Here is a 144179-nt window from a genome sequence, read left to right as displayed (position 1 = left end):
TTAATCACAGTATTCTGTCGGTATATGTATTCCATCAACCTGTGTGGTATCTGAGCAAAAAGACCCTGATTTTAGAGCACTGAGCAACTGAAGTCAATTGCAAGTACTCAACACTGCAGCATATCGAGCCACAAATGCTGTGCCAGATCCAGAGGGACCAGAAAAGCAGCCCAGAGAGAGCAGACCCTGTCTTGGGAGCAGATCTGCAGCCCCAAAGCCAGACGCCCAGCCCAGAGAAAGCAGACTTGCTCTGGGAGCAGAGCTGCAGCAACCAGAGCCAGAGGGGCCAGAAAAGCAGCCGTGGGAGCAGAGTCACAGAAGCAGCCGGCAGAGCAGACTTGCTCTGGGAGCAGAGCTGCAGCAACCAGAGCCAGAGGGGCCAAAGAAGCAGCCCAGGGAGCTGGAGGCAGAGCAGCAGCAGTAGTGCTGAGACCGAGTGGTGCAGCTGGGGCTGGAGCAGTCTGGAGCTGGGTGCGGTGAGCAGCTGGGGAGAGCAAGGGGGAACCTGGGCAGCAGGCCCAGCACAGGGAGACACCTCAGCCAAGAGGCTCTGCAAGCCAGGCTTGGACCGTAACCCCGACAGGGCAGGGGCGACACTGGGAATAAGGGTCCTACCACTTAGAGCCTGAGAGCGTGTGGCCACCACCAGAGCAAGTGTCCAACCCACAGCATCCCTACAGCACAGTCAGGGCCTGAGAAGAAGGCCTGGGACTTACAAGGAACAGACTGTGAACTGCCCTGACATTCCAGAGACGCCGTTTGTGACGTTTCCTGCCACAGAGTGGGTTGATGTGTTTCCTTTCACCTTTCCCATTTTCCCTTATTCTTTTTAAAATTAATTGTTGATTAAATAACTTGCATTTGCTTTAACTTGTATGTAATGGTCAGTGGGTCAGAGAAGTGCCTAGTGCAGAGAGAGTACCCCGGAGTGGGGACACCCTAGCCCCTGTCCTAGGTGACCACAGCAGGGTTGGGGGTCGAGCCCCCCAGGAATCCTGGGCCCAGCCTTGTTGGGGTTACGAGAACTCTGCCAGACAGGAGAGTGGAAGGAGAGCCCTCAAGGGCAGGGAGGCCACTGGGTAAAGGAAGTGGGAGCGAGGACTCAGATCCTTTCGTTAGCCCACTTCACCAGGGTAGTGCAGAAGCCAGGAAAGTTCCCCACAATAGCGGGACTATTCCCCCGCTTACATATAGTCTATAGAGCAGTATAAACAAGTCATTGTATGTATGACATTTTAGTTTGTACTGACGTCGCTGGTGCTTTTTATGTAGCCTGTTGTAAAACTAGGCAAATATCTAGATTAGTGGTTTTCAAAGTTCAGGTCACAACCCAGTACTGGGTCGGGGAATGCAAGGCACTGGGTTGTCTTGTTCAGCACCCAGGGACCCTGGTGGCTGGCCAGTAAAATCTAGTAGTCCCTACCTATTCTGACACCGCGCTGCACTCCAGCAGCAGTCAGCAGCAGGTCCGGTTCGTAGGCAGGGGGGCCACAGGGCTCCACGTGCATTCCGATTGGCTGGAAACCGGCCAATGGGAGCTGGGGGGCGGCGGTGCCTGCAGGAAAGAGCCACGCGGAGCCTCTTGCACACCTCCTCAGTCCTGCTGGCCGCGTCTGGGGCACAGCACAGTCTGTGGTGCCAGGACAGGTGGGAGGCCTGCCTTAGCACCCCCGCTGCGCGGCTGACCAGGAGCCGCTGGAGGTAAGCCTGCGCCCCGATCCCCAGCCCCACCCCAGAGCCCGCACCCCCGGCCCAGAGCCCTGACCCCCTTCTGCACCCCGACCCCCTTCTGCACCCCAACCCCCAGCCCTGAGCCGCCTTCCACACTCTGAACCCCTCATTCCCAGCCCCACCCCACAGCCCTCACCCCCGCACCCCAACACTCTGCCTCAGCCCTGAGCCCCCTCCCACATCCCAAACCCCTCATCCCCAGCTCCACTGGGTCGTGGGCATCAACAACTTTCTTCAGTTAGGTCTCCAGAAAAAAAGTTTGAAAACCACTGATCTAGATGAATTGATGTACCCCCTGGAAGTCCTCTGAGTACCCCCCAGAAGTACGTATATCCCTGGTTGAGAACCACTGGCTTAGATTTGCCTGCCTTGGTACCAATGCTTGCAATGATATTATGATACCTAGGTGATGTACAGAAGGCACACATGCACCCCCAATGTGTGTGCACACTACCCAGGATACTAAAATCAGTGCTGGTGACACAAGGATCTTCATCCCTCTGGATTTGAATATAACCAAACCAAAGTAATCTAAAAAATGTAAAGCTTTAAATAATCCTGAGCTAGCTTTGTTCTAGATAGATCAATGCTAGGTCCAGTAATAATAGCAGTACAGCTGAGGCAACATGGGTATCAACTGCTCAAGTATGTATCCAGAGTCGTGTCTGGGCAGGGCTAGTTCTACATATGAGCTGAGGTGTGCTGAGGCAGAATTCACTTTCTGGGTACTTCTGAACAAGGTGGATGCATTTAAATCAAAGCGAGTTAAATCACCAATTTGAATAATAATTTAAATCAGCAACCAGGAAATATTGATTTAAATAATTGATTTTAATTGTGTTTACATTTGTACTTTTTAATTATCTTCCTAAAGAAAAGTTGCATCTCTTTGGTTGGTAACCATTAAAATATGTTGATTTGCAACTAAATACAGCCTTTACACCAATTTGGTGCTTCTTTTTGCTAACCAGAAGGATAGACAGTTTCCATACGCATTTATTTAAGTACTTGCTAGCTTAATTAGTACTTAATTAGCTTACTTATTCAGATTCATAGTTGTTGTTTTTTTATTTTAGAAAATGGTGATGGATGCATTTCTTATTTACTAGATTATTCATTTTTTTACATGTGATTTGTGTCAAGCTCTATTTGGATGGAAATTCAAATCCAATTAGACGCACAAAAATAGTACTTTAATTTTTTTACTTTACTGTGCTGAAAATATAAAGAAAAATGTATCCAAGTTTACCAAAGCATGTTTTGCATTTAAAACTCTCTGATTTATTAAAGAAATATTATCTGTAGTTAGTGAATTGAACTGGTGATTTCTGGTCACCGTGTCCTTCACGATTTTAAACCTAGCAGATCTCATTCTCTCACACCTAGTTTTAGTCATAGATTGGAAGAGGAAAACAAGCTTTTCTACTTTTTCAACTCCTAATTGGTTTCTAAACTTTGAATGAACTAGTCATGGAACTAAACTAGTCAGAAAATGTAATGTCCCTATATAAATCCATGGTGCACCTCCACCTTGAATACTGCGTGAAGTTCTGGTCACCCCCATCTCAAAAAAAATATTAGAATTGGAAAAGGTACAGAAAAGGGCAACAAAAAAGAAAAAAAAAATTCTGCTCCTGCAAAAGCAGCTACTGGTCTCAAAAGCTGGTTTAGCACTGCTGCAACCTCTGCTTAGCCAGGTGCTTAGCCAGTGAATTCCACCAGTTCAGGGGTTTGACTTACTTTAAACCTTGGCAGCAAATAAGTACTGCTTAATATTAATTTTTGTTTTTAATTTAAATGATTTTATTATATTATAGTAAGCTTAGGTTGCCAATTTCAAAATTAATTTTAAATAGGTTTATTAAAAACTGTATTTAACTTAAAGTCTTTGTATCAATTTTATCCATCCTGCCTCCTGAAGCATTTTCTTATCACATGCTTTTCAGATGGTGTCTAGCTGGCTTGTAGAAAACGAGATCATTTGGGAATACAAGCTTATGTTCTTTAAAGGTAGTGAGGCAATAGAGACAACTGTAGAAATAAACAGAGAGGCAATGCAATATTAAAGCCTGGTTGACTTTAACTACAACTACAAAAAGTTGGCGAGGCTAACTACCCACAAATAGCCATTTTCCTTAAGAGGAAAATATTATTCAATAAGTGCAAAAGCCATTTCACCAACATAAAGCTCAAATAATCTGCTTCTATGGAGGTACTTATCCCAGTCTGCCCTCCCATTAGTATTCTGCACCAGCCTATGCAAGACCAGCATGGACAGGAATAAACTATACTGGTATGAAAACCTTAATACTGGTATAACTGTGTCCATACAAATGTGTTGTATCACTTTAACTGTGTTTCTAAACCAGTATTGTTATGTAGACAAGTCCAAAGATTTCCAGGCAGCTCTTTGACACCTCATTTCCCAGCTTCCAATTCATTTTAAAGTGTTCCATTTTACCATACTGTAATGTGCAATTGAATAGGTAAAGGTTCACAAAAGACCTAAGTCTGTTCTCTCACTAAGTCCATGGAGCTGAATCATCTTAAAATTTGAAAGCCTCTGAATTACACTGGTGTGAGATCAGAAATTCAACACCATGGAGCTGCAAGGTCCTCTGTAGCATGTACGCTTCGGTGCATTTCCTCACCAACAGTGAAAGGGTGATGCTTTGGACTGTTTGGTTACTCTTTCCTTGGTTTTTGCTGAGACTGTCAACCGGCATTCCAATTAGTGATGGTGGTTTGTGATGCAGATACCTGTTCACATAGGCTAAGGAACAGCTAGGAGGTAGCAAGTGAAAGGTGTTACTTTCAAATTAGATGTGATTTTAAATGGTGAAAGATTCCACGTTTCTCTATCAACCCCCCTCCCCAAATTGCCCAGTTCCCTCCAGACTGCAATAATAATTTCCAAAATGGTGTCTTATACACAAAAAGATATTGTCACCAACTGGCATTTGAACTGGATGTTATCTAAACTGAATTAAAGATGAGGGAATGAGTAAATGCAACTGAAACCACTTTTAACAATAATGGACCAGATTTAGGAGCCTCTCTTCTTTCCTTAACATAATAGCTCATCTTAATTAATTAGCCTCTTACGGTTTGTATGGCAACTTCCACATTCTCTGTATGTATAAATATATATCTTCTTACTGTATGTTCCATTCTATGCATTCGATGAAGTGGGCTATAGCCCACGAAAGCTTATGCTTTAATAAATTTGTTAGTGTCTAAGGTGCCACAAGTCCTCCTGTTCTTTTTGCAGATACAGACTAACAGGGCTGCTACTCTGAAACTTAACACAGGAGTTCACTTACTGGTGCTTTTTCTGTGTTATGTTACTGTATATGCTACATGCTTCCGGGGAACTTGGCCTATGCTATAAATAGACACAGACTTGGCATTTGTGGAATCTAATTCAGCAGGGTAAAATGAGGTATACTTTACAGGCAATTATCAAAAGTGTTACCAAAATATGACTCTTGCCATAAATAGAATATAGCAATGAGACTGTACCAATACAGTAAAAATTGCAGACTTAACATAGACTCAGAAGTGCTGATCCTGCTGGATGCTGAGGGTGCTCAACTTCCATTAGCCAATGGCAGTGAAAGTTGCTCTGTACCTCTCAGGAAGTACTTAGCACCCTGCAGGATTGGATTCTCAACTTGTAAATCAGGAGTTTGGAAAATATGAAGTCACTGTGGGTCTCTGAAATATCTCCTAATGTAAACTATTTTTAATCTCCTCATTGGATGAACTAAAATTGTGACTGTTTTACTTTATGTTCACATGGTACTGGCTCTCCTCCTTGTTTCCAAATACATTAAAAGCTGCTAAAAATACACTATTTTCTTATGTTACTTTTCTCTGTAAACTATCACTTTAGTTGCCACAGGGATGTTATGTGATTGTGACTTGGAGGGGAGGTAGGTTGTGCAATTGTGAATGAGAGAGAGAGAGCGTAGGGGGGTCCACATCCCTCTAGTGTCCCTCTAGAGTCCACGCGAAGAAAGAGTGAGAGTTCCTGTACTAGGCCCCTGTCTCCTTCACTTTTAAGTCCCTCCTTAAAACCCATTTTCTCCATGCTTTGTACAGTGAACCTTGTTGAATTGTATAGAAAGTCCCCTTTGTTGTACTACTTGGCTGACCTTGCTCTATGACTGTGGTCACCAAAGAGTCAGGAGCGGTGGTCTGTTCTTGTATAACCAGAAAGCTCCAGCACTAGCTAGAGTCTGGTTCTAGGACCCTGTGCGGTGTGAGGGTCCCAGAGCTCAGGCTCCAGGCTGGAAGTCTACACAGCAATGAAATGGCCCCACAGCCCGAAGAACAATGCAACAGAACGTGTCACTCAAAAGTTTCTGTGAACCAGTTCAGAATTGGTCAAACTTACAACCATTGGATAAATGATCTCCCAGCCATATTTTTATCATTGTTATTTATACAAGAATTATCAAGTTCAACACACTCCAGCCAAAGTGGGGGAGGAAATTTAGGTAAAATTCACACAAGTGCAGAGGTCATCTTGTACCATTTTACTTGGGTCTTTCAGTGTGTGTGACCTTGTGTGAGCCTTGTGCTCTGGAGTGAATTTCACCTTCTGTATACTCTAGAGGGGAATCATTTTAGACATCTTTGAAATATGATCTGATTACAGAGGTTATAGAAGTCCATTCTGAAAGGTACTCTACTGATCTTGGAAAGCTATAACCAATGTATCACTTTCTAGCTTAAAATAAATATTTTTGCAAACTAGATGGGGAAACAATGGACCAGATTTTGAGCAGGTGTACACTGGCATAGCACCATTGGGGGAGAATCTGGTTCACGGTATCAGTGTTCCTTTGGGTACATAGTTTGATTACCTTATCCCTGCCCCTTATTTTTCCTACATCCTACCTTTATGTGCCAACATTTTTCAACAAAGAGTTGCATTTAAAAAAATAATAATAAAAGCTTTGTGTGTACTTTCTGACAGAAGAGCTAGGCTGGCAGAAAAATAGTAGTCTTTTGTTGATGACAAAGCATGGGAAAGACTTCTTGGGTCATCTTGTCTAAACAGCAACATAAAGCAGGATTTTCCTCCTAGGCTGGTTCCTCATTTGTTTTATCAAGCTGCCTGCTAAACAGCTCTAGACATCCCGCCCCAATTCCCTCTTTAGGTAGATCATGCCTTTGCCAAGTTGCTCATACTGCTGATAATTTTAAAATGTAACTTTTAATTTGAAACTTGTTGCTGCTTGTTATCTCCATTTTCTAGCATTGTAAATAATCCCTCCCTTACCTCATATCTACAAATATTTGAAGCAATAATGTGAGTTAGCACAGTCCTTTTTAATCACCTTTCCATCAAGCTGCGCATGGTACATTTCCTTAGCCTTTCAACTTGGTTCATATACCCTAATCTTTTTATCATTCCTTTATCCTCCCTCTCTGGATTGTCTCAAATTTATCTAGAGTGTGTTCTTTTCTGCAAAAAGAAAAGGAGTACTTGTGGCACTCAGGCATCCGATGAAGTGAGCTGTAGCTCACGAAAGCTTACGCTCAAATAAATTTGCTAGTCTCTAAGGTGCCACAAGTCCTCCTTTTCTGTTTGCGGATACAGACTAACACGGCTGCTACTCTGAAAGCATTCTTTTCTGCAAGGTTCCCAAGAGAAGAGATTGGATGGCTTATTGGATTATTAATGGCTACAGAGCCTTTCATCTTGGGGTCACTGGTTTAAATCCAAAGCAAGTGAACACTGACTAAAAGCCAGTACTATCTGAAGACTGTTCAGTGGCCTCCATGAAAAGTTTTGATGATCGTTAAATGCTCAAATACTATGGCAGTGAGAGCTCTATAAAATAGTGATTAGGCTGAAATTTCTAGTAGACTGGTTGCTACAAATAAAATAAAATGCCACAATTGCCATTCACAGCAGAGCATCCAAGGCCCAAACAGTAGCCAAAAGACCAGAGACTTGAACCACCCTTTTACCCCAGGAAGTATCCCGTCCAGAACAGAGCTAAAACATTTTGCCAGGGTTGTGTGGGGAAACTTGTACTGCTGTGGATGGTCTTGGGCCCGTTCTGTTAAGTAATCATGAAGGTTGTCATCTTGGCACCTTTCACAAGCTTTAATTTTTGAGTCTCCTACATTTTCAAATGTACAGTCCTGAACAGCTGCTGAGGGTAGACCTTTACTGCAGAGTTAACTGGAATTGTCTACACTGTGAAATAATACTTGAGTTGCTGTGTCCTCACTGGAGCTGCAGTCACTCATGTGTGGCACTAAAATGTATAAGGGCAAATCCCATAATTCTTTGCACTGTAGTAACCTGAGATGCGTTATGAATGTATACTATGAATTGTGGGAGAACTTGTTTGGCCCCATGGTAGGAATAATGTGAAGCCATTTGAGGAGTAGCAGCACTCAAGTGCACTAGCCTGCATCCACGCTGCAGAGTTGTTTTGTTAACAGCTCGGTTGTGCTCACTTGAGTTTTAACCTGTTCCCCCAGATGGGTCAGCTAACTTGATTACCAGCACCATCACACTGAAGTTAAGGAGTTCTGTCTGTGAACAGGATGCAAGTTCGGTGCAACACTCAAGTTTTAACTTGAGTTAACTTTGCAGTGAAGACTAATCTTGTAAAGCAGCACTAAGAGTCTTCATTTCCCACTGCGGTCAATGGGAACGGAATGAAAGTCATCCCTGGAGGTGCTTAGCACCTTTTACAATCAGGCTCAGAACTATAGTGCGGTAGTTCCAAATGCTGTCATATGCATGCTGTTCGAAGAGGGTAATTACTTTGCTTTTAATTTCTGGCGGGCTAGAGATATTGGTGAGTAAAGTTATTCTGAATGGAGGATCTTTCCCTCTGTCTCTGGCTCAATAAGAAAAAGAAACCTCTGCTTTTTATTTTATCAGGATCCCCAAACTTGTCTTTATTTCAAAGGCTGACGCCGCATGCCAGCAGTTTACACCTACTTGTTAAGATGACTCCATAAACCTCAGGACATATGTAACATCTACATATTCCAGCAAACCTCTGTGGTGGGGTTTGATACAGTTGTAGCTCCAGTGTGGATTAAACTTGACATGAAAAATAATAGGCTGAGATATGGATATTTAGATAACAATGTTTTTTCAATTTTTTAAGTGATATGCACCCCGTTTGTGGAAACGTTCCTTTGTTTCTAATATTAATTTTTATTGAATGACATCGCAATAGCAAAAATCAGTTAAGACAAGAATAGAAGAAAAATCTGTATACACTTTTGATAAATTAACATCCCAATGAGTTATTTTTAATTGCACTCATTTAATACTTGATGTAACATAAAGTAAATAAACTTGAAATTACATGTCATGGCTTCTAGAAGGTTGGGGAGCTGCGGAAATCCACACAAATACAAGATACTGTTAGTCTAATGCGGCATGTTAGGAAACTGGCGTTCAAACTGCTTGCACCTACACCTTTTTTGGGGGGGTGGGTTGACGAATGAACACGTCTATCTCCATGGTTGTCAATACAGCCCTTTTTCAAAACATTAAGGTTCCTTCACTTTCTTTTCATTTTTAAACCCACCATTGTGCAGTTTGTATATAAAAAATGAAATTAAGAGACAAATACATCTGAATGAGCTCGGATATATTGGAGATTTCTGTCTCTTAGCAAAAAAAAGGTAACTTGTCGACCCAAGCAGATTTCTAGTAGTTGAGTTCATTGGTCAGGACAACACATGCCTTCAACCTGCGGGGCTTTAACAAGAGATACTTTAGCCCTTATGTTAAAAGGGAGGATCACTGATATGCAAATGCTTGTGGGCTTCTTTGCATGGTGTAATTGCCAAATACACATAATGAAGAGGGTGAGTTGAGGACTAAGGGCTGGATTCCACAAGGTTCAGAATATATCATGAAAGGTGCCGAGCACCCTCAATTTCCACTGAGTACCCCCAAAGTTCTGCTCTAGGTGCAGTAATAACCCCAATTCAGTATTCTGTGGTCAGCAATCAATGACACTGCACCAGTGCTGACTGCTAAATATATATGACGACACACATGGATCAACTGAACTAGCAGAGACTTTCCTCTGCTCACGCTCAGTTGGTCCAAGCCACAGCTTGTCCTTGTCTACACTTAGCACTTGATGAGCTACATCAATTGCTGGCCACCAGTGCTGAACTGGTGCTACTCCCAAAGGCAGACATGGCCGGAGGGTGCCTCACAGGAGGTTCTCAGCACTTTGAGCAGTTTTTGAGAGAGAAGCAGAACTCTAGAAAAGGAGCTCCATCTTCAAACCCTCAGCCTAGTAAACCAGACCCTGTGGCCTGGCTGAGGGTTTGAAGATGGAGGGTCTTTTCTAGAGTTTCGGGGTCCTACATCTCTGAATTATAATGCTTAAGCTGCAATTTGCTCTTGGCTCTTGTGTACCAGTCAGACTCGAGTGATACCCTGACCTGCCATACTGGAGAGTCAAATTTTATTATGGTCTCTTAATCCCTGTGTTGGAAATTTAGGAGGTAGCATGCTTCTCTTGTGAAGAAGGAACTTTTAACATTAGCCATGACTCCTTCATCTCATTCAGGGTGGCTTTAAAGACTCTTAAAACAGTCCTATATAATTCTTTGGCTAGAAGGGGTAGGGGTGGTATTGCATGGTTTTGAGGCTGGAGACAAAGAGTTAAAATTTGGAAAAATTATGGTGTCTCATAGCTTGTACAAAGTCTCTAGAGAACTGCTCTGCTACCAGAAAAAATCTCTATTCTGAAAAGCTTTTGCAATTTGGCCACATTTCAGAAAGAAGGGGGAAAGAAACAACAACCAGAAAAATATGGTGTTTGCTAGCTAAAAGGAGAATACTTTGCAGCCTACTAGCAGGTGTGATGGATCACTTTCAGAACTGAAAAGGAAAATAAACTCAGGAAACTGCAATATAAATAGATCTGATCTGATATAGACCATGTGCCCCGATTTAGCTTTCAGTTACAGCTACGCCTCACAAATTGCAGGTGTCTGTAGTAGTGTCAGGCAGGAGGTGAATACCTTTAGTTAGAAGCTTGGAAACACCTTACTTGGTCAGTAGCCTCAGATGTAGTCTCTTATAATTGTGGTTCAGGTGCTCAGCTACCCTGGTGATGAGCATAGTATAAAAACCTGAAGAGCTGCTTCGCAGAATAAGGATGTATATATTTTTTCCATTGTAGGTATTATTTCTCCTGTATTGTTCCTCATTCCCCTTTATCGTCTGCCTTACAGGCCTGGCACATACATTTATGTGAATAGTAGGAAAGATGGTGTCTGGAGATTAAACCAATCCACTCAATTACCGCATTAAAATACAGACATTACACAGGTCAACATTTCTGTTCTGCATGTCACCGTCGCTGCGAAACCACCCAGGTCACCTGTGGGCTACAGGAAGCAGCTGGACCAAATAAGCCAAAATAGTCTTCCTCCAGTCAGACCACAAGAAGTTGGGCTGTTTGTCTCACATGGAACTCACTTTCATACCTTCCTCTACCTTTATTTAGAGATCCTTGCTCTGGGCATCTGCATTACCATACCCGAATCTGGAGGGCTCTTTTTTTCCAGAATTAGAGGTTAATCCTATGTTTACTAAACCCTAGGCCTATTTCAAGGAAGGCATTTAGACTAAGCCAAAGTCAACTAAAATAATTCTTTGCATCTAAATATCACAGTGTTTAGGGTGGAGCACAACAATTTTAACTGTGGCTTGACCCTTAGCTTTAAGCCTCCTTCAGCCTTTCCATCTTCCACTGTTTAGCTTACTCCTTTCCACTAATCTCCTCTCTCAGTATTAAAGTTTTGAGGGCCACATTATTCAACAGTCCCCATAACTTCACTGAGTGTGTTGTATTTTAAAGCAGGCAGGATTTGATCCTGGAAGAAAACACTACATTTCACACAGTATGATTTTCTGATGAGGAAAAGTGGAAAATATGCTGGAGGATCCGTTCTTGGGGAAGCTGAATGTTTGCTGCAGAATACTGTTTGCAGCCAACTGGGATAAAATTCATCTCAGTTGCACAACCATGTGATCACATCTTTCCATCGTTCAATATTGCTAAGACACAAACATTCTCTTCCTTCTGGACTGCATCCGGCTTAGTTTAATTTGCATGAGCCTGCAGGTTCACTTAAAGTTTTGGGTATGATCCACATGAACAAACTGGAGATACTTTGAAAATGCATCCCTCCCATAATTTTATGTCCAGAAGTTGCTCGTCTGTTACAATCTTAAAAGGTGAATCCTTATTCCAAATTCTTAGATTTGTATTTTAATCCACTACTTCGTCTCCCAAAAGTACAAGAATCAGAAACACAATGGTAGCCACTAAGGACCTGATCCAGCTTTCTCTGCAAACCCCAAACTCCTACTGATGTTAGTGAGAACTTTATGTATGCAAGGAATGCAGCATTGGCCCTAGGTAGCTAGATGCCACACAAATCTTATCTAAGTGGCTTTGAAGCAATGACAAACTAACAAACTCACTCCTAGAGCTGCTGAAGATGTTTTTTTGTGTAGATTTTTATGTAGATTACTGTTGTGTTTTAACTAACAACAGCCATGGTATTTTTAGCTCTGTTCAAAATATGGGAATAAAAATCAAGCTTGCCAAGTGGCAAGGGACAAAGGGGGGGGGGGAGTTGGGAGGAGGGAGAATTAGTTCCAGCTTTTCACAAATGCATTCTCAGAAGGAAAAATGTATTTGCTTAATAAAAACTATAGCAATTACTTCACTTTCGGTGCCATTTGACATTAACTATCTGATTCTGGTTGTGCAAGGAATGCACAGCTGGATCAGCTCTTAATATATTTAGAGAGACAAGGTGAGTGAGATAAGATCTTTTGTTGGACCAACTGCTGTTGGTGAAAGAAAGTGCAAACAACAATTAATATATTTAGAGCAGTTTATGAATGAAAAAATCTTGCCTTATACCAATTTATCTTAGATGAGCCCTAAGGTGTGAATTTTAACCCAGAGAGTTATAGCAGGATGACTCCTCATGTGGACACTTTTATTCCAGTATAAGAGTGCTTTTTTCAATTTAGTTTATGTCACTTGGAAAGGGGTTTAAACTAAAGCAAAAAAAAGCAACTCTTATTCTGGAATTCAATCAGAGGTAGCGCATATCTATTTTAATTATACTGGTATAAATGGTAAAACTTTCCCATGTAGACAAGCCCTTAAAATAGAGGTTGTATTGTTATTGTTATGGAAAAAGTAGCTATTGGCTTGCCCATTATACATATAAGCACCTAGGATGAAACTCCCCATAAAGAGAACTAAAGATGTCATGCAGTAACTGCACCTAAAGTAACACTGAGTTAGCTCAAAGTAACAATGAGCATCCTTATTTGTCTGGCAGTTGAAACTCTGAAACTTAAGTCATGTCTACACTACAACATTATGTCGGTCTAAGTTACGTCAGCATGCAGCCGCCGGAGTTATTACATCGCTTGTGCGTGTGAACACTATTCTTCTTCTGTCAGAGGTGTGTGTCCTCACCAGGAGTGCTTGTATCAGAGTGCAGAGGGTAATGCACTGTGGGTATGTATCCCATTGTGCAACTCGTCATCATCCAGCACAGTGTGTTTTGGGAAGTTTTTGCAATGCCTCATGGGACCAAAATGAGTCGCACAGGGGGAATTGGGAACATGGAGGTCAACCTGCCCTAATTCAGTGTTCTCCATCCCATAACTTCATCTGCATCCCATAATATTTCACACCTCTTTTCAAAATCCCTGTAAACTCGCATGTCCCTCCTCGCTGCCCACCATCTCTGACAGAAGCCCGGAGCCTGCACAGCCCCGCACTATTGCTATGAGCATTGCAAGCACGGAGCACCTGATCCTGCAGTATTTGCAGAGCCGCAAGAGGAGCCGAAGGGAACATGACAATTCCTTGGAGACTAGATTTCTGTGGGACATAGAAAGAAACAATTCAAGGCTGTTGGTGGTGTTCATACTGGGGCAGACCAAATGGTCCATCTAGCCAGCCACTAGTCTTCTAGACAGTGGCCACTGTCAGGTGCTTCAGAAGGAGTGAACAGAACAGGGCAATTTCAAGCAATCCATCCCTTGTCATTCAGTCCCAGCTTCTGGCAGTTGAAGGGTTAGGGACACCCACGGAGTGTGATGTTGTGTCCCTGACCATCTTGGCTAAGTCGTCTTATCAGAATAGGGGCACATTGTAAATGTAGAGAGAGAAGCTAGATTTCAATGATCACATATTTGGGGATGTCATGCTTTGGTTCGATCCCGAATGGATCCTCTGTGTCTAACTGACTAAAATTCAGGGATTAGACATCCTCACTATCGCGTGGGTGTTCAGACACTAGATTTTGATTTGGTTAATCTCTATTTACATATTTTCCCTACAACTTATAAATTAATTAGGAAGGAAATAAGAACCAAAAACTTTTGAAATAAAACAGAGCTCCCTAATGGACAAAGAAAATTCCCCCGAAGTGCACACCCACTTCTCCCCCCACTTCATGTCAGCTTTTATAGCTCTGCTGCTGGCCCAGCCTTCCTCTGAGATTTTTTATGACCATTAAGAAACTTCATTTTTCTTATGGCAGCAAACAATCCTTAGACTCTGAACAAGGCTATAATAAAAAGCATCTTGCTCAAAAGTACTGGTAATCAAAGGGGGAAAGTGCAGGGCTGCTTTGTAAATTTTGACTTTCTAAGGTCACCAAAATGTAAATATGTATTCCAGGGCTGTACAGAACAGTGCATTGAAAAAAGTGCCTGTGTAAAGCAGCCAATTATCTAGTTGGAGAGAAACTGTTGAAAATTGCCATGTGTGCATTAAGTTGCCCTTTTGGAATTATATTTACGGATGTCACACTGTCATTAAATCCTATCTCAGAGTGACTCAAACTGTAGGCCAGCACTTAGTAAATATTGGAGAGTAGATGTTTTAGAAAGTTGCTGTGGGTTTAGATAATTCTTTAAGTCCCTCCCTAGAATACTGTAAAGAATGGAGGGTATGTGATTCCAGTGAAGTGCTTCATTAGGGATTACACTCAAGTGAAAAGAAAAGGAGTACTTGTGGCACCTTAAAGACTAACAAATTTATTTGAGCATAAACTTTCGTGAGCTACAGCTCACTTCATCAAGGCTCTCGAAGTTTTTACTGGCAAAAAGCTCTGGGACTCACCTGCTTTTTCTTCCCCCTCATGGGTATGCAATGAACAGTGGGCCTGAAATACTGCTGTAAAATGTGCCACTAAGCTGCCGGAAGAATTCCAGTCTAGTAGAAAATTTCATTATGGGTTCAATAGCATAATAATAGCTCTCCTGGCTCTCATGTCTGAGCGAGAACACAATCCTGTGATCTCATTCTGAACTACTCTTGGGGATGTAGGTGTGTATATGAAGGCTTCCGCACCAGCAGTGGGGAGCAGATCTGAAGATGAAGAATATCAAGTTTAGGTGTAGGGGGTATACTCTATTCAGGAGACACATCTGGAACTTCCATTATTGCAAATGATTTAAGAGGGCATAGCAAGCAGAAAGGGCACCCATAAAATGAAAGGACAAAATTTTCAAACTCGGAGGCCTAAAGTTAGCCCCTCCCCATTCATACTTTGGCACTTAATTAAGTGACTGGATTTTCAAAGGTGTTGAGCAGTCAAAACTCCCATTGACTTCAGCAGGATGATCAGCATTTCTGACTGTTTCATGTAGACGCCTAAACATGAAATTAGGCACCAAATTTTACACGTGCAAGCTTGAAAATTCTAGCCGCAAGTTCTGGAGGGGAGAAAGTTACATTTTTTAAACAAACCTTTGAAGAACTGAAGACTCTCTTCAGGATGTGTTGATAACAGGCAGGCGAGCAGAGTCTGACACATACTGAAATCCTTAGAGCTCAGAGCAGTGAAACAGTTATGTAATCAATGCTCTCAAGTACCATTTACTTGCCTGCAGGGCACCTACAGCCCTATCAGAGCATGCAGGTGGGCCAGTGCTGTCATCCAGTGCACTTCACTTGGGACATGGTGCTCTCCTTCCATGAAACAACATAAAGGAAGAAAAGAACTTGCAGTCAAAATTCCTGGTTTCTGGCCCCCAGTACAGTGAAACTTGCCAGCTCTGATTTTCAAGTTTTGAACCAAATGGAAACGTAAAGCAATGCTCAGGAGATGTGAAACTACATGAACCAACACTGAAGGAAATGAATCCCTGTGAATTGAAACTACCAAGTGCCACACAGCTCCGGCCAGCAGTGAAAGATTGGCAAGTGTGTGTGTGTTCAATTATTTTTTACAGTTCAGAACACCAGAATGTGAGTTTTACTGTTGTGTGGGACAGGAGGGATCATACACCATGGGCTACATTTAAATGGCATCCAGTGTTGCTGATGTATTGCATTTAGATGTCTAACTACTGACCCTGTCTGTACCTGCAAATCACAATGTGTCTCAGAAAGCCATTAATCATGCTCACAATTTCTTGTCTGCAATATTGGTAGATGGGACAAGCCTGCCTAAAAATCAGGGTCAATTTATTTTTCAAAAGAAACACTGTAATTGCAATTGAATGCTATAAATGAACACTGTTCTGTGCTTTGTTATCTTTCAGATTCCGACCTGAGCATGCGGACGCTCAGCACACCCAGCCCAGCACTAATATGTCCGCAGAATTCTCATGGCTTCCAGAATGGCCGAGGATCTTCCACTTCTTCATCCTCAGTCACCGGGGAGACAGTTGCTATGGTCCATTCACCTCCTCCAACCCGCCTTACTCATCCCCTCATCCGGCTGGCGTCCAGACAGCAGAAAGAACAGGCCAACATAGACCGTCTCCCAGACCACTCCATGATCCAAATTTTCTCTTTCCTGCCTACCAACCAGTTGTGCCGTTGTGCACGAGTGTGTCGCCGCTGGTATAACCTTGCCTGGGACCCACGGCTTTGGAGGACTATTCGCCTGACAGGCGAGACAATCAACGTAGACAGAGCTCTTAAAGTGCTGACCCGGAGGCTTTGTCAGGACACGCCAAATGTATGTCTCATGTTGGAGACGGTAATTGTTAGTGGCTGCAGGCGGCTCACAGACAGAGGACTCTACACCATTGCCCAGTGCTGTCCAGAGCTGAGGAGGCTAGAGGTGTCGGGCTGTTACAACATCTCCAATGAAGCAGTCTTTGATGTAGTGTCACTGTGTCCAAACCTGGAGCACCTGGATGTGTCAGGTAAGTGAAAGTATTTAAATAATATAGTCTGGGTTGAGAGACACAGGACAATCCTGTGAAGAAGTGAAAAGGGGGAGATAAGGCACAGAGGGGAAGGGCATAATCTGGCCCCTATAGTTGCACCGAGAAGACAAGCCCCTCCTCCTTCCCCTTCTGTCTTACCTGTCTAGGTGTTAATACTCCTCATCACATTGTGTCAATGCACAGGGTGTAGTGGCAGTTTTTGTGCTGCAGGAGTTGTTTCTGCAACCCTCCCTCTGAACCAGCCAGCACAGCTGGCCCTCTAGAGTGGGGAATGCACACTACACCCTCTTTAAGGGTGAGTAACACAGCAACTGGGCTTTCTGGGAGCACAAAAGCTATATAGCCCTGAGTTAAGGACAGTGAAGTTTGGAAGGGCCAAGACCCTCAGCTAGGGATACGTTTTGACATCTAGGCACTGCCTAATTTTGTTTGGGACTTGACTAATGTACATTAGGGAGCTTCTTAGCTTCTATGTGGTGTTGCAACGGTTTAGAGCAGCAGAGGTGCCTTTGCTGATGGTCCCCAGATGTGCTGTCTGAAGGCAGGAGGCTCTCATTAGAGGTCAACCATAGGGAATTTTGCTCCCCTTATTTAATGATTATATAGATGGATCAGAGCTTGAGTTGGAGGATGGGCCTCAGTGGAGGCACTGGGATGAAATTCGGCACTGAGTTAGACCCCACAACTGCACTGGGTGTAGTTCAGTGCTGAATTAAGTTAACTGGTTCTGCTTACCCATTGCACAGACATAAATGACTGCAGAGGGAGCTGAGCAAATGGTGTAAAGTGCTACCTCCTCAGAATGGCAGTTCACTCACTTTCCATAGGTATAAATGACTCCACCAGGTGTGTGGCCATGGAAAATCAGGCCCGTTAACCTCTCTGATTTTGTTTCACTCTGGGGTTCTGAGTTATAACTGGTGATTTGAATGTTACTGCCCTTCTCCCAGATGCAATCTGTCTCCAGGGTAGCAGGGTGTCTTGGATGGCATTCTTTTGACCTGTGGACGAGCACAGGACTTGACTCCCTGCTGCCCTGTGCATTGTGCAGTTATTTACATTGCTGCTAGTGAATCAGAATAGTAGTGCGTTGGGCTCAGTTTGCAAGAAGTTCAGGTCAACAAAGAATCAGACCCACACAGCCTATTGGCAATGGCCTTGCTGGAAGCCACGCATCCTTTGCAGATACTGAACTGCAGTCTCATAAACTGCTGGAGCAGAGAAAACGTTTAATTATAAAGAGGAAAATATTAAAACTAACTAAGAAATAGTAACAAAGAATCTGTTCCCCACCCCATCCTCAGCCACTACTCCAGTGACACACAGGAGCAGCAACAATCCAGGGGAAAATTTCCCCAGCACAGGAGTTGTCTAGGGCTGGTGAATGCTCCCCCAGGCAATCTGCAGACTCAAGATCTGAGCTGCAAAATCCAAACCCAGATAAAAGCTGTTCCAACGTTTGGGATGTCTGGATCCCAAAGTTTGGGTTCGGTCCATTATATAGATGAAAGCCTGCTGTGTAATTTGGATTTGGAGCTAGATTTCACAAAGGTTCATGTATATTTTTAATCCACATAACACTAGCGACTAGCCAGAGGAACTTTGCGTACGGTGGTTAGAAGTGTCTGAGGGCAGGTCTACACTTGAAACATTGCACCGGTGCAGCTGTGCTGCTGCAGCGCTTCACTGAAGATGCCACTATGCCCGTGGGAGAGCTTCTTCCGTCAGTGTAGTTAATCCACCCCCACGAGAGGTAGTAGCTGTGTCCATGGGAGCTTAAATTCATAACTTGGCTAGATGCTAAAAATCATGGACTGAATAGAGAAACTGGATTTATGGCTTGTTACAGCAATCTATAACCCACTAACAACCCCCCAGCTGCTCTCCCTCCCCCCCCCCTTTCCTCTTTATGACTGGAAGGGTGTTAATGGGCCACTTCACCTTGATTGGTCCCTTGAAATATGTCCTAACTACTTATGCTAAACAATCTGTTCAAACCTTGTCTTTAGCTGTGATAACTCTGAGTAACTTTCACAGACCTGAAGAGCTCTGTGCAAGCTGGAATGCTTGTCTCTCTCACCAACAGAAGTTGGTCCTATAAAAGATATTACCTCACACACACTGTCTCCACAAAGTCCACCAGGATGAAAAATGTGGCTAAAATCCCCTACAAAAATAGAACTAGAAATATAAAATGTGTCAGTCAGGGTTGCTTTGTATTTCATTTAAACATTCATCTGCAAAGCTAAAGTCCTTAACACTCAGCACTGGACTAGTGTGTGTAACGCAGGAAATGGAAGTATCTAGAAACAAAAATGTCTTTTTTCTCCCCAGTGTCCAAACTGAGTGATCCACAAAAGTAAACACAGGCCATGCCCTGGGCCTGGACCCATGAGGTCCTAAGTACTTCACCTGCACCTAACTTCAGTGGAAGCTGAAAGCCATCAACCTTTATTCAGAGCAGAATTAGGACCATTGATTTCAGTGGGATTTTAACTCCCATAAACTAATTAAAGCCAATGAAGTCACATCAGTCTGAGTTCAGAATCAGACCTGATGGATCTTTTACTAGAGGAATGACTTGAGGATTTGGCCTGAATGCCATAGGTACTGAAAAATAAACTGGATTTTAAAATTCTTTCTGAACAATACAGTGCAACTGTATTTTTATAGCATCTTCTTACATACTGTGTACCATACCTTGCATATTTAAATAGAATTACAGTTAAAAATAAAAGCAGAAGGAAAGGAAAACTAGAGTCTATGTAAATATGAGAGGACACTTTCATACTAAATTTAAAAACAGGTGGACTGTTCCAAGTGCCCAGAGTTAGAGATGAAGATTTTCTTGTATCCAAAGAAGTGAAATTGCCAAAGGAGTAGGAAGAGGCTGATACTAAATCAGCCCAAGATATGGGGAAAAGATTGACTGACGGCAGAATTTGGTCTCTTCTCTCTCTTTAGTTACATCAGTATAAAACTGGAGTAGCATCACTGATGTACATGAATTTACACTAGTGCAACTAAGAGTAGAATTTAGACCAAGTTCTAGGAGTTCAGCTGAAATAAGTACATGAAGAATTGTAATAATGTAATAGCAACACAGGTCAGAGTTTTTTTAATTCTCTGATGCCTAGACATAGTTACAGGCAAGTACACAGATAAATATGTGTAATAACTTTTTTTTAAAAATTGATTTTATCTTGACATTCTCTCTGAAGATTATATCAGGTGGCCATTCTATTATTAAATATTTTAATCATAAAACTCACACACTATCATGGGAACATCCATAAAATGAAAATGTCAGAAAATCTTATTTTTGAGGTTTACATTAACTTTGCAAATATCCTACAAACCTCACCACTCAGGCATTTTTAAAAATGCCTCCATATGGTTTTGCTGGTGACTAGATCAAATTACAAACAGGTGACAGTTTATCAACTTGCTTGAAAGCTCCTAGTAAGATTACATCAATAATCAGTTATACTTGATTTCCATCCAGTACAAATGTTATCTGTATTGGTGAAGAAGCAATTGCCTGTGTGAGCCTACGCTCAACCGGACATTGCTCCAGAAAGAAAAGTTTGTGGAACTCACTATAAAATAACAAGAGTTGGCAACACTGAAGCCAGACGAGCTCTCTCAGGCCCACATGCTCCCATTTTTCTCCCTTTCAACACACCCTTCATTGGCTCTTATGGGACATCTGCTATTGTGCATGTGTGTGCAAGCACAGTAAACGAGCAACTATGGGAATTTTGAACTTGATGCTTAGGCCACTAAGCCATCAACTCTGGCTACCAAAGTCCTGTATGCAACTGAAGTCACTGGAGCCGCACAAAAGGCTCTTTTATACCACTGATTCAAATCTCTTCATTGTGAACTCAGCCCTTCATATTCTTTAGGTAGATAAACCAAATGCCATGCAGTTTAGCCAGGGGGAATCTTATGGGTTGACCTTAAAAGAGGAGGCCCTGTCTACTCTGTATGGACATTAGAGATCAACTTAAATCTCTACAACTTATGGGAAGTGACGTAGGGAGCCTTAGTTTCTAGAGGTGTGCACCATAAGTGTCTGCACTTCAGTGATCAAATGTGTGTGTAATTGAAATGCTTTGGGAGAAAAAGCATGATACAAATATAAATGTAGTTAACCACTAGTTTCTCTGTATTTATTTTTGTAAGGATTGTTACTGCAGGGCATGCTCCCACTCTGACATAAAAATAGTACTCAGCACGTGACAATTAAAATATTACATCAATTGGATTAACAATAGACCATCCAAACACTGGGTATAACCAAATAAGACTGGAGTCCAAATATAGCTATTCATAGTAATTGTTGGGTTAAAAAGAAATGTAGGTGATCAGAAATAAAAAATCCCCTTTTCATCCAGACCACCTTAGCAGCTTTGGACAAATTTTCTACATTTCTGTCACAGTGGCCTTCTGCCTTATTTACTTGCATTAATAATCAGGAATTTATCCCTAGGAAATTTCAGAGTTACTCTTTGTTGCAGGTAAGAGCTGAGAATGCTCAGTTCGGACAGCTGTTCCTGAGTGCTGGTTTGAAATCAGACCAAGAGATATATAATAATATAAATAACATAAATATCCTGTATTTTCAATATTTACAAGTCAAACATTTTATTGTGAAATCTGGATATGAGGCAGCTTTATATAGATCTTAACCACATTTAAGGAGTTAACTCAGGAGCAAGCTGGAACAAAATGTTTAATTTTTAAGATGCATACTATTTTGATTGAAAAATCCATTGATAGGAATAAACCCAGATGAAAAGATGGGAGACAGATCTGGACAAAAATTAATTGATCTGGATTAATGGGGCCCTATATCAGAAAGGGGATATACTTTCTTCAAGTTGTGTAGCTCCTAAAGACAATTTTTATAAATTATTGTATAGATGGCATTTGACTCCAGTTAAGAGCAATCATATTTGTGCTTCTAAGAGGCGCTCTGTGAGGGGATGTGGGGAAAGGGAAACATACTTGCACGTGTGGTGGTTGTGACCCTATGACCACTTGCGAGGAAATGAAAGAGATTCTTATGACAAAATGCCAGCTTCCTAGAGATCCCTGGCCCTGCTTACTTAATGCTCCAGTAAAGGAGCCAGTAAAATTAATTTCTTTTTTATTGTTAGCAGCTAGACATTGTATTACACATTATTGGAAAAATGTGACCCTCCCCTGCCTCCTCCGATGGAATGGTGGGAGAGTAAAATATGGATTGTTCTTGTAATGGAAAAGCTTTCATACCAAGTATGTGCACAAGAGGAGAAGCACCAAAAAGAGGATAGGTATTTAGAAATTTGGTCCCCCCTGTTTAGTGTAGTCAGGAGAGAGGGGCTCCTCAGCCAGCAAGCCAGAAACTTGAGCCAGGTTCTTTGAGTATTAACCTGATCCTGAATAAGTAATGTACGAGGTAGTAGGTTAATGTTTTATTGCAACTTTGCTTTAATAATTTTTTTTAAATGCCATTCATCAGACTCCATGGTGAAGCCTTCATAACACATTGGCCTGATCCTATCACCACTGAATCAAGAGGAAAATTCCAGTTAAATTCAGTGGTGCAAGATTAGTCCAAAGACCAAAGGAAAAGCATGCAATGAATTGGATGTGCAGTCCTGTGCTCAGACCATACGTCTCCTGGCCCAGTGAACTGAGAGCAGAGATTAGAATGCTAGAGTTCCTGGCTCCAGTAGTGACTCCCACTGTAATCTTGGAGAATCCCAGATGCAAATCCCAGTTGACTGGAAAGTCCCTTAAAAGGACACAAAGGAGCCTTAAGGAGCTAGGTGCCCAACCTCTTTAGAGACAGGAGCAGAACAGGGAGCTACTTTGAACTCATTTTTGAAAACTGACAAACGCTGCGGTTTCCAAAGGAGCCCGAGTTCCCCTACCAATTTTTGTGGCCTTCCAGTCACAGCTTCCTATTTTTAAGATGTTCTTCTTTGCTGTGTTGCTGCATGAAACATCCAGACGAACAGGAGAAATTGTGCATTTGGCAACACTGTGTACAGTCAGTTCCATGGTTTTTCCAGTATAGTGTAAGTAAACAAGGCTGTTTGTGGTAACTGAAAGAAGTTTAATAAAGCGAAGTGAGAGGGAGCTGTCTGACTAATTGTCAGCATAATAGCTAAGATGTAATTGTGTTGTTTAACACGAAACCTTTAGCCTCTTTGGTTTAAATTACCCAGGTTTGAAATGGAGGGTTATAATATTAAACTGACTAGTTTATAACTAGTTTATATTAAACTGACTAGTTATAACATTCATATGTTTGAATGTCAAACATTTCAGAATAGCCCTAACCTCTATAGAGGGCTAAACCAATGCTCTTGAACTTTGGGGGTGCTTAAAATCCAGAGCTGGGTTTTGCATCTTCAGCTAGCCTTTGTTTTTGGAGCTGAGAAGCCCACTTCTAAATTAATTTTCAAAGCATTTGTTATATAGGATACTTGTGAAAGTGCTTCGAAAACAGGATCCCATTATTTCTCCTTCCTCTCGATGGCTGAGTATTATTTTTACCTCCTCTTTGCTGTCAGCCTATGGTGTGTGAAGGGCTGCTTGGCAGTATGCCAGGCTGTGTAATGATCTCGCTGAGTAACTTCACTGTTCAAATGCTTTGCACACTATGCTGTACTTGCTGGCACATGCAAAGGGAGGTGAAATGCATCTACCTAAACAAACCAAATGCAACACGATAGGGTCAGCAATTATCTCAGGTGTTTTTAACTATGTGTGATCTAGTGAATGCACAGCAAGGCCCTCTACGGGAGAGAAAGTCAGATCTGCTCTAATGTGTGTCTCCAGGGCTGCCAGGGCCTTGCAGGTTGGATCCAAATCTGGATCATACAGAGGTTCAGGTTCATGTACTATGCAAGCACCCTTAAAAATCTCTTATCACCCATAGGAACCAGCCTAGTTCTTCCAGTTGCTGTTTCCCATTTCTCTTTACATCCATTTCAAGTGGGACTAGGTCTGCCCCCTATCATCTGGGGGACAGGTAGCCTGCTACCCGAATATCTGGGCCATCAGGAAACTGCTTCTCCCTTGTGAGTTTCTGGGGGGTCACCAGGAAGAGGCACCCTGATCCAAAAAGGTCATGTGGGAGATGAGGGGAAGAGAAGGGGATTAGCCATGTTTAGGGTTTGTAGGTGACACCCCAGAGATTGGAGGGGGAGATTGGGCTGTACAAACAATAGCTCTGTGGACAGCTCCTATTCAAGCCACAGTTCCTACCTTCTTCTTCTCATCAATAATCCACACATCACCTTTCTCCCTTTTCTCATGTTTTTATCTTTGCAAGCAGAGTAAGAGCGGATCTCTGCTCCAAGAAGCTTGCAGCCTAAATAGGAGAAGTGCTCTGCAAACGTGCAGCTCTGCATGAGCAGTGTTTAAGAGCCGGGGTCAAATTCTGATCAGCCTCTGTGCAAATGCACAAGCGGGAGAGGGCACAAAGAGGTTCCCGTCCCTCTGTAGCCTGCACACAGGGATTGGTGGGATCCTAATGGAGAGCTTCGATGCTTTTCTCTCCTAGAGTCCCTGTGGGACCTAAGTACCTGTAAGGGGACAAGAGTGAGGGAGGCACTAGTAGAGCATCGAGATGCGAGAATGCGCCTTCTTCAAGGCTGATGCAGGACACACACCAGAGTGTGCTGCCTGGGAGCCCCCCGGAGGAATTCTGGTTGTAATGCTCTCCTGGCAGCTCCGACGGCTGCAGTCTCTCTCTGAACCTAATGTGTCTAGCTGGACTCTGATGGACTGTTGGCCAAAATCTAGCCCAAAATATTGAGATTCCTCTGTGATTAAATGCTAGGGGTAGTTGAAAAAAAGGCTTGGGCCTACACATGACATGTGGTGTAGTAACAAGCATGAAAGCTTGGGTGGGTGTGCTGTGTGACATAATGGAGACCGTGGCAGTTTTGGTCACAGTAAATGATCTATCAATAAAGCTATGAAAGCCTGGATCTCTTTGACCCAAAAGAAAACCTAATTAATTCAAAGAATTTCACTTCCATATGTTTAGTTCAGCTGTCTCTTTGTTCTTAAGGGCTATTCTTTGGCACTGATAAGATATCAATATTTTAATGTCAAAAACAGGCATCCCTATTAACTATCAGAGTTTTCCACAACATAAATTCTGTAACTCTCAACATCCACTCCTTTAGCAGGCCTCAGATAACTCCAGGAGCTGTTTGAGCTTGACTGCAAACTATTATCCAACATATGCTGGCCAAGGTTCTTTCATTCCACTTGGAAGTTTCTCCTGCATTTTAAATTAGTTACATTTCCTCTATGGAAAAATCTTGCTGCATGAGGGTTTGTTTTTATATCTTTATTATTTGGGACAGAAAAATTGTTACAGACCCAGAAAAATGTCACTTCACTTAAAAAAAAAAAAAAAAAGTCCTATAATCAATGTGCACTCTTTTCTTCTGGTGAAATCATTCTGAACACCCTTCCCAACAAATATCATATGCTGTAGCCAAAGTAACTAGACAACAAGGAGATGCTGAGCCTGTCAAAACAGTGATCACATGGCCATGTACAGTAAATCCAGCCCTGCGGGGAGACTCAACTTTTCATTTTCATCTCAGAAATGCATTAGTCATTCATATTTCCCTCTTTCTCGAATATTCAACAAGCAGAATTTTCTTCTCCTTCTCTCTGTCTGCAGACCTTCATTCTCACTATCTTAATTTTAAAAATAAATCCTAATCTGTTTGTAAAGAGTCCACATTTATACCACTGTCCTGCAGTCAGATCCGTGCAGACAGACCCTCGTGCTCACGCCAAACTGCACTGACATAAGTGGGGTTCTGCCAGGTTGCTAGCATCCACTTGGGCACACCCAACTGGAGGAGTAGGCCCTTGTGCCATCTTCTGTTGTCTAGTCTAAGGAATGTTTACATGGCTGAACTCCAGTTGCATTGCCTCACTTTGGAACTCGTGTGTGTGCGCGCACACATTTGTTTGTTCTGAGTCTTCCAGATTCGATTGATTGTTCTCATTATAAACCACACCATCATCTGCAGAGACCTGAACCAGAATATCCAAAAGGGAAAAAGGGGTATTGATTTTCTGAGGACACTGTTGACTAATCAAAATGGTTCTCCCTGTCTCAAGATCCTAGGGCTTCCCCAGGTGCTGTGCAGTACTTGCCACTTGCACGTAGTGTGCGATTTCAGTTAAACTTTGCATCTGTTTGACCAAAGCAAAAGTCTAAATCAAAGCTCCTACTGTAAACCTAGTATGATGAGTGCATAAATCAAACAGGCAATTTTTGAGGTTCCTACAGCTCTAATGCCACCTCTAATTTCCCTGTTTTACTTGTTTCATCCTGGCATCTACACTGATTTTCTTGCTTTACTTTTTGTCACACCCCAAAGGGCCTGTGCTACATTGTCCTATCTTCCTTGGCTAAAGACTGGAGAATGGAACAGGCCAGATGTGTCGCTACAGAGTTAATGGGCTTCAGGGTGACACTTGGTGCTTTCTTCCTCTACCCCATCCCTCTCTCAGGGAAGGACCCTGCTGTCTCTGCTGCACTCCTTAGTTCCCCATGACCCCGAGAAGGAGGAAATGGGAGAAATACACCTGTTCATGTCAGGGCTGAAGCTGGTCCCTGGATTGAATTCCTGGTAACTCTGTGTTTGGTCCTGTGGCTGGCTGGCCTGGTGGTTAGTGCTCTGCATTATTATTATTATGGAAAATAAGAAAGAAAAGGTCCTCTGCTTAATATAACATACTTTGAAAGGGAATCACAATGGAGAGGAGAGAGATTAGCATTTGAGTGCTGCATGTGATTTTCCAGATTTTCTGCACATTCAAGGGTCAGGCTGGTTGTGTTGCTTGAATGTAAGATGCCATGACATACACTATAATTGTCATCCAGTTGCTAGATGGGTGTCACTTGCTTACTAGCCCGATTGGCATCAATAGGGCAGACCATACATTTCTGTTCCCCAAACATTAGCCCATCTGGGCCTGGGGGTTTCCCTTTTGTTTCTTGCGGTGCTTGACAGTAAAATGGCCTCTGATGCTGGATCACCAATTGGGGGCATGTCTACACTGCCCCACAGTTTGGACTCTGGGGGTGTGAATAGCCGTCTGCACCAAAGTGCTGTGCTCTCGCTCCCCCATGTTGCACTGTGGCGCAAACGAAGAGGTTCCTAGCTTATGTTAACATCTCCCTGTCAGAAAAGGGCTACATTAATGTAACCTAGAGACCTTTTAATTTGCACGTGCAGCATCCACAGGGGAGCGATACAGTGCAGCACTTCAGTGCACACTGGTATTCACGTTTGTAGTTTGAACTGCGGGGCAGCATAGACATGCCCTAAGTAAATCAGTGGTGACATCGCCACAGCCCAGAGAACAGTGTGCGCTGATGTACTTGTGGTCCCCATGTTGTCCAAAACCATTACTGGATTTGTGCCAGGGTAACAGAGTTCAGAATCTGTCCCTTCATAAAGAAATTGAGGGCCATGATCTGACCTAATTTGGGACATGGAAAAACCACACTTCTGTGGTTCTGATGTTGTTTAGATTACTGGAGTAACTTTACTGACTTCAGTGGAGTTATTTAAGATGAATGGCTACTGTGGCAGAACCTGGACTAGTGTCTGTTTCATCAGAGTACTTTCTGGGGTCTGGCAGCACTGAGGTGCCTGCATAACTACCCGTGTGTTGAGGTTTGCAGTTACACGCCAACCCTCCCCATCCTGCCAGAGGAGTTGCTTTGCAACTTATTAACATTGTGTTTTTCCATGTAGGCTGTTCCAAAGTGACATGCATTAGTTTGACCCGCGAAGCCTCCATCAAGCTGTCCCCGTTACATGGCAAACAGATCTCTATCCGCTACCTGGACATGACAGACTGTTTTGTACTTGAGGACGAAGGCCTGCACACCATCGCCGCACACTGCACTCAGCTGACTCACCTGTACCTGCGCCGCTGCGTCCGCATCACCGATGAAGGCCTCCGTTACCTAATGATTTACTGCACATCCATCAAGGAGCTGAGCGTGAGCGACTGCCGTTTCGTCAGCGACTTCGGCATGCGGGAGATCGCCAAGTTGGAGTCGCGTCTGCGGTACCTCAGCATCGCACACTGCGGTCGCATCACAGACGTGGGCATCCGTTACATTGCCAAGTACTGCAGCAAACTGCGCTACCTCAATGCGCGGGGCTGCGAGGGCATCACGGACCACGGCGTGGAGTACCTCGCCAAAAATTGCACAAAACTCAAATCGCTGGATATTGGCAAGTGCCCACTGGTCTCAGACACCGGCCTGGAGTTTCTGGCCCTGAACTGCTTCAACTTGAAGCGCCTGAGCCTGAAGTCATGTGAGAGTATCACAGGCCAGGGCCTACAGATCGTAGCTGCGAACTGCTTTGACCTGCAGATGCTGAACGTGCAGGACTGTGAGGTTTCCGTGGACGCTCTGCGTTTTGTTAAACGCCATTGCAAGCGCTGTATTATTGAGCACACCAACCCCGCTTTTTTCTGAAAGGACACTCTGCACCTGTTGATTAAAAACATTGATGTATAAACACATCCTCCCACAAACAGTACCTAGCTCTTCTCTCTATGGTCGTGGGAGTCAGCTTTCTTGTATGGTGCTGGTGAGGTTTGTTTTTTAAAAAGAATATTTTTTTGTTTTAAACTATCACTTTGTTATTTGATTGTGTCTCTGCGGAGATGCTTCCTTAACCTAAAAGCAGTGAGTACTCCACAGCACCATGGCAGTGCTATGCCCCTGGTAATCCTGACCCTTTCCTAGCCTGAACTAGCTCTCCAAGGGGAATAGCACATAATCACTCCCTTTGCGGTGCAACTTGAGCAGCATTCAGTCTGAGCTCCAGCTGTGTTCATGATGCTGCAGGGGCACTATTTTTCTCGAAACCCACCCCCCAAATTCCTCCAACATGGCTGATGCAACACCACCTTGTCTAAGTAGCATCTTCTTGGAAGTCCCTTAACCATGTTCCAGCAATCCCCAGGGCAGTATTGGGTGGGATTTTCAAATACGTTCGATGTTGGCCTAGCTTTGCTCCCATTGACTTAAAGTCGATAAAGTCAATGGGAGCAGAGTTAGCGAGCACCGAGGGCATTTGAAAATCCTACGCATCCTGGGCTACCTCTTCAACAGCTTATATGTGGATCACTAATGTGTTAACCTACTACTCCCGCTAATCCAGCACAGACCTTTTCTGAAGCATCCTTTGCTAGTACTGGGGACCTTTGGGTCCACTTAGCAGTGTCACTAGCACTTGAGTGGAAGGAACATTTTTAAGAAATGTAGGAAGCAGCAGATACTCCTTTCCAGGCCACTAAGGGGAAAATTCAACGTTTTACTAGCTGCAAATTGGTCTGAGAAATCCCATTTTGTTACTACTGTGAATTAAGATACTGCAGCAGCACTCCGGAGATTAGGGAAGTGTCTCAGAGTGGGTCATACAAGGGCAAACCTATGAAAGTCCCAGTAGTTGGGCTGTCTCACAGTAACCCTCGTTGTTGCCGCAGAGCCTGTTTTAATTCCTTTATCAGTAAAAGGAGCCTTTGCAACTGAGACTCCTTTTAAGTAAAAGGAATGTTTAGGCATTTATACACAGAAGCATGTACATTTTCTAGGGCCTTCTTATTTAAAGGATGGATAGTAGATTTCAAGGCTTGGAATTCATTACCCTGATATCAGATCACATCTTTGGGAAAGAGGGATTTGGAATGGTATCCATATTAGAATTGGATTCTGTGCAGCCATGACAGCACATTCCTTTCAACTGAAGAAATGGCCGTTGTTGAGCAAAAAATTGCATATCAGTACTGCCCCATATGGTTGAAGATTGTTACTCTAACAGGTGTTACTGTTATAGCTGCTCTCTCTTGCCAGTGCAATCAATGTTGAGGCTTCTCCCTGCTCGTTGTCCCCTTCTTTCCCTGAGCATGTGATCATTTCATGGTAACTTCCATCACAGTCTTCTGGCAACTACTTTCCCACTTATTTCTGGCAAGTACCTTCCAGTCCTTAGATCTGAAAGCCGGACTCATTAGAAGTGATGATATTTTCAGGCAGGCCCCCTACACATGATTGACAACTGGTTCATATGTTAGGCTCAATCACTGTAAATGTCTCTGCTAGAGAGATGTGGGAAGGAAAACGCTCTGTCTGGTTTTCAAAGAACAGTAGCTGCATCGTCTCCAGACAACATTAACAATGTCACTGAGATGAAGTGAAAATCCATGTGTTTAAGAACATACATAATCACTGAGGAAATAATCTGTAGCCACACTCACACAATGTATAAAAGGCAAAGCTGGCAGGATGTGTCCTACTTCTGAGAAAAGATCTTTAGCCTGTACATATTGCTTCTCCGTTTGTCAGTTTGTGTATTTTTTCACTTGTGGAATATTGTGGTCTCATGGGCAAACTCATTAAGCAGCCTTCAGTTCCCTCTGAATTAAATAACACTGTCCAAAAGAGACAAGGGGTAGGAGCCAAAATAATTGTGGGGAAAAGCTCTTACAGCTCCTCATTACCACTGTGTCACTAATCGGTGTATGTTAGGGAGTGGTGCCATTTTATGTCAACTAACATCAGTTTAGCTTCCTTTTTTCACAAAGCTGATTTCTCAGGAGGTTGCAGAGTGGATTTTATCCCAGCTAGCGATTCTCTTCACTGTCCCCAAGGAGAGTTAAGCTGTTGAATCCATTCTCAAGGTTGGTGTGAATTTGGCTGAGCCATTGGCACTCGAGGTCTCACTAGTGACATTTAAGTGTTTATAACAAGTTGCTACCTTTCTGCCTTGGCTAAATGGAATGAACACTGCTACATGGTTGTTAAAGATTCTGATGTCTTCAATTGGCCTGTACTGTGTGAATCTCACTATAAAGCCTTAATTTACTACCAAGAAATAAAGCAATATATTGGTAACTGACGAATACGGGTGGTCATTTGAGCTAATCAGTTAACTTCTGGCTGAGCATGGGGAGAGAGACTTAAGATATTCCCAAAGTTTAGTTTTCTTCGGTTCATTAGTATGTGAGTGGACGTTTCATTAATAGCTCACTGTCAATTATAATTCAGGATTTCCTCCAGAAAATATTACAAGAGACTGTAGTAATGGCCTAGCATATCTGTTTATAATGTGTCTTCGCTCACTTGATCTGACTTGATCTCAGAATGTAGCTGGTGATTGGTAAAGTATGTGAAACAAATGCCAATATATCATCACATTAACAAGAAATTCTTGAAGTACCTTCATTAGTTTAAAACCCAGCTTAATGTTCACTTGGTCTTAAAAAATAAAGAGAATAAGAATATAGAGCAGTTGTATGATATGAGTAACTGTTTACAGTTCTACCAAGGGTCAGGCTCAATACCGATACATAATAACTATTATTCTTTACACTTCACAAAGCCACGGATGTTCTGAGAAGTCCATTGTTCTGGATGTGTATGGAAGATGAAGGAAGACTTGCATCCTTAGTCTCACATTTTAAAATAATCAATCTCAAGTGGCCCTGATCTGAAGTGCTATTTCGTTGTGAAGCTACAGTTGATTTCAAGAAAATTTCAGTGTAATTTGTTGATACTGTTTGTTGCCTTATCGTCTAATCCCCCTCACAGGTGTAATGGTCCTGCTGCAAACAGGTGCACCAAAAGCGAGGGAGTGAGTTTAGTATATGCGAGGGAGTGAGTTTGGGTGTGGAGGAGGGGTGTATGTTTGTGTGTGCATGCTGTCTTTGCTCCAGATTCAGATTTGATGGAGATTATACATTTTGAAATGAATTCAGATAAAAGATTCTTTAGTCATAAAGTTCAGATCCAGATGTTGAACACAAGATACCTAACTAGCTGGACCACTGATCTGATTCAGTATGGCAGCTCCAATTTCTGACAATGGCCACCAGATGGTTCAGAAGAAAGGGCAAGAAACTCCATAATGGTCAGTTGTGGAACAACCTACCTGGAGAAAAGTTTCTTCCATCTTCTTATGCTTACTGGGGATGTGTGTAACCTTTTTTCAGCTAACCCCATTTTAGACAGCGGCTTCCTACAAACCACATATTCTGGCTCAAACCAATGATCTGCATTTAGATGCACTTTTCCTATCTCTAGAATTAAGTAAAACCAAAATTATTTCCCTCAGTCGGAATGGGGAATTGGTATGAAGTTCAACATTTTTGTCTTTGCAGGTTATACTCACTTGGCCTACTACAAAATGTAAAACAGCTTCCCATGGGAATCTTGAAGCAGGATCAGGATCCAAGATTTCAACCTTTCAACAGTGGCTTTTGAAAAATTCTGAATTTTGTCTTTACACTGGAGAATCAAAAAGTTAATAAAAAGGAGTTAATTTTGCCAACATTGTGCTTGCAGTCTATCAAAACTCATATGAAAAGGAACATGTCAGTCACTTATGAGAAGTACAGGTTGGTCAACGCTGTAGACCAAAGTGTAATTAAAAAACATTGGTAGAGCTAGTAGCGCCGCCTATGAAGTTTGCCTGATATTTCCCATTATAAGACCCTGTTTCCAGTGGTTATAGCTTTGCCAAACTAACTATTTGGGCTGAAATTTTCCATGCTAGATGTCTGCCTCAGGCTGATTTTTGGCGGGAAAATTTCAATCTAAACAATTCAGCCATATCCCAGAACAAGGCTAGGAAAGAACATATTTTGCCTTCCCTGGGCATGCTCAGCCCTCTCACAGCTCTTAGTGTTGACCAGACTGTACATGTGCCATTCCCACAGAGTGAGTGGGCATATTCCTATGCAGGGCTATGGGGCAAAGTTGGACTTTCCCTGTAATTGCTGCTCCTAGCTGCTGTGTGTGCTGGAGTGGGGCTGGGCACTCAATGACCACACCCCCTTGTCCCCCAGAACTCAAGCAGCATGGAGGAAGAAACCATCTGATTTGAATGCAGAGGGGACAAAAGTCAGAGCACAGGGAGGGAAAGGAGTAGATTGGGACAAGGAGTCTGGAGAGACTGGGACTGAGAGAGTAGGTGTCATAAATATAAAAGGAAGGGTAACAACCTTCCTGTATACAGTACTATAAAATCCCTCCTGGCCAGAGGCACAAAATCCTTTTACCTGTAAAGGGTTAAGAAGCTCAGGTAACCTGGCTGGCACCTGACCAAAAGGACCAATAAGGGGACAAGATACTTTCAAATCTGGGGGGGGGGGGGATGGGAAGGTTTTGTCTGTCTGTTGTGTGTGCTTGCCAGACACAGATCAAGGAAGCAAGCAATCCAACTCCATTAGAATTAGTAAGTACTAGCAAGGGAATGTGTTAGCTTATTTTTGTTTTGACTTGTGATTTTCTCTGTGCTGAGAGGAAGGTGTATTCCGGGGGCGGGAGGGGGGGGGTTGTAACTTTAAAGTTTGGCCCAGAGGGAAATCCTCTGTGTTTTTGAATCTTTTGTTACCCTGTAAAGTTATTTTCCATCCTCATTTCACAGAGGTGATTTTTACCTTTTTTTTTAAAATAAAATCCTTCTTTTAAGAACCTGACTGATTTCTCTATTGTCCTAAGACCAAGGGGTTTGGGTCTGTGATCACTTTGTAACCAATTGGTTAGGATATTATTCTCAAGCCTCCCCAGGAAAGGGGGTGTAAGGGCTTGGGGGGATATTTTGGGGGAATAGAAACTCCAAGTGGTCTTTTCCCTGATTCTTTGTTAAATCACTTGATGTTACTCTCCAAAGGCAAAGAATTTGTGCCTTGAGGAAATTTTAACCTAAGCTGGTAGAAATAAGCTTAGGGGGTCTTTCATGCGGGTCCCCACATCTGTACCCTAGAGTTCAGAGTGGGGAGGGAACCCTGACAGTAGGGTAGACAAATTGTGACTGGAAGTTGGAGGGAAAAACTGGGGCTTGCTGGGAAAGGAGAATGGGATTAGGAGCCAGGGGAGGGTAGGACTGGTTGGGCAAGGAGACTGGGACTGGGAGCTAATTGGCTTAGAGGAGAATGGTGGGGATTCCTGTGGGGAAAAATAGTATGTGATCATGGAATTAAGGGCTGTATCCAAATGAATATGTAAATTACATGCCTTAAATTACACTGAAACTTTATTGAAATAAATTGCAACCCCCAAGGGGGATGAATTCAGGTTGTACAGCCAGCCTTACTTCGGGCACTTCCTGGCTTTGGAGTGCTGGACTATGGAACCTGAATATTCTTTTAACACGGCTTTTTTGTGTTCTATATTAGTAACTCCAGAACAACTACAGCAATGGCCAGCAGCAACACAACTGTCCGCAAATGCCTTGCCTATGTTAGTCCTAGTGGAGGTTCTGCCAAGTTATGATGGAGAGAGAGACACTTTGAGTCTGTTCAGCTCCTGCCTTCTCTGATCAGATTAACTCAGTTGACAATCATAAATGGCAGTGCATTCTTGTTGCCAGAGGTCTCAGTCCAGCTCACAGATATCCACATCCCCAAACCCACAAAAGCTGCTGTCCAGCCATCATAGGATACTGACCAAAAGTCATTAGCCTCCACAGAAGTAAGCCATGTTTTAAATTGGGGATGACCGAGGTGTAAAAATCTCCTTAAACAGTTGCTAGGGTAACATACGAAGTTCTGGAATTATGGTGGGCAAATGTATTCCTCCTGGGCACTCAGCAATATAACTTTATATTCCAAAGAAGAAAATGGCCATCTTGCATTTAATAGGTACATTTACTGCCAGTAAAAAGATTTTTTTTTCTGAATTATTTGTCTTCAACAGTCAATATACCTTCTGAGCCTGATTCTCTTTGTTGACTTCAGTGAAGTTACTACTGATTTGCCCTTGTGTAAATGAGATGCTACAAGGAAAACGTGACAGTAAAATCAGGCCCATAAAGGAGCATATTTGTTTTTGCAGCTCATTTCAGCCATATCAACTTCAACATTTTGCAATGGGGCCAGAATCAACACCGCTTCAATTTTGACTCTGACTGGCTGAAGAAAATCAGAGGCCATTTTTGAAGGGATAATCAAAGGCAGGTTCAAATTACTGCCAGATAATACGCATCTGAATTCCAACTTGAACTAAAGAAAAATATTTATTTGACTGAATAATAGCACTATAGCCATGAAATAAAATGTTCCCTATAAAATAGCTCAGATATTTGTTTTCATGCTCCCCTGCGGTATAGTAGCTGTATTCTCTGGAGCAATTTTCTCCGGCCTGTTTTTTTGTCTTCAGTAATGGTGGGTCATTTCCCCTGTCCTCTGGATGCTTGTCGTTTTTGATTTATACTGTTAATGGAATTTTTTTTCCAAATGGACTCTGCTAATACAGATTTTAAAAATATTATGATTGTAACAATCCAGTTGGCCACAGTTTCTCCACATTAAGCCGTTAAAACTACAAGTTACCAAACAGCCACAGCAGAGGTTTGGAGACCAGAAAGTTGTTTTTTCTAAAAAATAAATAAAAACAAAGCTATTAAAAATAACCCCCTTCCTCATAATGAAGAACAGAAATGATAGCCGTTATTTCTAATATGGTATTTATATGCACTGTGTCGGCAATGATTCGTTTTCCTTCAGTTTTTGAAAGAAACTACATACTGAAGACTCACACTGATACAAACGGATGTGATGGGAAACATAAACAATAGAAAGACAAGCAAAAGCACTCGTGCCAAAGGGAAATGTGTATATTTAACAAGCTCTTCTTGCATAGTCTGATGTTCCACTCCTCTCATCCCACCCCAAAAAAGTCAAATGTTTAGTGGAAAGCAAATATTGCTGTGCTTGACTGTTTTTCTTTGTTCTAGGTTCATTATTTCCTGTATGTACCTGTTAATACAATTGCTTCTGCAGTTAAATGATAAAGATCAAATCTTTGGCTAGATAAATTACCAGTTGAGAAGCAGAGCTGGCTAATTAGTGACTTTTAATTTCTTCCTTTTACTGTGTTTTCAGATGTGATGCCCCCCTTTCATCTATAGCATAATTGAGACCCTTCACTGGAGGACTGCTGTTACAATAACAGTACATTTAGTTGTTTTCTGATTATTAACATTTATATTATGTTAGCACCTAGGAGCTTCAGACAGAATCACACAACACTCAGCAGCGTGGAAACCTAGAGAAATACAGATCTGTCTGGACTTGAACAAATTGGAAGCTGTTCATGTCTTGTTAGTTTATTATAACTTAATATTTTGTTTTGTAAACTTGTTACTTAAAAAAAAAAAAAGAGTTGTCACAAACCACCTCTCCCCTCCCCATCATCCAGGTGCCCCAGGCAGTTTGATACCCTGTGAGCATATCAATGTGGACGCCTTCCATCCTCTCCACTCCATAAAAATAGACGGATGATGGGGCCATAGTCAGTTAGACAGAGGTTCTGCTGCTGAAAGCATCTATAGGCACTCTAATGTGAAAGGTAAGTGGTAAAGTTTACAAAGAAAAAATGAATTGTTTACAGAATTTTAAATGGTACTTTCCTTTCCTGTGGATTGAGTTGTTTCACTGAATGTGTGTATTCCCATAGTGCAGTGAAACAAGCATCATTTTGAGATATGCTGCTCAACTTAATTTTCTCACTTTTAAGCATTAGTCTGATAACATTTCAGTTCCTTTTGATTATCTTGCTGAGATTACTCATCCTGGGTACATCTACAGTACACCGATAACTTCTGTGCTGCAGCAAACACATCATTATACCTTTACAAAGGGCTATTTGTAAAGTAACTTTTTACTTAAACCCAGTTGAACCTGAAAAGGGAGATGAGCAATGAGGTGGCCAAATTTTTTCAGTTGTCATTAACCTAAACAACACGCACCTGTCTTTTCTGGTGATTAATATTTTAATCAGCTGGGAGGAGCCATGTCTTTAAACACTCCTCGCACAGAATTCCTCTGGTGAGCGTGCACGCACACATACCCCCTCCCACACACACCTCTGTGTTAGCTGCTGTAGATTTTCAACGTAGCAAAAGGTTGAGGATCTGGACCATTAGATCAATCAGCATAGCTCCATTGTCTTCACCGGAGATAGCCAATGTACACCAGCTGAGAATCTTAGGCCCTTTATGTGGATAATGAGACTATCCAGCTGCATTAAACAGCATGCAATTCAGAGTGTTGGTTTTTACTTTTGAAGCCCTACATGGGTTGGTACATACCTATCCCTGAGGCTGCCTCTTTCCCTGTATCACCGTTGCAGTAGGTGATGGGGCACAAGCTACAGTTCCTTTACTCTAGACAGGAGGAGGAAGCTGCCAGCAGAGTGTTCTCTGTGGGGGTCCTCAACTCTGCACCATGCCTTCTCTTGGCCTCGCAGAGCCCAGATCGGTTAGATCTCTGGAGAGACTGAAGGGCCGGTCTTTTTTCCCAGGTATTTGCGGAGCTGGAGTGCTGAGGGCAGGCAGGGTGATGCTACTTTGAAATTATAGTTGTTTATTATGTGGTGGATAAGTTGGGGGGCAGTTGATTTGTGAGGGGGCTGAGCTGTCCCACTGTGTGTTGTTGTATTTATTGTGTAAGAGCACATGGGGGGAGGAGGGGTTGTTTAATTTAGTCTCCTGATTTGCACATTTGCCAAGCAGATAAAAGAGCTGCTTTTCAGTTACGTGTAGCGTGCTCTACTGAGAACTGGACTGAAGGCACCTCCCATAGAACTAGCCCTCAGATTTGCCATATAAATTAATGGTTGAACAGGCATGGGGCTAAATTACCCTGCTGGACAGACACATGAGGCCCGTGTGTTGAAGCTGGTATAATCAGTCCCCGGTATTGTACCAGTTCGGATAGTGATGGCTCTAGCAGTGAAGTTTTCTCTCCAGTTCCTTTTTGAATACTAACCTCACTGAAAATGAGTAAAAGGATGAGATTGGTTATTTTTACCATGATTTTAGTGTTTCCTGTTTCTCCTTATTTATTTTTATTTTTAGATCATCTTGTACTAAACAATTCTGCAATGATGAAAATCAGTAGAAAGGCTGTGCTTGAGTAGTGTAGTTCGAACTGATCTCTCAACACAGAAGAGAGGCCCACATGCAGGCAACATGTGATCTCAAATCTCGTTTTATTTATGAAACACCAGAAGGGAAATTAACAAGTACTGTCAATGGTTTCCTTTCAACTTTCAGTTTTTAAACGAGTTTTTTTGCATTACCCTATTAAGAGTGACATTCCATGTTTGTATTGCCTTAACAATACGCCTCTTACCATAACCCCTCCACATCACCCTCCTGAAGACGCACTGGTTTTGTGATTATCGCAGAATTGAAAACAAAACATAGAATGTGGTCGAGCTACTCTAATCTAAGTTTTCATACTTCATCCATCACTAGATATGATAGGAAATATTGAGATTTTACTGAAAAACTATGAAAACTTTCTACTGCTTGTTGTTGCATCTAGGGTGGGACTGGGAAGTCTATCTGACCTCTTGGAGAGGACTATTGGCATAAACATTAGCATTCCCTTTTACTATATACTGAACCTTGTTATACTAGCAACATATTTGTGATGCAGAAAACCCCAGTAGTAAGAAATGGTGTACCCCATGTACCTGGTGGGTGTATGATGGCTAGCTGCACTTCCAGCATTTACCTGGAATCATTCTACCTGTCCCTGCTGAAGTCAGAAACCTGCCTCAGTCACCTATTAGTAGATATCAAGCCACTGAGGACAATACAGAACTCAAAGCTTTTCTGAGTTGAAATTACCTTTTTGTGGTTTAGCCTCTTCAAAATGTTTACAGCCATAGAGCCCTAATATAGACAAAGCATCTTATAGAATCATAGAACTGGAAGGGACCTTGAGAGGTCATCTAGTCCAGTCCCCTGCACTCGTGGCAGGACTAATTATCTAGACCATTCCTGAGCCTGATAGGTGTTTATCTAACCTGCTCTTTAAAAAATCTCCAATGATGAAGATTCAACAACCTCCTTAGGTAATTTATTCCAAGTGCTTAACCATCCTGACAGTCAGGAAGCTTTTCCTAATGTGTAACCTAAACCTCCCTTGCTGCAATTTAAGCCCATTGCTTCTTGTCCTATCTTGTCCTTATGTTTCGTTAACCACAGATTGTAGGCTCAAACTTATATTTCAACACCTCCTTTGGTTCTTGTCCCAGTAGATTAATGATTTTTTCTCCATATTGTCCTTTCCTTTTTCCCTTCCAGCCTTTGGAGAGTTATTTTCATGCTGCTGACACATTCTGTGGTATTCTGCCTGCTTGGGCACGGATGTTGCACATGATTAATGACTCTTTACTACAACTTCAATAAGACCATTTAGGTGGCAGGCAGTCAAATTACCTGACTACAGTGATTGACTGTAAGTGGATTTCCTGTACCTGTCCAGAGGGCCAAATTCTGCTCACATGTATGCCAATGTCAATCAGAAGTACCTGCATTGACCTGAGTGAATGTATTCCTGCTTTTTCCCTATTTAACTTAGGTACAACGTTTAAAAGTCCTTTATAAAATTACAAGCCAAATTCAGCTATTTGTTATTAGCTATTCAGTTATTCCTCATTTGAAAATTAGATAATTCCTACTGGTAGCAAGAAAATCATGTCCTACCCACATCTCAGCCTCTCCAGTTCCCATTGGCTTCAATGTAAGCTATAGCCACAAATACATTTTTTGTAAAACGGGCCTGATTTTCAAAGAAACTCCAAAGGTTCAACTTTGCTCTACTTCTGGCTCCCTCTGATTTTATATTCCAGTAGCTGCACTCTTGAAGAATAGAGATGTACTGTGGGCAGTCTCATCTCATCAATCCAATGGATGAAACACAAGGTCTCAGTGTTTGACTCGGAGAACCCCTAAACTCTGCCTGCCTCTCTCACCTTCACTAGCCTGCTTCTTGTTAGATAACGACACCACATACCCACCAACTCCATAGGTTACACTCAGAACACTTCGCACCTACTGTCCTTCCCCATTCTGGCTGAAAACCTCTCTTGCTGTTCAAAATCTGATTGGACTAACTTATTTTTAAATTGCCGAGGTATTTTAGAATGAATTATCTGGTAAAGTGGGGCACAGTCTGACCTTGAGAAAGTCACTTTAGTTATCATACTAATTTTACAACGTGAACCAGGGCAGGGGATTAGGAACCCGGACTCCTGGGTTCTGAACCTGGCTGTGCCATTCATCCCCTGACATAGAAATAAATTGAAAAAAATACAGCCCCAGGTTGTAACTCTGTGGCACAGAAGATCCCCAGGAGTAAGGATTTTCTTCTTTAGAAGCCATCTCTGCTGAATTCTGACTGCTTCACAGTCTAAGGGTCTAATCTGGCCCAGGCCAAGTGCCCTCATATGCCATTCTCTTCAATGACAGAAGGTATTCAGCTCTTCCCTGGAGAGGTCTGTACCTCACGCAGTAGGGCCCTAATACAATGGGATCCCTATTACAAGTCTGCAACAAGTGTTACAGGAAAGAAGTCAAGAAGGCAACAGGTGCTATATTTCACCGGTAATTATGGGTCTTGCTTAATGCTTCACTTCTATACTGCTTTCCCAAGGCCTCCTGCACATAATCTCCATTACATGTATTACCTGCCAGTCACTAAATCAAGAGGAAGTTTAATTAAGGTCCTGGATTGTCTTTAAAGGGAGCTCTCTGCATGTATAGCATATGGCTTTTCAGAATGATGCGCTGGATTGTGGGGTACACTGATGACATATGGGGAATCAGTGACATAAGCTCCCTTTAACAATACTGCTGTCATCTGAGTCCATGGAACTATGTTCCTTCATTGTTCAGGGGGGAGGGCAAGTGCGCACTTTACAAAAGAGAAACTTTGAACAATGCCAAAGTCCCAGCTTGCTCACACTGTTAGCATACTTCCTTGAGCAAGGAGACCTCAAGAGTTTGAAAACATGATGATCATTATTAGTTATAGCACACCTTGAAGAGTTTACAAACCATAAGAATGACAGGTGCAGACCTTGTCATAGCTAAGATACCCCCAAGTACTAACTACAGTAAGTAGTTAAAGTTTGATCCAACAAGATATTGAGCACTCTGGCCCTGATCCAGCAAAGCACTTAGGCACATGCTTAACTTTAAGCATGTAATTAGTCTCATCAAGGCTTCAGTTAGTATCAATGGAAAGGAGACAGCTGCAACCATTTTACATATATACATATATATAAAACCACATTTCTAACTTTAAGCATGTAATTACTAACTAAAGACTTGATGAGATTATCAATGGATGGGGACAGCTGCAGCCCTGTGATATAGATAACTACATTTCGAATAGCTGCCTTATGACAAATCAAAGTTGTACTGTTAAATCTGCAATAGCAGGGTGCAGAGTTAAGGTTGTGTGTGCAATCATAAAATCATGTCCTGACTTTTGAGTATTTAATAGTTTCTTCAGAGCATAAACTGATCACTGTACCTCACCAAAAAAAAAAAAAATCCAAGAAATGATACAGAATTGTGCCATTAGGTATGCACTATACAAGAGGAATTCTCAAGCTTTCGTAGAGTATGGACTGCAGCTTAAAGGTTTCTCTTTGTCAACTCCCCTCACATTCCCAAAGGATCAACATCCCTGTTGCATTTACAACAATTGCTTACATGGAAAAAGTACTATTAGGAAGCTGACCAGACATTTTAGCTGTCTTTAATATGACTGTAATAAATAGCAAGGAGGAGGAGCCAGCATCATATGACCCTTTGGCCAAGGACCACCAGCAAGTGCTCCATGGGCTACAGTTGAACACCACTTACACCAGACACTCCAAAGGTAGGTAGAGAGCTGCTACCACAGTAATGGAACAGAATCCTGTATTTTTAGAGATTGTAGCTAGATCCAAACTCCAAAGATCCAAACTCATTTTAGAGGCAATTTTCCAATGCTGAAAAAAGTGGTATGCCATTAGGAATAAGAATTATTATTTTATGTTACTGTAGTGCATGAAAACCCCAACTGTGATCAGAATCCCAGTGGAATCAGGTGCTGTACAAACACAAGAGACACTCCTTGGCCCGTAGATCTTACAATCTTACAAGATTCAGAGTAACAGCCGTGTTAGTCTGTATTCGTAAAAAGAAAAAAGAAAAGGAGTACTTGTGGCACCTTAGAGACTAACCAGTTTATTTGAGCATGAGCTTTCGTGAGCTACAGCTCACTTCATCGGATGCATAGCATATTGTGGAAACTGCAGAAGACATTATATACACACAGAGACCATGAAACAAAACTTCCTCCCACCCCACTGTCCTGCTCGTAACAGCTTATCTAAAGTGATCATCAAGGAGGGCCATTTCCAGCACAAATCCAGGTTTTCTCACCCTTCCCCCCCCCCCCCCGAGACACATACAAACTCACTCTCCTGCTGGTAATAGCCCATCCCTCTTTGAAACCTCTCTTTATAATGCGCATGATAATCAAGGTGGGTCATTTCCAGCACTAATCCAGGTTTTCTCACCACCGCCACCCCCACACACACACACACACACCCCCCTCCAAAAACCACACACACAAACTCACTCTCCTGCTGGCAATAGCTCATCTTACAATGTGCACAGCAATAATCCAAGTTTAACCAGAACGTCTTGGGGGGGGGGGGTTAGGCTACCTTGCATAATGACTTAGCCACTCCCAGTCTCTATTCAAGCCCAAATTAATAGTATCCAATTTGCAAATGAATTCCAATTCAGCAGTTTCTCGCTGGAGTCTGGATTTGAAGTTTTTTTGCTTTAAGATAGCGACCCTCATGTCTGTGATTGCGTGACCAGAGAGATTGAAGTGTTCTCTGACTGGTTTATGAATGTTATAATTCTTAACATCTGATTTGTGTCCATTTATTCTTTTACGTAGAGACTGTCCAGTTTGACCAATGTACATGGCAGAGGGGCACAAATCAGATGTTAAGAATTATAACATTCATAAACCAGTCGGAGAACACTTCAATCTCTCTGGTCACGCAATCACAGACATGAGGGTCGCTATCTTAAAGCAAAAAAACTTCAAATCCAGACTCCAGCGAGAAACTGCTGAATTGGAATTCATTTGCAAATTGGATACTATTAATTTGGGCTTGAATAGAGACTGGGAGTGGCTAAGTCATTATGCAAGGTAGCCTATCTCCCCTTGTTTTTTTCCTACAAACCCCCCCCCCAAGACGTTCTGGTTAAACTTGGATTATTGCTGTGCACATTGTAAGATGAGCTATTGCCAGCAGGAGAGTGAGTTTGTGTGTGTGGTTTTTGGAGGGGGGTGTGTGTGTGGGGGGGGTGGTGGTGGTGAGAAAACCTGGATTAGTGCTGGAAATGACCCACCTTGATTATCATGCGCATTATAAAGAGAGGTTTCAAAGAGGGATGGGCTATTACCAGCAGGAGAGTGAGTTTGTATGTGTCTCGGGGGGGGGGGGGGGGAAGGGTGAGAAAACCTGGATTTGTGCTGGAAATGGCCCTCCTTGATGATCACTTTAGATAAGCTGTTACGAGCAGGACAGTGGGGTGGGAGGAAGTTTTGTTTCATGGTCTCTGTGTGTATATAATGTCTTCTGCAGTTTCCACAATATGCTATGCATCCGATGAAGTGAGCTGTAGCTCACGAAAGCTCATGCTCAAATAAACTGGTTAGTCTCTAAGGTGCCACAAGTACTCCTTTTCTTTAATCTTACAAGACAAGACAGAGTGGGAGGGGAAACAGGCAGAGAGAGGTGGTTTGACAAAGTACTTCACTTAGGAAAGAAAAAATCAAATGCATAACTATGCAATTGGGAACAACTGGCTAGGTGGTAGTACTGCTGACAAGGAACTGAGAGTTCTAGCGGATCACGAAATGTATACGAGTTAACAATTTGATTCAAATGCAAAAAAAGGCTAATATTCTGGGATTTATTGACATGGGAGGTAATTTTCCTGTTCTACTTGGCAATGGTAACATCACAGCTAGAGAACTGCATCCACTTCTGGGCACCACACTTTAAGAAAGACATGGACAAATTGGAGAGAGTCCAGAGGAGAGCAACAAAAATGATAAAAAGGATAGAAAACCTGTCCAATGAGGCAAGGTTAAAAAAACCTGGCCTTGTTTAGTCTTGAGAACAGAAGACTGAGGGTGGACCTGATAAGAGTCTTCAAATATGTTAAGGGCTGTTATAAAGAGGACGGTGATCAGTTGTTCTCCATGTCCATTGCAGGTAGGAAAAGAAATAATGGCCTTAATCTGCAGCAAAGGAGATTTAGGTTAGATATTAGGAAAAGCTTTCTGACTATAACTTAATGACCCTCTGGCCAAGGACCACCAGCAAGTGCTCCATGGATTACAGTTGAACACTACCTATACCAGACACTCCAAGGGTAGGTAAAGAGCATAGCTAACTTCTGGAATATGCTTCTAAGGGAGGTTGTGAAATCTCCATCACTAGAGGTTTTTAAGAACATGTTGGACAAACACTTGTCAGCGATGGTCTAGGTTTACTTGGTCCTGCCTCAGAGCAGGGGGCTGGACTTGATGATCTCTCAAGGTCTCTACCAGCCCTACATTTCTGTGATCCTTTGACAATGGAGGAGGTGGTATGATGGGATAACATGATTTTGGCAATTAATTGATCTTTAAATATTCATGGTAAATAGACCCAATGGCCTGTGATGGGATGTTAGATGGGGTGGGATCTGAGTTACCCAGGAAAGGATTCTCTGTAGTATCTGGCTGGTGAATCTTGCCCACATGCTCAGGGTTCAGCTGATGGCCATATTTGGGGTCGGGAAGGAATTTTCCTCCAGGACAGATTGGAAGAGACCCTGGGCGTTTTTCGCCTTCCTCTGTAGCATGGGGCACGGGTCACTTGCTGGAGGATTCTCTGCTCCTTGAAGTCTTTAAACCACGATTTGAGGACTTCAATAGCTCAGACATAGGTGAGAGGTTTTTTGCAGGAGTGGGTGGGTGAGATTCTGTGGCCTGCGTTGTACAGGCGATCGGACTAGATGATCATAATGGTCCCTTCTGACCTTGGTATCTATGAAAAAATCAGTGGCAGAAATGGGAATAGCACCTATTCCCTCTATTTTTTTTTTTACATCCATGTGCGGAATTAATTTTATTATGTGCACCAATATGGAGGTGATGAGTGAAATAGGGGAACCCATGGGGCACAAGAATTAGTACAGGGGTGGGCAAACTTTTTGGCCCAAGGGCCACATCTGGATGGGAAAATTGCATGCAGAGCCATGAATGTAGGGCTAGGGCTAGGGCTGGGGCTGGCGCTGGGGCAGGGGCAGGGGGTTGAGGTGCAGGAGGGAGTGCAAGGTGTGGGGTGGGGTGCAGTATTCAGGAACGAGCTCAGGGCAGGGGAGCAGGAGGGGGTGCAGGGGAGCAGGAGGGGGTTGGGGTGCAGGAGGGGTGGCGGGTGCAGCTGGGGGCTCAGGGCAGAGAGTTGGGGTGCAGGAGGGGTGCGGAGTGTGGGAGGGGGCTCAGGGCAGGGGGTTAGGGTGTAGGAGGGGTGAGGGGTGTACAAGGGGGCTCAGGGCAGGGGGTTTGGGGTGCAGGCTTCAGCCCAGCGCCGCTTACCTGGAGTGGCTCCAGGGTGGCAGCAGCATGCAGCGGGGCTAAGACAGGCTCCCCACCTGCCCTGGTCCCACCCCACACCGCTCCCAGAAGCGGCCGGCACCACGTCTCTGCGGCCCCTGGGGACTCCATGCGCTGCCCTTGCCTGCAGGTACCTCCCCCAAAGCTCCCATTGGCCACGGTTCCCCATTCCCAGCCTGGGAGCTGCAAGGGGTGGTGCCTGGAGGCGAGGGCAGTGCACAGACCCTTCTGCTCTCCCCCCCCCCAACGCAGGGACATGGTGCCGGCCGCTTCCAGGAGCGGCGCGGGGCCCACGGTGCCACGGGGGTGGCAATCCCACAGGCCAGATCCAAAGCCCTGATGGGCCAGGATGTAGTTTTCCCACCCCTGCATTAGTATGAAGATATAGATGCCTTATAAGTACATGAGCACATTCATCAATGCTCTGAATTCTTTAAATTCTTTGTGTTGGTTTAAAGTTGTTGTAGGGATACAGTCTCGTGTTTAGAGATTGGGCCTGGGATCTGGATGCTGGAGCTTCTAGTCCTGGCTTTGCCATTGGTTCCCCCTATGGCCCTGAATAAGTCTCCTAACACCAAATGCAGCCTCTGCTCCATAGGTGCAGAAGGTTTCTCTTGCTGCAGGTGCGGTGTGGGGTTGCCACTCAAGAGATCCTCTCTCCCCCGCCAAGGCAGAGTGCAGCTATGGAGAAAGGGGAGAGGGCTCTTTGTGCTGTTGCAATCACTGGAGTTGGAGATAATGTGGCCAACCAGACTTTTAGTGGCCCAGTCAGCTGTTCTGACTGGAGCTGCCAGGGTCCCTTTTTAACCACACATTCTGGTCAAAAACCGGACACCTGGCAACCCTAGTTGGAGGGCAGTGTGGGGAGTCTGGCCCAAAGGATTGCCACTCAGTGGTTCCTCCAGTCTTCCTTACCACCACCACCACCACCCTGTGTTTGTAAAGGGAGAGAGGAGGATTTGGGTCATGAAAACTACATAAGCCTGTAGGATGGCATAGCTTCCTTGTATGGGCTCTGCTGCCACTTCACAGTGTAGGCAATCCCAGAATTTGCCTGCAGAGAACTCCTGTGCCCAGCTAATCTACCTGGGCTGGAAGCGAGGGAGGAAATAGTCACCTTAATCTGTCTGTACTTCCCTTCATCCATTTTCAAATGGATCTTCAATTAATGCTTGTAAATTGCTTTAACAGCCTTGGGTGGGAGTGGCAATGTGTTGTTTAATGATGAATTTACTAGTAGCTAAACAATTGGCTCCCTTAATATGGAAAAAGCAGGTGACTCCAGTTTGGCCCATGGCATTAAAAATGAGTCCTGCGCGGGTTGCCTGTTATGCAGCCAGGAGTGCATGTAGCGTTGATGTCAATTACCCATGAATAAGTCACACTGTCTGAATTTGCCACTGTGTAATTTAGACCAATATTCACCTCAAGTGGGCAAAAATCCTGTCTCGGTAGGATTTCTGTCCACAGTGTGTTCATTCTGATTTCTATAACTACATCTTAATATGTCGATGCCTTTGTACTCTTCTTACCTCTCAAAAGTCTCCATGTTGTTAAGCAACAGAAGCTAGATTCCTGTAGTAAGATTGTGACTTGTATTGCCCAAATACATTCATAATCTTCAGAACTGTAAGACCTGAATCTTTCTCCTTCTTGAACTCTCTTGCCTTCTGTTGGCCCCAGACCCATAAAAATACCCAAACACAGCAAGGAACGGATTCTTGCAAGGGCCTCGGTTTTCATAAGATAACAAAATTGCTTTGATTTAAGAATGGCCTTTTGACAAGATTGGAAAAAGAATGACCTGCTTCTCTACATGGCTGAATGTAAAACAACACCTGTGCATCTAGATGCATGCCCATTATGTTCTAATTTAAAGAAATGATATGACTATGGTTTTGGTTGGGGGAGGGGAAGAAGGGTAGGATGGACTATGCCATAAGATTTAACTCTTTATTAAATAAATGTTAGGCCAGTAGAAGGAACACTTGTCATCTACATACACCAATATCAACTTAAAATGAAGGGGATGTCATCTAGCGGTTAGGACAGGGGATTTGGTGTCACAGTTCCTTAGTTCGCTTCTTAGCTCAGACAGAGACTTGCTTTGTGACTTAAAGCATCATCCTACAAGGTACAGAGCATCTGCAACTCCCAATGAAGCTTCAGTCAGAGTCAAGGACCCTCATCACTTTGTGGGATTGGGTCCATGCTGCAGTTAACCCCCATGCAAAAGTAAAATAATATTATTAATGAATGGCTGTAAGTATACATAGTGTTGTACAGTCACTAAAAATGCTTCCTGTCCAAATGAGCTTACAATCAATCTCTTTAATTTCTTGCAGAATTTACCTATTCTAAGGAGTGCAGTGAAGCAATGCTAGAGACAAAATGCCAGCCCTGCTTAAATTTATTCTGCCTTCCATTTAGGGCTACTTTGGTTACTGATGGTCATTTTATATGGCATCATTCAAAAAAGGCTATACACAAATATAAAATCACATAAATGGAAAGTTACGAGCCTCTTAAAACAGTAGCTTATACAGAAGTGCTGTTGCAACCTTGATCCTGCACGGAAATCCAGAGGGCAAACCCCTACACCTGTATTGATCTCTTAGGATAACCTGAGCCTTAGAAAAACTTAAACCACACTCTCCTTTGCCATGAATATTATATCTCAAGATTCTGTGGTGCCTTTCACTGTGGTATCTAACTGGCAAAAAAGAAAAGAAGCAATAAATAACTAAAAAACCAGGCTCAACGTGTGAAGGCCTAGATGTGAAACTGGCAGATTTTTAAAGATTAAATAAAAAAACCCCAATCTTTATAGTTAATCTTTTGCCCTTTCCTGCTCTTGATGATGAATGATGGCTTCAACCTTTCTTTGAAAGAATACAATATTTACCATGTAAAAGCTGATCAGGACAACCATATTGGGCTCTCTTTTTCCCTGCCTGTGCTAAAGGAGACATCTTTGCAGGATTTGAATAATGAAGTCATTTGAGACTGTAGTGCTTCCTCCCTGGTCAAATGGGAGGTGATGCTGAAGCATAGTCCAAGAATCACATAGGATAGCTTAACACCTAAAATAGTTCAGAGAATACCGTTCCCTGCTCTGCTTTCAGTGGTATCATTAACTGTTGAAAGAGAAACAGAATCTTGAACTCAGATCCTGGTAGTTAATTGGAGAACTAATGGGCTCAATTCTCCGTTACAGTAAGGCCCCTCTGGAAGCTTTATCCTTGCCTTTTTGGCTGAAGAAGAGCTGGCTTACCATTTCTTACTCCAGCCCTGCTCTCAACCTTCCAGATCAGAGATGTGACAGGAGTGGGGTGGGGGAGATATGGAACAAAGAAGGAGCAGGGCCAGAGCACTATGCTGTTCTTTGTTTGCCAGGGGCTCAGGGTGGCAGAGCATAGAATTAGAGCAGCCCTCAGTCCGTCCCAGTCTGTCTCTGTCTTAAAGCCATCATTGCCTCTCCCTCCTCCACTTCAACACACACAGACACCATGTTCCTGTCCCAAGCACAGGAATGGTGTAACTAAGAATTGGGGCCAATTTGCTATTAAATATTTACAGTACCTAGTGCAGAGGTACTAGTGTTTAGTGTTTCAAACGATGAAATCTAGATTACTCGTGAACACATCTTTAGGAATGGGCCCTCAGCTGTGTATTGCAGTATATAAATATAGCCAGGGGTTCTAGTCTTCCTCAAATAATTCCTACAAAACAATGGCAAAATACACCGTGTTTCCCATTCTTCCAGCACAGTTTATCTGGTGTTCCTCTCCTGTTACCATTTGTCCTCCACACATTTTTGCTTTGTCTTCTTCAGCTTTCCTAGCCCATCCACTTTACCCCCACCCTTCTCGCTGCTATGCAATGGCTCCCTACTTTCTGGCTGGCACTTTTGTTTTAAAATCAACATTCCCCTTCCCTCTGCCCCCACAACAGGTGTCGCAACAGCTGCACCCTTCAGAAACACTTGACACTTTTCCTTTTTACTGAAAAAGCTAAATTAGAAGGCTTATATCATAAATCCCTGAGTTTGCGTGTAAAATAGAAATTATGGTCCTCCTGGATGTGAGTAAATGCTGAATGTTGCCAGCAAATGAATTCTAATTCCTTTTCACTAGTAGCTTTGGCGCATCTATTGATCCTTTTCTGACAAAGGCTGACTCAGTGGGAAAAATCTGACTGCTGATGACAGCACTAAATTAATTTACTTCTGTCTTGCCATACTCTTCTACAGTAAGGCCATGTCTACATTTACTGGGGATCGACGCTGCTGCAATCAATGCAGCGGGGGGTCAATTTAGCGGGTCTAGTGATGACCTGCTAAATTGACCGCAGAGCACTCTCCGGTTGACTCTGGTCCTCCACCGGAACAAGAGGAGTAAGGGAAGTCGACCAGAGAGCGTCTCCCATCAACGCAGCATGGTGTAGACACTGCAGTAAGTCGACCTAAGCTACGTTGACTACAGTTATGTTATTCATGTAGCTGGAGTAGCGTAACTTAGGTTGACTTACCCTGTATAGACAAGGCCTAAGAGTCATAATTCATGCTTCATCCAGATCATTACAAAGAGTGGGCTGGTATTTTTGAAATTCTGTATTTCATTCTTTTTAATTATGTGGCTTATACATGGTACTCCCTGAAGGGTTAATCAGCTCTGGGTAGTTGCTAAGTAACAATTTGGTGGCTTCAGGATCACTGATTGACCAGTTTTTAAAAAATGGCTGCTTGCATGTTTATAGCCTTGCTAAAGATTTCTCCAACCGAGTTTAGTTCAAAGAGAGATGGTCTGAACTGGTCTCTCCTGCACAGAGAATTTCCCAGCTTTTTAATAAGTGCTTCTTAATAAGCACTGTTATTTTTTATATTGTTATTTTTCTAATTTGTGCTAGGCACTTGTGATAAATGAAGCAGGGGATAGCTCCCTTTTATGAACACCCAACCAGCCAGTTAGCTGTAAAATCCCTCTTAGTAGCTGTTCTCTGCTTGCTTTACCTGTAAAGGGTTAAAAGCCCCCCAGGTAAAGAAAAGGAGTGGGCACCTGACCAAAAGAGCCAATGGGAAGGTAGAACTTTTAAAATGGGGAAAGAAACTTTCCCTTTGTCTGTTGTTCTCTGGGCTGCAGGGACACAGAGTTGCAATGCTATAAGCAGAAATGCTGTGTAAGGTTTGAACCAGGTATGAAAATGTGTCTTCCATACCTAGAAGAAATCATTTGAATAGGGAATATTTAGTTAAATGCTATCAGGTTTATATCTTATTTTGGCTTGTGGAGCTTCTCTGTGCTAACCCCTGATGCTTTTGTTTGCTTGTAACCTTTAAGCTGAACCCTTAACTGTTTTGGGTGCTTACTTTTTTGTAATTGTTTTAAAATCTAGCAAGAGCCTAAGTTCCAGATGTATTTTTTTCCTTTTTCTTTCTAATAAAATGTACCTTTTCTAAGAACAGGATTGGATTTTTGGTGTCCTAAGAGGTTTGTGCATGTTGTTTGATTAGCTGGTTGCACAGCTAATTTCCTTTGTTTCTTTCTCAGCTCTTCCCCGCTTCCAAAAGTGACATAGGCACTAAGGCCCAGATTTGTAAAGTTATTTAGGCATTGCTCTGCTCAACGTTGAAAAGCCAGTTGACTTACGTTAGTTGCACAGCCACTAATCATCCCTATTTTTCAGATGGAGAAATAAATATTTGCCCTCCTTTGTGAAACACCCGGAGAGCTATGAATGAAGAGCGTTATATAAGTGTCAACTCTTAGGATTTTTTCGTTATTAGACATAAATAGGAAATTAGGTATAGGCCACTGTAGGACTGTACAGCACGCTCTAAAACTAAGTGTGGACTTTACCCTACACACTGGCTAAGTGCACCTTCCCTTGTCAGTTTTGCCCACCTTCATATGTTACCAACTCCCCCATTGCATCCCAGTGCCCCCATTAGGCCTGGGAAGTGTTGTCTGTCTTGTCCCAAGCCCTCTAAAAATCCTGGTTTGTGACACAGATACCTATCCTGTGGGAACTGGTACTAAGAACAACTCGGTTAACATAAATCTCATGAATTGGGGAGCCGCAATTATTGCACAAACAAGCTATTTAAAACTGACTTTCTTGTATAGGAGCTGTGTTTCCCTTTAGTGTGATTTTAATCTATGTCACAGTGGGTTTCTTTGTTGAACAAGAGCTCCATCTAAGGGGAAAGTATGAAAATCCTTACACAGGAAATTTCATTTTCTTGTATTAAGGAAAAAGTGTCTAGGGTTCCTCATCATCGGAACGAAGTGTGCATTTCTACTTTGCTAAAATTATGCCATCTGAAAAAGCCAGCAAGAAAAAATAAACTATATGAACTCTTCTTCCAAAACTGGAAGTTGGTCCCTAACTAACTTATGTATTTAGAAACAGCTGTAACCCTGCAGAGGCTGATTTTAAGATCTTGCAGCTCTAAGTAAAGCTTAAGGTTCCTTCCTGTCATGAAAATGTCTGTTCTAAGGTTATGTCCATCTGTGGCTTAAATTCCCTTATTACATTACTTCTTCCTACACTCCTTTTCATTCCTGGCCTGTTTCCTTTGGCTAATTCTCTCATTCTCTGCTGTGAATCTTTTTTATGCTGCCACATGCAAGGAGCACATCCTCCCAGTTCCCAAACACTTTCCTTCAAACCCCTCCTTAATAACCCATTTTTACGAAGCCTTCCTAGGTTAATTGCAGCAAAAATGTCACCAGAAGTCGTTGGGTTTGCACTGTTGTCCTGTGTATAGCTTTTGTCTGTTAGATCATAACATGCTCTCTTTACATGTTTTGTTAAACACCCTACATGCTTTCCTGCTGTTCACCTTGTTTTAACAAAAGAACTTGAACAAGGGGTGATTTCAAGTTCCAGCCGCATCGGCAAAAACACAATGGATTGCTTAAAGGAACACTACCCATTTGAAGTTTTGGGGAAATTAACTAATAAAACTTGTGCTAGAGCATCCTTGAAATAGGAGATTTTGAAACATTTTTAAAATTACGTTAGAATGTTATAGGATTGGTTCTGCATCCCTGTTTAAGGTGTAGATTGGTCTTTTGTGAAGACTTGAGAGCAACACCATCAAACAGGCTCAGACTGGCTTCCCCATCGCCTTATGGGCACACCAGCCTGTTTGGCTTTAGCTCTGCAGCTGGTATCACTGGCAGTCATTCTTTTGCAGGGCCTGTGAAGGGCTTGTGTCATTCAAATAGTGGAGTTGACTATACACAAAATTCAATAATGTTTTCTCTAGTCTCTTTCACTTCCTGTAATTTTAGGAGTAATGGAACAAAACCAGTCATATTTCTATCTGAAAATTATGTACCTGCTTTTGTTATAAATGGGGATAATCCTTCGTTTGTGTATTTTAGTGCTTTTCTCTCCCTTCCCTTTTTCTGGAAAATTTATCCTCCTGGTATTCATGGTGTATTTTGAATTCAAGCCTTTGTCATTTTCACTACATCACCTATCCCAATGAGTATTTCTTACGTGTCTCCACTTTGGCTGAGTCAATCCCATGTCATCAGCTCTGATGAACAGCAGCCATTATCTGTTAGGATGTCAATTTAATTCCATTTTCTAATCCTGCTGGAAAAATCTAGGGGGGAAATCATTTTCTTCAACCCTTGTTTGTGAGACTCTGTAATTTCTTTAGCCCTGTTTGTGAGATCTTCTGTAATTTATCAAGGAACTGTCTTATTTTGATTTTGTATCTGTCTGTTTTACAAGGGAAAAGGTATCTGTTTTACAGACACCTGGGTTCCCTTGTGCTATCAACCTAAAGTCTGTGGTGTATCATTCCTATGGATAGAGGCCTCCATACCGTACGATGCCTCTAAAATTCCCTCAGCCAGCATAGAGTCTGTGTGTGTTCATTCTTTACATATCAACTCTAACAAAAGTATCTCCTCAATGGGAAACTTCTTTTTCACTGATATCTGAGTTCCCATATGTGTTAGCAAGCGAGAGAGACAGCAGATTCTTCTTCAAGATCTTCTGTTCATAGAGCTCTGGTTTGTGGCCTGTGTTATCATAGGAATGCAGGGCTGGAACAGAGCTCAAGAAGTCATCAAATCCAGCCCTGTGCACTAAGGCAGAACCCAGTAATCCTAGACCACATGGGCAGCACAGGAACCCCCCTTTCAGGGAGGCTAGCCCCCTGCCCCACCCCTTCTGCCTGAGGCCTAGCCCCTACCCCATCCCTTTTGCCTAAGGCCCTACCCCCACTCTGCCCCCACCTCCCCTGCTCTCACCTGCGGGGCCAGAGGAGCCCTGAGCCCCCCACCACGGCTGGAGGAGCCCCAGCCCACCCACCTGAGCTGCCCCAAGTGCTGGCCTGCACGTCTGCCCACCCCAGGCCTTGCCACCTGGAGGAGCTCTGAGCCCTGCCGCGGCCCAGCCCTGGGCCATGACGGGGAGCATTAGTGGAGGTTTGGGGAGGCTTAGCCTCCCCAAGCCTCCATTACGCGCCACCCATGCTAGACCGTCCCTGAAAGATGTTTGTCCAACCTGTTCTTAAAAACTTCCAATGATGGGGTTCCACAACCTCCTCTGGAAATCTTTTCCAGAGCTTAACTACCCTTACAGTTTGAAAACTTTCCCTAATAATCTAACCTAAATCTCCCTTGCTGCAGGTGAAGCCCATTACTTCTTGTTCTATCTTCAGTGGACATGGAGAACAACTGATCATCATCCTCTTTTATGACAGCCCTTAACATATTTGAATACTGTTATTAGGTCCCCTTTTAGTCTTCTTTTCTCAAGACTAAACATGGCTAGTTTTTTAAACTTTCCTCATAGGTCAAGTTTTGTAACCCTTTTGGCATTTTTGTTTCTCAGTGTGGTGCCCAGAACTGGATGCAATCCTCCAGCTGAGGCTTAACCTGTGCTGAGTAGAGCAGGACAATTTACCTCCCTTGTCTTACATATGAAACTCCTGTTAATACACCCCAGAATGATATTAGCCTTTTTCGCAACTGCGGGAGGTCGGATGAGATTATTATAATTGTCCCTTCTAGCCTTAAAACATATAAATCCATGATTGAGATCATTTTCACGTGAGACTCTTTGTTTATCAGAGTTCATAACCTTGGCAAACAGCTGAATGTAAACCTGAATTACAGTGGCTCTAGACAAAACAAGACCCCAGCTGTAAAATTGCATATTGGAGGTATTTGTCCGCTGGTTATTCAATGTTTTGTGGAGAAAGAAACCACCTGTCATCTGTAAGTGGATTGCAGCAGCATGGCTTTGTCTCACTTTAATGGGGAAGAACACATTGGGAAACATATATTCCTACATTTATTTTCATCTTTGCTGCTTGGAGTACAAAACCAAGCCACTCTGGCTTATTCTACTTGCAACTAGGAGGTAATAAAATCCTGCAAAGAGAAATCAGTGTGGTTCTTGAAATATAGGATAATTATTGTGTTTATTACATAGTTCTTAAGGGCCAGCCAAGAATGGGGCCCCATTGTGCTAGGCACTGCACAAATACAGAATAGTAGACGCTCCTGTGCCAAAGAGTTTATAATCCAAATAGGCAAAGGGATAGAACACACAAGCAGAAGGAACAATGTGATGGTGGCAGATGGCATGTTTGTTACACAGTTTCTGGGGGGCTGGGGTGGTAAGAGGGGATCCATTACATAGAAATAAAAGGGAAGGACAGCAGCGTGAGAAGGCAGGGGTGAGAAGAAGAAGATAGGAGGGGCAGATATGCAGTGACACTGAGGTGAAGAGACTGAGTGGGAGGAGAGGGTTGGAGCAAACAGCCAATCACAGACAGTCTGAGAACATTCTACATTTTTGTCTGGAATGTCTAGTGGCTCTTGTTTTGGCGGCTCCTGGTCCTACCACCTGGAGTCTCTGGCTGGTTCCCCTCTGCAGTTATCCCCTAAGGTCACATGATGTGCATGGGGGAGGAGGGGAGGCACTATCCAGTTCCTAGCATCTCCAGAGCTTGGGGAGGTCCCCCGCATACAGTTCTGGATCCAAAGGAATGCTGGAGGAGGGGTTGACTTGGATAGACTTTCTGTTGCGAAAGATTTCCCACCACATCCCCAAAGGTGGGTCCTCCTGTAAGTGACCCAGCAAAAAGCCCTTTGCTGTTGAGGATTCAACAGAGTATCCTTTATGGTTCCATTTCAATATTTATATGGCCACCATCACTATCATATTTAAGAGCCTCAAAAACACTAATGAAAGTACAACACCCCCCAAGAAGGGCAATATTATTATCCCCCTTATACAGAGCGGGATCTGATAAAGACAGGTTAAGTGACTTGTGTCAGGTCACACAGGGGATGTCTATGCAGCAAAGAAAAACCCGAATCTTGTACAGAAATCTAACTTAGAGTACACAAGCAAGTAAACAAAGGCTCCCCTCACACATCATAATCGTTAGCAGCTTAATTAAAATCTCAGTTACATGTCACTGCACCATTCCCCTGGTGTAATTGAAATGAACAATTCTCTAATAGCTATCATAAAAGCTCCCTGGGGAAGAAAAATGTGTGTTGTAATAAGGGAAGATTTCCTTTGCTTGTAGTCAGCAATGCCAACATTATGTCTACCAGTGTTCAAATTAATTGCTCTGCTTTTGTCATGATTAGCACATTTACCATTAGATCCAACTAGCAGTCAAACTAAATTCAGTCCAAGTAGATAAACACTACTCCCTTTGTGACAATGTTTATGTCCTAATGCTGTCTTACATTTACAATAGATCTTTTTTCATCCCCAAAAAAGTATTTGGGGCCAATTCTGCCTGCCTTATTTATGTTGAGAAGTGAACTCCAAGTAGTTCACTGACTTCAGTTGACCTGACTTTGGAGGAAAGTACTACTCAACGAGAGCAAGGGTAGCAGAATTGAACCCTTTCTAAACTACAGTACATACAGAGAAGGATCACTTAAGCCTGCCCAAAACTAAAATGCACCCACCTCTGGGGTGAAGGACTGCTTTCAGGCAGACTACCTATCACTTCACCCATCTCTGAAATGCAATCAAGTCTGACATGCAAGCTACAATATTGGCAGGCTACAAAAACAAGCTACTTATATGGGGTGTGGGAAGATTTTCTCTAAGGATGCTAGCATAAATACTAGTTCTTATTAACAGGGCCTTCGGATTCTTAATAGGGAAAAAGTGTAGACAGGACCACAATTTTTTAGGGTCTCCTGAAAAAAGGCTCCCTCTATGTAGACTTTCATTCTTCTAAAGTAAACAAATCTGAGTTCTATGCAGTTTTTTTAGTCAACACTGCTATGATTCTAGCTGTTCTAAACCTGATAGGTAGGACACAAAGCTATTTCCTCCAGCAGTTATACTGCAGACCTTTTCTGCACAAAGAGCATTTCCTTGCATATCATCTTTGTGTACCATGGCATACTGACTAGCTAAACTGGCACTGACTCATTTTGTTGTCACTGTGATATTTCCGTTGTTATTGTCATTCTGACTTTTTTTATGCCTTACAAAGAAAATGATGACTGGAGAATTCTGGGGGGGGGTCACAGTTTATCACAGTCAGAACTAATTCAGACCACAGAACAGGGAGATTCATTGAGTGTGTACACATTGGAAAGTGAATGTTGTTTCCATCTGGAATACATCAGTCATCGGATCAATGGATTTGCTTGAAGACGGCAAAGCTGCAGCCTTGGCTTAGAAAGCATTTATCGGCAAAGGGAGTCATCTTTTTGAGAATGTGCCCGTTCACCCTTGTGTGGTCTATGTACAGTCTGATATTTAGCTAGGTATCTGTGGGGGTTGTCTTTTGTGGTTCAATTATACACGTCTTATAAAACATAACCGACTGGGTTATGAAAGTGAGGATGAAATCATCCCCAAGTCTAAACTGTCCTTCACCACTAGATTATGTCTGGTCTTTTCTGTCAATCTCTCTCTGTCATTTAGACTGTCAGCTTTCAGGAAAACAAACAATCTACTTAGGACTTTACAATACAGAAAAATAGACAGGTGGCACTAAAATAATTAAACTTTGGGACCAATAATGTTGGCTTTGAGAGCATAATACAGTGAGGTTAAAATGGACTAGATAGTGGAATGTACTGGACAGTGTAAAAAGCATAACACACTGTGGCTGGGCTACAGAGGATAAAGTCCTTACTACTTACTACTAGATAAACAAGATTCTTTTTCAACTTAGGTAGTAGAAGCTTGTGGACAATATTACATCAGGCACATCTGGCCATTGAACTGGGCCCTGCTAGGTTGTTGGCAACAGTTTTACCAGTTGAGCCAAATGGGAACCTCCTCTGGGCCCAATCAGTGGAACCTGCGTTGTGTTTGTCACAGTGGGAAGCTACTATTGTCCTGTTTAATACATACCACCACCGTGAACTGTAATACTCCTTTTATTTTATTATTGGTTTTCCCGCCAACAGTAATTTCCACTATTAGTTGGTGGTTTTGTGGTGTGTACACATGGAAACTTGGATGAGAGTGCTCCACTACAACTTCACTTGTGCTTAGAGTCAGGATTTGAACTCATGTCTCTACAGGTGAATTTCTGTATTATTTGCCTCCTCCTCCCCCACTTTCAAGTAAACTCTGCTTTTAAGTGTATTGTGGTTTTATTACTCCTAGGGGAATTCTGCACCACTGTGCATGCGCAGAATTCATCTGCTGCACAGAATTTTTTTTCCTCCACAGAAAATGTGTTCTGCTGGAGAGGTGCTGCAGTTACACCTTTTTCCCCCCACCAGGGGCTGCTGTGGAACCAGAACAGAGGGCAGCTGCTCCTGGGCAGGAGCAGACCCAGCAGGGGATAGGGAAGAGAAGGGGCTGCATTCCTCACAGTGCCCTGCCCATGAGGCCAGATCAGGAGGCACAGAATATGGGGAGATGGACAGTGTGGAAGGGATGGAGCTGCTGGGGAGTGTGACAGATGGATTCAAAAGGGCTAGTGGGGGGAACAGAGTGGGGAAGGAGCTGAATGGGAGTGGGGATGCAGGGACATGGGGACAGAAAGGAGGGGGTGGCTGAGTGGAGGTGCAGGGATGCATGGGGATGGGGGAAGGGGGTACAGGGCCACATGGGGGGGAGGGGGTGGCTGAGTGGGTGTGTAGGGGACACATTGGGATGGTCGGGTGCAGGGGCAACATGGCAGATGTGCCTGACAGAGAGGCTAAGGGTCAGCCAGGATCTGCATGGTGGAGGCTCCTCAACTCCCAAACAATCCCTCCCCCTGCAAAAAAGCCCCCTGTTCCATACTTCTCCTACCCACACCCAACAACCCTCCAAGTTCACACACCGACTCCTTCCCAGCAATTACGTCCCTCTCCTTCAGCACCTCCAACACCCCTGACTCACCCACTGCTTCTGAGAGTTGCGGGAAATATGTTTCTGTATTGTAGTTTAAATGAATTATTACTCAAAGTTCTGTATTATTATGCCTAGTAAGGAATCTATTTGTCAAAAAAATTTCCTGATTTTTTGTTGTTTGTATTGTTGCAGACATATTTGCTGAAAGGTATTTTTAAATAAATTATCAAAATAATTGAAACTGGCCTGATAATATTGTGTTATTTTGACAAATAGAATATACAAAATTTTAAAGAATTTTGAAATATTGCTCACAGAATTTTTAATTTTTGGTGCAGAATTTGCCCAGGAGTATTTTATAAAGCCCATCCAAAAAAAAAGTGAAACATCTATGCAATATTTCTCTTTGATACTATAAATCCCTGCTTAAAAGTGCAGGTTCAATGCAGTTAAGCTTTGTACCTGTAAGATTTAAAAGAGAAAAAATATTTCCCTGACCTACCACATATGAATATGAACAAAAAATCTATTCTTTATCATAAGTCATGGTATATTGAACAGAAAGATCATAAAAAATAGGAAACCTTACAAGACGGTGAGGAAAATCTCCCTTTGGCGTCACTGGGAGTTTGCCTGCGTATGCACTACTAGAACAGATGCTAAATCAACAAACCATATTTTCAAGGCGGAGGAAAAGTCTGCAGTTCTAAACACCTTGATTCTGTATGTTTTTATAGTCTCTGGCTCTGTTATTCTGGTTAAGCCAAAGCGGGCTGGCTGTTGGTATGTTTGGTACAGTATGCAGTATTGCCAGCTCTCATGATCGTATCCTGACTCTGACAATATTTGATGTTTTACTTAAAGCCCCAGCTCCCAAATGATTGTGTGTGAATCTCAGCTTTCATTTTTCAAAAGTATTTTCCAGCCCTCATGCTTGTGGAAAAAAATCTTGAAAGCCTGATCTAAGTGTCCCCTAAAGTCTCAGAAAACTGAAGGCACAGACAAACACAATATGTATATTTTAAAATCTCATAATTTTGGGGAGCCTGACTCATGAGTGGTAAATATTTGGGATTGGCAATGTTCCCTCTCTTTCTGCAGCCGGAACACACCCAGATCAAGTTAAACTACAAACAGAGACAAAAGCAGTTTGAATCAGGCACACTCCCAGGAGCGGAGGGCTTTTATAGATCAGCTCATCTGTTTATTGAAATACAGCACTGCACCATAAGGCTGTTAATGTGACCCTGCAGAAATAATCATCAAATCCATAGTTTCCATTCATTTCAGCAGAGAACTTCTGCAACTGCAATAGTGCAAATCCTCTCTTCCTACATGCCCATAACCCACTCTCCTCAAAATGTATAATTATTGCTAGTATTGTTTATTAATACTTCCATTATTCATATTAATAATAATAATATATAATGGGGAGTCATTTAATAGAACTGGAAATATATTTAATCTTCTTGTCCCTATTATTTTCTCCATCATGTTCTGCTTTCATTGCTGTAAATCCTAATTTCACTATTTAATACAGTCCTTCATCCTCAGCAGCATTCCAGACTTTATTTTTGCTATGCCTGTTGTATTTCACAATGAGGGTCCATCTTCACCATAACTGCAGGGGTGGCTAAGTACAGGGCTATTTCTAGACATAAAACCTCAGGAGAAGCATGGCTGCAAAAAATGAAGTGCTAGCGTCAAGGGTCGAAGGCTGTATTGACCTTCTATAGTGACAGTGTGTTAAGATGGTTTTGTTTTGTTTTGTGATTTGTAATCACCTAACATAGTGGTTCTCAAAGTTTTGTACTGGTGATGCCTTTCACATAGCAAGCCTCTGAGTGCGACCGCTCCCTTTATAAATTAAAACCACTTGTTTATATATTTAACACCATTATAAATGCTGGAGGCAAAGGGGAGTTTGGGTGGAGGTTGACAGCTCGTGACCCCCCATGTAATAACCTCGCGACCCTCTGAAAATCCCGGTTTGTGAACCCCTGACCTAACACAAGTCAGCCCCATTTGACCGAACTCTAGTGATATCCCTTCAGCACGGGGAATCTCTTCGTACTCATCTGGGAAACCATTTGGCTGTTTATTTTGGTGGTTCTCCTACCACTTTGCCTACGTGGGATTGTTCTGTAATTTGTATTCTTGTGGGATTTCAAAAGACCAAATGGAAAAATCAAAATTCAAGACAGCAAATGCCAGCTCAGGCAGAAAGTGACTTGAGGGGCACAAAAATAAATAACGTAAAGCCTCTCTTTCAATAGAGCATGGAGGTGTTTCTTCTTTTTTAATCCTCATTTTCAATTAAGGAAAAAACAGTTGGATAAAATTTCTAATTTCATACCAAAGCCACCCTCAGAATCATAATAACTCAGTTTACTTTTTTCTTGTCTTAAAAAACATGTATATTAACCGTAACCATGGCTGCACTGCAACAGTGCGATATATTCAAACATAAAACCACATTAAACTAAAGCTAAGGGTTTGGCTTGAATCTTCCACCGTCTGGAAATTCACAGTCCAAGCCAAAAACTCCATCCACAACTCACCCTAAGCACGCCAGTCATATGGTTTTGTGCTGTCAGTTCACTACCCGCCCTTCTGAGACACTCAGCAGAGGAGCCAGTATGCCTCAGTCAGACTTTTTGCCCCAAGTCTAGCCATGTTCCCTGTGGGGCAGGGCCAGTGGAGAAATGGGAGGTAAAAGGGACTGTATGCCACATTTGCACTCCCACAGCACAAACTGGAGCAGCCTCAGGGCCATTACACAAGCTGCAGATCAGAGGAGTACAGTGTGCACTGGCTGCAGGCCTCCTTCCAAAACAGCCCCCCTACACCAGAGCAGCCAACTCAGCCTTTTCAGAGTCCAGAATCTGGCCTTTTAACTTTATTCTAATGTAATCTTGTTGTCATATGTGAATTTCTGCCCTTATCACTGTATGGTGTTTGTTTTTTTACTGGTAGGCATTGAGACAGCAGAAAATACTCACAAAACTAAAGAAACTAGTATAAATATTTCTTGCAAGCATATGAGATTTGTTCAGTTTTACGATGGTGTAAATTATTCAGTAGTGTGTTGGGAGGTGCACATAGTTTGGAATCCATATTTCAATACAGAGAAGTGTTTGCATTTGTAGTGTTGGAACACGAGGGATGCTTATTGAATCTATATATTTAAACTACTTTTTTTTTCCCCTATCAGAGCAAGTACGTGTTTCTTACCATGCCTCTCATGAAAAGCTAGCTTAGCTGGTTTCAAACATTTAGTATTAGAGTCATATTTTCATCAGAAATTACTCTGAGGGGGGTTATTTGCATTGCTGTAGTGCATTGAGACCTGAACTGCCATTCAAGCCTCATAGTGCTAGCCCCACAGTTCACACATAGGGCTTGTCTCCACTTACCAGGAGATTGACGCACAGTGATCGATGCACCGGGAGTCGATTTAGCGGGTCTAGTGAAGACCCACTAAATCGACTGCCGATCGCTCTCCCGTTGACTCCAGTACTCCAACGGAACGAGAAGCATAAGGTAAGTTAATGGGAGAGTTTCTCCCATCGACCCAGCATGTTGTAGACACCGCAAAAGGTTGACTTAAGGTACATCGACTCCAGCTCCATTATTCATGTAGCTGGAGTTGCGTACCTTAGGTCGACTGAGCCCTGTAGTGTAGACCTGCCCTTAGTGAGAGTCCCTGCCCTGCTCAGCATGAAATCTTAACAGAACAAGCAGCCAAAGGGTGGGAGGGAAAACAGGCACAGAGAAGTGAAGTGATATGACTTACCCAAGTCAGTGGAAGAGCCAGGCCTAAACCCTGCATCTGCTGAGTCCCAGTCCAGTGTCCCATCCATTTTCTCTATTGCTACTGAGTTGTTCTGTTATGTTGGTCACGTAACAGCTCAGCTGAGTGGTGGGTGGAGTTTTAGTTTTAATTGTGAATCTCCAGACTGCTAAAGATTCAAGCCAGATCTTTATCATTTTGCCCATTTAAAAAATGTGTATAATTACCTGCCTCACCGTAACGGGTGTTGTAAGGCTGAACCAATGTTTTTAAAAGCAGAAAGATCCCTAGATGATAGGCATCAGAATAGTATAAAATATTAATGGAGATTATATCCTTAACTCATACTCAATCCTTAAAGAATTATACTCAAGGAGTAATCAAAATGGCACAAGCTAATTAACGTGTAATTTTCCAAAGCATGAAAGTGGCAAGAAAAAGAAGAAGAAGAAGAAAATAAATCTATTTACTTCTGACTCTCAGTTACTCCAGGAGTAATGGAGGGTTTTTCTGAGTTCAGGATAGATGGTGGACAAGCAACTAACTTTAATTGGCTCATTTTGGAAGTGAGGGAGCTTGCAGATGGATAGAAATCTGGTGACGTGCCCTTTCGGTAACTTAGAAGTCATGCTACCCTTTTCTGTTGCATCATATCTTGGAGACGTTGAGCAGTGCAACACAGTACTGCAACACCCAGTAAACACTGTATAAGTTGCCCCAAGAGCCATTGCTCATTTTGAGGGAAGTGGTTATAAATTGATGTTGCATTTTTAAAGGGACATTTCCCTTGATAACTGTCTTGTTTTTTATTTGTTTTTATATGCAATGGGATATTCAGAGAAGATAAGATATCACTTAGGGGGTACATTAGAAGATGCATAGTCACTAATCTCATTCCAGTCACTGAACAATACATTTTCTGATATTGTATGTGTGATAGTCTAAACATATTTTAATTCACCGACTGTCTTTGAATGGCAGGCTCCTAGTTTTTGTGATTGTCTTGGTGTGGTTTTTCTCTTGCTCTCTCTGTGTTATATTCATTTGCAGTCTCTTTACAACAACTTTCATAAATAGCTAAAAACAACGACAACTTAGTTATTTTGAGAGCCAGTGGAAAGACATGTAGTATGTTTGCAGCTAGTACGTATTTCTCTTTCAGGCAGATCAGAAGTAAACAGGAAAGAAACAAACATAAAAAAAGAGTTCATCTGGATGCTGAAGAGGGGTGTAGAAGAAAAAAATTAGACAGCGAAAAAAACCCAGAAGGAAACCAAATGGGCCAAGTGAGAAACACAAAAAGCAAACATAAAAAAGGGTGAGTATCATAGACATTAGTGAGCTTTAATCAGCAAGATCTACTAAGGCCAAAACATAAAGCATTTTGCATGCAAAAGAAAAACTAACATTCTGTGTAGGTGAAAAATCAGCAATTGCCAGGCAGCTCCATTTCTTAGTATATCCTACAGCAGTAATCCTCAGACTGAGGCTAGCTGCAAGTGGCTCTTTGTAGCACATAATATTAAAACACTGTGTGATTTAATTATTAACCAGTTGAAGTCATTAACCAATCAGGATGCTTTTACTATGTTATTAACCAATTGTAGTTGATAAAATAATACTTGGTCAGTCATTTTGCTGTGAGAATAATAGATATAAAAATAGTACAACAAACAATGAAATCACACTATTGTGGCTCTTTTGAGTAATGTTGATTGCTAATTTGGCTCCTGACCCACTGAGGTCTGAGTATCACTGTCCTACAGTCAGGAGGGTTAGCCTGGTTGTCACCACTAACAATGTTGTTTCACAGCTGGTTTGATAAGCATCAAATGAAGTGAGGTTGGTGGGCTCCATCACCTGCTAGTGGAGAATTCTTCCATAACTATGCTTTATTTCCCAGCTAAGAAAGTGTCCAAAACTAGAAAAGTAAGTGTGGTACAGTATATCAGGATTACATTTTAGAGATAAAAATGGTTGGAAGGGCCAATGCCTGGAGCTCATTGTGACGCTGGCAAACCAGGTGCCAGCTCTTGCCCAGGGTTTAGGCCTCAGCCAAGCACTGACAAATTCATTGCTGGAAACCAGTCTGTTTCACCACTGTGTTAGGATGGCTAATGAATTTATAACACTTTGTTTAGTGTTTAGTCTATGTGAAATACTTGTAAATTGCTGCATGCATTAATCTGTATGCATGCATTAATCTGTATGTAAGGGAGCAGTATGACTGCTCAGAGCTCCGGTACGAAACTGTGGAAAAACCTGAGTGTCTCTGGATTAAGTTTAGAAGTGTGTGCAACAAGAGTGATGTAGTGGTGGGAGTCTGCTATAGACCACCGGACCAGGGGGATGAGGTGGATGAGGCTTTCTTCCGGCAACTCACGGAAGCTACTAGATCGCATGCCCTGATTCTCATGGGTGACTTTAATTTTCCTGATATCTGCTGGGAGAGCAATACAGCGGTGCATAGACAATCCAGGAAGTTTTTGGAAAGCGTAGGGGACAATTTTCTGGCGCAAGTGCTAGGGGAGCCAACTAGGGGGGGCGCTTTTCTTGACCTGCTGCTCACAAACCGGGTAGAATTAGTGGGGGAAGCAAAAGTGGATGGGAATCTGGGAGGCAGTGACCATGAGTTGGTTGAGTTCAGGATCCTGACGCAGGGAAGAAAGGTAAGCAGCAGGATACGGACCCTGGACTTCAGGAAAGCAGACTTCGACTCCCTCAGGGAACGGATGGGTAGGATCCCCTGGGGGACTATCATGAAGGGGAAGGGAGTCCAGGAGAGCTGGCTGTATTTCAAGGAATCCCTGTTGAGGTTACAGGGACAAACCATCCCGATGAGTCGAAAGAATAGTAAACATGGCAAGCGACCAGCTTGGCTTAATGGTGAAATCCTAGCGGATCTTAAACATAAAAAAGAAGCTTACAAGAAGTGGAAGGTTGGACATATGACCAGGGAAGAGTATAAAAATATTGCTCGGGCATGTAGGAAAGATATCAGGAGGGCCAAATCGCACCTGGAGCTGCAGCTAGCAAGAGATGTCAAGAGTAACAAGAAGGGTTTCTTCAGGTATGTTGGCAACAAGAAGAAAGCCAAGGAAAGTGTGGGCCCCTTACTGAATGAGGGAGGCAACCTAGTGACAGAGGATGTGGAAAAAGCTAATGTACTCAATGCTTTTTTTGCCTCTGTTTTCACTAACAAGGTCAGCTCCCAGACTGCTGCGCTGGGCATCACAGAATGGGGAAGAGATGGCCAGCCCTCTGTGGAGATAGAGGTGGTTAGGGACTATTTAGAAAAGCTGGACGTGCACAAGTCCATGGGGCCGGACGAGTTACATCCGAGAGTGCTGAAGGAATTGGCGGCTGTGATTGCAGAGCCCTTGGCCATTATCTTTGAAAACTCGTGGCGAACGGGGGAAGTCCCGGATGACTGGAAAAAGGCTAATGTAGTGCCAATCTTTAAAAAAGGGAAGAAGGAGGATCCTGGGAACTACAGGCCAGTCAGCCTCACCTCAGTCCCTGGAAAAATCATGGAGCAGGTCCTCAAAGAATCAATCCTGAAGCACTTACATGAGAGGAAAGTGATCAGGAACAGTCAGCATGGATTCACCAAGGGAAGGTCATGCCTGACTAATCTAATCGCCTTTTATGATGAGATTACTGGTTCTGTGGATGAAGGGAAAGCAGTGGATGTATTGTTTCTTGACTTTAGCAAAGCTTTTGACACGGTCTCCCACAGTATTCTTGTCAGCAAGTTAAGGAAGTATGGGCTAGATGAATGCACTATAAGGTGGGTAGAAAGCTGGCTAGATTGTCGGGCTCAACGGGTAGTGATCAATGGCTCCATGTCTAGTTGGCAGCCGGTGTCAAGTGGAGTGCCCCAGGGGTCGGTCCTGGGGCCGGTTTTGTTCAATATCTTCATAAATGATCTGGAGGATGGTGTGGATTGCACTCTCAGCAAATTTGCAGATGATACTAAACTGGGAGGAGTGGTAGATACGCTGGAGGGGAGGGATAGGATACAGAAGGACCTAGACAAATTGGAGGATTGGGCCAAAAGAAATCTGATGAGGTTCAATAAGGATAAGTGCAGGGTCCTGCACTTAGGATGGAAGAATCCAATGCACCGCTACAGACTAGGGACCGAATGGCTAGGCAGCAGTTCTGCGGAAAAGGACCTAGGGGTGACAGTGGACGAGAAGCTGGATATGAGTCAACAGTGTGCCCTTGTTGCCAAGAAGGCCAATGGCATTTTGGGATGTATAAGTAGGGGTATAGCGAGCAGATCGAGGAATGTGATCGTTCCCCTCTATTCGACACTGGTGAGGCCTCATCTGGAGTACTGTGTCCAGTTTTGGGCCCCACACTACAAGAAGGATGTGGATAAATTGGAGAGAGTCCAGCGAAGGGCAACAAAAATGATTAGGGGTCTAGAGCACATGACTTATGAAGAGAGGCTGAGGGAGCTGGGATTGTTTAGTCTGCAGAAGAGAAGAATGAGGGGGGATTTGATAGCTGCTTTCAACTACCTGAAAGGGGGTTCCAAAGAGGATGGCTCTAGACTGTTCTCAATGGTAGCAGATGACAGAACGAGGAGTAATGGTCTCAAGTTGCAATGGGGGAGGTTTAGATTGGATATTAGGAAAAACTTTTTCACTAAGAGGGTGGTGAAACACTGGAATGCGTTACCTAGGGAGGTGGTAGAATCTCCTTCCTTAGAGGTTTTTAAGGTCAGGCTTGACATAGCCCTGGCTGGGATGATTTAACTGGGAATTGGTCCTGCTTCGAGCAGGGGGTTGGACTAGATGACCTTCTGGGGTCCCTTCCAACCCTGATATTCTATGATTCTATGATTCTATGATCTCACTTATAGTATCTTTATCACACTCTAAAATATTTAAGTTTTTGCTCTGTAACTGTAAAAAAATGTTTGTTCTGGAGCTGTGAACCAGTCAGGAGGGATTGTCTCCTGGTCATCAAGAAGGCTATCACAACTCAGTGGGCCATTGTGGGACATCACAATATAGAGACTTTGTTAATTGCCCCTTAACACCCATGAAGAGGCTATGTGCAAAAAGGGCTCATCCTATCAGCTTGAATTCTGGAAGAAAGAAATACAAATAACTGAGTGTCTTTTAGGGCTGGCAGATTACTACAGCGCTGTCACCTTTTGGAACCACAGACTAACTCATTTGTGTATATATGTTGCCTGCTTTAACCTGTAAATAACTCTTTTTTCCTAGTTAATAAATCTTTCATTAGTTTATTACAGGATTGGCTACAAACACTGTCTTTGGTGAGAGAGCTCAGGTACAACTGACCTGGGGTAAGTGACCAGTCCCTCGGGACAGAAGCAACCTAAATCTTTTGTGATCTTTGGTGTATAGCAATCAGCTATTACACAGTCCAGCTTGCCTGGGCGGCAAGAGAGACTGGAATGCCCAAGGGGACTGCCTGTGACTCCATGGTAAGACTGTTATAGTACTTTAGGAGTTCACATGTGTTCCTGCATTAGTGAAATCTAACCATAGAACACGCAACCAGTTTGGGGGACTCTGTCCTGCTTCTTCACACTCTGCCGGCTACCACTCTGAAACAGGCCCTGAGATTGGCACTCATGGTCATGAGCCACTTCAGACAGCATGACAATTGGCATAGTCTTGGCAGGATTCACATGCCACAGGCCAATTGGATTTATAGATCATAACCAGGGGTGAAAGTAAGTTAGAGGACTTACCAGTACGCTGGAGTCCTAAGCAGGGGGCATGACCTCAACCAGAAGAGGCGTGGCCTCAACCAGAAGAGGCAGGGCCTTAAATCCCCGGGCCCTTTACATCTTGATTTAAAGGGCCAGGGCTCCAGCTGCGATAGTGGCGGCTGGGAGCCCGGGGCCTTTTAAATCACCCCCGAGCTACCAGCTGCAGAGGCAGCTGGGAGCCCTGGGGCTCGGGGGCGATTTAAAGGGCCCAGGGCTCCAGCTGCTGCTACCGCAGTGGAGCCCCGGGCCCTTTAAATCACTGAGGAGCCCTGGGGGCTCCTGGCTGCCACTGCTACGCCGGGGATCTGGCAGAGCTTTAAAGGGCCTGGGGCTCCACTGTGGTAGCAGCTGCCAGAGCCCTTTAAATCCCCACCTGAGCCCTGCTGCCCGAACCCTGGGGTAGCGGTGGCCAGGCTCCATCGGGAATTTAAAGGGCCCCGGGGCTTCAGCTGCCACTACCGCCCTGGCCCTTTAAATGCCCGCCGGAGCCCCACTGCCGCTATCTCAGGGCTTTGGCAGCAGGGCTCTGGTGGGGATTTAAAGGGCCGGGGTAGTAGGGGTGGCTGGAGCTCCGGGGCTCTTTAAATCCCCGCCAGAGCCCCCACCCCCACGGCTCAGGCAGCAGGGCTCAGGCGGGGATTTAAATGGCTTGGGGCTCCAGCTGCCGCTACCGCCCCGGCCCTTTAAATCCCCTCCGGAGCCCCGCTGCCGCTACCCCAGGGCTCGGGCAGCAGGGCTCAGGCCGGGATTTAAAGGGCCCCGGGGGAAGGGGGGTAGCAGTAGTTGGAGCTCCAGGGCCCTTTAAATCCCCGCCGCAGCCCCGCCGCCACTATCCCAGGGCTTTAAATTGCCCTCTCTGAAAGCCAGTCCTGGTATGGCGCACCGGCTCTTACCGGTACGCTGTACCGGGGCGCACTGGCTTACTTTCACCTCTGATCATAACCCAATACTGTTCAACGTTTTTAAGGGTTAAAGAATCGACACAATGAGTGAATCAAAGGCCTGGTCTACACTGGGCGGGTGGGATGGGATCAATCTAAGTTACGCAACTTCAGCTATGTGAATAATGTAGCTGAAGTTGATGTACTTAGCTCTACTTACCACAGTGTCTTCACTGCAGTAAGTCAATGGCTGATGATCTCCCATCGACTCTGCATGTACCTCTCGCTCCTGTGGAGTACTGGAGTCAACGGGAGAGTGCTCAGTCGATTTATCGTGTCTAGACTAGACGCGATAAATCACCCCCCCCCCCGCTGGATCGATCGCTGCCCGTCGATCCAACGGGTAATGTAGACGAGCCCAAAGTCATATGATGGTCTTGAGACAAAAGACCTTGAAAAATTATGTAAGGAGAGGGGACTATCCCATTAAAAAAAAAAAAAGCTTCAGATCAGGAACGGAGAGCTTTGCTCATAAGTTCTGACCAGGTATCCAAGCACCCTCCTGCCCCAGGTGACAAAGAGACCACTGCAATGGAACTGGCCCGATTGAAGCACCTGAAAGCCTCAGAAGACCAGGAGCACAAGAGACTAATGGTAGAATTGTGGACCAAGGAGACCAAAGAAGTCAAGACAATGTGATACTCATTATGAGAAATAAATTTACAATAAACATATTATGATTGATATTGTATTCTTTTAGATCCCTTTATAGCTCACAATATATTTGATTGGTTTATAATTTTCTGATGATGGCAGAAAATTAGGCTGTAGGTAACATGTTAAAAAAACATCTTAGTTACTTAAGCCCAGAGTCTCAAAGGCATTTAGGTGCCTAACTCCTGGTGATTTCAATAGGAGTTAGGTACCTAAATGCCTTTTAGGATCTGGGCCCTCGAAACTAAGTCCCACTGAGTTTCAGTTAAATGTAGGAACCTATATCTGATTTTCAAGAATCCCTAAATCACTGTTGGAAATGGAACTTAGAGCAAAATTTTCAAGTGTCTACATGACTTAGAAGTCTGTCTCAATGTAATTATGCCAGTAGTTCTGTAGTACGCTTTTTGGTTTCCAAAATGAAATTGTAAAGGAATACCGTGAAAACCCACAATTGCTGGAAAATAGCAGCCGGGGGGTGGGGGGGAGGGACACATTTAAACAGGTTGCCAAAGTGAGTGCTATAGAAACTGTCAGCTGTGTTGTGAGAAATAGGGCAGAATTTTCTGCCAAGAAGGACATTAAAAAACCCACACACAGAAAGGAGGAGAGTGCAAATCTCCTCTTATTTGTATACTAAAATGTATGGACTAGAAAGTGCATAAACTGGCAGAAAAAGTAACAAGACGCAAATGTGTTCCTACAGTCCTGGCTCTCTAAAATTCCCCCTGTGTTGCATGGGATTTCATTGAGTAACACTGAGTTTCTGTAAAAAGAATCTCCATTCCTTGCGTCAGGTCTGTATATGCAATATGTTCTTTTTATTGACCCTTTATGTGCAAATGAATGTGAAGGACACATTTGACAGAGTCTAAGCAAATGGATTTCCCATCTCTACATTGGGCCCCAGTCTTGCTAAGGTTTATACAGATGCTTCACTTTCTGTGCTGTGAGTCATGTCTTTGACTTTAATGGAGCTACTCACTGCGTGTAAATTAAACACCAGCATAAGTCTTTGCAGGGTTGGGGCCCTAGAATGCTTTACGGAAATATTTGGCAGACTGCACACTCTTGTTTACTTGTATTGTGCTAAATCTATTGCCCTTCACCCTATGTTAAACAAATTCTAAAGGAAACTTGGGACCAGATCTTTTGAGCTGTGCTGAACATAAATCTGCGGGGTGAGGGTGAGAAAGGGCAGCTCCCTGAGCCTGGTAGGTCCAGCTTCAGTCACCAGCCTAAACTGTGTTCTGTGCAGTATTATTGTAGCCGTGTCGGTTCTAGGATATTAGAGAGACAAGATGGGTGAGGTAATATCTTTTATTGGACCTACTTCTCTTGGCAAGAGAGACAAGCTTTCCAGCTACACAGAGCTCTTCCTCAGGTCTGAGAAACTAACTCAGGGCATGTCTACACTACAAAATTAAGTCAACCTCACTTACGTCAGCATATAGCCGCCACAGTAATTACATCGCTCATGCTTTGCTCCTTGTGTCAGTGTAGTGAGGTGGAGTGGTCTCCCACTGAGCCAGAGGGGAAGGGACGTCTCTGTGAACCCTGGTGGGTGGAACCAGGTCATGCTCAGCCCTCCCACCGGAAGTCTGAGGGTGGACAGGAAGTATAAAGGGCAGGTCCAGGGGCGCAGTTGGGCTGCAGCTGCTGAAGGAGACAGATGCCTCTTGCCTGCTTCCAAGCTGGGAGACTCAGTTCGGTGGGGATCCACTGCAGACTGGCCAGAGCTGCTGGAGCCACCTGCTGACCAAGGCACTGAGGAGCCGCTGGGACTGCCACTGGCCTTCTACCCCGATGAACCAGAGGACCCACTACAGATCCAGGTACCCCCTGAGGTGAGGGGAGGAAGTGACCCTAGTCTGGCTGCGTTGCTGCCAGAGACCCCGTCAGCATATTGCAGCTGGATTCCCTGCTGACCCAGTGGCAGAACGTGGTGGAGTCGGGAGGACCTGTGCCCCCCTACCCTGCCACCCCACCCTTGGGGTAGCAGTCCACCCTCTCTAAGCCAAGGACCCTGTGATTATTGGCCATACGCTGGAGCTAGGATGCCCGACCCTCTTGCTGCTTGGCCCTGAACACAGGCCTGAGCTATAGCCTCTTTTCTGCCCTGCCCTGACGAAGCGCTTGGACTCGTAACTGTTTGCACCTTTGCCCTGATTGCGGACTAGAGACCCTGACTACTGTTCTGCCCGGACTGCTGGCCAGAGAGACAGGCTGTGGGTTGCCCGACTAATGGCCTAACTGTGGGCGATGCCCTCTGATGTAGTGAAGCAGAGTGGCCTCCCACTGACCCAGAGTGGGAGGGACCACCACTAATACACTACCGTCGGCAATGCACGTCCTCACCAGGAACACTTGTACTGATTGTACTGTCAGTGTGGGGCATTGTGGCACAGCTTCTGAAAGCCAGTAACAGTCAACGTAAGCAACGCAGGGTCTACACTGACACTGTGTTGAACAAACTACATCAACCTTTACTCTACACCTCTTGTGGAGGTGGAGTTAAGTCAGTGCAGCAGGGCAGTTACATCAGCGGGAGTGAAATTTTAGTGTAGACACTTACATAGTTAGGTCAATGTAAGCTGCATTGCATTGACTTAACTCTGTACTGTAGATCAGGCCTCAGAATATCATGGCTAAATAAAAGATGGAACAGATTTTTTTGCATAAGTAGTTAACACATTTCAAGGGAAGGTTCAAGGTGAAATAACCCATTAACACCCCTCCAGTCATAGGGAGGAAAGGAAGGGAGTGGGGGTGGGGAAGCAGTTGTCCCTACCAGCACGCACTAGAACCCATATGGGTTATCATCAAACAACTACAACCCATACTCAAGAGGGACCCCCATCCTGAAAGAAATCTTTCCTGAACCCCCTCTTCTGGCCTCCAAACAAACCCCTAAACTTTTCAACTTCATCATTAGAAGCAAGCTCCCCACAGACCAGGACATACCAACTCAAAGCATCACCAGACCCTGCTAGAACAGCTGCAAAACCCGCAGACATATCTCCACTGCTGCAATGATCAGCACCCTCCACAACACACCTTTCAAGATCCGTGGGTCCTACACATGCCTATCACATCATGTGGTGTACCTCATCCAGTAATAACTGTGTGGGTGAAACAGATAATCTCTGGGCTCTCAAATAAACTCACTCAGGAAAATGATAAGACAAAAACACCCTGTCCCCTGTGAATGAACACTTTTCACAAAGTGTCTGACCTATCAGTCCTCATCCTCAAAGGAAACCTGCACAACACTTTCAAAAGGTGAGCCTGGAGAGGAGTTATGACTGGAAGGGCGTTAATAGGCCACTTCACCTTGAACAGTCCCTTGACATGTGTTAACTACTTATGCAAAACAATCTGTTCCATCTTGTATTTAGCTGTGATACTCTGAGTAACTTTTACAGACCTGAAGAGCTCCGTGTAAGTTCAAAAGCTTGTCTCTCTCACCAACAGAATTTGGTCCTATAAAAGTTATGACCTCACATACCTTGTCTCTCTAAACTCTGTTCTATTTTAGAGCACCTGCCATGGGACAACAGATGCTGTTTCAGCATAGGAATCAGCTACATGCAACAGCATCCTTGGCCACACACTCTTCTCTCTGACCACACCTCCTACATTGGGCTCAGGAGTGGTAGAGGCACAGGAGATGCTATAATGACCCTACACCACCCAGGAATTTCCCAGTTCTGGGAAAATTTTAATCTTGCTATTTAACTCTGTTTTGCACAGTAGGATTACGGAATGCATATTTAACTGGACTGAGGACCTGGCGTCTGATCCGAAAAATACGTTTTAGATGTCTTGCACACATGTTACCAAATACCTGAGGAACAGACTACATAATCTTTTGCTAAGCCTTTACACCTATCAGATACTCAGGTTATTGCTTGCAGATTACATGCAATAAAAAGAGTTGCTGATATAGATTGTTTTAATTTGGGGTGGATTTAGGGCTCATTACAACTGAAGTCCTTTATTTCTTCAGAGACCTGGAATAGCAAGAGAACAGCTGGGCTAGTTTCCAAGTACTGCCTCAAGCCTGACACGCAGAATCTGTCTAGAGGAAAGAGTGTAATTCCGTCCCAGTGTCTGTTGATTTCTTCTTCTCTGTCCTGAGATTCTATAAAGGGATCAATTCATGCACTGATTCGAGAGTCTACTGAAATATTTACACTTGTAGCACCAACAACCCTTAGTGGGTTATCAGCATTGGAGATCAAACCTGGTACCTCTAGGTCTTAATACATGATCCTCTACTATCAGAGCTAAAAGACCTATCACTATTAGCTATGGCTGTAGCAAGATCATCCATCTCTCGTTGGGCTAGCTACCACTAGAGGAGGGCAGAGCTCCGCACCAAGCAGGTGTGGCTTTCATACTCATTTGGGGAAAAAATAAAAAAAATAAAAACAAAAGCCACTAACATAAAAGGTTGTCATTCCACGTAAAGCATCTAAATACACTATAAAGAAACGAGAAGAACTGGGACAAAAAGAGCAGAAGGAACCCCATTGAGATGAGAACCCCATGGTTGCTGCAGTGAGCGGGGCTGGGACTTGGATTGTGAGATCAGTCAAAAATACGGCAACCTGATTGGCCAGCAGCAATTCAGAAAGGACAGTGTCATCAATAGGGTGTCACACTGCTGATGACCTCGTTTCCCCAGTATGTTCTATCAGGACCTATCTCTGCCTCAGTGTCAGAGAGGCAGGGAGAGAAGCAGCTAATAGCCTGCTTCCTCAGCTCTGCCACAGTTTTCCCAGACAGTCTATTGCTATTAGAGATAGGCCCACACCAAAGAATTCTGATCCAGATCTGGATTTCAATCCTTCTCCAAGAGATCTGGGGTGCTGTGGTTGTGGTCGGTGCCCATCTCTAATAGCTAATATAGTGATAACATTACACAGCACACAAATCGAGCCCCACCGCAAATATGTAATCTCCACCCCCTAGGTAAGTCCAATCAGTTGACTGGCTGCAGTAGGAAGGGGGTAGTGCAGATAGCTGTCCACTCTCCAGTTGTGCTGGCCTCTCTCTCTCCATGAGGGGAAAAGAAGTGGTTTCAAGGTCTTCCTGAGCTCACACAGAGTGATATGTCATCAGTCCCACAGCTGAGGGGGCTGAGCAGCAAAATCTCCATCCAAATTCCAGCCCCGCCTCCCCCCCCCCAACTCCACCCCATCCCCCGAGTTTGAGTGTGACTAGATCCAGGGTTTGGGTGTGACTGAAATCTGTGGCTCCTTTTCACAAAGTTTCTTTCAAATCTGTCTTTTTCCTTCTTGCTTAGCTCTTGTGCAGTTTTCCTTCTCTGACCTTCTCATGAGGAGCCTTTCCTGTCGTTTTGACATTTGGTAACTGACTTGGCTAAAGACTTAAAATTATTTTAAAATAATGTAATAATGATCTTCTCACTCTGCTCAATAAAATGACAAAATGACAGGGCACTGGAATGGCAACCAGGTGACCTGGGTTGGATTTTCCTTTCTGCAGCTGACCTGCTGGCCTACAAACCAGTCATGTTGCCTTTGTTTCTCTCCAGCCTTTGCCATGTCTGGTATGACTATTTAGATTCAAAGCATTTCAAAGCAGGGACTGTCTCACTTTGTATTTCTAAAGCACCAAGCACAATGGGGTTCGGGTCTCCAGGCTCTCTTGACACAATAATTATTACGAATAATTCAGATGGTAGTTGGCCATGGGGATGTCGTTTGGTGGCACTGCATCAATGTAACTGGTTGGCAGCAGTTCAAAGTGAAGTATCACTAGGGTGTCACTTTGGGGACGGTGCTGTGTTTCCTGTCCCTGTTCATAGGGCTCAGACTGGGAGAGGCTCTGACACAATCAGCACCAAGCTACAATAGAATGTTTTAGTTCTAATACTGGCATTTCTTTCCACTGCTCCCACAGTGCATAAAGCATCCATAATCCAATGAGAGAGAGAGAGAGAGAGAGAGAGAGAATATGACAGCCAGACCATCAGGAATGCCCAAGAGATCCTGGGATGCAGCTCAGATTCTGCCTCCTACCCCACACCTTGCTGAGAAGCAAAGATTGTGGTACATTTCTTATTTAGGTCCAACTTATGAACCCCTTACTTCCACAGCTGAGCAGTTACTTGCCGAAGTAGAACTACTGACTCCAGTGGGGCTGTGCTTGTGTGCAGGGCCATACCTAGGGTGGGGCCACCCAGGGCACAAAGCCACAGGAGCAGAAAAATGGGGGGGAAGGGGGCAGGTGGGATCACTTGCTCCCCCCCCCAGATTTCTGCACACTCATAGTTTGAAATTCTCTGTACTAAATAGAAAAGGAGGACTTGTGGCACCTTAGTCCTCCTTTTCTTTTTGCGAATACAGACTAACACGGCTGTTACTCTGAAATCTGTACTAAATGGAAGGTGTGCCCTTCTATGCATTGCCTCTAGGGGGTGCAAATATACTCACCCCGCTTGATAAAATGCTTTGTTAAGGCTCTGCTGTGAGAAAGAGCTCACCTTGGAGAGTAATTTGTCCACAGTCTGGCTGTTTTTCCATTTGGGGAGAGACAGGTCTTGGGCATGTGTTTGTGCACATTTGTGCATAAAGGGCAGTATATGCCATTGTTACTCTGGCTGAGCAGTACCTGACTCCACAGGAACTGTATTGATATGAATAGCACTATTGTGGAGTAAATTACTACTACAGGTGAGGTATAAAAGGGGCCCATCACTCCAGCCACCTCAATTTCTTCTGCCATGACCCTATGTCCTTTGGCAAGTAGGATTCTGAGAAAGTAGGGAAAGGTGTGCATAGGTTAAGTCCATCTCGAGGAACTCCAGTTACAGGTAAGTAAGCTTCATTTCTTCTTTGAGTGTCCTCTACACATTCCCACTCATGGGACAGACTAACAAGTAGTACATTCTACCCAGGAAGGTTGGACACAGAGTCCTAACTGACTAAGGACTGAAAGAGTGCCTACAAAACTTAGCATCTGCTTTAGACTCTATGTGCTTAATAAAAGCATGACCTGAACTCCATGTAGCTTCTCTACAAAGCTCTCTGCTAGAGGAATGTGCTTAGTAAAAGCCACCACTCTGGTAGAGTATGCACTAACAGCTAACTCCTTCAGGAAGTGGGATTGCAGCTACTTTATGCACTTCTTTTATGTAGAGTCTTTCCCATTTAGACAGAGTTTGAACGCTAACAGCTTGACCGTGTGCCCCTCCAGGAGATTTATATAAGGTGACATTTCCCCGCATAAATGTTACAGGTATCTTGCCATCACTGTCTGATAATTTGCTCGCAAACCCAGAGTAGCAGTCAAAAAGATTTTCCTGCCCTCCACATCCATTTTTACTTTTCTTATCAGTTGGCATGGAATGAGCTTGCTCTCCTTTATACCTTTAAATTGCAGCTTCAACCATGAACAAAATTGGGGAAAGGAGGGTGTGGAACATAGGCATACCTCCTGGGAAAACTGGTATACTTTATCAGTCTTTTTTGACATAGGTTGAACTGATGAAGCTGCAGCCCATACCATCTTTGCCAGCTCAGATAAACCATCTGAAAGGTCAATTACAGGCTGTATAGATTCTTCTGTGGTCACTGAAGGAATGTCCAGTGTCCTTGTCATTCTATTCACTAGCTCATAGAATAAAACTGCACCTTCTGATGGCGATGAAGCTGAAGTCACCCCTAGACTTTCTTCTGGAGATGTTATTTCTCCAGAGTACTGATCCAGCTATTAAGGTTGGGTTGTTAATTCATCACTATCTGATAAACTGTCCCAGACCTGAGTCGTGTTGTTCGGACGATTGAAATCCTTCCAGGTTCCATGAAGAAAATTTCCTCATATACATTGGATATCCTGGATAGTGCACTGGTGATGGCCACTGAGGCCATCACAGCCATGGTGGACCTTGCTAGTCCAGGCAAAAACCGATACTGCAGAGGAGGAGGTCTCTTGACACTCCTGCCACTCTTTTTGGACAAGTCCTGGGAACACATGGCAAGAAGTGCTGGAACCATTGAAAATGCTGCGGGAAGAACAGCTTTCTTTTTGCCGCCAATGTATAGATCCCCAAAGACTTCAGGGTTGTCCTTGAGTCCTTGGGTCTATGCAGACTGTCATCTGTTTTACTGGAAAACAGCAAAGGACCTTCAAATAGGAGGTCCTGAATAATTTGTTGCACATCTGGTGCTTGCAACCAAGATGACCACCACATTGTGAAGGCTGAGGCCATAGCTCGAATTGCAGAGTTTGCTACATTCAGGTTTGCCTGCAATGTCATTCTGGCAACTAATTTGCCTTCCTCCACCATAGCAGAGAACGCCTGCTTTGTGTCATCAGGAAGCTTGTCTTTGAACTTCAGGATATTATCCCACAGGCTGAAATCCTATTGACCCAACAGGGCTTGCTGGTTGGCGATCCTGAGCAGTAAACTTCCTGTAGAATAAAGCTTCCTGCTAGACAAGCCTTGCTTCTTCGCTTCCTTTCCTTGATATCCTTGTCACTCCTTTTCATTGGTGGCTGTGACCACTAGAGAGCCTGGAGAAGGGCGGTTGTAAAAGTGCTCAAATCCCTGTGAAGAGATATAATATCTTTTCTCCACCCTTTTGGCTGCAGGAGGCAGGGGAAGCAGAGGTATGCCCTAAAACCTTGACAGGCTGCAGGTTGCCTTTTTAATAGGGAGAGCTACCCAAAAGAGTCCTGCTGAGACTAAAATGTCCACAATCCTGTGTGACCTTTCTTATCCAGCCAGAAGAGGTACATCTAGAGCTGCAGCCACTGTCCTCAACAAGTCTTGATGAGCTCTAAAAGCATAAGGAGGGGGAGATAAGATTCAGTGACTGCTGCTTCATCAGTTGATGAAGAAGAGGAGGCTAAGGGGTGCCCAGGAGGTCCCTCCTCCAATTCCTTTCCAGAGGAGTACTTAGCAAATGTCTCCTCTGCGCATTATCAATCCTGGTACCGGAGGAAAGAGGATGGTGACCTTCCTGTAGATGCTCCTGGCACCTGGTTGACATAGAGGTGCAGGAAAAGAGCAGAGATGTTCTGGACTGTGCTAGGAAGTCCCAAGGAGTCCAGAATGGCCATTGGTACCAAGGTGGGACCCAGTCCTGAGAAGGCCACTGACTCCTAAAATGCTGAGGCCGTGGATGGTATCATGGCAGAGAGGCACTTGGGACTTTTGGGCAATCTCAGGTCAGGACATAATGGATCTGACTTCCAAGTCCAGTGAGGAGTCCATTTCCTCCAACCACTGGGGAGCTGAACCCATTGGTAGAGCCCTGCATGGGACCATTCTTTAATCCCACTCTCCCACTATTACAGCAGTGGGTCCAGGAGGTCCTGCAGGATCCCAGTCCTGCTGCAGGGCTCTACACTAGTCCCATGCAGGGCTCTATCTATCAGTACCAGGGGACGGGGATCTGAGTCTGGAGAAGGGGGTACCAGCAAAATCAAGACGCAACCCTATGCAGAGGTACGGCAAGAAGGGGCTGGTTCCAGGTGGTGCTCTGGCTCCGGAGTTGGGACCACAGGAGCGTGTGGTTCCAGTGTCAGTACCAACTGAGGCTCTAGAATTTCAGGGGAAGCCAGTACCAACAAGTTAAGTAACTCTCTGTCTTCCTTGAATGCCTGGGTGTTAATGGCATCGGAAAGAGTTCTTGAGCCTGTGGTACTGAGAGATGTGTCAATGTTTTGGGAATTGGTCTCTGTGGACCCTTCCTGGGTACTGGAGTCAACAATCCCTCCTGGCTTAGAGATTGCTCCTGGAGGTGTAACTTTTTAGGGCACCCCATGAGTCTTTGGTGCCTTCCTCTTGGAAGGTCCTGGTATGGAGTCGTTAGGAGATTTACACAGTCTCTTCTTAGGATTGGTGTAATAATCTTAGGTATCTTGCTGATGACTCTGTAAGAACTGAAAGAGCATTCCTAACTCTCGTGTGCTCAGTACCCATTTGGTGAGGCAGCCCTGGCAGTCCTGTTCTTTTTCGAATGTGGTTTGAACTGCTTACACTTGTCACATTGGTCACTCACCTGCATCTCTCCCAGACACTTAAGGCAGCTGGGATGAGGCCTATTCACTGGCCTAGAGCTGTTACATGAAATACAGGCTTTGAAGCCAGAAAAATGGAGCATCATTCCAGCACCGATTCCAATTCCAAACTTGGCACTGGTAACCACACACTAAAAAGATTATAAATTTATACCGATAACTAACTATTTACAGAACTACTATACAAGACTAAAACTAACACTGAGTGTGCTATATACACTAAGGGAGGGAAGATAGGAAGAAATTAAGATTGCAGCTCCAACAACTGTCACTGGTGGTAAGAAGTAATTGAGGTTGGGTCGGGGGCAGTGCAGCTCTTTCTGTGTGCAGTGGTGCGATGCACCAGGGGGCACTCATGCTCCCCTGATGGGTACTGACAACTATGCACGAGGCACACACAAACCTACAGGGGAATGGACATGTGCAATCCTTCAAAGAAGATTGGAAAATAATCTCTCTCTTTCCTTCTTACTTATCTCTTGTGCAGTTTTCCTTCTCTGATCTTCTCATTATAATCCTTTGGTGCCCTTTTCATACTTGCACAGTGACTCGGCTAAAGATTTTTGTAAATTTTAAAATAATGTAATAATGGCCCATATGGTCTTTTCTCACTCCGCTGAGTAAAATAGCCAATTGAAGGGCCCTGGAATGGCAATCAGGCGACCTGGGTTGTATTTTCCTCTCTGCCTCTGACCTGCTGTCTCCATCGACAAGTCACTTTGTCTCTGCTTCTCTCCATCATTTTGTCATGCTTGTTTTGACTGTCTAGACTTGAAGCTCTTCAAGGCACGGACTGTCTCTTACTCTGTATTTCTATAGCAACTAGCACAGTGGGATCCCCAGCGGGATTGGGGTATCCAGGCACTCTCTTAACACAATAATTATTGCTATTATTTCAGATGGTAGCTGAGCATGTACTAGGGAAGGAGTTTAGAGGAAATGCATCTTTTAGCCGGTCAGCAGCAGTTCAAAGGGAAGGTATGAATGGGGTGCCACATTAGAGATTTTAGCTCTAATAATGACATTTCTTTCCATAGGTCCCACAGTGCATAAAGCATCCACACTCCATACACAGAAAGAGAGAGAGGTGGGGAGAGAAATAAAGAGGATGAAAGACAGAGAGAAGGAGAATGACTATCAAGGAAGACCAAGAGATGCCATGAGAATCAGAGTCGGTCTTGCACCTGACAGTGCAAAGAAGCAGAGATTGAAGTTCTTATTTAAGGCCAGACTGTGAACCCTAGTCTCACTCAGATAGAACCACTGTCTTCAGTGGAACTGCTAATAAGAGCGAGCTCACCATGGTAAGCAACTTCTCCAGAGTCTGGCCCTTTGTTTATTTGGGGAGGGCCAGGTCTTGGGCATGTATTTGTACACATTTGCTATTTTCCATAAAGGTCCCCATGTGCCACCCTTATTCAGGCTGAGTAGTGCCTTACTCCACAGCAGCTGCTATTGAAATGAATGGTACGACTTGTGGAGTAAGGTACTACTCAAGGTGAGTAAGAGTGGCACAATTAATCGCTTCCACACCATGGAAAGAAAATGAACCTGTGTTTTGCTCCCATAATGTGAACACTCTATGTAGCTGAGATCAGAACAATCTAATCTCATGCTTCAGGGCTTCAACTGATCTGCACAGGGGCAAGGAAGAAAATTTGTCTTCCCTAGTTCAAAACCGGCCTGATGAATTATGGGGATTTTTTTCAACTCCCTCTGAAACACCAGATATCATCTGCAGCTGGAAGCAGGACACCAGGCTAGGTGGCACCAATGGTCTGATGCAGTTCAACAAATCCTGTGGCCCTAGCTGCTTAGCTGTGCCACTCTTGCTCTCATGCTCAGGGTTAAACCAATCACCAGATTTAGAGTTAGAAAGGAATTTTCCTCCAGATCAGACTGGCCAAGACCTTGGCTTTACACCTTCCTCTTAAACATTGAACAGGAGTCATCAGCTAGGATCATTTTGGCCTGTCTGACACCAGTTTCCTGCCATTGCAGAGGCTTCAGACACTGGTGTCACCTCCATCCTTTCTGGTTTCCATCTGTGGCTGACAACAATTTAGTGTCCTGAAAACTCCCCATTTTACAACAGAATTGGTTCATAACTGACTTACTAACTGGGATTTTTGTAAAAAAAAAAAAAAAATTTGTTTGGAAAGATTCCAAAGCAAGTTGTGTTTGTGTCTATAGTCAGGGTGTGCATATGATGAAAAAACCTTTTTCAGATGCTAGAACAACAGACTTTGCAGCCAGACCTAAGATGTCATATTATTTCAAGGGCAGTCCCCACAAGGAACTAGTGAAACTTCCTCGGAACTAGGGGAACAAATTGTAAATAAGTAGGGTAAATGGATAGAGTGAGGGCATGCTGAGACGATGGGAAAATGAGGGTTCAACCCTACTAAGTAACAGTGATTTCCTTAAGTAGGAAATCGATGGAGACTTAGCTCTCTCCCCTTTATTCACCTGCCAGGAGACTGGCCACAAAGTGGGAGCATACGACACCCTCTAATGTGATGCTGATTGCTTTCTTTCCATTGCTAGTGGGAGATCTCTAAGAGACATTCTGCTTCCTAGGAGAATGTCCACCATTGCTTCCCTTCTCATGCAGCACCACACCACCACTAACTCTGGGCCTGGCTATTACAGTATCTTATTAGCAAGCAGACTGGTATCAAGATAAACACTTGATTATGAACAGAAACTATACACACAAATGAGGTAACCAACTTCCTACTTTTCTGTGTACCTAGAACCTGTCACTGGCCTGGGCTGCTTTGTTTCTGGCTCAGCAGGAAGTGTCATCAGAAATCAAAAACTGCATCTAGAGTGTACAGGAAACGTGGCATCTTTACACTTCTTGGAAGACTTACTCCATGGCATGGCTGTAATCCACATTCTGTCCTATAATCTGTTAGCCACAGGGAAAAATCGAAGTCATAGCCATGTGATTTAATTCAAGATGTTGAAGGACCTCGCGGTTCTACCACACCCTGCCTCAGGAAAGGAGCAGTAAAGGTTGGTCCTTCAGGTCTGCCTAGAAGGACTGCAAGAAAACAGCCAGTCAGCACAGCAGGTTCAGTTAAAAGGAGCCACTGAGCATGTCATTTTCTGGCTGGGACCAGAAGGGCTAAGACAGAGGGACTCTCCAAACAAGGAGGCCTGGGAGAGACTGCGCAAACAGGGAACAGACAGACCCAAGGACCGTAACCCTAAGGTAATGGATGACAGTGATGGAACAGAGTGGGAAGCAGCTCAGGGAATGCAGCAGCAGCTACTATTAAAGAAAGCAGCATGTGACTGCTATTTGTAAGGGCTGTGGATGCGCTTTGGGTTCCCCCACTGGAAGGGTGGCCAAAGCCCTGAGAAGGGGACAAGCTTCATTTGGAGGCCCAAGCACAGGGCTGGAATTTAAAGGCCTTATGGATGGGGCTGAAGACCCTGCAGAGGTCCAAGCATTTGCTGGACATTTGTTACTCTGGCAAGGGTTCATCCATTTGAGACCGTGTGACAGCCTGAGGGCCACTCACTGAAGAACCACCTGAACCCACCTGACAAGGGCAACAGCTGACAAGGGGCTCTGTGAGCAAAGAGAGAGTGCACACCCAGCTGACAGGAGGTGCTCACTGCAGGAGAGGTGAATGCACCCTGTCATAGAGTCCAAGTGTTTTTTCATATTAAAAATGTGAGAATTCAAGTGTTGATTGTTTTTAGCTGATTTCTCAGTGTTTTCTCCAGGCCCATTGAGGGAAAATTGAGGCCCAATACATCATGTTCAAAGGGGCCCCATCCCATCCCATCTCACTTTATTTACACAGAGGCTACATACATGTTGGGTCCCCTTGAGCTTGGGGCCCTGGTACAGTTGCCTCCTTTTGTCAGACCTGGTCCTCTCCAGAGTGCGAGATTAATTCTTCCTTATAAACATTATTGTATTTCCTTTTTATATAGAATCTACACTATATTTCTTATAAAACAGTAACAATCATATTTTATGAAAGCTGTCTGAAAAGATTGCTTGATATAAGGCAAACAATAAAGATTAAATGTGCTAGAGATGAATGACTCACTTTCTCTCTGGAAATCATTATGACATTTAAAACTTTCCCCAACTCCAAAAGAAAATTTACATCTATATTAGAATGTAATGACTGAAGCCATAGGTCTGACAGCTGCAAAGGAATTATTAAAATGGTGTTTCTATTAGAAACTTTATCTTCAGTTATCTTTAAAGTGTCTCTTGTGTTTTTAGGCTGAGAGAATGGTGTAGCACAGCTGAATGCGTCAGACACACTAATGATATGTGAAGAGACTCTTAAAGATATGCTATGAAGCATTAGTTTAATGCATTAAAATATATTTCTTAAAACATATTGTGACAAAGTTCCGACCTTGTCTCAGTGGGTCCCACACTTCTAGGCAGATTACACTAGCCTCAGAGGCTCACTGTGACCCTCCACGTAGCCCTTCTCTCTCTAGAGGCAAGGGTCACAGTCTACTGAGACATTTTTATCATAAGCCAGCAAGGGAGGTGAGGCAAAGCTATCCTCCCTCGCACAGTCTCTGTTATCTCCCAGTCTCAGTGATTAGTTGGGGAGGGGAGGAGGGAGACCAGGCCCACCCTCTACTCTGGGATCCAGCCCAGGGACCCTGATAGCTGCAGCTCTAGGTAGCTTTTTGGAAACAGGACGAGTATAATTCCCTGGGCCACTTCCCCACAGCAGCCCCCACTTCCTCAATATCGACATCACCCTTACCTCAGGGCCTCCTTTCTTGTGCCTGATAAGGTTTGTACTGCTCCATTTCTCCAGCAGGGTGGCTCCCTTCTACAGCTCCTGACACATGCCCCCCCCCCCCCACCTGACTAAGTGGGAGGCTTTTAACTAGTTTCAGCCAGCCCCTGATTGGCTTCAGGTGTCCCAATCAACCTAGCTGTCTCCACTGCTTTCTGGAAGGATCTTAATTGGCCCCAGGTGTTTTGATTAACCTGGAGCAACTGCCATTTGATTACCATGGTAACAGGGATTTGTTTAGCCTGGGGCTAACATACCTGTTTCTCACTACTTTCCTATAGCCATCTGGCCTTGCCCCGTCACAATATGTTAGATGAATTTTTTACTCCTATTCTATGTTTGTGAGGTAAAATAAGATGATGATATACATGGAAAAGTTTAATTTGATAACCAGCCCAAGGTTATTAGATTTATGGCATACCGATTCAACATATTAGGACATATTGTACTTTAAAAGACAGAACTAAACTGATGCAAAAAATATTAATAAAATAGCAGTGAACATCAAATCAATTATTTTCTTTCCATAGGAAGATCCCAGTTGCAACTGAGTTCCATGCTATAAAGCAATTGCTGAAGAACTAGAAACGATTCCTTTGTAATAATGAGGGATTCAACGGTACCACACAAGCTCAGTCCAAGCAATTTCGGGACTTCCATGGAACTGTTATGGATATATCTGGAGCATAATTAGGCTGGAAAACCACAGCTAAAGTGCTTCCTATCTATTCCCAGGGCAGCTGGAATTATGTTACTATATTTGATTTATGCATCCAAACAAGCCACCGTAGACAATATGGAAATCCAAGAGGGAGATCTGTGAAAGGATTAATTTAACAACATATGTTACTTGTATTAAAGTTAAATTGAGTTATATGTAAATTTACAAGGAAAAGAGGAGAAAAATCCTACTGCAGGGTATACACTACAGAGCAGGCCTCCTCTTTCTTCCATTTGTTCTTATTTTAGAGAGTAGAAATTTGGGGATTGTTGCCTGTGGGAATCTTTCGGTAGTGTATTTCCTAAGTCCAGGAGAAGCCACGGTGCTTGCTGCAGACCACTGGTCTCCAATATGGACCATGAGAAAGGGCTTCTAAGTGCAATTTATAATTATCTGGTGTTAGGAAAGAAGCACTTCAGTTTCCCCTAGAGAGTGGGAAAAGTCCTACATATTAGTTGGCTTTAGGTGGTTTGTTAGTGGTAGCCCAATACTTTCCTGACCAGAAAAAGAAAAGTTAAAAAAAAGAGAGTTCATTGGGGGGAATTGTATTCCCATCCTCACCTATGGTCATGAACTTTGGGTAATGACCGAAAGGATGAGATCACAGGTACAAACAGCAGAAATGAGGTTTCTCTGCAGGGTGGGCTGGGCTTACTCTCCTACATAGGGTGAGGGGCTCGGCTATTCAGGAGAGCCTCGGCGTGGAGCCACTACTCCTCTGGATCGAGAAGAGCCAGCTGAGGTGGTTTGGGCAGCTGATAAGGATGCCCCCCGGGCATGTCCCTTTGGGAGGAAGCCCTGGGGCCAACCCAGGACACGCTGAAGGGATTATCTCTCCCAGTTGGCCTAGGAATGCTGGGGAATCCCTGAGGAGGAGCTGGAACTTGTTGCAGAAGAAAAGGAGGTCTGGTCCTCCCTACTCTTCCTGCTGCTACTGTGACTCTCGCCAGGAAAAATGGCATAAAGAAAGAAGAAGAAAACATACATTGAGGTAGAAGGGGATGACTGGCTAAAACCAATTAGAGCTGGAACCAAGTGTCCGTAAAGCTTGCTTTAATTTTGAAAAAACTCTGTTTAGGAGCTTAATCCAGGTCAGGACTCAGTACGGGTTAGATTTCAGCTCAAAGATTTCAGTCAGATGCCTTCTTGGCTTTAGGGAGGAATTTTATAAAAGGAAGACTATTTCATATGTGTTGCTGCTGAGACTGTGTAAGTGAAAATTCCCTTTTTATAGGCTCTTAAATCCATTACTTTGATATTTGTAATGGACTCCTGACTGCTTTCACCCCTACCTCTCTCTTTTGAGTCTATAATCCATATGAGTCTATAATCCACATTTCACATATTATAGCTGTAGTGTCATAATTTAATTTTAAAATGCACTTCTAATGTACTTTACACTGCTTGGCAGAATACAGTGATCTGTGGTGGTCTTGTCCTGTGGTGTCAGGAGCTCTTGAAAAAACTCCTGCCACTAACTGCTGTTGGTGAAAGTAGCAAAGTACTTTCTGTAGTGCTAGTAGCAAAGCTGATGCTTTTAAATTAGCAGAATCTGATTCCTTTCTGACTGAACGAGAGTACAAGCATATGGATCATTGCAAAGGGCACTCCGTCATCTTCCACCAGATCCCATCAATAGGTTGTCTAAATAACTTGCGAACACCAAAATTGTCGTAAGAGATCAGACTATTTGCCCATCTAGTCCAGCGTCCTGTTTCCAACAGTGCATAGTATCAGGTGATTCAGAGGATAGACCATTAATTATCTAATAAACTGCCCATCATGACTTCTAAGAAGCTTCTGGATAAAAATGTGGTGGTGCTGCATCTTCACTGAACTCTGTCCTTCTGCAGTCTAATAATTCAAACAGGAATTATGACTTATTCAGCACCACTCAATGTTTTCCCTAAGGGCTTATTGCATTTATGTTTTTCTCCTCAGAGCATGGTCAGTCAGGGCTTCAATGGACCTTGAATGGAGCCTTGCATAACATTACCACTATGATGTCCATTAACATTGTGTGGTTTTTTTTAAAAGGCTAAAGAAAAAGTTCTCACATCTTATACTTTAGAGCAATGAAGAACATGAAGTTCATGTGAAATATGAAAAAACAAAAATATGAAAAAACAATTTAAATAAATATCAATAAAAACTTACTTTATCAATGATAGACTAGTGAGCTGGCTAGATATAACAGTGATAGGTGTCTGAGGAACATCTAAAACAGATTGGACAAAATTAAGAAATTATTTACTTCTGACTGCTGTTTTGTTTTGCTAGCGTGAAAAATTGGTTGTGGTTAAGGCACAGGACTGGGATCCAGGGGATCTGGGCTCTACTCCCAGCTCTACCATAGGCTTCCTGTGTGACCCTGGACAAATCCATTAATCCCTGTGTAGCTCAGTACCTCCGCTGTAAATGGGGATAACAATAGCAACCGCTCTCCTCCATATAACCCACCTCTTAATGCACTCTCCCCTCCCTTATCAATAATATTCTGGTCCTCTATCCCATGCCCTATTTCCCTGTGCTATGATTTAGTTTACTTGTTCTAATTAGATAGGAAACTCTGACTGGAAACTCTTCAGGAAAGGGAATTTACGTTATGTGTGTATAAATCATTGTGTAAAGCAATGGTGCTATATAAATGTTTCATCATCACAAATCTCACTGTTGCAAAGACTTTAATGACATTGGGTTTAAAGTTTCCTTTAACTAGTAATTTTCATTACTCCTAATTGTACCATTTGTTCCATCCTAAATAAATCCCAATTCTTTTTTTACGCTTACACCATTCAAATATTTGTAAACGGTTAGCTTGTTATCTCTTAGCCTTGGCTGCCTGAGTTTTCAATTTTTCCTTCTAAGTCAATCCATCCAACATCCTAATCATTTTTATTCCTGTTTTCTGATAATGTGGTGCTCAGAACTTAAACAGAATTTAGAATATCACATGCTCTTAATATTGTATGTCCTGAAAAATGAAAAGCTTGTATGGAAAGCATAACTAAACTTCTTGGGTCTGCAAATCTCCTGAGTATAGGCTCTTTCACAAGATCACCTATATATAGGCCAAAAATACAAGAACAGCTTTCCTCATGGAATATTGGTTTTTAAGGCCGCAAAGATTTTGTTTGACCCTCTGAAAGGGTTGGTATAAGTTTCAGTGGGACATTTTTATTTTATCTAGGCCATTTTGCCTATCTAAAAACCAAACTTACCTTTCATCACTAGAGGATGTTCAAATGAGATGAAAGGAGAATGCAGAATATATTGTATATCCTGAAGCATACAAGGTTTCCATTATATTGGTTGGAGATCATGGATTTGATTCTCCATTGCCCTGTACAGGTGTAGTCACTTACACCTATCAAATGCTACCATGCCCTTTGAACACCAATTTTGTATTTACTGAGTTTATTTCACCACTATGGCACTCCAGTTTTACGCCAATGTAATTCTAATGAAATCAGTGGTTGTATCTCAGGTCCACTAGGCACAGGTGAAAATTATTACATAAAGCATGAGGCAATGGAGACTTGTTCTTCATATATCCATAGAGCACAGAATGGGTTTGCTAGGGATATATCACTAGATGCTTTAATAAAACTCTGTGCATGTGTGCAATGCAGAGCTGTGATTATATTGGGCCTGATTTACCACTGTGTTTCTCCAGTTTTATGCAGCTATAACTCCATTGGTTTCAAATAAATTATATTGGTGTAAAACCTGATGACTCAAGCTCTAAACTTTGTATGATGGATATATCTTATTCAGCGATGCAGTGAAAACAGCCATAATACAGTTCACGGTACAAAAGTTGGCCTTTTAAATGTGATTTCATAACAAACTTGTTTTAAGTATATATAAATTTCAGAAACTATATCATGTTCAATAGAATCTTCTCTCTCTCCCATTTAATTTCTATTCTGGGGTTTTTCAGTCCCCTTGCGCAGGGGCACCAAGGAACCATCTCCCTATAAGGACTCTTATGCTCTTTTGTAGAAAATCCATAACTTTGCAATGTGAGTCAATTTTTAAAAGATAATTTAATATATTGAGTTATATGCATAATATAATTTTAAAAAAATCTAAAAGGATAGTGTGTTACCTGCTCATCTCTCTTAATTTGTTGACTCTTGACTCAAATATGACTGAATAAGGTTTAATCTCACCAAGAAATATTTCTTTATAATTTTTTGTTTACTTTTTAGTAAATTGTGAGAGAACCATTGAAAATGTGCTTTAGGAGACATTACACATTTTTTTATTCAGATTTTTCCATTAGATACCTCTCAACTGGCATGTACAAAACTGGGAAAACTAAATGGTGTAGGGTTGTGGAATCCCTGTCTTTGGAGGTTTTTAAGAACAGGTTAGACAAATATCTGTCAGGGATGGTCTAGGCTTCAGCACAGGGGATGGCGGAGATAGACTAGATGACTTATTCAGTTAATGATTACAAATGACATTAAAATTGTTTGGTGACTTTTACATATGTAAAAAGAAGAGGAATTACAAGCTGCAGATGTTTATAAGTTGCCCATCATCATAGTATGTGAGTGCTTCCAGGATGAAAGCATCACATTCATTCATAGCATTTCAGCAGGCTGATCTATTAGCTTCCCTTTGAGTACTAATGACATTTCATCGGACATATAGTTTACTCCTCAAAAAACCCACTGTGCAATTGCAAATATGTTAGTACATTTTCCCAGTCATATTAAGGAGACCCAAAAGACAGGAGTTTGGGAGTTCCTTCTCTCTGAGGTTGGTCCGATAGAAGTTAAGAGATAGGAGAACTGGGAAAATCCACAGGAAGGGAGTTAGCTCCACTTTGAGACCCACCACAGGAGCTATGATTCCAGGGAGGCAGACACAGGGGGTGTTTTGTGTTCAGCTGAGGAGTAGAGTATGTGAGGTACACTGGTGAAGGACGAAAGTTCAAGCCAAGGAAAGGTGGAAGTAGTTTAAGTTTATACTTTTGGTTTTAGGTTTTTTGGAGAACTCCAGAGAAGACTCCTGTGAGCCACAACTCTGAAGAAACAGTGATGTCTGAGACATTGTAGTGCCTGAGAGGAATACAGGTACACAGTGGGCCCAGGAAGGGGCTGTAGAAAAGGCATGCTGATAGGTTGAGGTAGGAAGAAGCCTGGGGGGAAGCAGGGGATGGGAAGGTCTGAATAAACAGACCTTGCATGCTCTCTATAGGGTTCCTGGGCTAAAACCCAAAGGAGAGGGAGAGCCTGTATTCCCCTACAGGCCCTCCAAAAACAGAGCCAGGACCCTGGAGGTCATGGGTCAAAGGACTAGTATGTCTGGATTTGGACCACAAACTCAGCATGAGGCTGTTGGACTTGCTTCCTTACCCCAGAAGAATAGGACTATAAATCACCTGGCTAGAGGGTTACATCACACGAAGAAACAGACTGCTCCAGGGCTGCACTGGCTGTGGCAGAGGACACTAGATGAGGAGAGCCTGCTACACTACGCTCAGAGACAAAGGGGGCGCGTGAACAGTGAGTCCATCTTCTACGAGCCCCTATATATAATCTTTCTGAAATGTGACTGAAGCGCTATATAGTTAATATATTAAATGACGCACTTACGTATACCTAGAGTTAATCACAGAGATACCAGTCACTATTTTCCTCAACTTATGCATTTGAAAAACTATATAGATTGAAAAAATACACTTAATGCTATGACAGATATTTTTGGCTTAAAAGATTGATTTCCTCGTTATTCAAGGCAATGAGAGTTAAATTATATTTTTATAAATTTCAAGTACAAATTGACCAAACTATGTAATATACCAGACTATAAAAAAGCAAGCAACAACTTTTTCAGAAAAATGTATTTGCAAGTCAACTGATCATATAAAAAGCATTAAATGTTTTAAAAGTTGTAAATATTTTTAGAAGTGCTATGGTATCACCATTCACTGCAACTACATTCTGGAGTACTGTAAAGTCCAGGGCACATTATCCTTATTTATGTAGCACAGTGAGCGTTATCTTTACACTGAGGTCACTCTCATCACAACCTCTCCAGAACTGTTATCTTCTGATGAATCCTCATGAGGTCTCATTCGATTGAACAGATGCAGCAATACATAGCCACACTGAAATCTTGGAGAGGTTAGCTGTGTTGGATGAATTAAATTTCTGTTTCTAAATGCAGTTAGTGGTAACCACAATGTCCTACCCGGTGAAGACGCTCCTCGATTGCTCTCTTCTATGTCTGTAGCTTTATCATAATTTAATACATCCCAGTGAAGATTAACAGCCCTCCAGCGCTTAAACACTCTGTAAACTGATGCACCTTCATGTACAATTAGTCCTGAAATTTAAGGAAAGAATGATTAGTTACTATACAATAATCTTGGACTCCATTTTAAGAGGGAATGAATAAAGATGTAAACTTAACCACATTTATCACATTGCAACTGGTAGGTGCCTATCAAATTAAGATGAGGATTCCTGTGAGTATCTTAACTCTAATAATACAAATAACTGTCTATAAAAGATACAGAGGACTTATACAATCAGCCAGTAATTTATCTAAACTATTTGAGGTAAACTTTAGGTCCACTCAGAGTGTACATCATAATTTTACCCCTCCTCCTTATCGTCAGTGTAATGAGAATCTAAATTTTTAAATGAAAGTTTCTAGCCTTTATGGTTATTAAGGAAACCTTCTGTATGTGAACTGAACATTACCAATGTTATCTGAGGCCTTGTCTATACTAGAAAGGTGCATTGATTTAACTAAATTGACATAAAAATCAATCATTCCACTGCATTAGTAAATTACCAACTGAAACTGAGTTAACCCTTGCTTACACTGATTTAAGTTTAGTTTAAGTGCTTCTATATTCAGGATTTTTACTAGAGACCTCGTCTTCATACAAATTAGCGCAACCTCCTTCTGTGGATATTCTTAAATTAGTTTGAGTGGCTTATCTAAACTGGTATAAGGCACTCAAACAGATTTAAGAGCATCCTCCACATTCTTAGTTCTTCTCTGTGAACCTATAGCCTGACACAGCCTGAAACAACAGTTGTAATAAGTATGAATTCCCCCTATTACTTCAATGTGGCATTAACTCTGAAAATTGTCTCAGGAAAATAACTGAGATGTCAACATTAACTGTTACTTCACAAGCAGGGTTTGGAGTGGTGGACTTTATTCTTTCTGTTTAAATCTCAGAAGGCCAGAGAACAGGGACCCATTCTTGAGATTTGCAGAGATCCAGAGAATCTTTTTAAGTATCTCATGGCTCATTTGATTTCCTGTATAGACTGACTTACTCTTAGGTTCCCATCCAGCAATTATTTACATATATGCTTAATTGTCAGTATATGACTTGTTCCATTGACTTCAGTGGAATTATTCATATGTTCAAAGCTAAGCATGTGTTTAAGTGTTTACAACATCGGGCCTGTACTAATAATGCTTATTGCTGGGATCATTGGCTGGATTCTGTTTGTAGGATCAAAGCCTATCAGAATAGTAGTTCATCAAAGATTAAACACTCAAGTGAAAATAGATCTGGAGATTTCAGCCAAGTCATCTCCAATGAGTAACACCAGTGACTGAAAAGAAATAATTATCAGAGAGAAACCTTAGTTTTTCCTTTTCTTCTTAAATGAAAACCAAAAAATAGAAAACTTTAGCAATTTTTAATAAGCATTAACAAATCTTAAAAATTAAGGTATTTTTGTTTTGAGAGATGGATTTTTTAAAGGTTGCTAGCGCTATATTTCAATTGAAAATTTGGTTGGGTCCAACTAGGATTTTTTTGGTTTTGAAAAGGGAAACTCGTAGTGTGTCACCATGAGTTTTTTCTTTTTCAAATTTTCTGTAAGGAAAAAAAACAAATGGGATGTGATGTCCTAAAATGGTTAATGCCCCATTTTGTCAATATCAACAAAGCCAGCTAGATGTTCACTGCTCCTCTCAACTATGGCTGTTTTTTCATGTAGCTAAATGACATATTTTGAGCTTGCAATAAAATTGCTTCATGTTAAACCTGCTGCCTGTGTATTAGGAAACTGAACTATAATGAACATGAAGTTAGCCACTTATTGCCATAGTTACCTGATAATGATCAGGATTCTGATTATCATCAGTGAAGGAATTACTGGCAAGGAAAAGATACCAAATTTCATTACTGAAATACTTGCTTAATGTAACTCTATTTTTCATCAATATTAAAATGTTTCGAAGATTATTTGCTACTCTGTTTGTGACTATAGCTTCTAGGAAATATTCCTTTTCCACTCTTGTCCATATGAAAAATTATCTGTACAATACAATGACTGAAAACCACCATAGATGGATTAGTTCATGGATGGATGCTTTTTCATCAAGAGATGATCCAGGACATAAACAGATGGATAGAAAATGCAATTGATTGCTTTGTAAGATAGCCAGATCTCAATGCTTATTGCTTGCCTGAATCATTAGGAAGTATGCATTTCACTGGATTTAATAAAGAAAAAGCTAAGTTGTTTCCCAGTAGTAAAATCGTAGAGCTGTTACTGTGTAGCCAATCATTAGAAGTATAATTGAATAGATGGTGTCAAGCCCAGCATCAAAAGTGTGAGGGAAAAGGACAAGTGGAAAATCCTGGCACTCAAGATTCAGAGCCTTTTTCTGTCATCTTCTTAGTGAAAAACATGCACTTAGAGTGTAGGATACCAGGGAGGGAGAGAGAAGGTGTTAACAATAATGGATTTCTGTATGTATTGTTTTCATAGAATCTAATTGTAGGAGTTGTGTGTTTAGCCAGGGAGCTACAAAAATATTTGAGAATAGTAGCTGGCTTTTGAGAGCTCACCCTATTCTCTTTATCCCAACATTCATAAATAGAGGACACAAATAACTGGTACCCTCTAACTATCCTTCAATTCCCCTTTACCTCCAGAAGCCCTATTGTACTTGGGATCCAAAGCAGAAGAAAAGGTCTGTGTTGCTCTATGGAGGGAATATGTTTGAGAACAAAGAGTTGTGGTTTCTCCTTCTGACACTACGTCCCCAGGACCGCACTGTAGGAGACTATTCAGTACTGATTCCCTGAGGACAGCTGGAAGTCCCGCTAGCTAAACAATGACTTGAACCACTGCCCTCTCAAAGCCAGTTTCTGCCCTTGATGCCATTTTAGGAAAGAGTGATTTGTGACTTCCTGTAGCAGCCATAAAGACTTCAGGTAAGGGAACACTGTGGATATATGATATTGAAGCTGCCATCCTCCTAAGTTGAGTGAATCCTGAGCTTCAGCGCATTCATAATGACTGGTTGTATCGTCATATCCGCTTAGTTTTTGACCTTAGTTTAACTTTCTACAAAGGCCACAGATGATCTCTTTGACTTTCTAAATTGCTTAGTCCTGTCCAAGTAGTAGCTGTGTGGATATATAGGGTGTACATCTTTTCCTTCCAAAGCTCAAGACATTCTGGTGAGGTGAAGACAAATAGTGATATAAACTGACTGAGATCGAAATCCAACACAATTCTTACCAGAAATTTGAAGTGATTCCTACATACAATCATATCTTTATGTTGTACAGTATAAGATCTGTAGGCCATAGCTCTTTACAGCAAGGACTCTCTTTAGCACATCCTTGGCACTGTATGAACATAATTGGGCCATAATCCTTGATTAGGCCTTTAGGTGGTACTGTAATTTAAATTATTTTAAGGGCCTGCAACTCTATTGGGTCTCTTCATTTGCCTTCTTGTTTTTAAACCATTAGGGTGCACTTACATTACATTTACAAACTTTTCTCTGAAACCATAAGGGCTAAAAACTTTTTTAAATGAAAGCAGATATTCTCATATACTCACTTGTCTCAAGGAGCTGTTGGTTTAAATAAAACACTAAATACTACAAGACTTGCAATAAAACAGATCTGGCAACAGTAGATGAGATAGAAGGGGCAACCTCTGAACAGTTTCGCACCATTTCCTCCCCTAACACTGAGTCTGACTCTACATCTGGCACAACTACTGATCCCAGGGACTTAGGTGAAGGGGGCCAAGGGATCCCCATTGGTGCCTTCAGCTTCTTTGCAGAACACTTTCTAGGGGAGTCCTGGAGGACTGACGTCCTGGAGTTTTGGCCAGATAGATCTGACCTGGCAGGATCCAAGAAAACCGTATCCTCAGGATCTCTAAGATTTAAACAAACTTTGATTGCAGTGGGGTCTGGCCAGATCCAACAGTAGGACCACCTTTTCTTCTTATTGTGGTGTCTTTCAGAAATAGTACCACTGTAAGAAGATCTTTCCTTGGCTCCATACAAAGAATCTGGATCCTGAGCCAGTGGAACAAATTTCAAAAGCCCCTGCAAACACCTTTACAAAGACAATCCTTTTCAATCTGAGATTTGGCATCAGGCTACAGCACCAAAACTGGCTTTGTCGACACAAAAACTGTATGATCAATGGATTTTTCAGTTCACTAGCAATTACCTCTTCCCCTACTCCTCCCCATCCCTCAAAAAATCATTTTGGGTCAAACCAAAACCAAAACTTTCCAAAATGTTTGGCAAATCAAAAAGTCTACAATTCATTTCTGGTTGAACAAAATGTTTCATTTTGATTTTGATCATTTCTAAATGCTTTGATTTTTTAAAATAAAATTAATGCAAATTTTGAAAGTACTTCTGAATCAAAAAGCTAAACATGCACTTTAAAAATGATGAAATGATTTTTTTCAGAGTTTTAAAGTCTTTTTTTACTTAAAGAATTCAGCAAAATTGACACAAAAACATGAAATATTTCAGCATCACTAAATCTGCATCTTTTTGCTGTAAAACATTTCATCTGGAATATTTTGTCCAGCTCTAGTTGCCATGCTACTCATGCCTGAGGACATCTTCCAGAAGAAGGTCTCCCAGAATCATGCCTCTTGGAGGAGCAGGTTCTGGAGCAAAGTCTTAGTCCTTGTGAGCCCTTTTTGAGTTGGCCTTGCAGGCGTGACAACTTTTAGCTAAGTGCTCTTCCCTATGGAATAAATTGCCTCAAATAGGGACCATCACAGGACAAAAGGAAAACCCCTTAAAACTATTGTTTCAATGGGCCCACAAAAATGTGTGAATTGATCAAACAATTAACATGAAATATAAATAAATCTAACTTTAACAATACAACTATTTCAAAAACCACTTATAACTAAATTTGTCTAACATGAAGGAAAAGGAGCTGGTGAATAGAAAGATACTGCAGTACAGTTAGTGGGGGAGGTTATTTATACCATTGGTCTATAGAATGTTGAAGTAGGGGAATTGTACACACACTAACTGACAACTTACTACTTCAAAAAGGTTCCATTACCACATTCTTAGTCATTCTTCTCCAGTAGTGTGACTATGTGGAGGCAATGTGATGAAGGAGAGCAGCCAGGTCCAAGCAATGGAAGAGCAGGAAGCTAATGTACTATTCCTCAAGGAATCCTTAAAGTTTTGAATCCTAAATTCCTTTAATGTAAACTCTTTGTGCTCTCTCTCTCTCATAATCCCAACAGGGAGGGACTAATCTCTAGCATTATCAAAGTGTACAGCTTTGACTGGTCACAGTTCCATTTAGGTCAAATGTGAAAGACTTCTCTGCAAATCTTGCATGATCTGGAAGTTTTCCTGTAAGAACTTCATGCCCAGTTCAGATGCAGAATTGCACAGAGAATTGCCATATTTGACACTGACGTGACTAGAAGGGGGTACTGTAAGGAGGGACCCAGAATTCCTGGGAAAGATCAGAAGAGGATGAAGAGAACAATGGACACAAATTTAACCTATATGTTAAAATGTTTAAGTTAAATTGATGTTGATAGAACTCTCTTCCGTGAATAGAGAGTAAGAATAGTCTTTGTTAAAGTCTTTATTCTTTGTTAAATGTTACAAAAGTGGACTTCCTGTAAAACTGGATAGGCTGCAAATGGAATTGATCAGAGAATCCACATAAGTTATTTAGCAGGTGGCATACTTGTGAGCTGTAAGCTTTGACAGTTTTCTCTTGGTACAATGAATGACAAGGCTGGCAGTTTAAAATGTATGGTTATTTTTTAATATTACTTACTGGATAGGAGTGTGGATTGATGCAATGAGATCAGATTTAATGGAAAAATACTAAAAATAATCTGTTAAAGTTTCTAAATGTGCAGGTTTTTAATATAACTGTGCAGTTCTCACTAGCCAATTATTGAACTTCATTTCAAAATTATAAAAACAATAATACTTCAAGCAGTACAGATATTTACATTTCTCAGGTGGCTGAAAACATTTTATTGTTTATGCAGAGCCATAGATGTGCATGACTTTAGACCAGTGAGCTCCAAACTTTTTTGATAGTACACCCCTATCAGTAAAAATTTTTTGAGCACGCGCCCCCAATATATGTATATTTATTTATGTATAAATTATATACATATACTACTGTGCATTTAATATATTGTGGAAATTATAAAACAAAGACAAAAAATCGAAATTAAAAAATGATGAGATAAAGATGAAATAAATATTTTTTTAAATTTATTTATTAACAATACAAAAACCCTTTTTGCTCTCACTAAAAATATTATTAATAATAATAATAATATTTTTAGTGAGAGCAATGTGATTGAATATGCTTTATTATTTTTGAAAATCTTGGTTTAACACTTTGTGATACAGCCAGCGCTCAGGCTGGGGTGCGGGGTCTGGGAGGGAGTTAGGGTGTGGGAGAGCGCTCAGGGTGAGGGTGCGGAGGAGGAGTGAGGGGAGGAGGCTCAGGGCTGGGGCAGGCAGGAGGTGCACAGCACTTACCTGGGGCAGCTCCTGTTTGGTGCAGAGGGTGTGCAGGTGGCTCTGCGAAGCACAGCACCACCCCCATGGCCACGATTCTGGGAGCCGCAATTCGGGGAGCTGCCCCCCCACCCCCGGCAGGCAGGGCCACCTGGAACTCAGGGGCTTTAGGGCCCTGGGCTAAGGGGGTCCCGGGGCCCTGGCCTGCAGCTCTAAAGCCCCTTTCGGAATGCGACCCTGAGAGCACGGGCCGGAGGACTCAGGAGGAGCAGGGGCAGCTGCGCAGCCAGCAGCCGGAAAGAAGCGGCACTTTCCCCTTCAAAGCCGGCCGCAGAGAAGCGGGCCGGAGGACTCACGGCCGCCCCCCCCCTTTTTTCTTTTTCTTTTCCCCCTCCGGCAGTGCTCCTCCTACCGCGCAGCCCTTTTGCTCCGGCGCTGCTCCTCCTGCTGCGCCCCCCCACTCGATCGTCGCGCCCACCCCACTTTGGAGACCACTGCTTTAGACAACTGGAATAGGTCTTTAGTCACGGAGTTTACAACTCAGGCCCTGACCCTGAAATTAACTATCCATGAGCGCACCCTTGTGCCTATGCAAACCCCCACTGAAATCAGTGAGGCTTTGCATGGGTGCAGGGACCTATCCACAGGGAGTTTATTGCAGGAGTAGGGTCTCATTGAGACATGACAAAATAATGGATGATCACAAATAAAGGGGTGGGGCACTTAACTTTAACTTTTAGACTTGTGCTTCATAACACTTCTGTTGGCTGCATCAACACTACACAGGTCATAGTGTGTGAGGAACAGAGTATAGCATACATCTACTTGTTAGTCCTTTTACATAATTTAGAGGTAGTAGGTAAGAATTAAAGAGTAAGACAAAAACTTTCTAATGTAATAAAATCATTGCCCACTGAACTGCTGTTGGAAAGTTATATTTGTCACCAGATTGTCTTGTGGCTTTTTTAGATCATTCAGAAACCTAAACAACACTTGCATTCCAAGGAATTTAATTCAAATATTTTCAGTTGAAACAACTACTCAGATTATTCCTTTATCCTATAGAAGTTACAATAACAGACACCTCTAACACAGAGTAAAGTTGGAGATGTTAATAGATGTTTTAAAAATGTATAAGTGGTCTTGGATACACGTTTAAAATACAATAAGCTGCAGAAGATTACTTGAAAATATATTGAACTTGAATGGTCTGAGCTGATCAGGAGTACAGAAATGCTGCACAATTACCAAAACAGCTAATCAGTTATTTCTTAATTCCCAGACACAAGTTTAGTAACTTAAAGTTATTAGGTAACATAATTGTTTAAAAAAAAACCCTACATACTAAGCTTGTTACCATTAATTAAAAGTTAATGTTCAAGTAAGGAAACTATAGTTACAAAAATGTAGCTAGAGATGCTAATTAATGCTATTAGTATTAATTATAAGACTGTAGTTATATGCATATATTTAGATCTAAGGCCTCTGGCAAGTTTCCAAGTATCACTACTGTATATTGTTTTAAATCTTGATGTGAAAATTCACATTGGACATTCCAGTGACTACTTTATAACTCTTAGCAGTCCTTTCTTAGAACTGAATTTCCTCATTAGTACATCCACAACCCTGTTCCACTGATACATTTAGTTCTATAGATAAATACACTAATGTATTTTTATCTGTCTACAGATAATAAGCAATCAATTTTGAACTGATAAGAGTTTGATTTTTTGTAACAAATTAAACCAGTGAAAAAATTAAATTAACACAATTAGTTTCAAATAACTATGTTATCAACTGAACTGTATGATAATGTATACATGATATAATAAGAGGCAATGTGGTTTCATGTAGAGCAGAAGACTCTGAGTCAGGAATTCCAAGTTCTGTTTCTGACTCTGCCATTGGCTTACTATATATACAAGTCACCACTCTTTCCCTGAGCTTCCCCATATATAAAACTGAGTTGTTAGCAACATCTGAAAAGGATTTTGAGATTTTTTTTTAATGAAAAGCATTATACAGCATTTCATCATGTTATTGATATAAAAATTCTGGGAACCTTAGTTCAAATTACTATGCCTTACTTACTCTAAGAGTGACTAAAATCCCTTTATTTTTATTTTAGTGTAACCTCTTTCACATTCAGCTCATAGATGCTTTACTATTTAAAAGTTTTTATTTAGACATTTTGGGATCAATATGTTAAAGGAAGTGCACATACACACACACACACAAAAGCTTTCAGAAAGTTGCATCTTCACTTTTTAAGAGTTCTCATGGCAACATAAACCACTTGAGCTCTGGTTTCATAGTATAATTAATAAATTAAAATACTTAGCACTTATTTAGTGTTTTTTATCTGTTTAGGATGTCACCAGAACTCTTGAATTAGTTCCTTCATCTCACTGCAGCAGTGCAGCCTATCCATTATACTCTATTTCTAGAGTAGTGTGTCACACAACTCTGTTGAGTGTAGTTCTAGCTATGTAGATCTACAAGAAAATCCTTGGGACCTATTCTAGGGACCTATTCTATCCTTGATGTAAATAACTAACTCTGATTAGCAACAAAGGAAGAGTTGAGAGAACAGAACTCTCATTAGTCCTTTTCATCAAATCTTTGTTATAATTTGACCTATTGACCCTCCTACACTTTACCATCCTTTTAAATTTCAAAGTAGGCAAAATTGATTGTGATTCTGGGATTTAACATTTAGGGAAAGTGATTTGATCAGTCTGAGGCTTAAGTTTTTGTTTGGTTCCTCTCTCACAGTGTCTCTACTTTTGTAAAAGTCAAGTGTTTGCTAAGGATGTCAGCTAAGAATAAATAAGTAGAGAATTGAAAAGCTGAGGAAGTTTGATCCATAGTTACACTCTTAAACCACAATCTGTACTGATTAATGTTTTGAGCTTACCTATGCACACTAGATCCATAAAACCATACATTCCATAGCAGATTTGAAAAAGGATGTCCTTTCTTTGCCATACTGCATAGGGGCTGAAGGCTGACCATAGAAGCCAAGTCACACTTGCTACTAAGAACAGAGATCCTAGGATTACAGCAATCATCTGCACTTTCTCAACCAGTGTTATTGTAATGCTTTGCCACTAGAAGAGAAACAAAGTAGTGTAAGATAAAATATTACTTTTTGAAGACTTACATTCAACTCCAGTTTTCTCCTGAAACCAGAAATCATTTTAATATTCATACAAATCTTCATAGATCTTTGCTAATATTCTTGACACTACAATTTATGAAGGAAAAAAAGACAGACTAGTAGTATAGAAACTGGTTATGTTACGGTTTTTTTAATGTTGTTGCCCATATCACCATCTAGAAATGTACTTTGGAAGATTTACATTTATTTCAATCCTGCTATGAATACATTAGACAAAAATATTCAGCATCGGGAAATGCAGCTTGCCTTTCACATCTATATAACAAGTAGCATCAAGACACTGTGGTCAATATCAAAGCCTTACATCACAGACCCACGAAAGACTGTGTACCTTAGTGAGCTTCATACAGAATGGGAGTCCACGTAATAAACTTCACAGGCAACAATTGTCTAAAATAAACCTTATAGCAAGAGGATGGATTTGCAGAAGATGGCCTAATGGAAATCCAGGCTCAAGTAGCATATTATGAAGGAATAGTTTGTTTTCCTACAATTAAGGAACTATACATATACAATACATTTTATCAGTATTTAAAATCTGTAGAACTATATTCGGATTTTATTAGGGTCATGTATTCAATAGCAAAATCATTTCATACTTCTCAGCTACAGCCATATAGCACCTTTGGCAGTTTTCTGCTCTGTAATGCTATCAGTTACAGACATTTGTGTTTTTCTCTTCTCACATTTACCAAAGTGAGACAGAACCAGAATAACTTTGTGCTAAATATTAGGAATCAAAACAACACTCTTAAATGTAATAAAAATTAATTTTCATGAGACATATAATTGTTAAGAATAAATATTAAATTGTTTAAAATATGTGGAAAAGGTTAGTGATAAGCTGATAAATAAAACCTTCATAGTGCAATTTTGGCAAGTTTGAGGTTCCTTTTTAAATAAACTTTTGGTCATATGAACTTGACTTGGGTTTTGGGTTTTGTTATGTTTAATTTAAAAGAAAATTAATTGTCTGTTATAATTTTTTTTTGAAGATATCATCATTAAAGGTTTCACTCTGGAGTGGAGAGGGAATGCAAGTGTTTGGTTTGGGACAAAGATTACAGGACTTTAATCCTCTCCCTGAATTACTGCGGGACTACATCAATGGTTCCCATTTGGATTAAGGATGACATTCATAACTGGGAAAGGGCCAGGGACAACTGCTTTTCATAAGTGAGTAAATTGTATTTTGCCAATATCATTTGATAATTGGCCGCCTTCGTTTCCAGGATGGCTGGTACCCCTTTATCTACTCTTTGCTATTGAAAGCAGAAATGTAGGTGTGAGATACAAATCCTTGGACAGGTCTTAAGGACCTAAGTTTCTACCAGTAAAGTTCCCTAGTTGTCCGAATTTCTGCCGGTGGGCATGTGCAATACCACCTAAGTCCTGATGCCGCTGAGCTGCTCGCATTCCAGCTCATGTCTAATCCCTGCTGAGATTCACAAACTAGATATTCCCTTGCCTATTACACCTACATGAGCTGATCTGGTCACCATATTCTTAGCATGCCTACCATATCAAAGACAGCTGGGGGTTAGAGAGAGCAAGTCCCATTATCTCCATCAGCCCTGTGGTAAGATTACTCACCTGGGATGAGGGAGACCCAGAATTCAACAGGTGCACTGCTTGATTTGGAGCAGGGACTTAGACCCATGTCGCCCAGGTGAGTGCACTAACCACCCAGCTATTCTGCATGGGCCTCTTTCAATCTCTCCTGTTGAAGTAGTTCCACTTTGTATACCTAATGAAATATTAATTGGGCCAGAAAGAGAATGAAAATTATTCTGTAATCCAGAAGTTAAAGCGCTCATCTGGAGGATACAAGAACTGAGTTCAAGTTCCTTCTCCAATTCAGGCAGAACAGAGATTTGAAAACAGATCTCCTACATCCCAGATGAGTACCCTAATCACTAGGCTATCAGATGTCATGGAGTGGGAGGGGGGGGTCTGTGATAGGGGTGCATAAACCCCATACCAACAAGGTAAGGGTTAATGAACTTCTCTGGCCTCAAGCAGCCCTGCCCCACCACACCTGTAAGGCATTCCCGGCCTGGAGAGAAGATAAAAAGGCAGAAGCTTAGCTAATGGGAGATCTGGGAGGGAAACACACCTTTGCTCTTCAGCCCTAAAGTGCCTAGCTGAAGGCAGGAGCTGCATGGGTAACATTCTGAAGCCCTTGTCAAGACAATGGAGAGCTTGAGTCTGAACCAGTATTTTGGGACTATTACTAGAGACTTGCCTGCAAGTAACAAACCGGGTTATGGCCTATCTGCAGCTGTCTGAAGGAACTGTCCTGCCATGACCTTGTGTTAGTTCATTTGTGTTTGGTTTGCCTTTTGACCTTTGATAGCCCTGGAAGGGGTGGACTTCTACAGATTCAGTTGGAGGGTTTAGTCTCCCACAACCAGAATTGTACCTTTGGCTGCTTGGAGATGGAAGACCAAAGGCCCGGTGAATTCAGAATCCTGTCATGCTTGTAGGGGGGCCAGTTATATGCCAGGGTCTTTGGGTTTTGTGTTGTTAGAAATGACTGACACTGGCTTTGTTACCTAATTCCAAGAGAGGTAACATTGCTGTGAATCTTAGGTGGAGGGAAGTGCCTTTGAGGTGCAGGTTTAAGTTCTGTCCCTCTCCACAGCATTTCCTGTGGGCTAGCTTAGGTGGATCTCTGTTCAGTTGCCTTTCTTGGGTACCCAACTCTTCCCCATGTATTGTATAGGATGCCTGGACATTTAACTGAGAATTTCATTGGGCAGCAGGATGTCTAAGTGTTAGGTGTTTCAGTGTTGCAATGCCCAAGTCCGTTTGCAGACCTAGTCCACAGTGACTAACGTGCATATACTATTTGGCAGTGCATGAAGATATTTAAATCTCTACCCATTCTGCATATGAAATGGTTGGGAGCATGTTACAGCAACACTGGTTTCTGCAATAATTTGTGTAGAAGGCCAGTGTAATATTGTAAGAACAAAAAAGGATATTTAACTATCTTCTGCACAATATTTTTTCATTGACAATTATGTGGATGTTGGGGGCCAGGGAAGAATTGTACATATTATACTGTGTAACTTAACAAAAACTGTTATCTACCTAGGGGTTGTTTTTGTACATAAGGCTATAAGGGAGGACAACTTGCATTTAAGGGACACTATGATAAAAGTCAAAAGAAATCAACATAAAATTTTGACATTCTATTTAGACTTTTTGCCTCCCATCTAAGAATTCTAAACTGGTGTAACTCTATTTTTAGTTACACCAATGTAATATCCATTGAAGTCATTAGGAGTTAAACTTATTGGACCAAAATCATATACGTATTACTTTGTGCCATTGTTTCTAGTAATCTATTTTTACACAAGCTTTAAAGAAAAGCCACTTCTCAGTGTAATTACTGAAATGAAAATGTGGATGGGTATAAAACCTTGTAGATCTACCAAAAACACATTAGGAACTATGCTTAACCATTTTTGTAATTCATTCAGCTGAAGCATTTTGCTGCATTTTAATACTTTTAAAAATGAAAGCTGTTCACATTAGAAATACTTTAGAATTTCCCTGCAATATTTCACTGAGCATGTATTTAGCATTTAAAAGATAAATGAATATATTATTTGAATTAAAAATGGCTCAAGTTCTCCATATATGGTTTAGTGTGGTAATGAAGGTAGACATAATTCAAGAATGGATTGGCTTCCATTCAGTAGGCCTGTGGAAATTAGGGTACTGAAGAGAATTAGCTGACTCTCAGGAGACTGGATTATGACCAGATCCTCAGATCCATTGTCATAATTTGCTAATTTATACCAGATTGTGATCTAGCCCTGTAGCTTCACAGCAATCTATCCTAAGTGTACTAGGAGTTAATCTAAACAAATATTTGTCTGTAGGCACAATTCCTTTTTGACATTGGAAATGATGATGTGTTAGGAAAGTCATGTTTAGTGAAATAGTAAGCAAATGGACAACCTATCCTGGAAAAGGAAGAATAGGGAATGCATAATTTTTAAATTCTCTGTTGCTAGCTGAGATTTTTATTTAAATCTTAGTATCAGCAGACTAACTGGTGTTCAAGAGTTTGGATGCGGGAAGTAGCTACTTAATGTTTAATGTAGCTACTGTTTGGGTATGCCTAAACTTTGAGCTGGGGATGTGATTTCCAGCTTGAGGAGACATACCTGTGCTAGTTCTGATCTACCTAGCTTGTTAAAAATAGTATAGTTGGGGTAATGTGAGTGGGAGGAGTTAGCTGCCCCATGTACTTGCCTATTGTCTTGGGTGGATACATACTCAGGGCAGCTAGCCCCTCCCACCACTCATGCTGCTCCAGCTACACTGTATTCTTAATGTGCTAGCTTAAGGATGGGGGGCATAACTGGGGATGCTGTTCATCCATTTCAAAAGTGTGGTAGACTCACAACTCAGTGCTTAGATGATACACTGATAGCTACCTTAGAAATATAATTAATTAGATAGACATCTGTCTATCTGCAACTAAAAAATCCTGCATTTTTTTAAATGCCAATGTTGTCTCCCCCTGTTGGACAGATGGATGATTTGGCTAGAAAACTGATCGTAATATCACCGTACTCATTTTTACACTGTAATACAATAGCATTTTATCATTTTCCATCAGCCCCGTTGAAGAAACTGCCTTTGCCAATTTGTCATGTTCTATCTGAGAAATTTCCCTCTTGAATTTTAAAATGGGCATTTTTTTTAATGAACAGATACTTATTGAGTCCAGGCTGGCACTTCATTGTCCTTGCAAGATCCTGCAAAATCCAGTATAGAACTGGATACAATCCAGTCTACGATCCTGCCCACCAAATCGAAAGCTTTGCGTTACAGAAGTGCACAGGCTGTAAATACTAACTTCTCTCATACAGAGTCTAATTTTGAAAGCTCTGTACATAGAGATTCTGTTTTGTGAGTTGCATGTGTGAAAAGTTTGTAGTGTGGGGACCAAATTTTGTATTTCCCTGCATTGTAAAAATTTTTGAATATTTCAGCCAAAATTGTGAAAGGACCCCAAAAATCTCCAAATGAAAGCTTTTAACCAGACATAAGATCTCCAGTGATTCTGTTTATATGTCAGCTTTTAGTTAGTAGCCAGTTATTGTGAACTGATAGTATTTAGAAGTAGGTATAGTAACTTCTTGTAGCAAAAATACTTGTTTTAGTTTAATCCAGAGGTAGGCAACCTATGGCACGCATGCCAAAGGCGGCACGTGAGCTGATTGTCAGTGGCACTCACACTGCCCGGGTCCTGGCCACCGGTCCAGGCAGCTCTGCATTTTAATTTAATTTTAAAGGAAGCTTCTTAAATATTTTTAAAACCTTATTTACTTTACATACAACAATAGTGTAGTTATATATTATAGACTTATAGAAAGAGACCTTCTAAAAACATTAAAACGTATTACTGACACGCAAAACCTTAAATTAGAGTGACTAAATGAAGACTCAGCACACCACTTCTGAAAGGTTGCCGACCCCTGGACTTTAATCCAAAGATGACCCTTCTGCATTGGCATTCTTTGTTATGACACACTAGAATACGTTCTCACAGAAATGAGATTTCATAAATATGCACTACAGAAAGTCTATTTCCACCAATCACAAAGCACAACTAGCATTAAAGTTAGTTTTTCTGAAACTTTTCTGAAATAGATAGTTATAGTAATTTCATATGACTAAGCCCCTTCTTTTAGGCAGCCACTAGCTAAAAAACTTTTTGTTGTAAGAACAAGACTCATTTTATGGAATCAAAAACTATTTAAGCTTTGTCTCTGGCTATGATTATTTATAGCTCTTTACTACACACCATGTTGCATGCTGTTAAAAGATTAAGTGATTGCAAAAGCACATGAATTACTTACCATCAGCAAGTTTTGTCAGTGTGATTATTGCTATTTCTCAATCTTTTAATGGAAGTTAATGTTGAGAGGCTGCACAAAGCATTTTATAAACTGATTTAACATTCAAAATCAAATTCATTTAGTTATTGAAATGAAAAATGTAATCCTAATTTAAACTATTATTTGCAACCAATATTTCTCATTTCCTTAATTTGGTAATTTGTCTAAATAAGGAGTTATGAAACGTGAATATAAATTGTTCCCTTTATCTCTAGATTTTTTTAACTTACAAAGCACTCTGCTAAAATGATCTTTCTAATTAGGGAATGTACAGTCAGTAAATCAAAAATTTTAAAGACGCTTTTTTCAATATAGACATATGTGAAGAAGGTAGAGGAAAAACACCCTGAAAAATAAATATTTATTGACAAGAAATCATCTTTAAATGTAACTCTATATATTAACTGTATATAAAATTGTTTATAGTCTCTGAACCTTATTAAACCTATCTGCTAACTATCTTAACTTAACTATTTTTGGTTTAGCCAGAAAAATATTTGCCATGTCAAAATCTTTGAATAAGAGCATTCCAATCCATGTTAGAAACCATGGGAGAGGGCTGTTGGGTAAGTTGTGCCCATGCATTCCACAATTTACATGTGTGCACAGAGTCTACACTACTAGACTGCACTCATGCAGCTACTTCACTTTGGCTAATATCTCCATTGTAGGTATAGCCCTTATAGAGAAAACAACGTGCAAGTGCAGAATTCTGATTTGGTAGCATTTTACATCCACTTAGCCAGGTATATAAGACTACACAAAGTAAAAGGCATTGGGGAATTGGGTTCCTTATATTCATCAGAGACACTGTTACACTAATCCACATGGAGATTGTACTATACCATTCTTCCTGATTTCCTTTGAAAACAAATCACATTTCCCCCGACATTTATGTTAATGTTTTTGAAGATCCGCTTAGATATTTTGCTTTGCTTATTCACTAAAGGCCTTAGCCTCATGTAGAACTCTCTTTGAATTATATGGGAGTTTTACTCGTGTATCAGTGGCAAGTCATATCTCTAACTCTGACCCCAGATGCACTGTTCCTCTATTTAAGCAGTCTGGTTATTTTTCAAAATATCTGGCCCCTTTAAGAGGAGTCAGGGTCCAGTCTGCCAGTGAAAGGCTTCATTCAAAGAATGAGCCCATCTCCGCTCACCTGTAAGTAATTAACTGCCTAGGTGGCTGGTTGGCATCTGATTGGCTAATGTGCACCTGACCTGATAAAAGGCTATCAGAATGCAGTTAAAGAAGAGGTACTCCCAGAAAGAGGAGGATCCTAAGGAAAGCATCTTAGAGAGGGCTTTCCTGGATAGCTGCAGTAGGTGTACCTTGCAAGGAGCTGCATGCTACCTAGAGAAGAGCTACAGCCGGCAGGTAGGTCCTGGCTCCAAGGAAGGAATCAAGGTTCAGTACCTTGTGGGCAAAGAGCCTGGACGTGGGACTGAAACTCAGATGGAGTTTGTCTCCCTGCTAAGAAGCCTTGGTGAAGCTCTCTCTTGTGCTCCTGTTGATCTTTCCTTTTAATAAATGAGACTCTCAGAAGGGTGGGCAGGTGAAGGTGTGCTGTTTGATACATAAAAGCCTTGCTGAATTTATTGATAACCTAAACTGGAGAAATTAAGGTTTCAGAGTAGCAGTCGTGTTAGTCTGAATCCACAAAAAGAAAAGGAGTACTTGTGGCACCTTAGAGACTAACAAATTTATTTGAGCATAAGCTTTCGTGAGCTACAGCTCACTTCAGACAGGGTGTACCTGCAGTGCCACATCTGGTTGCAGGGGGGCATATGGGGATGACACATGTCTTTTATTCTTCCATAAGGAGAAATAGTGCAGAATTTGCAAACTCTTTTGAAAAGTTCAGGCTTTTCATAAATTGAATTCTATAGCTCAGAAGTTCTAATTATCTAATTAAAGAATTAGGTTGATTCAACTATGTCTACACCTCTAATAAGAGAAGAGAGATTTTTCTGAAAAAACATCTTCTTTTATCTTCTGGGTTGCACCTATATATCAGCCTCACATTCTCTGATTGGATAACTAATTAGTCTTTCTGATCAGTGTATTTATTCCTTCCTCTGTTATGCTGAAGCTTGTAAAAGTCCACTTGTTTGTGCAAGATGTAAGGTTCAAAAATAACCTAAAAAATTCACTGAGTGAGAACAAAAGTTATATGTGGAATACAACATAACACACACAATAAACCATCTCCACAGTGAAACTGGGGTTTTGGCGATTTGTAGTCTGTTTGGTTGTTGGGGGCGAGGTGGGGGAGAGGTGTCTCTTTGTGTTCCTTTATAATGAACTTTGGAGTATACCTTATGGGCCCAAAAATGACATAGGATAGGACCTACCTATATCTAGTATTATTTAACTAGCTGTCTAGAGATCTATAATCATTCTCTTTGAAGATAGGCAACAGGTAATGAAATGGAAGGCTACAAAAGCCGTTACAAGTGTGTAAGGAAAACATACTATATTGTGTTAAGTGAAAACCATATCACTTTCCTTCTCTAAGTTGTGACTCAGTTAATGCTGGATAGTTTAAATTTGTCATTTTAAAAACATGGGCCAGATCTGCAAATGGTGTAAATTAGCATCATTATGTTAAAGTAAATGTAGCTGATTACAGCAGCTGAGGACCCTGTGAATCCAATACACTTAAAGACTGCGGGGGAAAAGTTGGCTTTCCAAACAGAAATGGAATATATGTGCAGACTAAAGATGAATGGCTCAAATATGCCTCATAGGCACAGCCCTAAGCTGAAGGTAATGCAGAGCTACACCACCTCAGCAGAACATCCAGGAGGCATCTTACCTCAAGGATAGAAACCTCCCAGCATTCTCTGGAGCACACGGTAGAGCTCACAGGGGGAGTATGCCACTGCTAATCTCCTAAAGGTGATGCAATATGCATTCCCTTCTGTAGCAGGCCTGTTCAGGTGGCTGATGTAGAGGGTTTGAGGCCAGGGTCCCACCCTTTTGGGCAGGGATTTCCCTACACCCCCCCCATGAGGGTGTTTACCCCCCCTGAATTTCCCCAACACCCACCCCTCCCCCAGTTTTGTGAACTAGTTACATGCAGTGTTGCCAATTTTGTGATTGTTTGGAAATTTGAATTGAAATTGAAACATTAATACACACTTTAAAAGCATATACACTGTATGATAAAATATGTGTATCTGAAAAAGTATAATAGATTTGAAAAGCATGAACATAGACTAGCTTCCTTATACAGCTGTTGTTTTTATGACAATATCAGTGCATTCATTTCAATGATTGTTGGCCAACCTAATAATTTCAAATCATGATTTATAAGCAAAGTCTAAATGAGCTCTCCCTGACAGCTAGTGATTAGCTGGGGGCTGGGGAGAAAGGCGTCAGGACCAGATTGTATTTACATTCACACCTCATCTACCTAGATATCCAGCAAACAGAGCTGTGTTGCCCAAGTGATAGATTTTGGCTGCGGTTGGGTTACAAATCACTTGAATGCGGGAGGTAAAGAAATGTTGTTGTTCTTATTGTATGAGTAAAGGGCAGTAGAACTGTACTTAGCCTGTGCTGATTGAGGGCATAGAGAGAGAGGGTGGGGACAGGTGCTTGATGGTCTGCCTGAGTCACAAATACTATTAGATTTGCCCCTCTCCACTGTTTAAAGACAGAGCTGATTAGGCTCCATAGATAGTCTTTGTTTTGTTAAGTGATCACTACAGCTGAAATCACTGATAATCAGGTCTAAGTGCTTAGACCTGCTGTGGGACCGTGTTTCCGTGGAAGAGATGGCCCAGTCTGCACTAGCAGCGAGGTTCCCCCACGGAGAGCTCAGCTAAAATCGCTGAGAGCTGGGTGGAACCTCAAGAGACCAACTCTCAGAGGTCACAGTGGCAGGTGGCAGCAGAAGGTGATGGCGCAGGGCCATTGGCAACAGAGCGATGGAGTGAACGGTGGCACAACAAACAGTGGCCAGAGCAAACAGTGAGCAGCTGGGGGAATGAGCAAGGTGCCTTCTTGCTCCCCACCTGGGAGATGAACTCATGTGAAAGCACCTCTGAAAGTCTCCACTGACCAAGGACAACACAGGTGAATGTTAATGAGGCTGTTAAGAATGTTGGAGACACAACACAGTTCATGAGAACAAACATAGCTGTGCCATCATACTTTTTATTTAAGCAAGAGATGCCACACACTACAAACTGGAGGCCAATGTTAAGTGCATTGTCACTTCTTCATCCTGAAGTTGAACACTGGTTCCGAACAAGACCAGCAAATGCTCACTATCTTTCTGCAAGAAACTCAACTGACTGGCTAGACGCATGTGGTGAAAAAGTGAAGAACTCTCTCACCACATTCAAAAAATTTGCACACATGGCTGATGAATGCACCAATGCAAATGGTCATCAAGTATTAAGTCATTGTGTACATTAATCTTTATGTCAGTGGTAGGCCAGTAGATGCATTTCTAGATCAAGTTATAGAAGACAGATTGGCTGCATCTGTGACAACCCACATCTTAGAAGAGTTAAATGTTTGTCAATGGGACCCCAAACAGATGATTGCTTGTGCATTTGATGGAGCTGCAAACTTCTCTGGAAGATATGGTGGAGCACAAGCTTTGCTCATAGAAAAGTGTAACCCTAGTCTCTCCTATACACGCTGCAGAGGCCATCTACTCCAACTAGTGCTTGTACGAGCTGCAGACTCTTCAAAAGACATTTAAAAAGCTATAAATTTATGTCTTCATTATATTCTTTTTTCCGCAAGAGTCAAAAAAGACTATCTTGGAAAATACAGAAGATACACTGGGGCTGAAGTTCAAATTAGTCCAACCTGGGAAAACCCTCTGGCTTTCTCATGAGTGATCCTTGGCTGTTGTCTTAAAATTACTCCAGCCAACTTTAATTTGTGTGATGATTTTAAAATCTAATAAAATAGTCATGAAACATTTTTCAGTTTTTACTATGGTGCCATACAGCCCATCTTCATGCGTATCGGCCCTGCCCCCCTCCTCCCCCCCGTAAATTTGAACACCCCACCCATTTCAATTCCTGGGGAAAACACTGCTTTTGAGGATGGGGGCGAGAGGAACTAACCCCACCTATTCCTTGAACTCAGGAGTGCAAAAACTGCAACTGTGGTTGGTCTTTATATAAAGCCTGAAAAAGGAAGTTTCTTATATTCTTCCTGCCCCCTCCCCATCCCACGCCTGTTTGCACCTGAGCAGGGCTAGTCACAATATGGCCTCCAAATAATATTTTAAGGTGCACTGAAAAGATGTTGCCTGCCAAGACCAGTCATGGCTTTTTCTCTTGCAAGAGCTGGTGACAACAATATAACTTTGCTTTTGATAGTCAAAATTTGTTTGGTGTTAGTTGTGAACAAAGAGTACTGTGCATTTACATTCACATTCAGTGTCTCAAATATCTGAGTCATATTACACATATATACGTCACAGACATTCATGTCTAAGGTGATGCAGTCAAAACATCTTTAAGCATCAATTAATTTGACATGGAAATAACTCTATTGCACATTTAAGTGGTAAAATAACTTGGTATTCAGCTTTGTGAGATATGGTATAATCACTGAGATATATACATAAGAGCTGCCATATTGGGTCAGACCAACGGTCTATCTAACCCAGTGTCATGTCTCTGACAGTGCCCTATACCCAAGCTTCAAAGGAAGTGTACTGAACAGGGTAGTTGGAACGATCTATCCCTGTCTTCCCCTGCCAGCTTCTGGCAGTTAAAGGTTTAGGGTTGCTCTGAACATGGGGTTGCATCTCTGACCATCTTGGCTAATAGCCAGTGATGGACCTATCCATCCTTCTGCGGGCATTCTTTAAAGAGGAATGCATGGAAATTGTTTTTACAAAAGTTTCTCAACTGTAGCAACAGGTACTGAACATTAGGCAATAGACAGATGAACAGAAGCAAAACACCAAAACTATGTTGTAAATCTCACTCTTTCCTCTGGACTTGCAACTTGAAGCTCCAAGAAATGTACTGGGCCTGATTCTTCTAAGTTATCACTCTGTAAATCAGGAGTAGTATCTCTGAAGTCAGTGCAGTTACTTTGATGTAAAATCAGTGTAAAGTGCGCTTGATCATCATCTCACTGTCCTTTGCTCTGAAAGGACATCTTACCATATCTGACATGCTCTTACCATTCTTTAAATGTGTCAATAAAATAGTGGACAAAAGAGAAGCAGCTGACATTTATTTGAACTTTCAAAAAGTACTTCACAAGAGACTACTTTTCTCTTACTTTCAAGAGACAGTAAGTACTGTCATGGATCAGAAATTGACTAGGACAGAAAACAAAGAATAGGAATAAACAGTCAATTTTCATCCCGGAAAAAGATTAATAATGGGGAGCCACAAGGTTCCATACAAAGCTAAGTTGTGTTCAACATATGTATTATCTGGAGGTGAGCAATAAGGTGGTAGAATTTTCAGGTGACACAATTATTTAGGTTCCTCAAGACTAGAGAAGACTAAGGAAACTTGGAGGGATCTAAGCAAGCTAGTTGAATGGAAGATGAAGTCCAGTGTTGACAAATGCAAAATAATGCACCCAGGAAGGAATAAAAAACAGTTACTTACCTCTTGTAACTGTTGTTCTTCGAGATGTGTTGCTCGTGTCCATGCCAATAGGTGCGTGCATGCGCCGCATGCACAATCGCCGGAAACTTTTCCCTAGCAGTACCCGTCAGGTCGGCTGTGGAGATCCCTAGAGTGGCGCCTTCACGGCGGTGTATATATGTCCCTGCCAAACTACCACTTGCTCAATTCCTTCTTGCCGGAATACTCCGACAGTGGGGAGGCGGGCGGGATTTGGAATGGACATAAGCAACACATCTCGAAGAACAACAGTTACGAGAGGTAAGTAACTGTTTTTTCTTCTTCGATTGCTCATGTGCATTCCAATAGGTGACATCTAAGAAGTTACCTCAGGGGCGGGGTCGGAGTTCACCTAATTACTGAGTGCAGGACTGCCCTACCAAACCCAACATCATCCCTCCCCTGCTGGGTAATGGCGTAGTGGGAAGTGAAGGTATGGACTGAAGACCAGGTTGCCACCTTGCAGATATCCTGGATAGGGACCTGCATCAGGAAAGCTGTGGACGCCGCTTGCGCTCTGGTAGAGTGTGACTTTAGCCAGGTCATAGCAAGTCCTGTTGCAGGACGTGATCCATCACGAGATGCGCTGTGATGAGATCGGGAGCCCCCTCATTCTTTCTGCAATAGCAATAAAGAGCTGCGGTGACTTACGAATCAGCTTTGTATGTTCAATATAAAAAGCTATGGCCTTTCTAACATCCAAGGAATGGAACATGCGCTCCCTGTTAGTGGCATGGGGTTTAGGGAAGAACACAGGTGAAAATATGTCCAGGTTCACATGAAACTGGGAGACAACCTTAGGCAGGAATGCAGGGTTGGGGCATAGCTGCACCTTGTCTTTATAAAATACTGTACAAGGTTGTTCGGAGGTCAGTGCTCTGAGTTCGGATACCCTTCTAGCAGAGGATATAGCCACCAGGAGGCCCTTAAGAAACCTGCTCATCATGAGATTACCAAACACTGATCCCCCCGCCGTTCCTGGGTGGAAGGCCAAAATGGCTGCAAGGTGTACCCTTAGGGATGATATTGCTAACCCTTGGTGCTTGAGATCTAAAAGATAGTCCAAAATAAGGGGAATTGGGGCTGCTTGTGGCTCAGTTCCCCTTTGTCGAGACCAAATGGAGAAATGCTTCCACTTAGCCAGGTACGTGGCTCGAGTGGAGGGTTCCTACTCCCCAACAGGACCTCCCTAACCGAGTGCGAGCACTGAAGCTCAAGAGGGTTCAGCCATGGAGCTTCCACGCCATAAGGTGGAGTGACTCCAGGGTGGGGTGCTGTAGACGGCCATGGTCCTGTGAGATTAGGGTTGGACAGAGGAAGTGCTACTAGTCTGTCCACTGAGAGGTTCAGTAACAGTGCTGAACCAGTGCTGGCGGGGCCACGCTGGCACTATGAGGATTAAGGAAGCCCTATCCTGACAAGTCTTGAGGAGCACCCTGTGTATGAGGGGGAATGGCGGAAATGCGTACAGCAGGTGACCCATCCATGACAAGTGAAAGGCATCCACAGTGGAGCCTGGGCTGTGGTTCAGGAAAGAGCAGAATCTCTGGCACTTCCTGTTGCTCTGTGTCATGAACAGGTCCATGTGGGGAGAGCCCCACCTCTGGAAAAGTGAGTGAGCGATGTCCGGTCAGAGGGACCACTCGTGTCCATGGAACGAGCAACTAAGGCTGTCTACCAGCTTGTTCTGCACCCCCAGAAGGTGCAATGCCTGCAGGTATATGAAGTGGGTGATACAAAAGTCCCCACAGCTTGAGCGCTTCCCGACAGAGGGGAGAGGAATGAGCGCCACCCTGTTTATTTATATAGAACATCGCTGCAGTATTGTCCGTGAGCACTGATATGCACATGCCCTGAAGACGGGTCTGAAACGCTTGGCATGCTAGGCGAACCGCCCTCAGTTCCCTCACATTGATGTGCAGCGACAACTCTGCATGGGACCAGAGACCCTGGGTTCTGACATTGTCCAGATGCGCTCCCCAACCGAGCGCCGAGGCGTCTGTGACAAGGGAAAGCATGAGTTGGGGTTTTGCGAAGGGTACTCCCGCACACACCAGCTGTGGTTGCAGCCACCATTGGAGAGAGTGAAGAATTTGTGGTGGGAGGGTCACTATTGAGTCCAATGGGTCCCTGCCCAGTCTGTGCACTTGTGCTAACCATGTCTGGAGGGGCCGAAGGCGCAGCCTGGCATGCTGTACCACGTATGTACATGCCATCATGTGCCCCAGTAGTCTCATACAATTTCTGGCCATAGTTGTGGGGAAGCAGAGGAGGGTCTGGATAATGTCCATGAATGCTTTGAAACGCAGTTCTGGAAGGAACCCCCTCGCGTGCGTGGAGTCCAAGAGAGCACCGATGAACTCTATTCTTTGTGTGGGGGGTCAGTGTGGACTTGGGCTTGTTCAATACAAGTCCCAACCTGAGAAACATAGCCCGGGCCAGGGATACGTGCTCCACCACCTCTGCTTGCGACCCAGCCTTGATGAGCCAGTTGTCCAAATACAGGAACACCTGCACCTGGCACCTGCAGAGGAAGGCTGCCACTACTGCCATACACTTGGTGAACACCCAGGGGCCCACTGAAAGGCCAAATGGGAGCACCCTGAACTGGTAGTGCTGGCCACTGACCACGAATCTGAGAAAGTGACTGTGGGCTGGAATAATAGCAATGTGAAAATAGGCGTCCTTCAAGTCGAGGGTGGCATACCAGTCTCCCGGATCCAGGGAGGGAATGATGGCAGTCAGAGAGACCATGCGAAACTTCACCTTTTTTATGTATGTGTTGAGGTCTCATAGGTCCAGGATAGGCCAAAGCCCGCCCTTGGCCTTGGGGATGAGGAAATAGTGGGAGTAGAACCCCTTGCTCCTGAATTCCTGAGGAACCTTCTCTATTGCCCCTAGAACTAGGAGCGATGTATCTCTTGTAAAAGGAGTTGCTTGTGAGAGGGGTCCCTGAAGAGGGATGGGGTGGGAGGGAACAGAATTGGATAGAATATCCCGCCCCCACCATGCTGAGGACGCAGCGGTCTGACATGATCTGAGACTAAGTATGGTAGAAGCGGGAGAGTCGATTCACAAAGGGGGGGAAGGATCCAAGAAGGCAACTGGTGTGCCGTCCTCGTGCGCATCTTCAAAAGTTGGGCTTGGGGCCGGGGGGCTGTTTGGTTGAACCCTGGCCTTGGCCCAAGGAGGATTGCAGTGGGCACCTCCTGTTATTTCTGCCCCTCCTCCTAGAAGGATCCCGCCTAGGGGGCCCTGGGTAGAAATGGGATGGGGGCTGAGGCCTAAAGGGCTTTCTCTGAAGCGTTGGGGTGTGTAGCCCCAGAGACTTCAGAGTGGCCCGCGAGTCCTTCAGGCTATGCAAGCGCTTGTCCGTATTTTGAGCAAACAGGCCCTCACAGTCGAAGGGGAGATCCTGTATTGGGTTTTGGACCTCAGGTGGGATCCCTGAAACCTGAAGACGCACTGCACCTCATAGCGATGGCAGTGGCCATGGTTCTAGGCGCAGAGTCCACTGCGTCCAGGGCTGCCTGAAGGGCGGTCCTAGAGACAACTCTACCTTCCTCAAGGAGTGCACTGAACTCTCTGCGAGAATCAGCCAGGATTAACTCCTGGAACTTAGCCAACGAGCTCCAGGAATTAAAAACGTATCAGGTAAGCACTGCCTGCTGATTCACTACCCAAAGCTGGAGCCCTGCAGTCGAATAGACTTTACAGCCAAAGAGATCCTGCTTCTTGGCGTCACATGACTTAGGTGCGGGCCCTGGTTGACCCTGACACTCCTTGTGGTTTCCCGCATCAACCACCAGAGTCCCCAGTTGGGGGTGGGTAAACAGGTGCTCATAGCCCTTTTGCAGCACGAAGTAGTGTCTCTCAACTCCTTTAGCCGTTGGTGGTATAGAGGCCGGGGTTTGCCAGAGCACCTTCGTGATGTTCTGAATTGCCCTTATGAGGGGCAAAGCTACTCTGGAAGGACCCTCGGGGCGAGGATGCACACCATCGGATCTGAGTCCTCCATAACTTCCTCTGCCTGGAGATTGAGGTTAACTGCTACTCTCCTAACCAGGTCCTGGTGGCCTTTGGTATCCATTGGTGGTAGAGTGGTGGAGGTGCTCACCACCACCTTGTCCGGCGAAGAGGAGGAAGAGATTCCTGGGACAGGGTCTTCCTGCCCCTCGGGTTCTCTGGAGGCCGGGTCAGGTACCTCAGAACACTCCAGTACCATAGGTTCAGGTGCCACTGACGTCGGTGGAGGAGGGGCTATGCTTGTCTGCGGCCACTCAACAGCCCTTTACCATAAAGGATCCTCAGGGGCCCTAGGGGTGTAGCGTGCCATCGACCTTGCTGGAGGGGCATGGGGGGCCGATACCAGCCTCGATCCCTGACCTTGAGTCTGTTGGTAGGCCCAGGGCATCCAAAAAGGCCATTGCACTGGGCCCTGCCACTGGGGTGGCCAACTGACAACTGGTGCCGTTTGTTCCGCCGGCCTACGGTGCCGGGATCAGTGCTGGGATTGGGAGCAGTAGCGGCTGCGTCGGGATACAGACGATTCTGCGTCTGACTCTGATGAGTATTCTGTACCCAACCATGGGGGAGCGGAGCCCAACAGTGCTGGGGAGATGGAGATCAGCGCCGCAACATCATAGGCTTCCCCCGATGATGACTCAACAGCAGTGCCGGTGCCGCCGACGGTACCTCCATCACCATCGGTGCCGTGACTGGTGTTGTAATCGCCCGCGGTGCCAGGCACGATGCCACAGTCGGTGCTGTCACCGGTGCTACTGGCGGTGCCTGAGTTTGTGAGGCCGGGCCCCGCACCTGCGGGGCCGGGTACTGCACTGTCATATCAATGAGGTCTTGAGCCACCTCATATGTGTCCAGAGTGGAGGGGAGGTCAAGCTCTTCCTCCAAATCATCACGGGTTGGAGATTCCGTTTTTGCCGGACTCAATAGCTCTGCAACTGGGGCTGGAGTCAACAGTGACGGTTCTTGGGGACCAGACCGAGGGTGTCCCACCGGAGGACGCACCCCACTGGAATCCCCCCTCGGCTTCCTGACGGGGAATGTCCCTTGTCTGGTTTCTTTTTCTTATGCGGCACTGGGGACTGTGAATGGTGCCGCCGCAAGGCACTAGCTTTGCGGGCCGGGAAGCGGTGCCACTGCTCCCTGGCAGAGTCCTTCCTCAGTGCCGGGACATCCCACACCGAGGCCAGTGCGCTGCGCACCAAGGATGCTGGTGTCTGCTCAGGCTGTGGCTAAAGGGCGACTCCATCAAAAGGAGCTTCAGGCGATAGTCCCGCTCCTTCTTAGTCCTGGGTCTGACTAAGGCACTTATATGTCTGATGACCCTCCCCAAGGCACTTGAGACAGGCGGCGTGCAGATCACTTGTTGGCATAGGTTTTGCACACCTCTCGCACGCTTTAAACCCCTGCGACCAAGGCATGCCCCAGCGCCGGGGAGAGTAGAACGGGGGGAAACCTCCCGAAGTAAACTAAACTAATCTGCAACTATTAACAACTAACTGTTTACACAGAAACAAGGGAACCGCTAGGTAAGGCACTTGCAAAAGCAAGAGACAAAGCTGTTCCAACTGCTGTCAATGGTGGTAAGAAGGAACTGAGCAGGTGGCGGGTCATCAGGGACATATATACACCGCCATGAAGGCGTCACTCTAGGGGTCTCCACAACCGACTTGATGGGTACTGCTAGGGAAAAGCTTCTAGCGATCGTACACAACTATTGGAATGCACATGAGCAATCACTCGAAGAAGAACTTAACCTACTCATACACCTAACTACGTTCTTTCTTAACTGTAACCACTTAAAAGAGGTGACACCATTGCGAGCAGCCCCAAGTCATTTTGAAATATCACTTTATTAAATGTGTGGCAGCAGCAGTGATCAAAAAAGCAAAGTGTTAAGACTTACAAAGAATTGAATAAAGCGTAATACTGAAAACACTACACTGTCATTATCTAAATCAATGGTATGTAATTATGTGGAATAGTTTCAATTTGGGTCACCCTATTGCAAAGGGGTTCAGGGATAGGTAATCTCAATTATGTAAGAGGCTTGGAAAAACTCTCATATGAGGAGAAAGTGAAAAGATTGGGATTACTTGCAACAGAGGAAATGAATGAAGTTATGATAAAAAATAAGGGTATGGTGAAGGTAGATTAGGCACTGATATTTGCCCATTCTCCTACTACAAGTATAAGAAGACATTCAATGAAACTGAATGGGACACATTTAAAACTGAAAAAGGAAATACTTTTTCATGTGATACACAACTAGCCTGCGGAATTCAGTACTACAAAATATCACTGAGGCCAAGAGTTTAGCAGGATTCAGAAAAGCATTGTTTTAGAAGGATTACAAGAACATCTAAAATTATGATTGTAAGGATTTTTTAAAAAAAAATTGGCATAGCTAGAAACTCTTTTGCTTCAGGACATAAACCAACCTCTATCTACTGGGGGGGTTAGAAATGGAATTACTGGGTCCCACATTTTCTAAGTGCCTTCTGCAAGGTTCTTGACTCTTCCTCTGAAATACCAGCTGTTAGCTACCTGTCTGATCCAGCATGACAATTCCATTGTTCCTATGCTGGAGAAATAAGAGCTACCGTGGAACCCGGCCAGACATAGAGCCATGTTATGGAAGTTAAACAAGCATTTCGTTGAATATATTGTGCAGTTTTGCAAAATGTTAAAGATTCTTTTATTTCAATGATTATTTAGAATACCTACAATCTGCAAAACCACACAATGTACTACAAAAGCAGTACCTACCTGACTCCCCTTTAAGCCACAGGCAGCTCTATGCTCAGGGGAGATTTTGTGATAACTTATAGCATAATGGATGTTGATGTGTCACGTCAGAGTAGGTGCTGGCAACTGGACATGTTACTGGATCTAAGGAGAAGAAGCAAATTATTTTTCAACAATGTGTTAAATCTCCCTCTTAGCCTGGCTATGTGGGCATTGACCATGTATTGCTACAGCTGAGGAAAGTTTTTTTAAAGCCAATTTACTGTTCACCTCTAAATACTATGACTAAGCTGAACAGATACCAACTGGAAGACATAAAGGCTTTTTCCCTGCTCTGATTGCCAGTTCCAGACTGTTCCAACAAATAAATGTTAACCATGGTATTCATTATGCAAAACAGAATTTGCAACCTGCTTGTATAAATGTAAGATTCTTATACAAGCAAAAAAGAACCCAACATTTTTGTGAGCTCAACAGATGTTTTGGAAATACATGTGTAAGTTCTTGTATTTCTAATGGAAAATATGAATAAACATTCAGAGAACCCACTTTCTCAGATTCATAACAACAGTCACAATGTTTCATATGCATGATTTGCTATGTAGAGAATGTACAATGCACATGTTGCTAACTTAATGACCAAATAGATTACCTCTGACATTTGGCAAGCAAATGTATTTTTAAACACAAGTTTCTTCTGTATTTTAAATTATAGGCTATATCTTTGTCTAGAAGCAAGCACAGTTATGTCAATGAAGACTCTGGCTTTGATGCCTGTACATTTTGATTAAACATGAAAACGCAGGGTGCTTCTAGTTAATAATGGGCACCCTATCTTTTGTCCCCCACAGATTTATTATGCAGAGCACTGCTAGCTTTGCTTATGTATACCTTATTAGCCCTGTAGTGACAAATTATGTCCTCCTTTGTTCCTTACCTTCAAGCTAGAACACTGATGTAATTTGGATATTCTGGAGCTATTTCTGTTCTGCTACAGCCTTTTTATACTGTTCTGGTGGAGTAAAAAAGACTTAAGGTATCAGAACCAGCCCTTAGTGAATACCTTTGGTATAATTGCCAATGCAGCATAGAGCTAAAAAAGGGGCTGGTTATTCTGAGCTCTGGAATGGCTTGAAGTCCACTGCAGTTGAGCGTCAGTTAGAGCAGTCCTGAAGTCACACCAAAACAGTCAGGGAGGTCTAAAGGTGTCAGTTATGTTTGCTCCCTCACATTCATGCACCAAACATACCTCAGACAGAATACAGAATCGGCCCTTTTTGTTTGCTGAAATGCATTGGTTCGTGAAGCAGTCTTTGAAAATTTCTGCTACCCCATAAGCCAAGTCTGCACTACAAGTCTTCGGAAGCTGTGTGGTGCCTACAGGGAACTTTACTGTGATCTCAGGTATCTACAAGGACATCAGATAAGAACCACAACAAATGTCAGAGGTTGAGTTTTATTTTGGTACCATGAAGTACGTTTAATGTCCTTAATTTGAAAATGAATACCTCACATTTACCTCAGCATGTATGTAGCTGTAGAAGAATAAAATCGTATGACAAAATTCTGCTCCCCTCACACTCTTAATTTTATCATAGGGAATCTGATTTCAAATTGCTAGATAGCTAACTAATATTCATCTATCTAAGGCTCAGAAACAATAGAAGTGGCCACAAAGACAATGGCAAAGCTAAGAGTAGAATCTTCAACTTTTGCTACTTTGGTATAATAACTGACAGCCATTAATGTTATAATATTCATCAGAAAAAATTAAATATGTTCTCTATTGACAATATAGACACATGAAAATTGTCACCTCACAACTGAAACCAGTGCTAATGTGAAATGTTTTCTGCAAGCAGTTAGCCTGGCACTAGTGTGGTTTTGTCCAGTTAGTGACTACTACTATGCTAAAATAAAATCATAAAGAGACTCTCTTCCCACTCAGAAGATTTAAGTGTTCTATTTGCTGGAATGATAGAATCTCACTTATTTCAAACCTAGATTATTAGGTTCTAGTTGGTGGTTTGTTTGTTTTTTGTTTTCTTTAAATGTAGAGATAATGCTCACTTAGTATTATTGGGTTGAATGCTCTAGGTACTAGTTCAGATCCTCTGGAGATGTCCTTCTTTAGCACCACAGTTCAATCTGCCTGGGCACTAGCAGGAAGGAATTAAGAGTTCAGGTGAAACAGTCTTGCTGCTGTCAGTTTGTGTCACAGGGCCCTGGGCAGCTTGGAGAAGTAGCTGCAGAAAAAGCCATGCTCAGCCTCTGCATCACCAGGATGGAGCATGCTCAGTTGCTCCATGGAGGATGCCACATGCACAGTCCAGTCAGTAGGTAGGAGCTGTGTTGGGATGGAATAGGGTTATTGAAGGTACACCCTTCAGCAAATAAAGCTGACAGCCTCTAACAAACGTCTACGGAGCATATGTGAACTGTGGTCTTTTTTGCAGAGGTTTATAACTTGACCAAACCTGAACAGATTTTCATGGAAATAACAAGAGGCATCCCTAAAATCAGAATGAAGCCCCTGTCAAACTTCAAGTCTTTCCTTCAAAGCATACAGATGCTAGAGCTCATCAGTGAAATGGTTGGAAATAGCTCAACCATTTTTGCTGACCCAGCATGGGAAACCATATGATTAACATTTGACAAAACTATAAGCAACTGAAAATAGGACCTTACAATGGAAAGTGTTAGGCAGCCTTATTTATACATATACATCAATACCAGCACCGCCTATGCTACTTTGTACTCATTTAGCATTTTTCATCTGTAGATCTCAAAGCACTTTGCAAATGTTGACAAGTGTCACTATTCCCATTTTACAGATAAGGAAAGTGAGATGCAGAGGTTAAGCAATTTACCCAAGGTCACCTGGCAAATAAATCAAAGCCTGTCTACCTGTTTCCACCCTAATTGAATTGGCGCGTTAGCACTGACCCCCCCACTTGGTAAGGCAACTCTCATCTTTTCATGTGCTGTGTATTTATACCTGCCTCTGTATTTTCCACTCCATGCATCTGATGAAGAGGATTTAGCCCACAAAATCTTATGCCCAAATAAATTTGTTAGTCTCTAAGTTGCCACAAGAACTCCTCGTTGTTTTTTCTGTTTATCAATGTTACTATTTTCTGTGCTATCTAAGTGATTTCCAGGCAAATTAGAACTGTGCAGCAAGTTGTTATAAGTTGACTTCATGAATCTTCTGTTCTTCTGCCATATTTTGGTAAAGGAGGTTCTCCTTTAAATATATGGGTGGCATTCTCCACTCTGTTATAGCCACTTTGCACCATGGCCTTAAAATTGTCAAAGATAGCTGTTAAGGTCTTCTCTTGTGGCAGTCGATATCTCAGAGAAAAGCTTTAAAATGTGTGCCAACTGTGACTTACCCCTTGTGCCTGACTTAGGAGGAGGGAAGTATGATTGAACAGCACATGCCAGTAGTGAAAGCTAGAGTAGCCTCCCAGCTGCTCTAGTTTCTGCCAGGGCTGGGCAGCTCAGAATCAGGTATTATAACTATCTCCCTGGGGCTGCTGCTCTCCTCTACGACTGAATACAGATGGATTAGAGGACAATAATGGCCTACATGTATAAAGGTTCCCCCCCCTCCCCCAGTCCCTTCCCTATTTCATTATAGGTGATGTTTTTGCAGTGTGGTCTGAAAATGGTCAGACTCTGCATAAGCCAGACATTCTCCAAAAGGTTGTTCCAACTGTTGGAGGTTCAGCTAGTGAAAACTTGTTTCTAGTACTCTCACTTCATTTTACTATGCATGGGCTTTGTGAGCTGCTTTCCCCTAGAGGAGTCCAGGTGTCTTAGTGTATCAAAGAATTTGAAGAGCAACTAGCTAAAGACAAACTCTTTTTTTGCTGTTAGTTTATGTACATCAGAAGCAGGATGCCTGCCAAACGGTCAGTAGGGCCACTGGACAATTGAGGTGCTAAAGGAGCACTCAAGGAAGACAAGGCTGTTATGCAGAAGCTAAATAATTCTTTGCATCAGTCTTCATTGTGGAGGATGTGAGGGAGATTCCCACACCTGAGCCATTCTCTTTAGGAAATAAATCTGAGGAACTGTCCTAGACTGAGGTGTCAGAGGAGCAGTTCTGAAGGAACTCTGGGGTGAATACCATCTGGTCCTATGACTTATTACCTTTAAATTTATCAGTTTAGCACACTTACCCAGCTGGAACAATCAGCAGACTATTGAGTATAAGAGGAAATGGCACCACCACCAATGTTCTATGTAGGGCTTGGGCTGGTAGATGTGCTTTAAAGTAGTACCTCAGCAAATCTATTGGATCAGGCCCCACAGGTGGAGAAGACCCTTCTTTGTGAATCCTGTCAGTGTTTAGCTGTGAGTTAGGTGTCAAGCTGCTTGGCAGTATCAGCAGTGAGGCAGCTGAGTACATGTCCACCAGCAGAAATTTAGGTGCCATGGGGACTTTCAGTGGAAACTTAAGTACCTAGGGAATTTAGAACCTATAGGGTTAAGCAGTGCTATGCAGAGGTTTTGTGAATGCCCGTGGCACCAAAATGTTGGGTGTAGGTACCTATAGGGTCCGCTGCGATTTTGAATATAAGCTCCACACAGAAATCTCACAAATCTTTCACTTCTCCACCAAAGATGTAGCTCCAAACCCTTAAAGAATCAATAGCATCAATTCATCTGCATATGTACTGACAATGCTGGCACATATCTAAATGCCCCTTTTGCTGCACTTATTGCTGCTTGCAGCACAATGGAGATTAATTCATTACTTTAGTATTTTCTATTTGTAAATTATATTTGTACATGGATACTGTAGAACACTAAGTCATCACTTTTGAGGATGAGTCATATATGCCAAACACATCAACAGAACTAAACATGTGCTTAAGTGCTCTCTTGGCCAGAGACCTAAATCCTTGTAACAAGTAAAGAGTCATGCACACCTATAACATTATATAAATGTCAGTCATGTGGACATGATCCAGCTCCCATTGAAGTCATTGAAGTCATTGAGCCTTTCCACTACTTTCTGTATGAATTGGATAGAACCCTTATGCACAACTATGGTATGATAAAGAAGATGAATTGGAAAATGAATTATATGATCATAATGGACAGAGGAAACTAACAACTGAAACTGCTGCACAACAGTTTGACAAATCTAGAAAAATAACCATTATAGTTACACTATATTACTAAAGTCTAAACAGGAAAAAACTGATTTTACATGCCGATTGGATATCAATATTCTCAAGACTGGATGAGTCATTTGGGTTACTTTGTCAGCTGGGTATACTCATTTAAGGTGGCTTCTGTTTCATCTCTTTGCTATTAAAATGATCCATAACATGAACTTCAAAGCAGAATAGTATACCATCTTTAAAATCTGATCTAAATTCTTCATAACAAATATTTTAGGATTCCAAGCAGATCCGTGATAAGGACTATATTTTGGGAAGAGGTTAATAACTTAGGGGCAAACTGTGATTCTTCTATTGCAGGCCATATTGGCACTGGTAGTGAGGCATGCTACCACCTGATTTCAGAGGGACTGTGGCTTCCCTGAAAAGGGTAGTGTACACTCAGTTTTGCTGGTCTGTGTGGAAGAGGTGCTTCCTGCCCACTTTTGGAATCTAGTGCTGCTGGAGGCATTAAGACTTCCATGGTTCCCCACCCTGAGCACACGGATTATGATGGATTGTATCTACCCTTGGAAGAAGGACATAAGGAGAGGAAAACCTTGTGCCCTCTACTCACTTAGCACACCTGAACAGGGACAGGTACCATCTAACTCTTAACATTCTGAAAGCATAAAAGCACATGAAACTAAGTGCCTCTTCCCAAGTTTCATTTGTAACAAGTTGATATTGTACCTAATTCCTGCTCTTTTTTTTACCATTTTGGTAAGAGTCCCCTATTAAACTATGAGGACCAAATTCTGCCCCCAGAGCTGTAGCGGTATATGTGTGTGTAACACTTTAAAGTCAGTGTAGCTGAATATGTATATTTGAAAGAAGAACTTTTACCTCAGAGTTTTACCAAACTATTAGTTCATTTGATTTGGAGTAATTTCTTAACTTTTCTGTGCCTCAGTTCACCTGTATGTTAAATGGATATATTAATACTTGTTTGTTCTTCAGAGGTGTTTGGAGGATTATTGGTTTGCTGTGAAATCATAGGATAAAAGGCATCAATATAAGTGAAATATTATTGAAACAATGAAAATTTCCTTTGTTGCAAGCTGCAGCAGTAATATTGACTTTTGTGTGACTGATCTGCCCTTGAGAACATTCTCTGAAACATGGCAGGTATGGGATGAGAAGAGGGCATGGAGATGACTGAAAGAACTGTTCCATTCTGGGTAACTTTCTTTTAAAAGTGACTTGGAAAGCTAAATTGGAAACTGACTAAAGGACCAGATCACTGCTGCTCAGGTAGGTCACATTCCTGGCAAAACAATGAAGACACTGAACTTGATTTTCTAAAGGAAGTCAGTTATGGCAAGGTTACTGTATATGAATCTGTGGAAAGATCACTAACAGGATTCATGTCAATCCACTGAAGGGAAAAACTTACAGTGCTATCTGAATTGCTTGATAAACTGGGCCCATTCAGCCAAATGCGAAGTTATACATTTAGGAACAAGGAATGCAGGCCATAACCACAGAATGTGTGACTGTATACTGGAAAGCAGTGACTCTGAAAAGGATTTAGGGGTCACAGTGGACAAGCAACTGAATATAAGCTCCCATTGTGATTCTGTGACAAAAAGGGCTAATATGCTCCTTAGATGTAAGGAGGAATAGGGAGATGTTTTTTACCTTTGTATACTGCATTGGTAAGACCAGTACTGGAATACTGTGTACAGTTCAGTTTTTTAGCACTCTTAAAAAATTAAACACCAGAAGTGCAGAAAACAGCCAAGAACAATTCAAGGGTTAGATACAACGCCTTACAATAAAAAGAACAAGGAGTACTTGTGGCACCTTAGAGACTAACAAATTTATTTGAGCATAAGCTTTTAAAAGAAAGCATGAAAAAACCCCTAAGCTTATTTCTACCAGCTTAGGTTAAAACTTCCCCAAGGCACAAATTCTTTTCCCTTGGAGGGTACACTGCCACCACCAAGTGATTTAACAAAAAATCAGGGAAAGGACCACTTGGCGTTCCTATTCTTCCAAAATATCCCCCCAAGCCCTTACACCCCCTTTCCTGGGGAGGCTTGAGAATAATATCCTAACCAATTGGTTACAAAGTGATCACAGACCCAAACCCCTGGGTCTTAGGACAATAGAGAAATCAGTCAGGTTCTTAAAAGAAGGATTTTATTTTTTTTAAAAATGTAAAAATCACCTCTGTAAAATCAGGATGGAAAATAACTTTACAGGGTGTCATAACCATAGGGGGTAGCCTAAATTCCTCCTTACCTGTAAGGGGTTAAGAAGCTGAAGTAACCTGGTTGGTACCTGACCAAAGGAACCAATGGGGACAAAAGATACTTTCAAATCTGGGTGGGGAGAGGTTTTGTTTTGGGTTTTTGTTTTCTGTGGCCATTCGCTCTTGGGACTAAGAGGGACCAAACATCAATCCATGTTCTCCAAATCTTTCTGAACAAGTCTCTCATTTCAAACTTATAAGTAACAGCCAGGCAAGGCATATTAGTTTATCTTTGTTTTCTCAACTTGTGAATTTTCCCTTTGCTAGAGGGAGGTTTATCCCTGTTTTGTTGTAACTTTGAAACTAAGGCTACAGGGGGTTCCTCTGTGCTCTTTGAATTTTCTGCTACTCTGTAAGGTTAACTATCAGCCTAAGTTTACAGAGGTGATTCTTTTACCTTTTCTCTTTAAATAAAATCCTTCTTTTTAAGAACCTGACTGATTTTTCCATTGTTCTAAGACCCAGGAGTTTGGGTCTGTAGTCCCTTTGTAACCAATTGGTGAGGATATATGCTCAAACCTTCCCCAGGAAAGGGGGTGTAGGCTTGGGGGAATATTTTGAGGGAATAGGACTCCAAGTGGTCCTTTCCCTGATTGTTTGTTAAATCACTTGGTGGTGGCAGCGATCCCAAGGCAAGAAAAGAATCTGTGCCTTGGGAAGTTTTAACCTAAACTTTTAAGAATAAGTTTAGGGGGTCTTTCATGTGGGTCCCTACATCTGTACCCCAGAATTCAGAGTGGGAAAGGAATCCTGACACAGGGTAACAAAAGATTCAAAAACACAGAGGATTCCCCTCTAGGCAAAACTTTAAAAGCTCAAATAAATTTGTTAGTTTCTAAGGTGCCACAAGTACTCTTCGTTCTTTTTGCTGATACAGACTAACATGGCTACCACTCTGAATCCCTTACAATGTGAGACTTAGATATGTCTGCACTACAATTGGGAGATGTGACTGCAGAATGTGTAGACATACTTCAGCTAGCTAGATTAAATACCAGTGATGCCACAGCAGCATGGGTGGCAGCCACTCAAGTATGTACCCAGGGTCCTAAGCAGGTGGGGCTAGCCCATGCAGCCACCTGTGCTGCTGTGGCCTCACTGCTATTGTTATGTGAGCTAGCTTTGATCTCACCAGATCAAATCTACTAAGGCGCATCTAGAAGTGCTGCAGCCATATCTGCTGATTGCAGCTTAGACACACCCTTAAAGAGTTCTATCAATTTAGCTCATCAAAATGATTGAGAGGTGACTGTTCACAATGTATAAGTAGCATGTGAAGAAAATGCTGGGTACTAAACAGCTCTATAGTTTCATAGGGAAAGGCATAACAAGAACCAATGGATGGAAGCTGAAACCAGACAAAGCCAAATTAGACACACATTTGAACAATGAGGGTGATTACCCACTGGAATAAACTATCAAGAGAAGTGGTGGAATCTCCATCTTTTGATGTCTTCAAATAAAGATTGGATGCCTTTCTGGAAGATATGCTTTAGACAAACACATGCTGTGCTTTTAGTCAGACACAATCTAGTGGGCTCCCCTCAACCATTGTGTTGAACCTAAAACAGCCATACTGGGTCAGACCAAAGGTCTGTCTAGCCCAGTATCCTGTCTTCTGACAGTGGCCAATGCCATGTGCCCCAGAGGAAATTAATAGAACAGGTAATCATAAAGTGATCCAGCCACTTAGCTGTCCATATGAGATGATGTGGTAAGTGCCACAAAGATGTCCCGGCTCCACTTGCCCCAGTGACCTCATCCCATTTCCTGATCTCCCGCATGACCTCTCATCCCCTCCCTTACTCTTCTCCTTAATTTCTTACTCTCCTCTGGCAACACAAACATGCTTTAGTCTTTCTCATCCTAAAAACACCCTAACCTTGACCTACTTGCCTCTTCAACTACTGCCCCTTCTCCCTTTCATCTCTAAGATCACCGAGCATACTGTTTACAGTCAGGTTTCAGAGTAACAGCCGTGTTAGTCTGTATTCGCAAAAAGAAAAGGAGTACTTGTGGCACCTTAGAGACTAATTTTTTTGAGCATAAGCAATTTATTTGAGCATAAGCTTTCGTGAGCTACAGCTCACTTCATCGAATGCATGCTGTGGAAAGTGTAGAAGATCTTATTATATACACACAAAAAGCATGAAAAAATACCTCGTCCCACCCCACACTCCTGCTGGTAATAGCTGGGTGGGTTGAGGGAACCATACCACACAGACTATGCTGACAGCTTGTGCCACACGCTCTCAAAGAAACTGCGGAATCACCTGATCAACATCCTCTACAGCAAACAGGGAAAGATTAAGAATGAGCTCTCAAAAATGGATACTCTCATAAAAAACCAACCTTCCACACAAACTTCCTCATGGCTGGACTTTACTAAAACTAGACAAGCCATTTACAACACACACTTTGCTTCTCTACAAAAGAAAAAGGACACTAAACTTTCTAAACTACTACATGCCACAAGGGGCTACAACAATGGTTCCCTCAACCCACCCAGCAATATTGTTAACCTATCCAACTATACTCTCAGCCCAGCAGAAGCAGCTGTCCTATCTCGGGGCCTCTCCTTCTGCCCCTCCACCCCCACGAATATGATACAGTTCTGTGGTGACCTGGAATCCTATTTTCGACGTCTCCGACTCAAGGAATATTTCCAACATACCTCTGAACAACATACTAATCCACAGAGACCTCCCTACCAACACTACAAAAAGAAGGATTCTAGGTGGACTCCTCCTGAAGGTCGAAACAGCAGACTGGTCTTCTACATAGAGTGCTTCCGCCGACGTGCACGGGCTGAAATTGTGGAAAAGCAGCATCACTTGCCCCATAACCTCAGCCGTGCGGAACACAATGCCATCCACAGCCTCAGAAACAACTCTGACATCATAATCAAAAAGGCTGACAAAGGAGGAGCTGTTGTCATCATGAATAGGTCGGAATATGAACAAGAGGCTGCTCGGCAGCTCTCCAACACCACTTTCTACAAGCCATTACCCTCTGATCCCACTGAGAGTTACCAAAAGCAACTACAGCATTTGCTCAAGAAACTCCCTGAAAAAGCACAAGATCAAATCCGCACAGACACACCCCTGGAACCCCGACCTGGGATATTCTATCTACTACCCAAGATCCATAAACCTGGAAATCCTGGGCGCCCCATCATCTCAGGCATTGGCACCTTGACAGCAGGATTGTCTGGCTATGTAGACTCCCTCCTCGGGCCCTACGCTACCAGCACTCCCAGCTACCTTCGAGACACCACTGACTTCCTGAGGAAACTACAATCCATCGGTGATCTTCCTGATAACCATCCTGGCCACTATGGATGTAGAAGCCCTCTACACCAACATTCCACACAAAGATGGACTACAAGCCGTCAAGAACACTATCCCCGATAATGTCATGGCTAACCTGGTGGCTGAACTTTGTGACTTTGTCCTTAACCATCACTATTTTACATTTGGGGACAATGTATACCTTCAGATCAGCGGCACTGCTATGGGTACCCGCATGGCCCCACAGTATGCCAACATTTTTATGGCTGATTTAGAACAACGCTTCCTCAGCTCTCATCCCCTAACGCCCCTACTCTACTTGCGCTATATTGATGACATCTTCATCATCTGGACCCATGGAAAAGAAGCCCTTGAGGAATTCCACCATGATTTCAACAATTTCCATCCCACCATCAACCTCAGCCTGGTCCAGTCCACACAAGAGATCCACTTCCTGGACACTACAGTGCTAATAAACGATGGTCACATAAACACCACCCTATACCGGAAACCTACCGACCACTATTCCTACCTACATGCCTCCAGCTTTCACCCTGACCACACCACACGATCCATTGTCTACAGCCAAGCTCTGCGATACAACCGCATTTGCTCCAACCCCTCAGACAGAGACAAACACCTACAAGATCTTTATCAAGCATTCTTACAACTACAATACCCACCTGCGGAAGTGAAGAAACAGATTGATAGAGCCAGAAGAGTTCCCAGAAGTCACCTACTACAGGACAGGCCTAACAAAGAAAATAACAGAACGCCACTAGCCGTCACCTTCAGCCCCCAACTAAAACCCCTCCAACGCATTATTAAGGATCTACAACCTATCCTGAAGGATGACCCAACACTCTCACAAATCTTGGGAGACAGGCCAGTCCTTGCCTACAGACAGCCCCCCAACCTGAAGCAAATACTCACCAGCAACCACATACCACACAACAGAACCACTGACCCAGGAACCTATCCTTGCAACAAAGCCCGTTGCCAACTGTGCCCACATATCTATTCAGGGGACACCATCACAGGGCCTAATAACATCAGCCACACTATCAGAGGCTCGTTCACCTGCACATCCACCAATGTGATATATGCCATCATGTGCCAGCAATGCCCTTCTGCCATGTACATTGGTCAAACTGGACAGTCTCTACGTAAAAAAGTAAATGGACACAAATCAGATGTCAAGAATTATAACATTCATAAACCAGTCGGAGAACACTTCAATCTCTCTGGTCACGCGATTACAGACATGAAAGTCGCTATTTTACAACACAAAAACTTCAAATCCAGACTCCAGCGAGAAACTGCTGAATTGGAATTCATTTGCAAATTGGATACAATTAACTTAGGCTACCTTGCATAATGACTAAGCCACTCCCAGTCTCTATTCAAGCCTATTTCCCCTTGTTTTTTTCCTACCCGCCCCCCCCCCCCAAGACGTTCTTGTTAAACCCTGGATTTGTGCTGGAAATGGCCCACCTTGATTATCATACACAATGTAAGGAGAGTGGTCACTTTAGATAAGCTATTACCAGCAGGAGAGTGAGTTTGTGTGTGGGGGGGGGGGGGGTGAGAAAACCTGGATTTGTGCTGGAAATGGCCCAACTTGATTATCATACACATTGTAAGGAGAGTGATCACTTTAGATTAGCTATTACCAGCAGGAGAGTGGGTGGGAGGAGGTATTTTTTCATGCTTTTTGTGTGTATATAATAAGATCTTCTACACTTTCCACAGCATGCATCCGATGAAGTGAGCTGTAGCTCACAAAAGCTTATGCTCAAATAAATTGGTTAGTCTCTAAGGTGCCACAAGTACTCCTTTTCTGTTTACAGTCACTATCTAGAGTTCCCCTTCTCCAGTTTCATTTTAGACCAGTTGTTCTGGTACTAAGGGTGCTGGGGATGATGCTACTGCACCCCCTCGTTTGAATTAGTAATAACAAACACCAAATGTGTGGTTTCCATCTGCAGCACCCCTTGCCTTTCCAATCTGTCTTCTGCCCCTTGCACTCCACTCCCTTGCTCTCTACAAAGTCTCTGACTTCTTCCTAGCCAAAGTTCAGAATCAGTACTCTATTCTCCTCCTCCTCCTCGTCCTCTCAGCCCCTTTTAACACTGTCAACCATATTCTTATTGAAATCTTGCCTACCTTTGGCTTCCATGTCTCTGTCCTTTTTCTATGTTCTCCTCCTACCTATTTAATCTCTTCTTCTGCCTGTCCTTTGGAGAATTCTCTGCCCTCCAATTTTTTTGTGAGGGGTTCCATAGGGCTCTGTCCTAGATCTCCTGCTGCTCTCCCTCTATAGCTTATCTCTGGTGATTTCATCTGAAGACATAAATTCAGCTACCATCCCTATGCTGACCACTCACAATCTACCTTTCTGCTCCAGACCTATTGTCTTCTGAACTAAAATGTTGGCATGTCTCTCTGACATCACCTCATGGATGTCTAATCATCAGCTCAAGCTCAACATGGCTAAAACAGAGTACTTAATCTCTCTCTTTCTTCTCCCAACCACCCACACCAACCTCTTTTGAATATCACCACCATCCTGCCTGTCACTCAGGCATGTAACCTGGGAATCTTCTTCAACTCAGATCTATCTTTATGTCCTCACATTCAGGCTATGTCTAAAATATCTTGCTGGTTCTTTCTGAATAACATTTAAGATGTTTTCCTCAACTTAACATTAAATCAGCTTCTAAATTAATTCACCACTAGGACTCCTCTTTCTTGAAAACTAACAAATTATAAAGTTAACTGACTAATATTTCTTGCATTTCCATCCACAAATGAGAATTCTATGATCATATATAACAGTTTAAAATATAAAACATTTTAGAAAAAGTAGCCTGTTATTCTCTTTTATAGCCCCAAAGCAACATACGAACTAGGGGAAGATAGGCATTCCTCCATCTAATTGCCTGCAGGGCACAATCCAGTAAGTATGCCCACGGCTTGCCTATCAGATCAGGCCCCTATAGAGAAGCTTACAGAAAACGCAAGACAGGAGACCCTCCCTCATAATGTTTATCCCAGTGGTTAGGGTACTCACCTGACATGTAGGAGATGCCTAGTTCAAGTTTCTCCTCTACCTGAGTGGGAAGAAGGGATTTAAACTGATACCCACTGCTTCTCAGGTAGGTGCTCTAGACTCTGGGCTATGGGATATTCTGATATGGGGCTCCCTTAATATCTCCTATTGAAGCTGTTCCACTCTGGATGATTTTTAAAGCCATTGGAGCAGGAGGACTAGATCCTGGGTCTCCCACATCCATGCTATAACCACCAGGCTACAGAGTCATTCTCATGCATTTATTGACACCCACACCCCCACTCCACTGGATAAAAATGAAAGAATCATTGGAGCGGAGACAAAGCAAGCATCAGAATTGGGACAAATTCTCCCCTGCTGTAATAAGGAGCAATTCCACTGACTTTAACATTTACTATTAGAGTTATGCTTGTTTACATCTGGCTCACTGAAAGGACAGGATGCTGGGGAAAAATGCACAACTTGCATCTCTCCAGTTAATTTGTAATCTACATCTCCCACTGACAGCAAACCAGTTGGCTAATCTTAAAAGTAAATATGAATTTTCTCAGTTTGTAATTACGCTTTCGTGCCTAATCCTGTCAACATGTTGCATATTTCCAGGAGTGGGCCCCTTGATGGCAGTTAGCTGGCATATGGTTAGGTGCCATAGCTACACCAAGACAAAATATACTGAAAAAGAGGTTACCAACATAAATATTGTTCCCTGAATCTACTGCCTCCATAGAGGCCCACTTTGAGATTACATGCCATGCAGCAAAAGAAACCATACAAAGCAGATGGATGCTAGGAGAAATGTTCTCACGGCTGGCTGTTTCAACATTCTGGAACTAAGGGTTACAAAAAACCCAACTCCTAATTTTTCCTCTCTAATTCTGGGCACATCCTGTAAATCTCTGAAGTCGAAGGGGAAAGGGAGGATTGGTGTGGCTCTGTAGAGGCAATACATTTGAGAACAAAAGTTATGTGGGTAAATAAGCCATCTTTCTGTCTCATGACACTATCTACCCAGATCCCATCTGCGAGAGATTAGATAGTAGTGACACTTCTCAGGAGGTGGGTTGAGGAATAGTGCTAATTGACGTATGACTGAAATACACCTCTCCCAAATGAAGTATCTCATCTGAACTGGACTCAATATTGAAAATAACCTTTTGTAAAGGTATTAATCAAATTTCAGATTGTTGAAATCTGCAAAGATGCAATCAGCACATGACTAAGAAGACACTGGAGAATATGCTACCTCTTTGGTAGGAGGGCATTGGCTCCTGGTTCTACAGGAACTTCAAGGAGTGTTTAGCCTGTCTGAAATATGGACCCAAAGGATAAGATTGGCTTAGATCCAAGGAGGCTTGATCATTTCTGAATCCATAATGGTAGGGCATAAGTGGAGCCAATCTTTGTCTTTACCAGATCCAGAGAACTAATGCAAATTACTGGTAACAGTTTAACCCTAACACTTCCTGTATGTTGCTGAAGAAGATGGATCAAGGGTGCACCCCGAGTCCTTAGAGGACCTGGCTGCTCTGCGTACAGGCAAGGGATCCAAACAGCTCTTGTCAGGGTAGAGGCAAGAACTTTTTCTGTAAGTAGTCTTAGGCCAGAAGAGCCTCCCCCTACCAAATGACTGGATCCTACTCTGATGTGTACTCTTCCCCAATGACTAAGCACATTGAAATGGGGTCCAATGCCTCACAACAGGGTATGCAATCTCACAGAGGTGATCTGTTGAGACAATGTCAAGGAGGAGAATAAACCAATATTTTATAAAATCTGCCCGTGTGCTATAAATTAACATTTGCAAGTTTCTGAAATATAGACACTAAGTAACATTTTTGGTCTGTAAGTATGTAAAAATGTTACCTGGCAAGGTTTTTTCATTTTAATTGCTATAACATGGTATCTGTAACAGCAGAGCTCACAGGTCCATGACCCTCTTTCACTGATCCACTTTAAGAGGCACAATTGATGTGTGTACCGTACTGACCCATCACATCGGCAAGGATTTAACAATTCACCCTGAAACAAGACAAAAATAAATGTCAGGGGGATTTATTTTGTTTTCTTATACAATATTTCATGTTATCTGTTCTGGGCCAATGAGTTTGTTTTAGTCACTATCCTACACTTTTATATTTTTGGCTAGAATAAAACTCAAAAGTTAGAGCTCTTTTAAAGATATCATTTCCACCTTAAATATTCTACCACATTACAAAGAACAGGTAACTCACTGCATGTGTAATTATTATGCCAATGGTCACCTTATTATCTCTTTCGAGTAACTTTTAGATGGATGGTTAGATGTAGAGAAAACACAGAAGTACAAAAATAATTCTTAGTCATGGATAAGAAAGAAATGTATGACATCATAGTGAACTGCATGCTTACAGTAGCATTTGTACTGTATGCAATTACACCGTAAAAATTCTCTACAAAATGAACACTTTAAAAAAAATCTAAATATGTCTTTCCCATCAGAATTACATCCTATAACAAATACATGAATGACTGTGTGGTTGGCTGAAGCGTTCTTATTTCTGTGATGCTACTTCAAAAATGTAATAGTTCTACCTCACATACTGACAATTGTCCTCACCTGTGTTCTAAAATAAAACACAAAGCTAGTAGACTCATATATTAAAGTCTAACTGGACAATACCAATAATATCTTTCTTTTTTCCATTTTCTTGCTTTTTAATAGAGAAAATAAAGTACAACAAACCAACCCCCCCGTTTATGTCATAATGGCCCAGAGAGGGAGCTGCCCGACTAAGCTGACAGATATAGAGTAAAATGCTCGTGGAAGTGTCCGGCTCCGATATTATGATAATGACCAATCATGAAATCTTTCCCTAGATTTTCTTCATAAAAGTATTGGGAAACTAGTAAGGGTTAATTAAAATGTAGACGACAAGACGCTTGGAGAATGTGGGTTTTCCCTTGAAGTCTTTGAGGGGAGAGGCTGCATCCTAAGCAAATAGACCAATAATTCCCTGCCTTTCTAGACTGGCAGCGCAGGCTGGCAAAGCTCTTCACAGAGGCGTGTGGCAACCCCCCGCTCTTGTGCCCATTGTACAGGCCCGCGATTGCATTTGCCCCCAGCTGTTGCTGAGTTACGAGCCACCCCAGGGCGGCCTCACGAAACTGAACCTGCTCGACTCGGCCACTTCGGGGCTCGTTTTCCAGCCAGTGGCGGCGACAGTCGAAGCGCGGGGTCCGGCTCAGAGCCCTGTCCAGGGTGCTGACCGCGGCGGGCTGGGACCAGCAGCCTCCAGCAACCTGCCCCGGCCCGCGCGCGCCAGGGAGAGAGGCAGGCGGCGCACGTGCGGTGTCTGTCTGGCCGGAGGGGCTGGGTCCGTCTGTCTGTCCGTCCCTCGCCCCCCCCCCGCCCCGCCGGGGTGCGGGGGAGGCGGGGTCCGTCTGTCCGGCCGGCTCTCACCTGCTCGGCGCCCTGGAAGCAGATCTTGCAGATGGGGCCGGCGCCGCCGGGGTTGCTGTCGCTGCCGCTGTCGCTGCCGCACACGGAGCGGGTCTCGGGTTTGTCGCCGCCCACGGCCCCCGCCTCCCCCCGGGCTCTCTCCGAGCCGCCCCTTCTCCCCCCGGAGGGGCCCGGGGGCGTCCCGCCGGAGCCGCTGCTCTGCCCCGCCCCGGTGGGGTCGTCGGCCGCCGGCTCCGCCTGGGGCTGCAGCCGCCGCAGCCCCGCGCTCTCCTCCGCGCCCGGCAGCTCCAGCGGGGCGGCGGCGGCGGGGTCTCGCTGCGGCTCGCCGGGGCTGGGGATGCTGCTCGCCCCGCCGCAGCTCATCCCCCGCGCCGGCCCGGCCCTCCCGCCCGGGACACCCGCTGGCCCGAGCCGGACCCGGGGGCGGGGACCCCGCTCTGTGCCCTCAGAGCAGCCGGGAAGGTGACCGGGGCGGGGGCGGCGGGTCCGGCGGGTCCGGGACTGGGGGGGGGCGGGGGGCGGGGCGCGGGTCCCGCTGTCCGGGCGGCTCGCGCCGGTCCGGCTCCAGACGCAAACAGCAGCCTCCGAACGGAGCCAGCGAGCGAGCGAGCGAGAGCGAGAGACCGTTACACGGCGCGAGCCGGGCGGGGCAGCGAGCGCGAGACAGTCACTGCAACCGCCACGCGGCACAGACACCGAGACGCCTTCCCCCGCCCCCGCCCTCACTCCCGGGGGGGGTGTCACCCCTGTGCCCCCTCCCCCACCGAGGCACTGTCACCATCGCGTAGCAGGGTCACAGTCAACCCCCACACACACACACACACACACCAGGGCAGCCACCTCTGAGGTCCATCTGGCATGATCCTGAGCCCACACAACTGGACAGCTGGCGCGGGTGACTGAGCACCGTTCAGATTGCCCAGGACAGCTGCCTCAGCCACGGGGTGATCCTGGGAAAACCTGGACAGGTGGCAGCCCTACCCCTCTGCACACACCTACGCACATACCCCACTACCACACACACCAAGGACACTGTCACTCCCCCCACTGGAAAAATGTTCATATTCAAACATTCGCTTCCAACACCATCACCTTCAGTGCACACAGTCACCTGCCCGCTTCCACACAGTGATCTTCCCCTATGGCCCCAGTCACCTATCCCCAAAACATTGTCACTTGCCTTTTGCAACAGTCTGTCACTTCCCCACCTAATACACAAACAGCTGCTCCCCCTTTCCAACATACTCACCTTCCTTCCCTGGACAATCACCTGTTCCTCTTAAAACTCCTCACACATACATGCTTGCCCCCTTCAAAAATTATTTCCCCCCCCCCAAAATCATCCATTGCAACACCATTACTTCTCCCTCATAAATAATCAGCCCCCCTTCCAACACTATCCGTCTTTCCCAAGCAGACAGACAAACAGTCCTCCCCCTCCCTGCCCCCAGCACTGTCCCACAAAGAGACACAGTCACTTGCCCCCTTCCAACACAGTCATCTTCACCTCATGGACACAATCCAATCACCATTGCACACACCTACACATTCCCTCTCTTGAACACCATCGCCCTCCAGCACACTTCTCCCCCACCCCCAGACACTGCCACACCTATGAACTGTCTCTAACACACCTTTTCCACCTTAAACTATGCCACCACAACACTCACATCTCCTTTCATGAGACTGCCACATCCCACTGCATGATTTAGTCCTTGTAAATAAAGACTACAGTATTATACAGCTATTGCCACAAAACAGTTCACTAACAATTGCATGCTGAAGCATTTTGGGCTGTTACTGGGGATTTTAAAAAAATAGGAGCAGGGCATGGGTAAACGATATCTATTCAGATTTATCTGTTAACAAAAAAAATGTCCTTGTGCCTTGATATTTACTACTGCCTGCAGTTTCCTTTTCTGCTCTACATATACACTGGAGTGACTGGAAAGTGCTCATCCTCTTCCCCAGGAGACAGAGAGAGAGTTGTATCAGTCATAAATTCATATTTAAAACTGAAACCAGGTTTCTTGCTAAACCATATACTCTCTCTCCCTCAGAGAGAGAGAGAGAGAGAGAGAGAGAGTCAGGCAATCACCCAATCAATGAACAGACTTTACATATTTTGCTACCTTCCAGTACTTTGCTGTCTTTTAGAGGCATCTCACCTACCTGAACTACCTATTGTATATGACAGACTTGGCCTTGCTTGATAGCTCTGCTTCAGAGACTAATACCCCCTATCCCCACACCCTTCCTGGGAAAGAAAATGGAAAAAAATTGTGTGTCCATGCACCTTCAAAATGAAGAGTCAACAGTACGTTTCATTTCTTTCCTCCTTCCCCCATTCTCTCTTTGGTTTAAGAGTTACATCCCATGTTCTTCCTCACTCCCATTTATTAAAAACAAATATACAGTTACATTCCCTACAATACAGCATTACCATAATCTTCCTACAGCTTCTGGGATGACCTGAGATGAGAGGAATGGGATGCAATCAACAGCAAAATTCTGGTTATGTTTGAGAGAGTGAGAGTGAGTATGTATCAATGTATAAGGGAAGAGGTACATTTTGAAAAAGAGTATGGGCCAAGCAAGATTTTCTAGATAAATGTTGTTGATGATCCTTGGAGAATGGAGGTTGCATAGTTGGCAAGAGGACTCCCAACCTCTTAGGCCAGTGGTTCATTTCTTTTATCAGAGTGGTCTGCAGGGATTGTGTTTGTAAAAAGTAGTCCATGTGTTCTTTTCTTGATGCCCATTTTCCAAAAATGCATGCTGTTACAAGTTTATAAAATCACCACAGTATTGAAAATACTTTTATCTTCTAACAGTCATAAAAAATAAAAAATACCTTGTACAAATATCCATTCTGGTTACAAATACATATTTTCAGAAAGTACTTTATAATAAAAATCTTTAAATCCCATATATTTACAATTTCATAAACTTTTACCAGGTCTCATAGAGTAACTGAGAAATTCTATAAGTAAAAACAATGGAATTTTCATCTCATAATAAAGGAAGCAAAAGGACTTGACAAAGAAGGGAAAAGGATATCAAAGGGCAACTATCTAGCCAAACGGGTACTCTCACTTCTCAGCATTTAATAAGAAATAAATGATAGAAGATGAGAAAAAAACCTAAATTTTGCTCTCAGGGACTCTGGCAGATAGGGTTTACAAAATCTGAAGGTACTGCTGTGAGCCTAATTAGCCCTCCTCCTTCTGTAGTGGATGTTAGGCAGGAAGGGTGGGACTCAAAAGAGGAGAATTCAGTCAGTAGGAGGCTGGTTAGGAAGCAGTGAAGAGGAACAGCTTCCATTGGGGAGAAAAGGTGGGTTGGAGTCCAATGTTGAGTAGGATTGCTGCCTGTTCAAGCCTCTCTAAAGGGAAGGTAGACCTTGATAGGGGACTATTTGGATGTACACAAGCGTTGCTGGTTGTCTTAAGTCAAGCTATGGCAAATAGTGTCCTGACAGGCGGGGGCTGGAGAGCTAAACCAAGAGGATGAATGACCTCAGAAATGCCGATAATTAAGACAAGCTGGGGCAAAGACTCCTCTACTTAGAGTATGGGGGGGTGGGAGGAGTTTCTTTGGTGGTGGTTGTTGTTTTTGCCTGTTAGTTTGGGCTGGGATTGAATTTTTGTGGTGACCTTATGGGTGGCTGAGCCACATAAACCACCAGAGCAGGTAGAAAATACTTGTTGGGTAAACTGAGGCAGAGAGCCTCCAGCACTATGCTTTGCCACAAGGAGAGGCAACTTGTGGACAGGGCTATCTCAGCTACATAGAAAGAGTAGGCAGATGCATCACTAATGGTGGTCCTCAAGTACAAATAAAATATTTCTCCAGTATTAAAATCTTAATCTAATTCAAATAATTCAAACCATGTTCTAAAAAAGAAACCCAGCCTGTGGCTCTTAGTCACTATGATTTCAAAGGGAGCTTACCTCCTAGACATTTTTGAAAATCCCACTAAGCACCTCTGCATCTTTAGGGGCCTCAATACGTTTAAAAATCTGGTTCTGTGGGCCAAATCATGTAGTCTTTACTTAGGTTTAATTCAGTCATTACTCAGGCAAAAAATAACTCATCTCAGTGCTTAGTTTGTTGACTTCAATAGGATTTTTTTGAGTAAAATATGAATTAAGACTTCAGAATTTGTGTACTGAGCAGAAGTGTCCTCTACAAGTGATGTCTCCTTTATCTGGAAAATGATAAAATGGTTATATAAAAAGATACAGAAAGAGAGGGGAAATCTGACAATACAAAAGTGGGGAAGCTGAGAGTATCAGTCTGTGCGTGTGTGGGCAGGGGTGGGTGGGGGGAATAATACATGCAAGGGCAAAAAAATCAATGTCTTTTAAAAGGCTGAGGCAGAAAGAGACCAAAATCAAAGAGTGAGCAAAACACAGAGAAGACACGAAAACAGAGGCCAAAGAGCCAGAAATAATCAAGGCAATGGATAACTACTTTCTGGCTACCTAAAATTTCCCCTGTAACTTCAATTTGCAAACTTCTGTTTACTTATCCTCCAGAAAATTGTCATGTCGAGTTATTGACGCAGAATGGCATTCATACTTAACCCCATTGGGGGGCTGCATTTCAGTACTGATGACTGATCCATGTATATGCAGCAGTCTGTATAATACACTGGGATCATTCAAGATGGTGATATAAAACAAGTTATTGTTATTGGAGGCTGAATAAAAGAGACCGAATAGAAATGAAGGTATAGTCTGACACATGCTCAAGAAAGAAGAAACTATAGTACAAATGAAAGAATAAGAACTATCAAAACCAAAAAAGAGTCAAATATTGAAGGAGAGAGAAAATAAGCTAAAAACAATTAGAAACAAGTGGTGAAACAAAAGGAGTGAAAAGGGAAAATAGATACTGCAAGGCTATTGTAGTCAATATAATGGAACAATAATGTATCAGTATCCCTTTCTATAAAGTTCTGATTTCCTTTCTCTTTCCCTTTTGTACCCAAAAAACATTCAGTAGAGAACTCAATTTTTAGAACTAGCTTGAAAAATAAAAACCTCAAAGTAGAAATCAGACAATTGTTTTCTTAATATCAGAAGAGGAAGAAATAAATATGACTGAGGTATATAGAATCATGTGTAAAGAAGACTAATTGGGTATTCCTATTTTACCTTTCCCATAATGCAAGTACAAAAAGGCAATCAATCAATCAAAGGCAGAAAATCTGAAATGGATAAAAGGACTTATATGTTTAGTTGGTGTATGTGTGTGTATAACATAGAATTCATTACTACAGTATATCTTTAGACAAATAGTTTAGTAAGATTTTTAAAGGAGTACTTATTTATCTGTCTAGGATAAACTTGCAGTTACACAAATTAAAATAAAATTGCAAAGACTATCGATCATCATGCTTCGGAGTTTATCTGTGTTTTTCAGCATGCTGGGTGATGGGAGGAGGGGAAAGGAAAAGAGCAGAAGGGGTGGAGAATATTACATGACACATCCTCCACCCCAAGCAGCATGCAGCCTTCTGGTGAGTGGGAAACAGGTAAGGGAGCCAAAAAATGAGAGAAAAAGCAGAAAGGAGAAAAATAAAAGCAGAGAAGAAGGGACAGATTTTGGAGATGTTGTGGTAGATTTTAGTAACAGCATCAATGTGGCAGGATGGAAGGAAGAAGAGTTGAAGAGAGGAAGGATGCTTCTGTGTTTAAGACAGCAGCCTGGGACTCAGGAGATTTGTGTTCAATTCCTATCTCTGCTGCAGACCTTAAATAAGTCATTTAATCTCTCTGTGCCTCAGCTCCCTATCTGTTAAATGGAAATAATACTTCCTTTATCTGTCTCTTCTTTAGGACTGTAAACTGTTATTGGCGGGGATTTTCTCTTACTGTGTCTGTACAGTGCCTAGCACAATGGGCCCTTGATCTTGGTTGAGGTCTCTAGGCACTACCGTCACACAAATAATAAAGAATGATAAAAAACAAACTGATAGGTGGTGAAGCTGTGGGACAGTGAGAAAAGTGGAGTTGTCGGCAGTTAATGGAGAAGGTAGGGGAAGTGCAACCACTGAGGGGAATGAATGACATCTCTCCA

At 42.9% G+C, this 144179-nt stretch overlaps 2 protein-coding genes and 1 long non-coding RNA gene across 4 annotated transcripts in view; 2 read left to right on the top strand and 1 right to left on the bottom strand.

The window, feature by feature from the left end:
* FBXL7 (F-box and leucine rich repeat protein 7) overlaps nucleotides 1–30951 on the top strand; it is a 321349-nt gene extending 290398 nt beyond the window's left edge. The window contains exons 3-4 of the mRNA XM_074945013.1: nucleotides 16343–16954; nucleotides 27781–30951. Coding sequence (XP_074801114.1) covers nucleotides 16343–16954; nucleotides 27781–28517 — 1349 coding nt within the window. The 3' untranslated portion in view covers nucleotides 28518–30951. The remainder of the gene's footprint in view (nucleotides 1–16342; nucleotides 16955–27780) is intronic.
* Nucleotides 30952–63684: 32733 nt separating this feature from the next.
* Nucleotides 63685–91022, top strand: LOC141982712 (uncharacterized). Of its 2 annotated transcripts, XR_012638194.1 has the most exons (5): nucleotides 63685–63954; nucleotides 67899–67962; nucleotides 75921–76069; nucleotides 81086–81352; nucleotides 90560–91022. It is a non-coding gene; the product is annotated as an uncharacterized LOC141982712 (long non-coding RNA). The 2 variants fall into 2 exon arrangements; XR_012638193.1 differs by lacking the exons at nucleotides 63685–63954; nucleotides 67899–67962 and having other exon boundaries at nucleotides 75685–76069.
* A 422-nt stretch (nucleotides 91023–91444) lies between these two features.
* On the bottom strand, nucleotides 91445–138455 carry MARCHF11 (membrane associated ring-CH-type finger 11). Its single transcript, XM_074945014.1, has 4 exons — nucleotides 138093–138455; nucleotides 136517–136672; nucleotides 101269–101461; nucleotides 91445–91907 (listed from the first exon to the last, which is right to left on the bottom strand). Exons 1-4 carry the CDS (start codon nucleotides 138453–138455, stop codon nucleotides 91585–91587), a joined length of 1035 nt encoding a protein of 344 aa, XP_074801115.1. The 3' UTR covers nucleotides 91445–91584.
* Nucleotides 138456–144179: the final 5724 nt, after the last annotated feature.

The sequence above is a fragment of the Natator depressus genome, chromosome 2 (genome assembly GCF_965152275.1).
Source record: "Natator depressus isolate rNatDep1 chromosome 2, rNatDep2.hap1, whole genome shotgun sequence".
Lineage (NCBI taxonomy): Eukaryota > Metazoa > Chordata > Testudines > Cheloniidae > Natator > Natator depressus.
Note: the sequence above shows the minus strand (reverse complement) of the source record. Positions and strands in the feature narration are given on the sequence as shown.

Bases quoted from the DNA above. Each gene is read 5' to 3' on its own strand.
- MARCHF11 (XM_074945014.1), bottom strand. From the start codon at position 138,455: ATGAGCTGCGGCGGGGCGAGCAGCATCCCCAGCCCCGGCGAGCCGCAG. The intron at 101,462-136,516 runs GTAACATTTTTA...TTTCTCTTCTAG, and splicing joins AAATGAAAAAACCTTGCCAG to TGGCAAAGCATTACAATAAC. The intron at 91,908-101,268 runs GTAAGCTCAAAA...CTTAAATTTCAG, and splicing joins TATGGATCTAGTGTGCATAG to GACTAATTGTACATGAAGGT.